Consider the following 126457-nt stretch of genomic DNA (forward strand, 5'->3'; position numbering starts at 1 on the left):
ACACCGCTTTGTAAATGTAGCCCTTAGAGTTTACAAACTGCTCATCTCATTACTCTAAAATGCCAGGGAAGTATAAATACCCCCCCCCCCCACGTGACCCCTTTATGGAAAGTAGACAGTCCAGGGTATTTAGTACAAGGCACCAAGTTTTATGAAGTTGTATCTTTTTGTCCTAATATCGGGAAAATGAGGAGGTTAAATTTGTATTTATTTTTTTACATCAAGTTGCCTATTAAGATATCCAACACATCATAGGCATATTTAGAATTATACCCCAAAATAAATTCTGCTACTCAACCCTAGTATGACACCACCACATTCATGAGACCTTTTCAAAGCCTAGCCACATAGAGGGGCCCAAAATCCAAGGACCACCTTCAGGCATTCCATGGGTATAAACTGTAAATCTAATTTCCCGACTATCACATTTTTGAAGGCCCTGGAAAACCATGACACCCACAAACTGACCATATTTTGGAAAGCAAACACCCCATGGTATGTTCTAATGGTGAGTCTTTTGAATAGTTCATTTTTTTGCCACAAGTTTTTGGAAAATGGGAAAAGAAAATACACAATAAGGTATTTCTCACACATAGCTTGAGTATATTTGGAACTATAAAAAAAAAAAGGCTTCTACTACTCCTCCAGAGTATGGCGATACCATGTGTAAGACTTGATACATGCTTGTACATAACATATGCTAAGCTGTATGACAATTTGTTGCGTTTGCTACTCCTATTTATGGAATTTTAGAAATTTGTACTAACGTAACTCATATCCTAACTACTAGAATCTTTTTTACTTTTTAAAATAAAACCCTTTTTTATATACACATTGTCCTTTAATTCATTAACTGAGCTGCCTAAAAACCCCACTGGAGGAAATTCCCATGTTAAAAGAAACAATTCTTGCCTTTTGTGTCCCATTGGATAGATTTACCTTTACCTCCTGTCTGACAAACAGAAGGGGGTAAGATAAGATGTCTTTAAAGCAAGAGGATATGCCCTTTTACTCAGTTGCCATTCTAATAGTATTCCTCATTGGAACACAATCTTTGGATTTTCCATCTGTTTCAGTACTGAAGGCAATGGTCATTAGAACTAATAAAGAGGGTTTCCCCAGTCGTCTTCCAGGACAGCCCTTGAGAGATGGAGCTCCTCCCTGGACAGGAAACACATTGCCTCCAGCTCTTTAAAAGGCGGTCCCCCTCATGCATCTGGTCAGTTTTTTGTTTCCTCAGTCGGAGGAGACATGTTGCCTGAAGGAACCATCTTTTAAAAAGGGGAGATGGATCCTGGAGAGTATCCATCACAAGGGCTGGAAGAACAGCTGAAGTTTCCCCCTCACCTTAAAATCTCTCCGTGCGGCCACGGGTTCCCTCCGCTTGGGTTCCCTATTTCCTCTTTTCTTCGGAGCCCGGCAAGGGAGTGGGCAGTGATGGCTAGCATGGCGGTGGCGTCGGCAGCAGGAGAGCTCACTCTTCTCGCGGTAGGTGCCGTGACCCGGAAGATGCCGAGCGTTACCTCCGGCGAGGATGCGCGTCATCACTGTGCGCCAGAAACACTGGTTCCGGTTTCTGATCAGAGAACGAGGGAAGGCTGAGTCGGCGTTTAAAGGCGACAGCATAGGCTGAGAATCGCCTGCATACTGGAGCACCATGGAGGCATCCCACGCTCCAGGAGAGTCTAACGCCGGCTCTTCACAGGTAGGCTGGTCTGGCCAGAGCCTCTTTTCCTGTGTTATTCACCTGTATAGAAAGGGGAGCTAGAAAGTTCAGAGAACTTATTAAGAGCTCAGTGTACACCTTAGGACAGGGGAGGAGGCAGGCACTACATGTCACTTAAAAGCTCCCTCTCTCCCTCTTGTTCCCTGCCCAGAAGGACCCTAAAGACAGTGCAAAGACCCCTTCCAAAGACAAGAAAAAGTGCCCCACATGCAACACAAGGCTTTCATCCAACTACACTAAAACCCTATGTGCCCCCTGTATTACAGCGGTACTAAACAAACAGGAGGATTCCCCTCTTACCAAATTCCTCTGAGCTTTCAAGGATGAGATGCAATCCACCTTTCAATCCTTCAGAAAGCTTATTGCAGATACGCAAATCCCAGGCTTACCTGCCAGGCAGCAAGGGGTGCCCACCTCTCCTACTCCGGTAGCATCAGGATCAGGATAACCTGTGGAGAATGAGATTTCCCTTAGAAACACTGACCCAGATTTCTCCCAGTCAGAGTCTGGGCAGGCGAAAGGTCAGGATGACTCACACACCCCCACCCGATTCAAACTCTCCCATGAGGAAGTGGACGAATTAGTAGGGGCCATTCATGAAACCTTGGAGTTGAAGGAAGAAAAAAACCTCACTCTCACGGCATAAGATGTACCAAGAGTTAAAGCGGATCTCCACTCTAAAGTGGAGTCCCGCTGATCGGCACCCTCCCCCCCTCCGGTGTCACATTTGACACCTTTCAGGGGGGAGGGGGGTGCAGATACCTGTCTACAGACAGGTATTTGCACCCACTTCCGGCCCTACGATACGGGCAAAGGATGGGTTTTTTCTCCGCTTCCCGTCCGTCCCCCGTTGTATGCTGGGAACACTCGGCTCCCAGCACACAGCGGGAGCCAATCGGCGGGCGCAGCGCGACTCGCGCATGCGCCGTAGGGAACCGGGCAGTGAAGCCGGAGCGCTTCACTTCCTGGTTCCCTCACCGTGGATGGAGGGGGGAGCAGCAGGGTGACGAGCGATCGCTCGTCATCTGCTGCGATCGGCGCTGGACTCCAGGACAGGTAAGTGTCCTTATATTAAAAGTCAGCAGCTGCAGTATTTGTAGCTGCTGGCTTTTAATATTTTTTTTAGTGGCACATCCGCTTTAAATAGAAGAAAACCAAAAGTATTTCCAGTACACAAGTTAATGTTAGATTTGGTGCTCAGGGAATAGGAGGAACCTGATAAAAGGCCCTTATTTTCAGGTGGACTGAAAAGAAGGTTCCCCTTTGGGGGCTGTCTGGAACCAGCCCCCAAAGCTGGATGCCCCCCTAGGGAAGGTGTCGAAACATTCAGATTTAGTCTTCAACGACATGGGACACTTAGCTGATCCAATGGATAAGAGAGGGGATGTAATCCTCAAAAGATCCTGGGACATCGCCAACCTTAAACCAGCACTAGCAACCACCTGTGGCTAATTTTGGCTAAAAAAAATTACAGGAACACCTGATGGCAGGTACCCCTAGGGCAGAGTTGCTAAAATCCTTTCCCATGCTTTTTAAAGCAGTAGGATTTATTGCAGATGCCTCAACGGAATCTGTAAAACTATCAGCCAGGGCAGCTTCGCTGTCGGTGGCAGCTAGGAGATCTCTCTGGCTCAAAACCTGGCCAGGAGATACTGCCTCAAAATTGCACTTGTAGCGTCCCCTTTTCAGGTAAATGCCTGTTTGGCACGCCACTAGAGGGAGCTTTAGATTGCAAGAAGACGACTTTTCCTGAGAAGAAAAAAAGTAATTCCCCAGGAAGGGACAAAAGAAAACACAAAAGAAAGGGAAGCCAAACAAACCCTGGTCGGCACAGGGAGGGAAACAAAAGGCAAAAGTGCTCTTCAACCACTTCCCGCCCAAGGACGTCATATGACGTCCTGGACTTTCAGTGGGGATATCTAAAAGATCACAAAAATGTCAGGTGGGAAAAGGAAAAAAGAAAAAAGGGGAAGAAGGAGGGAGAGGAGGGGGGGAGGGAGGGAGGGATTGGATTTAGAGAGGAAGAAAAAGAAAAGGTAGAAAATCAGCCAGTTGGCTTAAAGGGGATTACTTTTAGCAACACTATTATGATCAGTAGGAGGAGACAATGATACGTTTAAATTATTTATTAGTATCAAAATTGTTTAAGGCATTAAAGGTTACAAGTATTATAAAAGTACTGTGTATCAATGGTGGCCAAAAAATTGTTCATGGCTACCTTCAAAGGAAAAATACAAGAAACATGCGCAATAAATAAGGACAGGACATAGACAAACATTTAACAATTAGCCGTAACAAACCATACGGTGACCTTGAAGACGACTCAAAAAAATCGGTAATTTTTTTAGACCAGGAGGGAGAGGATCAGGAGATTGTCCCGAACCCCTCCCCAAAAACTTCTTCCAGAAAATCACGCCCCCAAAAATCAACGCAGGAACGCAGTTACACCAGGAGCCAAAAGAAAAATTAAACTTTGACCCCCCTCAAAAAGCAGTTGATAATTCTGGGGACCTGAAAGTTATCAACTTTACAGACTTTAATTTGACTAACGACCACCTGAGCCTACTCCAGAAGGGCATGTCCTTCTCACCGGTCTCCAATATGGATGAATTTACCGTTTTCAAGGACATAGCCCTTTTCTTACGAAAAGTGTTTTTTCGATCACTATACTCTAAAACTGACCAGACGATCAAAACTATTGAACCGATAAATCCAGAAGATCAACGAATTCTGGATATCCTGAATTCACTTCTTGACGAAAATCTGACCCCAAATACTGAACCACTAGTTACAGTACGACGGGCTAATCTTCAAATAAAATCTCTTAAAATGCCCCCCATCTCAAAAAACAGGTGGTTACACCTGTTTTTGGACATGGTACAAACGGACCTAGAAAAAATTGACTGGTCGCATAAAATTAAAGACAACCTTTCAAATAATGAACGTATGGCCCTAAAAGAATTAGAGCAACAACAAAATAATAATAAAGAATAGTGACAAGGGGGGTAACGTTGTCCTCTTAAAACAGGACCAATACGAGCGTAAGGCCAAGCGTCTACTAAATGACGCCTCAACTTACAGCAAATTAGATCACAACCCCCTACCCAGACTTGTTGACACTCTAAATAATAAATTGAAACTAGCGAGAGATGAGGGGCTCCTCACTATGAAAGAACACAACTACTTGGTGGTGACAGACTATAATACACCAACATTCTATATCATACCAAAAGTCCACAAAAGTCTGATAGACCCCCCAGGCAGACCGATCGTGTCTGCCTGTCATGGACCACTTGAGAGAGTTGGAAAATATTTGGACTTACTCCTCAAGGAATTGGTGACTGAGTTAAAGTCATTTGTCCAGGACACACAACATGTCCTGGCCAAATTAAATGACCTTGATATACCACAGGAAACAGATGACATCTTGCTAGTGGGCATCGATGTAGAGTCCCTGTATACCTCTATCCCGCATGAGGTCGGTATCGAGGCAGTTGAGACCTTCCTCGAATCTACATATCCGGCCTCAGGTCCACAAAACGAATTTATTATAGAGTTATTACACCTAGCATTGAATAACAACTATTTCCAATTTTTAAACTCCTATTACCATCAAATAAGGGGGACCTCAATGGGAGCAGCTTGGGCACCCGCATATGCATGTCTCCATTTGGGCCTCTGGGAGGAGAAAGAGGTGTATACGTCCCCGATGTACAGCCGCCACGTACGTACGTGGTGGCGGTACATCGATGACGTACTAATGATTTGGCAGGGACCTCTTGAACTTCTAAATCTGTTCCTACAGGACTTGAACACCAACAAACGTAATATCCACCTAACATTCACCTACCATGCGGAAAAACTGTCTTTTTTGGATCTACAAATAACCCTGAAAAATAAAAAACTACATACGTGTACATATCGTAAAGATACAGCAGCGAACACCTTACTGTATGCGACTAGCCACCATCCGAACTGGCTCAAAAATGGGATCCCGGTGGGCCAGTTCCTCCGTATAAAGAGGAACTGTTCCAACCCAGAGGACTACAGACGAGAAAGCCAAGAGTTATACTCTCGCTTTCGAGAACGTGGGTACACCCACGGACAAATTAAAAAAGCTAGGAAAAGGGCGGCAATACGGGACCGTATGGACCTCCTTACAAAGAAAAGAACTATTGACAATCTCTCACCAGTGAAGGTAGAACCCATTAGAATTATCACCACCTACGGTTCCCAATGGGATAATGTCCGTAAAGTTTTAGAAAAACACTGGGGCATTTTACGAAATGCACCCACCCTGACGGACATTGTTGGTGAATCCCCAAAATTAGTCGCCCGCAGATCCAGGAGCATCGGCGATGCCTTGATACGTTCAGAATTCACAAAGGAACCGGAAACCACTTGGTTATCACATTATCCAAGGACACTTGGCATGTTTCCTTGTAACAAATGCCAGGTTTGCCCTTATGTTGAAAGAACTTCAAGTTTCGCTGATGCTCACGGTGAGGGATCCTATGAAATAAGGAGTCTAATAAACTGCTCCACAACCCGAGTCATCTATATTATTACATGTCCGTGTCCCAAAATTTATGTGGGGAAAACTAAACGAGCCCTAAAAATACGCCTGGGCGAACATCTTAGAGAGATAAATGAAAAAGTCAAAGAACCTGAAAAACCCCTCGCCAAGCACTTCGCATTATGCCACAACAGATGCTCGGAAGGCCTGACGGTCAAAGGCATCTATGCACTTAAACTTCCAAAACGTCGGGGTGATTTTGACAGAGTCTTACTGCAGAAAGAAAAATGGTGGGTGTATCATTTGAAATCTTTGACACCCGTGGGTTTAAACACGGAACTCAACCTGCAGGTCTTTTTGGACCCCTGACTTATAGACTCTGACAGGTACCCTGTATGACCAGCTACATTGGTCTTACAATATCCTTGCCATTAGAAATCCTCTCTTACACTTATGCTATAATACACTCCCACCCCCCCCCTTCCCCCTTCCTAAATTATCAAAATACTAATGGACTCCTGACTCTCTCATCTACCATATCCCTCCCCTCTCCCTCCCTCCCTTCCCTTTCCCCCTTCCCCATTTCTACATATAAGCCCAATTACAGGCATCTTGCCGAATTTATACTTACTTTGGACTTTACTGTAGAATAAAAATTACAACCAAGCAATATATAATTTCACATCCAATGGATGATTCTTTTTTTTTTTTTTTTTTTCCCCATTTCTAATTCTTGTATTTTTATTTTTATATTTATTTTTATTTTTATTTTTTATATTTTTTATTTTTATTTTTCTGTCACCTACTTAGTTTGTCCTTATATGTATCCCTTCCCATCCCTCCCCTTCTTTTTAATCTCCCCATCATCCAGAAGATGTGAAAAATATTGAAAAGTGGATTCCTTCAGAACTATAAGTATACATATGGACGATAGCCTCTATATTTATGAAAACCAATAATGAGCTGTTTCTTGTATGAGTTAACAAGAAATATAACTATACGTCCACATGACACAGTAATGTTCTAACAAAAACAAGTTATTTGAACTATACTTGAACCATGTCTACTATGTCCGCAACAGGACAACAACACTTTCGTTTCTTTTCTAATTGGTGACGGGCACGGACAGCCTCTAGTATAAAATATCATACCGCTGTCTAAGCCCAACACGTCCAAGACGAAGCTACGCCAATGCGCCTGGCGAAACGCGTTGACGTCACCTAGTAGCGTGATCGCCTGACCCCGGAAGCTTGGAGTCGGAGGACGGAGGATCGGAGGATCGGAGGCGTCTATCGCCCTGACACGGATGGATCACGCTGATCGCGCTGATCACAGCACAGGCTACGGGCTGCAACACAGGCAGCACTTGTGTATATGAGCCGGCAGTAAAGAGGAAATATCATTGCAAGGGATACGAAGACAAATACGTCCCAGCTGACCAACAAACCCCAGCACTGTACCGACCATAACAGGGGAAGTTGTAAAGAGCCATCTCAGCTGTGCGGTCTATACTACAAACAGCAGCATTAAGACGGACTCGTTCCATACACTCTACCCACTACGGTCTGGTAAAGTATTGACCTTCCCTTAATTGGGATGACTTGCTGTATAATCCAATCCATACTGGCTTCTTACACTGGACTTGGTGTTTAGTTTCAGCACATACATTGTCTGAAATATGTTTACACTCACTGCTGGTACACCCTGATACAGTTTGTTACAATATTATGTGCAGCCATACTTTGCCTTAAAGCAACAGCGAAACACCTGCTCATATAAAGTAAGCCATCCGTGCCACCTTGAACAATTAAACGATCAGAGATCAGCATTAATTGGTTTTTCCCCTTAAAACACCGGGATTCTATTGTGATTCTTGAACAACCTCAGGACTAACCACTAATAGGTGCTCAAGTCTATCTACTACTAATATATAGTCCCATTACTAACAATCCAGGAATAACCATCCCCTCCTCTTCCCTCCCCCTCCTAGCCCATATTCAGCCCCTTCATTTTATATCGACACCCCATTGGTTAGATGCAAACAGTCTAGGGACTATACTTGTCCATATGTAACCTATTGTTATTATACTTTTGCATCCAATTTATTATAAAATATTTTTTCAGAGTGTCGATACATGATCGGTCTGAACAGAACGTGTCCGGATCACGCTAATTGTTAAATGTTTGTCTATGTCCTGTCCTTATTTATTGCGCATGTTTCTTGTATTTTTCCTTTGAAGGTAGCCATGAACAATTTTTTGGCCACCATTGATACACAGTACTTTTATAATACTTGTAACCTTTAATGCCTTAAACAATTTTGATACTAATAAATAATTTAAACGTATCATTGTCTCCTCCTACTGATCATAATAGTGTTGCTAAAAGTAATCCCCTTTAAGCCAACTGGCTGATTTTCTACCTTTTCTTTTTCTTCCTCTCTAAATCCAATCCCTTCCTCCCTCCCCTCCTCCTCTCCCTCTCCCTCCTTCTTCCCCTTTTTTCTTTTTTCCTTTTCCCACCTGACATTTTTGTGATAATAGTTCAGATTACAGCAACACAACCCACTTGGGTACACGATCAATATAGGTAATAAATACTATCTCCTATATATAATAGTGGATCAATTGCGTCCATTCCTTTCCCTGACCGTTCCCCCCCCTTTTTTACATACGGATATCTAAAAGATGCCTGCAGCTACAGGCATCATTCAGATATTCATCTCTTCAGCCGGCGATCCTGTGCACCATAAGAATGATCATAGCGGCAGTTCTGCCGCTTGATTGTTCTTATAGGCGTCAGGAGGGGACGTCCCCCACCTCCCGCCCCCATCTGGTGCTTCTCCGGGCTCTCCTGTGCCATCGGAGACCCAGAGAAACTATCTGCCGCGCCGGATGGGAGGCATAGAGATGACTGGAAACCAGATGGTCACCAGTCATCTCTACGATTGTCGGAGGCCCGGACACGATGTTATGACGTCATGCCCGGGTACCGGAATGTAAACAAAGCCGTAATCGCGGCTGTAAGCATGAGATCCGTGAATTTTTTTTCACAATCTCATGCTTTCTAGCCTGGAGGTGAGATGTGGGGTCTTATTGACCCCGCATCTTTCCATAAAGAGTACCTGTCACAAACCTTTCCTATTACAAGGGAAGTTTACATTCCTTGCAATAGGAAAAAAAGTGATAAAAAAAATGTATAAGAAAAATAGTGTAAAAATAAAGTAAAATAAAAAAAATATAAAAAAAATTTTTTAAACGCCCCAGTCCCCGGTAGCTCGCACTCAGAAGCGAAACGCAAGTCCCGCCCACATATGTAAACGCCGTTCAAACCACACATGCGAGGTATCGCCGCATGCCTTAGAGCGCAAGCAACAATTCTAGCACTAGACCTCCTCTGTAATGCTAAACTGATAACCTGTAAAAAAAAATTATCATCGCCTATGGAGATTTTTAAGTACTGAAGTTTGGCGCCATTCCATGAGTGTGCGCAATTTTAAAGCGTGACATGTTAGGTATCCATTTACTCAGGGTAACTTCATCTTTCACATTATACAAACAAATTGGGCTAACTTTACTGTTTTGTTATTTTCTAATTCATGAAACTGTTTTTTTCCCCAAAAAAAAAGGCGTTCGAAAAATTATTGCGCAAATACCGTGCGAGATAAAAAGTTGCAATGACCGCCATTTTATTCCCTAGGGTGTCTGCTAAAAAAATATATATAGTGTTTGGGGGTTCCGAGTAATTTTCTAGCAAAAAAAATTTTTGCATGTAGGAGAGAAGTGCCAAAATAGGCCCGGTATGGAAGTGGTTAACCCTCCTGGCAAAAATCCCAAACCGCAGTGATGCCAACATCCAGGTGGGAGGAAGACTGGGGGACTTCCCTCCACAATGGAAAAGACCGACCACCAACAGTTTTATCAGGGGAGTAACAGAAAACGGTATGCCCTGGAGTTCAACCAAAAACCTCCAGCAAGATTCTTGGTTACACAACTGGTGAGGGACCCAACAAGAGCACAGGCATTACCATAACTCATAGGAGAACTAGTAGACCAGAAAATACCAGTTCCCAAACAAGAGGAAGGAAGAGGTTTTTACTCGCACGCATTCCTGGGGCAAAAGCCATCAGGCAAATACCACCTGATCTTCAATCTAAAACCATTAAATACAGCCATACAATCAAAAGATTCCAGATGGAATCAATTTTTTATGGCAAAAATAGATCTGAAGGGCGCCTACCTTCACATCCCCATCAGGGAAAGCTCCCAAAAATTCCTCTGCATAGCCATACGGATAGAGAAAAATGTCTATCACTTTCAAAGCCAAGCCCTCTCCTTCGGCCTCTCTTCGTCTATGAGGATCTTTACTAAAGATTTGTGGCAGAGACTCTAGCACCGCTAATACTGCAAGCCCTAACAATCATTCCCTACTTGGACGACTTGCTGTTCATAGCACCAACAAAGCAGAAACTACTAGAAGATCTGGTGGTCCCCCAACAGTGGTTAACACAGTTGGCTTGGATCATCAACAGGGAACAATCAAACCTCATTCCCTCACAGGAGATCCTGTTTTTGGGCTACATAATCAGTTCAACAGAACAAAAAAAAAACAAAAAAAAACAAACATACTCCCACAAGACAAAATCGATCGTCCGGGACAACGGATAGCACAAATACAGACAAATCTCCCAATTACAATAAGGGAAATGTCAGTCTTCAGACTCATGACAGCCTCCATCCCGGCAGTCAAATGGGCCAGGTTCCACCAAAGACCACTCCAGTCATTCCTCCTACAAAATCTAGTAGGAAAGGACTTGGAGGACAAAGTGTACCTACCAGAAAAAACAAAACAGGCCCTTTGGAGAAACCAAAGCAATCTACAAAAAGGACTGCTGTGGAACTTACCGATTACACACATACTAACTACGGACGCCAGCAACCAAGGATGGGGGGCCCATCTAGATGGACAGTGGGCACAGGGCACTTGGAGTCGCCTAGAGGAAAAACTCTTGTCCAACTACAGAGAACTAAAGTCCGTAGCTAAAGGAATCTCAGCATTCCAAAGTCAGCTCAAACACCGACACCTACAGGTCAGGTCGGACAATATAACCTCTGTAGCATACCTAAACAAACAGCGAGGAACCAGGAATCCCACCCTGATGGAGCATAGCACAAGAAGTATTTGCATGGGCAGATGAAAATCTGGAATCGCTTTCTGCGATCCATCTCAGAGATACAGAACAATCTAGCCGATTTTTTGAGTAGACAATTAATCTCACAAGAAGAATGGTCACCAGATCCAAAAGTATTTGCGGAAATAGTTTCCAAGTGAGGCCTTCCGGAGATCGACTTATTTGCCAAAAGAGAAAACACCAAACTACCAGAGTTTTTTTTTTAACCCAAGGGATCAACCAATGGCAGTAGACACCCTCCAAAATGCATGGACGTTCAACCTAAGTTACACCTTCCCACCTCTACATCTGTTACCGAGAGTCCTCTTCAAGTTCAGGACAGACTTCTCTTATCCCAATAGCCCCTTTTTGGCCAAAAAAGGCATGGTTTTCACTTTTGCCATCAGTCAGGACCTGCTATCCCAAGGTTCAGTACGACATCCCAACTCAGCCATGCTAAAACTAGCGGCCTGGTATCTGAAGTAGACATCCTGAAATCCAAGGGTTTATCGGACAGAATGATAAAAACTCTGTTACAAAGTCGCAAAACCAAATACCAGAGCCATATACCTAAAAAAACTGGAGGAAATTTAACACCTGGCCAACAGAAAATGGTAAAAGAGAACACGATTCTCCAACAATATTGGGGTTTCTACAAGAGGGCATTGACAAAAAGTTATCTTTAAGCACGATTTAAGTACAAATTGCAGCCCTATCAGTCCATTTACAGCGCTCCTTGCAGCAGGATCTGCTTATAAATAGGTTTTGTAAAGCAGTTGCTAAACAACGCTCGGCCCCATGCCGTAAAGTTCTGACATGGGACCTGTCAATTATGTTAAAAGCCGTCATTAGGGACCCCTTTAAACCAATATTAGAGGCATCCTTAAGACTAGTTACCCTAAAAACAGTCTTCCTTGTCGCCATGACTTCCGCTCGCAGAGTCAGCGAACTCCAAGCTCTATCAATTAGAGAGCCCTATATGCAAATATTGGAGGATAGAATTATTTTAAAGACTGACCAATCATTTATTCCTAAAGTTGCTTCCACCTTTCACAAAAGTAAGATCATACTACTACCTTCCTTCTGTAATAAACCTGCAAATAGTAAGGAAGAACAACTACACGGCTAGATGTCCGGAGATGCCTCCTAGCCTAACTGGAAGCAACAAAAAGTTTCAGGCCATCAGAGGCCCTGTTTATCCTCTTCTCAGGAAACCGGAAAGAAAAACAGGCTTCCAAAGGAACAATAGCCAGGTGGATTAAAATGGCCATCACAGAAGGGTACAAAACTCTGCACTTGGACCCTCCACAAGGCTTGAAGGCACATTCTACAAGGGCGTTGGCCACATCCTGGGCAGAAAGAGCTGGCGCTACCCTGGAGCAGATATGCAAGGCCGCCATATGGTCAAGCATGTCCACGTTCATTCGACACTTTCGTTTGGACGTCTTAGGTGATCAGGATCAAGCCTTTGGGAGGAAGGTCCTCCAAGCAGTGGTCCCCCCCTAAACTGGTGAGTGCTTTTTCATCCTCTCAAGGGCTGTCCTGGAAGACTGGGGAAAATCAGAGTTAGACTTACCGGTAACTCTGTTTCCAAGAGTCTTCCAGGACAGCACGTTCCCACCCTATTTTTGAGTGTGTGTATATATAACACATACATTAGATAAAATAAATTGCATGTACGGTATTAACTGTTTTTCAGCTCCGTCCTTCGGTTCTTGGATAAAACTGACCAGATGCCTGAGGGACCACCTTTTAAAGAGCTGGAGGCAATGTGTTTCCTGTCCAGGGAGGAGCTCCATCTCTCAAGGGCTGTCCTGGAAGACTCTTGGAAACAGAGTTACCGGTAAGTCCAACTCTGATTTTCCCACCTCAGTGATACAGACAGCAATAACACTTTCTATGTAAAGCTTTGAAAAGTGTTGTATCTGTTCTAAACAGACACAAGGTGAACTTGGATTATTTGCTTTGGATTTCTATATTGAGCAAATCTTTGGTCTTTGGGTTAGCATATTCACTGCTTCCCACTGTACTTAAAAGGGCTGGTAAAGGTTTGTTTTTTTATTTTCTAAATAGGTTCCTTTAAGCTAGTGCATTGTTGGTTCACTTACCTTTTCCTTCGATTTCCCTTCTAAATATTTTTTTCTTTGTCTGAATTTCTCACTTCCTGTGAACACAGCATCTCCCCGCAGGGATGTAGTCCCAAGGGAGGGGGGCGAGTACACCGACTAGCCCCCAGCCAGAACGGCTTGGATGATGGGGGCAAGCTTACTGAGGAGGAACAAGTAGTAAGAAATTCAGACAAAAAAAACATTTAGAAGGGAAATCGAAGGAAAAGGTGAATGCACTAGATTAATAGAACCCATTTAGAAAATAAACAAACCTTTACAACCTTTTTTAACCACGGGGTGGGAGCTTCGTCGTTCTAAGTTGATCTACCAGTACCGCAATCTTGTAATGGCTGTTATCTTTGGATACAGCCATCACAGATCGGGATGTGGGCGCTGTGATTGGCCCTCCCAGTTACGTGATGGCTGTGTCCAATCACAGCCTTCACAGTGTAAAGAGAGACATGTGTCTAATGTGTCTATCAGTTCTCTCAGCTCAGTGTGTGTGTGTGTGGGGGGGGGGGGTGTTGCTGCAGCCTGTGCTTACACCGAGAGCTGCAAGGGATGATTTTACACCAAAAGCGGTCACAGATCACAGACTGCAGCCATCCCCACACGTTTATGTTTCACCTGTGGTGCTTATATTGGTCCAGAAACACACCAACACCTTTGCAGCCATTGTGCTATATGCTGGGTGTTTGGTGTGCTCCTGTACCTTTACGGAGGGGTGGCTCCCCTTCAGTCCACCTGCCCCTATCTATCCATTAGAATGCATGTGCCTTCACTGTGGGGGCGCTCATTGTTTAGCGTTAGGACCACAGATTACAGGGTGGCTCTGTGGCTCACGCATGCGTTTGCAAATGCGTGCGGACAAACCCCTGTTTTTAACGCATACTGTTAGACAGGTTGATTGGTTGTTCTGCAGGCTGGTCGTTAGGGAGGCTTGAATTTCCCTGGGCATTCCCCAGGTTTTGTTGTCATCACCAAGCACCGCTGTCCCTGTCCTATGAAAATCTGTATCAGCTCACAAAACATGTGACAGTGTCCCATCAACATCTGTGCCAGTGCACAAAAAATATCTGCAATAGTGTTCCAGGACAATCAACATCTGTCAAAGTGTACAAAGACATCTGTCAGTGTACCACCAATAAAACAAAAAATGTGAAGTGCCCCGTCCTCCTGTGCAAAGGAGAATGCAAGTGTTGGTCGCGTACGCATATGTAAACGGCAATCTCACCACGCATGCGAGTTATCGCCTCAAATGTCATAATTGGGGGGGGGGGGGGAATCTAGTACCAGATGACCTGTGCAATTCAAAACGGGTAACCAATAAAGGATTATAAAGCATCACCTACGGAGATTTTAAAATACAAAAGTTTGGCAGCATTTCACAAGTGTGCGCAATTTTAAAGCGTGACATGTTTGGTATCCATTTACTCTGCGCAACACCATATTTTATATTTTACCAAAAATGTGGGTATTATCTGTGTGCAATGAAATTCATTAAAAATGATTTATTCATTAGTATGTAAAATTGTGTAGGAAAAATTGCTGCGCAAATACAGTACAACATAAAAATTTGCAAAATCCACCATTTTATTTTCGAAGGTCTCTGCTACAAAAATATATTTCTGTGGATTCTAAATCATTTTCTAGCAAAAATACAGATTTTTACCGTATCGGAGTATCGGAAGAAGGCCTGGTCTTAAAGTGAATAATGCCTGAAGACACTTGGATGTTGCGCCTCTTTATGTGGCTAGGCTGTAAAAGAGTCTCACACATGTGGTACTGCATTACTCCGGAGGAGTAGCAGAATGTGTTTTGGGGTGTAGTTGCAAGTATGCCTTTGCCGTGTGAAAAAAATAAACTTGTTAACCACTTAAGGACAGAGCCTCTCTGAGATTTGGTGTTCACAAGTTAAAAACACATTTTTTTTTTTGCTAGAAAATTACTTGGAACCCCCAAAGATACATTTTTTTTCTAACCCCCTAGAGAATAAAATGGCAGTCTTTGCAATACTTAATGTCACACCGTATTTGCGCAGCAGTCTTACAAGCGCACTTTTTTGGAAACAATACACCTTTTTAAATAAAAAAAGTAAAGTAAGCTCAATTTTGTTTTATTTATAAAATAATGAAAGATAATGTTACACTGAGTAAATTGATACTCAACATGTCACGCTTTAAAATTGCACCCGCTCGTGGAATGGCGACAATATTTTACCCTTTAAAAATCTCCATAGGGGCCTTTTAAAAAAATCTACAGATTGCATGTTTTGAGTTAAAGATGAGTTCTAGGGCTAGAATCATTGCTCTCGCTTTACTGATCATGGCGATACCTCACATGTGTGGCTTGAACATTGGTTTCATATGTGAGCGCTGCTAATGTATGCGTTCGCTTCTGCACGCAAGCTCGGCAGGACGGGGTGCATTTACATATTTTTTTTCTTATTTTACCTTTTATTTTTTACACTGTTCTTTTAAAAAAAAGTGTGTCACTTTTATTCCTATTAGAAGGAATGTAAACATCCCTTGTAATAGAAAAAAGCATGACAGGTCCTCTTAAATATGAGATCTGGGGTAAAAAAAAAAACTCAGATCTCATATTTACACTAAAATGCAATAAGAAAAATGGCCACTTAAAAAGGTATTGGCAGAAGTGACGTTTTGAAGTCGCTTCTGCCCTGTTATGGTATGGAGACGGGTGGGGGTCATCTTTCCCTCGCTCGTCACCATACCCAGCCACGAGAAGGACCTCATCGCCTCCGCCAACAGGTCCGGTAAGTGGCGGAGGGCACGGGAAAGCGGCGGGAGGGGGTCCCCTCTCCTGCCACCGATAATGGTGATCTTGTGGTGAATCCACCGCAGAGACCATCATAATCGGAAACCGGACCGTCGGCTGAAGAAGTGGATACCTGGGATATGGCAGCTAGCTGCTGCCAACACAGAGATATCCCAACAGCGTTCCGGAAGTAGTTAATATGACATTTTTGTGAAATTTGTTTATAATTTTTCAAAGAAAATTGGGAAAAATTACAACTTCCAAAAACTTGCCATGCCTCTTAATATATCCCTTGGGCTGTCTACTTTCCAAAAAGGGGTAATTTTTGGCATGTGTGTACTGTCTTGGCATATTAGGGCCTCAAGAAATAGGCATCAGTACATCAGGTGTTAACAATTTTTATAAGATTGGCACCATAGCTTGTAGACTCTTTAACCTTCACACATACCAAACAATATACACAGATATGGGTTATTTTTACCAAAGAAATGTAGCAGTATAAATTTTGGTCAAGATTTATGAAGAAAAAAAATACATATTTGCAAAAAAAAAAAAAAAGATAAAAATATCATTTGGGTACAGTGTTGTATGATGAATTATGATTCAAAGTCAGCACTAAAAGCTAAAAATTGGCCTAGGCAGAAAGTGCCCAGTATTGATGTGGTTAAAATGAAAAACACTCAAACATTGTGGATGTCCCATGTTGAATGGTGGATACATGTTGACACTCCTGTTTGTGTATAGGTCAGTGACTAATCTATTGAAAAAAAAGACATTCAAACTTAAATATTTCATTTTTGATAACAGGCTGTTGATTAAAGGACCAAACACAGTTTTTGGATACTAAAATATTTATTTTCATGATTTAAAAATAGCAGGAATGTTTACGTTTTGCATTGCTGAGTCGCATGGTAAAACTAGAAGAAAAACATAACTATGTAACCTTTTTTTGCAACATGATTATCTGTTGTAAGATAATAAACTATCAACACAGCCTGCCAATTACTTTTTCTGATCATCTATATTCTAAAGTGTAATGAAATTTAAAGCCAGTCATTTAAAGTACAATGAAATAAATGGCTTTGTGGGCAGTTGTATAGTTATGCTAGAATCAGCAATACATTTTACGCTACTATTACGGTGCAAATCACTTGAAATTTACTACAGGTTAGTCCAACTTTCTAAAATAGTACCTCAAACAAATCAGCTTTTTACGACTAAATTACTTTTCATACATTATAAACTATGGTCAACATAGAGTAAAGAACCTCTAAAGCTGATCTCCAGGATCAACAAAGATTTCTGTGCAGGGATGACAGCTTTTTTAAAAATATATATTATTTATTTTTCCTTTCTGGTACATTTCAACTTTTAGGTAATTCTGGGCACTTTCAAATATGGGGATGATTAAACAACTTTTTATCATTTCCTTTTCTCTACTGTAGAAGATTAGGTTGCATCCCAATAAAAAGACCTTGCAAAGAAAACAGAGATTGAACACAAACAAAAACTCTTGTTTTGAATGTAAGGGACTGGCTTAGATCAATGTACTGTAATGGCACTGGCAAAAGCCAGTCTAAGGTAGGCCATAGATGATGCGATTTTTTTTTCTGCAACCACAGTCTGCGCTGATGGAGGAATCTCTCCAAAGGAGTTATTACATTCTCCCAGTGGGAGGGTGCAGGAGCTGTCCCTGCCAGGAGAACACAGTGCTAGTGGAGCATGTAAAAATGCAGCACGCTGGTAGTACCCAAGGTGATCCATCGGTGGATCAACTTGGGTACAATCAGCCTGCCCATAAGATGGTTCAAATCTCAGTTGGTCCCTGCTGAGCCAGACGAGATTCAAACTATCTATGTTCAGCTTTAGGTTTGAAACAGATTTTCAGTAGCACTGAGTATTTGCCAAATGCACCAAAACTTCAGCATGCAGCAATGCAATGGCTTTTGGTCCCAATCTAAATAATGAGTGTTGGCAAATAAATCTACATTCATTAGTGCACATTTTAATAGAAAAGAAGAAACATTTCATGAAAATGTTTACATTAATGAAGCAGGATAATTCTTTTGATACAAGTTGCATTCATTTGGGATTATGGTATACACCATACTGATACAGACAACCACTTCCTCTATCTGCAAAAGATTAATATTTGGGGGTTAACAGAAAGTTATACAAAACCATGTTACCAAAGGAATAGTTCTAAATCAATCAGTAACACGTCACCACAATTAGGGTGGGCACGTGTCCTCTCATACCAAGCTTACATTAAGCCAGAAAAATCTCATGAAAATATAACATTATGTGGCAGTACAAACATATAAATGGTCAGCAATATCAACTCTGCTGGGAAAATTACACACAGCTTGCTGGTGAGATCAGCGAGTCAACAAATGACTCACGCTAATGGTGCTTTGTGCAAAACATGTTAAATATTAGAAGTTGCCTGAAAAATCTTTATCTAGAACAGCAGCGGGAATTTATTTTCAATGATTTGCTAATATTATATAATACACAATTATTGTGTCTATCTTTTCCTAGATCAAACAAATTGTATAGTTCTTGAGGAACAATCGGAGTTAACATAATACAGTGAAACTTTAAAAAGATATTTGTGGAATCAACCACCGTTCTCACCAACATGACAGAAATTACCATTTGCAACCATTTGGTCTACTGTCATTTTCAGGCCACTGAGCCCTAAGAAATATAGCCTCATCTGCTTAATCTAGGCCTAAGGGACTGAAATCACTGCTATTTTGAAATACCACTACAAATGTGGTTGATGATTTTTAACAAAATGCATCTCAGCCTATTATTCTAGATCACCAACTTCTAAAAAAAAACAAAAAAAAAAAACATTCAATTGATTAGATGTTTTGAGCACTGGCTAAAATATGTTCTACGTGGCAACAGAAACACATGTAGTTTGCCTTGAAACTATAGGACACCAAGAGGAGTAGTAACACTTCAGGAAAAAACAAACTGCAAAGCCTAGTAAGAACAGTCTTTCAGTTTACACAAATGTCTTCAAACATCACAATTCTGATGTTCATTAAATCACAACATCAATCTTAAAATATTAGTAGATATTTATCTTCATATTTCATTTCTTCAAACTGGATTACATATAAACTGTTAAATAAATAAACAAGGAACACCCCAAAGACTGAACTAAAACAGTCCACTATTAAACCCTGCTTGGGTTTTCATCATCTTCTTTATGGGAATCCTCAATGCCTCGTGCAAAGAGTCTGACAAGTTGACAGTGGACCCTGGAAACAAAAGAAAGAAGAAAAAAAAAAGTTTTTCCTTTTGTCATTTACAAATACAGAATATAAAATTAAACCTTGATTACTGAACCCCCAGAACTTCCCCAATCCCCTCTTTCTTCTCTACCCTTCCCATTTTAAGACGTGGCTTGTAAGTTTGGACTCTCACCGCCTAGTAGGCACTACTGTTTGACGTATACGGTCAGTTAATAACTATGCAGCTGTCTTGACTTTGGATGATGAATTTGTATGTAAGCAGACATTTCTTCCCTTGCTATCGGACTAATTTTATTGACAATGTCTCAATATGTGGATGTCCTTTACTCTGACATTATGTTCATACCTTTTGTACTCTCAACCATTACACAGAATAAATAAAAATATTAAACAAAAACAATGAAACCTTGCTTCTTGGACATCCCAGCTGTACAGTGTAGAAACCCAAAGTCTTTAACCATCTGCAATTCATTCTAATTACCTCATAAAAAATGGACTAAAGAGGTGTATAAAACGTTAACAAATGCACATTCATAGACAACGTAGCCCAACATCCCATGTTTTATTTGTTTACACATTACCTTCTTGTGTAAATCTTCAGAGAATAATTGTATGAACATTCTACATAGTGCACACCTATTTCCTACAAAGTTTACTGTACATTAATAAGAGATGCATGGCATTGACTGTAGCAGAACTAGGAAAGTGGAGAGTTGAACAAAGTTTAAGAAAAATAAATCTTTACCAAGAGCATGTGCAAGATGATGTATATTATTAGTTTATAAATAGAAATGTCCTGTTTTTTACATATTTTAGTTGGCTGTGCAAGTATAGGTCAGCAGCAACTTGTGGTTCACAGACAGATATTCTTTTGCATATCACACACCTTAGAACAAATTATTGTACTAAAAATGTGGGCTGTAAGAATGTAAGGACCATGAAAAAATGCCAAAACACGGACCACAGCTACAAAACCCATGACATAACTTGAAGTAGGTTGTAAATGCAGACAGATTGTAGAAATGTATCCTGTACCTCATTTCTATCGCAGTCTCATCAAGAGTTTCCCCATCACAATTCCAGACACTGTTCACCTGACTGCAGCCACAAGATGGATGATCTGTGCAGATCTGAGTAAAGTTCCTTTTTCCAATGTTTGCCAAATCCGTGCTCTCTGAATCATTTTCCTCAGAATGTTTTGGAGTAAACTGAAAAGTCTTTATCCGATAGACATCAACAAATGGAAAGTCAAACTAAGAAAAAAGAGAAAAAAAAAAGGAAAGAACATGTTTATGCTTAGTGTGCTCAGTGTTAACTTTTAAAAACATAAACCTACAGTAAAACTTAAGCCAAGTAAAACCATTAAGGCAAATCCGATCTATATTTAATGCATATGTATCAGATATATTTTCCAAAAGCAAAATGAGCCATACAGTTATAAAAAAATAAAGAAAGAAAATAAATGTTTTTTTTTATTGCACAGGTAATTCCCTTGGGTGTTAGAGAATCCCAGGTGCTTTCACAGCAATTTTAGGTTTCAAAAGCATATTTAAAATTTCCTTAACCCAAAACTATTTGCCAAATAGTATTGCTACCTGTATAAATCCTAAAACAGTCAGGTAGGTATTATGTGTCAGTACAGTTGGGCCCTATAGTGATTGTGGTGTTTGCCATGTTTATTTTTATAGTTACACCTTCATACTAAAACATAACATTCAAAATGCTGCATTTACTTTAAAATTCAATACCTGATCACTATTGCTTTTTGTGTGTCTGATAAGGTGCCGTAAGAAATTTAACCTTGAGCATTTACGAACTAAAATGAGATCTGCAGTCCCGTCTGCCAAGTGAGCTGCTGGTGAGAGACCTTTTGGGCTGCGAGGACAGGCACAGCTCATGACGGCCGCGTTAACCGCCATGAATTTTCCTTTGACAGTTTTCCATTTCTCTTCTTGTTCTAAAATAATAGAAAAGGATAAAATATAAATTAGAAGGAGACATTGTGATATCAATATGTACAGGTTTTACCACCCCCCCCCCCCATCCCAAGGGCAAGAGTCCTTGGTTCACATTTGTGCGGCTGCATGCAGGACAGCCCATTCATTTCAATGGTCTTCTCTACCTGCAGAAATACAGGGAAACAAGTCCCCCAACCCTTTTTAAAAGCTTGCAGCAAAAAAATACACCGTTTACAAATGCGTGGGGTATCATTAAAAATTAATGACACCACTACGTATCTTTTAATAACACATTTGCCTGCATGTCGAGAATGCGAACGTGTTCCCTAACATGCAGAAATGCTTTAGACTGAAGTGCCTAGAGACTAAAAAAAAAAAAAGTTGAGAAACACTGCCTTTCCAATCCATTTAAGAATGAAATGTACAAATGTGGCTTTCTTATATACATTGGAGTTGATTTACTAAAAAAGAGGAGAGGCTGTTCACATAGATAGTTGAATGAGGTGAAGCTGTGTTTACCTCAAACATAATATAAAATATACAGTACGTTGTACAATATCTGGCTGCTGTTCCCATCTTCCCCTCTGTAAACTGACTACGTTTATCATGACTGCTGATTTCTGATAGTGTGGTCAGTGTATGTGCCTCCATCATTCAACTATTTCCTCAGCATCTTCCCCTTCGTCTCCCTGTGTCTTCCATACTGTTCGAAAGCCAATCCCCGCCCTGCCCATTTTGCCTATATAGAGCAATGTAATTTCCCTAAAACTACTCCTCTCCTCCTCTTTGTTAAACAGTTCCCACCCATGCAATTCTGACATTTTCTCCTCTGTGGTTTTTCAAACAGATTCAACATGAATAAATAAGCTACCAAAATTAATGTATGCTATAAATTGCCTCCAGCATTGTTCCTGTTTCTTCTTGCTGGAGGCTGCAATTCTGCTGAAGTCCAGATCACCTCAGCAGCAGGAAATCTTTAGGCTGTTAACAGATCGGCCTCTAGTGGTTCTGAATTTTAGTACAATGCCTTAAAAAAGAGCAACTGAGCATGTGCACAGCAAGGCGAAACCGTGTAATACTGGATTTTAAACGGTATAGGCAATCATTTTTAATGTTTTACTTTGCTATGCCTGCAAAAGGGGTCAGTCTTAAGTGATATAGCAGGACTTAATTTTTTGACTAAAGTTCCACTTTAAGGCCAAATGGAGCCACCTGGCAGGGAGCCTTTGCTTCTAGCTAAGTTCACTTTAAGCAATGTTACAGGATGCATTTTTTAAATGCATAAGCAGTCAGGGCTGTGGTAACATTAATATTATTTTTGGACATCTTAACAAAATAAATTCCAAGTGCATAAAAACAAAATGTGTGCAAAGTCTCTCAGGCCTATCTCCTGCCAGTAGCTACAGAATCGGACCCTTGCTTTCTGTGAAGAAGCAGTGGTCTCATTGCAGGGGTCTGACATCTAATCAGCAGAGGACCTGGTGGACCACTGCAAAGATATTACAGCTTCTCCAGAAAGCAAGAATCCAAACTCTGCAGTAAGCTGATAGCACACAGGATTTTCTACTCAAGTTGAGGACAATTTAAAGAAAATAAACTTAAGACTTTGCACACCTTTTGTTTTGCTGCACTTGGAATGCATCTAGTTAATTTAAACTGAAACTTCAGTTGGGCTTTAACAAACCAAGTAGCTTAGCAATACATTGGGCTAATTTTTTTTGTATATGGAATACCTTATTTTCCCCAACAGTTTATTTAAAAAAGGTATATAATTCTTATTTTGGATACTGCCTCATTTCATAATACTTGCTGCAATTATTTTAGTAGAGCCAGCTACTGCATTGACATATGCCCAAGCGCTAATTAACTTCTTTATTGAAGCACTGAAACAAAGTAATCACTACAGTGAAATAAATAGGTTTCTGGTTACTTTCTGCTTACCTAAAACAAAAAGATAATGACAGGGGGAAAAAAAGGCAGTCAGGCAAAAGAATGACATTCACAGCTGATTGAATCCTTGTTCACAGCCGATTTGGTGGGTTTAGAAAAAAAAAAAGGGAGTACAGATCCATGTCCAGTCAAAAGGTACTACATTCAGATCTATCCTGAGGTCAGTGAAAACTTGGTCGTTGTTCAACATGTGTTTACAGATCCATGTTACTGTAATTCACTAGTAGTATTATTATACCACTAGGTCCAAGCCACGCTTGGGAAGACTTATAGACATCATCTGGCATTCTGTACCAGAAAATGTCTTTGTTCTTTGCACAGAAATAAAATAATGTCCTACTGCTATACACTGTTCTCTTTTTCTGAGCAAAAGCTTATCTCATGTACCATAGCTTTCACCAAACACTCTAGGTTTTTGACACTGTTCTGGGAGCTCAAAACTGTCGACAAAACAATTTCCAAATATAAAATTCACTGTGCTCAACCCAGATGGATCCAAGTATCAGTGTGCAAAAGACAGTGCAGTGGCTAATGCCCTGTACACACGATCGGAATTTCCGATGGGATAAAATCCGATGGAATTTTCCATCGGAATTCCGTTCAAGCTGTCTTGCATACACACTGTCAGACCAGTCGTCCAAAACGGGGTGACGTAAAACACTACGACGAGCCGAGTTCCACACAGATGATCGGAATCAGCCATCAATTGTGCAAGTTCTCCCACTTAAAAAGATGAGAGGCCTGTAATTATCATAGGTATACCTCAACTACGAGACACAACATGTGGAAACAAATCCAGACAGACAATCACATTGTCGGATTTGGAAAGAATTTATGTGCAAATTATGGTGGAAAATAAGCATTTGGTCAATATTAAAAGTTCATCTCAAAACTTTGTTATATATCCTTTGTTGGCAATGACAGAGGTCAAATATTTTCTGTAAGTCTTCACAAGGTTGTCACACACTGTTGCTGGCATGTTGGCCCATTCCTCCATGCAGATCTCCTCTAGAGCAGTGTTTCCCAACTCCAGTCCTCAAGGCACACCAACAGGTAATGTTTTCAGGATTTCCCTCAGATGAAACGGCTGTGGTAATTACTAAGGCAGTGAAACTGATCAAATCACCTGTGCAAAATAATGGAAAGCCTGAAAACATGACCTGTTGGTGTGCCTTGAGGACTGGAGTTGGGAAACACTGCTCTAGAGCAGTGATGTTTTGGGGCTGTCGCTGGGCAACACAGACTTTCTACTCCCTCCAAAGGTATTCTATGGGGTTTAGATCTGGAGACTGTCTAGGCCACTCCAGGACCTTGAAATGCTTCTTACGAAGCCACCCCTTCATTGCCCCTGCGGTGTGTTTGGGATCATTGTCATGCTGAAAGACCCAGCCACATTTCATCTTCAATGCCCTTGCTGATGGGAGGAGGTTTGCACTCAAAATCTCACGATACATGGCCCCATTCATTCTTTCATGTACACAGATCAGTTGCCCTGTTCTCTTTGCAGAGAAACAGCCCCAAAGCATGATGTTGCCACCCCCATGCTTCACAGTAGGTATAGGGTTCTTTGGTTGCAACTCAGCATTATCTCTCCTCCAAACACGACGAGTTGTGCTTCTATCAAACAGTTCTACTTTGGTTTTATCTGACCATATGACATTCTCGCAATCCTCTTCTGGATCATCCAAATGCTCTCTAGCAAACCTCAGACAGGCCCGGACATGTACTGGCTTAATCAGGGGGACACGTCTGACACAGCAGGATCGGAGTCCCTGGCGGCGTAGTGTGTTAATGATGATAGCCTTTGTTACGTTGGTCCCAGCTCTCTGCAGTTCATTCACTAGGCTCCCACGTGTGGTTCTGGGATTTCTGCTCACTGTTCTTGTGATCATTTTGACCCCACAGGGTGAGATCTTGCATGGAACCCCAGATTGAGGGAGATTATCAGTGGTCTTGTATGTCTTCCATTTTCTAATTATTGCTCCCACAGTTGATTTTTTCATGCCAAGCTGCTTGCCTATTGCAGATTCAGTCTTCCCAGCCTGGTGCAGGTCTACAATTTTGTTTCTGGTGTCCTTCGACAGCTCTTTGGTCTTCACCATAGTGGAGTTTGGAGTGTGACTGTTTGAGGTTGTGGACAGGTGTCTTTTATACTGATAACAAGTTCAAACAGGTGCCATTAATGCAGGTAATAGGTGGAGGACAGAGGAGCCTCTTAAAGATACAGGTCTGAGAGCCAGAAATTGTGCCTATTTGTAGGTGACCAAATACTTAGTTTCCACCATAATTTGCAAATAAATTATTTTCAAATCAGACAATGTGATTTTCTGGATTTATTTCCACATTTTGTCTCTCATAGTTGAGGTATACCTATGATGACAATTACAAGCCTCTCTCATCTTTTTAAGTGGGAGAACTTGCACAATTGGTGGCGGACCAAATACTTTTTTGCCCCACTGCATGAGGATCCTAGTAAAATACCTGCAGGCTTTTAATACACACACATTTTTCTTTTAATGCATGTCATACCCTCCCACACTACTCTCCTGCACATTCTACCTGGTGTCCTAACCTCCACACTCCAATATGCATATAGCCCTGCTGTCACACCATTCGCACTCCTCTCCTGCACAATGCCTACTATTGTACCCTGCACACACTACCTGCTGTCATACCCTCTGCACTCCTCTCCTGCACATACTTTATGCCATTATATCCTCCACACTTCTTTTCTATACATTTTACCTGCCTTAATACCCTCCACTCCTGTACATGCTGCCCCATCATACCCTTCTGCACCCCTCTCCACATACAGACTCCTGTCAAACCCTCTACATTCCTCTTCTGCATATACTACCAGCTGTCATACCCTCCACAATTCTCTCCTGCAGATACATAAGCGAGGTTTACGCAGATCTGACATTTTTGCAAAAGCATGGTATAAAACATAGAAGGTATAACATCACAAACATTGTGATAGGAAAAATTATTACGACAAATACTGGCATTAAATTTAACATAAACCTGTCCACCCATGAAATGTAAATTTAGGACTGTGGGTGCAGGTTGGGCTTGAGGTGAGGTGAGTGAGTGGTACAACACAACCTGTGACGTATGTAATATGGAATACATAGGAAAGTTTAGAGTGAAGGAAAGAAAATCAGTTCACACACCATTTTGAATAGTCCTCATCCCAAGGAGCCTTGCACAATCTTATAATACTGTATATGTTACGATAGCATGCAGTAGACAGAAGTTACAGTCTGCCTTAACACACACACAGAGATACAAGGTTTCCACAGACATAAAAAGCAAACAAGGTGGCAAAAAAAACACTCAAAAGATATGGAGAAATTGGGGCTATAATACACAATAACCATTAATCTATAACAGGAAATCTTGCTAAACATCATCAGTACAAAACATCAACAAATATGAATCTATGATGTGTTGATTTTGGCTCTTCAGACTTCAGGTTGGCTGTACTATATAGGCAAGACCTAACACTACTTTTGCCAAAATATAGCAGTACAACATGACTGCCAATACCATAATTGCCTTTTGTTTCCTCAGACATCTGGATAAATCAGCCAGAGCAAACCTGCCAAATACTATAAATCCATTAGTCTTTGTTCATATTAACCTTGTCAAAGGCAGCAGAAGATGGGGTTAATAATGTGTAACGTATGTTCAAATAAACAGCTACAAACCTACACCAACAGTTGATAACACAACATCACAAAAGGTGAATAAACAAGCAGCAGACCAATAATTTGTCCTTGCCTCTAGATAAGCCATTTATGCGATTTCCACCTGTGCGGTTTTAAGACATTTTAGATTATTTATTACCCATCTGTTACAGCAAAGGGCTACCAATATTTATACTACCACTAACATGGAAAAGTTGAATTCCTATTGCCTACATGTAAGAAGTTAATAAAGTTAATAAAGTCACAGCTGACGCAAGTTATTATGCTAAAAAAAATAAAAATAAATGAAAATTATGAAAATAGAGGGGAAAAAAAAGCCCAAATAAAAAGGAAACTATTGCAACCACCACATCAATTGATTGCAAAGCTGCAATGTATTGCAATTTTGGTTTTAGATTTAATACTGCTTTAGGTTAATCAAAAACCACAATAGGCTTGAACACAGCAAGAGGTCATTAAAGGAGACTTTACATGACAGAAAGAACAAAGTTGGAAAGATTTATGACTGGTAGCTCAAATCAGATGGAAGATGTACAGCAACTTAATATAAAAATGTATTTAATAACATATAAGACATTAAAGTGATTGTAAAGGCAGGGTATGTAAAAAAAAAAATCTTCTGCATGCAGCTTCCCCTGCAACGCCCCCCTTATTCTTACCTGAGCCTGATCTCAATAAAACAAATGTGCACGAGAGCCGAGGTTCTCTCCCCTCTCTCACTCTTTATTGGCTTAGATACAGCAGAGGGAGCCATTGGCTCCTGCTGCTATCAATCACAACCAGTGAAGAGGGAGCAGGCTCGAGCCATGCAGGGAGGCAGGCCAGGATTGCTGGTGGGGAACTCAAGAAGAGGAGGAGGAGGAGGAGGAGGAGGAGGATTGGGGCTGATCTGTGCAAAACCAAAACAGGCAAGTATAACACGTTTATTATTTTAAAGGAAAAAAAAATCTGAACATTTAGTAACACTTTAAAAAAGAAAGGCTATTACACACCTGTTATCCATTCTGCACCATAGCTCCGATACTCCCCGCAGAGATTTTTAAAATCTGACATTATTACTGTACATCTAGGACAGTGATGGCGAACCTTGGCACCCCAGATGTTTTGGAACTACATTTCCCATGATGCTCCACTACACTGCAGGAGTATCAAGGGAAATGTAGTTCCAAAACATCTGCAGTGCCAAGGTTCGCCATCACTGATCTACGAGAAAAGGTAAACATTTATAGAAAGAATAAAAAAACACATTGAAAAAAAGCAGGGATGGACAGCTTCTTGTCCATTATTATAATCCATATTTTAACACAAATATGTAATGTGTGCATGTTCTTAAATACTGGATATATAAAACACAATTGTGTTAGACATAGAATGCATAAAAGGGAGAGGAGAAAAAAAATGATCTCAATAAACACAACATTTAGCCCTGGTGACTTTGTTTTGTTTGTTTGACCCTGAACTAGATATCCCTAGCCCTGAACTATAAAACAGATATTTATCAAAGCACAGAGATTATTTTAGCCACAGTGAGAGTTATCAATTATCTTTCAATTAACATAATCTCACCATTGTGTTGTAAGCCACAGGTCTCTGCTCTCTGCTGCTCCCTCAGCTGATTGCTACTTTGCCTGCAAATGTAGCACCTAGAAAGATAAAACAAATACAAACCTAAGTGAGCGAACAATTTATTTTCACTCGGATAACCACATATGACATTTTAGACATTGCATAAGCAAAGAACTTTACTTGGTTTGTGTAAATGCAACAAACTATTATAAATTGAGTAGATATGCTTTTCAATGAATAAAGCAACTTACCCAGATGTGCAACAGACTTTATCCTTTGGGGATCCAACTGCCCACTTTGCTGGCTGGAAAGACACTGTCCCTTCATAGTATCGATGAGACAGAAAAGTCTTGAAACCTAAAATATACAGTCTCAGTTTTAGCCCTTACCATGCAGGTTGCATCATCTCAACGAATGCATCTATGTAGCAATAACAAAGAGGAGAAGCAATAAAAGTTGATAACTGTGTTAAGTAATGCTGTTATGTGTCCCAGTATTGGTTCTCTTAAATTTAGTTGGCAAGGTACACATCTTATACATTACTTGGCTTTTTACCTTAAAGGGGTTGTAAAGGTTTGTTTTTTATTTTCTAAATAGGTTCCTTTAACCACTTAAGCCCCGGACCATATTGCTGCCTAAAGACCCATGGGGTTTTTACAGTTCGGGACTGCGTCGCTTTAACAGACAATTGCGCGGTCGTGCGACGTGGCTCCCAAACAAAATTGGCGTCCTTTTTTCCCCACAAATAGAGCTTTCTTTTGGTGGTATTTGATCACCTCTGTGGTTTTTATTTTTTGCGCTATAAACAAAAATAGAGCGACAATTTTGAAAAAAATTCAATATTTTTTACTTTTTGCTGTAATAAATATCCCCCAAAAACATATATAAAACATTTTTTTCCCTCAGTTTAGGCCGATACGTATTCTTCTACCTATTTTTGGTAAAAAAAATCGCAATAATCGTTTATCGGTTGGTTTGCGCAAAATTTATAGCGTTTACAAAATAGGGGATAGTTTTTTTTTGCATTTTTATTTTTTTTATTTTTTTTACTACTAATGGCGGCGATCAGCGATTTTTTTCGTGACTGCAACATTATGGCGGACACTTCGGACAATTTTGACACATTTTTGGGACAATTGCCATTTTCACAGCAAAAAATGCATTTAAATTGCATTGTTTATTGTGAAAATGACAGTTGCAGTTTGGGAGTTAACCACAGGGGGCGCTGTAGGAGTTAGGGTTTACTTTGTGTGTGTTTACTAGTGTAGGGGGGGTGTGGCTGTAGGAATGACGTCATCGATCGTGTCTTCCCTATAAAGGGAATGACGCGATCGATGCGCCGACACAGTGAAGCACGGGGAAGCCGTGTTTACACACGGCTCTCCCCGTTCTTCAGCTCCGGGGAGCGATCGCGACAGCGCGGCTAAAAACACATAGCCGAGCCGTCGTCCCGGATCGCTCCCCGAGCGGACCCGACCTCCGCATGTACCGGGGGGGGGTCCCGATCGGACCCCCCACCCACGTCTAGCAGAGGACGTACAGGTACGTGGATGTGCCTGTCCGTGCCATTCTGCTGACGTATATGTACATGAGGAGGTCGGGAAGTGGTTAAGCTAGTGCATTGTTGGTTCACTTACCTTTTCCTTCGATTTCCCTTCAAATTTTGTTTTCACTTCCTGTTCCTCCTCAGTAAGCTGTGCTTGCTGACTAACCCCCAGCCAGAACGACTAGGATGATGGGGGCAAGCTTACCGAGAAGAAACAGGAAGTGAGAAATTCAGACAAAAGAAAAAAAACATTTAGAAGGGAAATCGAAGGAAAAGGCAAGTAAACCCACAATGCACTAGCTTAAAGGAACCTATTTAGAAAATAAACAAACCTTTACAACCCCCTTAAAGTGGACCTAAAGCAATTTTTCATCTTTCCATCTATTAAATCTTCTGCCCTTGTTGTTTTAACTTTGGATAGTAAAATATGGTTTTTCTGTCAGTAAATACCTTTTACAGCCCACTTTCACTTTCTCATTTGGTAAAAAGCCTAGGCTTATGACATCACACACAGCTCTCCAACTCTTGTGAGAGTTTGCCAGGAAAGGATGGGGGATAAGTCATAAGAAGGCCAATGAAAGCTGCAGAGCTGGAGGTGTGTCCCCATGTCTAAGTCCAGGAAGTGACCAGGCAGCAGCTTCAGCTGCCCACAGTTAAAATAGATGCAGCCAGACTTAGTGGAGGGAGATTTCTACAGCATATTTGGCAAGTACAGAATCACAGCATATATAAAATAATATGCAAAGTAGTTGGAGGGAAGCTTCAGAAAGGCAAAGATGTTTTCATTACAAATTACATGAGCAAACTGCAGTCTCTCTTTAAGGAGATTCTGTAGCTTTTTCCATATGTGTACATTGCACTTGGAATGTTATAAATTACTTCCTGGAAAATCTATAAACAATGTAAGGGATTCAAAGGTTATAAGAGCTTGGTTGAATTTTAACTCCTTCACAATGGATAATTAAAAAAAAAAAACACTTAATGCCTGAACCCAGTTTGGCATGCAATACCAAAGTTGTGCATTTCATTGCGACCTCTTTGTTTATCCTGGTAAACTAGAATTATATTATTTTCAGGGAGTGGTCCTTCACTTGATGATAAATCTTAATAGATCTCATGGTAAAAAAAAAAAGAAAAAAAAAAAAGAATTTCGAAAGGCTTTATAGCACAACATAGCACACTTACCAGTTAGCCTGCACTCTGGAAATGTTAGAGTTTGGACTGCAGTTTATACTAGGGATGCACCGAAATTTCGGCCGCCGAAACATATCGGCCGGAAATTGTGTTTTCCGCACTTTGTCGAAACAGATAGGTTGCCGATAATGGTGCCGAAAAAGGGGCAGGGTCATCCCGCTGGGTGCCGCACGTGTATTATCCCGGCGCGCCCCTCAGAGTCTCTCCTCCTCCTCCTCACTCCTGTGTACATACAGTACACAGCGTCCCTAGTGCCTGGTAATGCATGCCACACTGTGTCAAAGCTGGATCTGAATCGCCGTGCAGCAGCTGTAACGATGTCTCTGATCCAGCATCGCCGGCCACCTCTCTCCGCCGGACACAGCCGGGCGAATGACGCGGCTGAAGCTGTGACATTTCTTTTATTGGTGAGGCGGGGCCACCTGTCATGTGACCCCACCCCCTCTGACGCAAGGGGGAAGCCAGGCTTCACCAGCGATGTAGCAGAGGGTGCGTCAGGGGGGGGGGGGGGGTCACGTGACGGGTGACCCTGCCTCACCAATAAAAGAAATGTCACAGCTTCAGCCGCATCATTCGCCGGGCTGTGTCCGGCGGAGAGAGGCGGCCAGCGATGCTGGATCAGAGACATCGTTACAGCAGCTGCACGGCGATTCAGATCCAGCTTTGACACACAGTGTGACATGCATTACCAGGCACTGGTAGGCTGTACCTCATGGGCACCGATAGGCTGTACCTCATGGGCACTGGCAGGCTGCATGTCATGGGCACTGGCAGGAGGCTGCACGTCATGGGCACAGGCACTGGTGAGGCTGCATGACATGGGCACTGGCGGGCTGCTACATATGGGCAGAGGCACTGGTGAGGCTGCATGACAGGCACCGGCAGGCTGCTGCATCTGACAGGCACTGGTGAAGCTGCATTTGATGGACACTGGTGAAGCTGCATTTGATGGACACTGGTGAAGCTGCATTCATCTCCTGTACCACGTCTGCAGTCTCTGACCATCTGCTGTACTATGTCTGCAGTCTGACCATCTCCTGCATCAAATCTGCTAGAGGTGCACCGCATGGAAATTTTGCTAATACTATTAGCAATGTTTTATATAATATATAGTATACATTTTATTTAAAATATAAAAAAATAATGTATTTAAAATATATACTGTCATTTTTGGTATGGGTCATTTTCAGTTTCGGCCTGACATTTTTTTTTTTTTTCGGTTTCGTTTCTGAAATTTCCATTTCGGTGCACCTCTAGTTTATACAGAGGCATCTTGTCATGGGCACGGCGGCTTATGCACATTTGAAAATGTGTGCAAACAAAACCCTCTGTTTTTAATGTAAACAGTTAAACAGGGTACATTTTGTAGTTTTGCAGGCTGGCTGGTAAGTGTGCTGGGATTTTTTTTTGTTTGTTCATATTCATGGACCCTGGATTATAGACTAGTACCTTCAGGCAGGTATACACAATCTTTTCAGGGCACACACCTTGGACATCCCCCTAAAACCTCTCTTGTCTCAGTCTTCTAGCAAGCAATGCAACGTAAAGCAGGTAATTTTCACGCTCAATTCCCTTGTCAACACAATCAGTGCAGGGAGCCGTCCCTGCTGGCGGACATAGCTGCTGACAATTAAATGTAAAAATCTGACATGCTGGTTGTACCCAAGTTGTTTGATGGATCAACTTGGGTTCAACCAGCCTGCCCATGGATGGGCTGAAGCTTGGCCAATCCCTGCTGAACCAAACAAGATATAAACCATTTATGGTTGGCTTAACACAGAACAGAGGGGAGGGTGGCCTGTGTCCTGCACTCACTACTGTGCACCAAGATATGGAATGACAGTCAGCGGCTTTCCTCTCTGCTTCTCCACACTCGTTGGAGCGCTGAGCCGTGGAGGTCTGTTCTAGTAGGTCTTTCCTGATATTTTCTTAGTCGCAAAAGCCATGGTTCACAGAGAGCTTCCAAAGCATCAGAGGGATGCTTTGAGATCATTGTTAAAAGGTATCAGTCAGAAGAAGGGTATAAAAGAATTTCCAAGGCATTAGATATACCATGGAACACAGTGAATACAGTCATCAAGTGGAGAAAATATGGCACAACCGTGAAATTACCAAGAACTGGACTTCCTTCCAAAATTTATGAAAAGACAAGAAAACTGGTCAGGGAGGCTGCCAAGAGGCCTACAGCAACATTAAAGGAGCTGCAGTAATATCTGGCAAGTACTGGCTGTGTGGCACATGCGACAACAATCTCCCATATTCTTCATATGTCTGGGCTATGGGGTAGAGTGGTGAGATGAAAGCCTTTTCTTATGTGGAAAAACATCCAAGCCCAGCAACATTTTGCAAAAACACATCTGAAGTCTCCCAAAAGCAGGTGGACAAATCGATTATGGTCTGATGAAACCAAGGTTGAACTTTTGCCCATAATTCCAAAAGATGTTTGGCACAAACAACACTGCACATCACTAAAAGAACACCATACCCACCACGAAGCATTGTGGTGGCAGCATCATGCTTTGGGGCTGTTTTTCTTCAGCTGGAACAGGGGTCTTAAGGTAGAGGGAATTATGAACCGTTCCAAATACCAGTCAATATTGGCACGATAGAAAGCTGAACATAAAGAGGAACTTCATCTTTCAGCATGACAACGACCCAAAGCATACATCTAAATCAACAAAGGAATGGCTTCACCAGAAAAAGATTAACGTTTTGGAATGGCCCAGCCAGAGCCTATACCTGAATCCGATGTGTGGGGTGATGTGAAGAGGGCTGTGCCCAGGGGAACCCCTTGCAATATGATAGATTTGGAGTGTTTTTGCAAAGAAGAGTGGGCAAATATTGCCAAGTCATGCTATGCCATGCTGATAGAATAAAAAGGTGTGTAAAGAAACCTGCGCTGGGATATCTAAGGTTAAGAGGCTGCTGCCTTCCTAAAAGACTGTCCCCTAGAGGGCAGAATGAATATAGAGTGTAAAAGGGTAGGAATAGTGGCGCTGCCTAAGTATTGCTACACCTGAAGGTCCCGATGCGGGTCTACCTAGACCAAATGTGGTGAATATGTGCTCCACTTAGTGCAGTATGGGCTGAACTGAATATATTTTTATTTTGTTTTTTACCTGCATATATATATATATATATATATATATATATATATATATATATATATATATATATATATATATATATATATATATATATATATATATATATATACATACACACATACTTTTAGTGTTTTCCCTGCACACTCTGGCATCGGAGTTACATGTGGACTTTGGTTCAAGTACATCTGCTGCAGCAGCCAGTCTCACTGCAGGCTATGCCATATTGTTTATTTTAAATAAATATTTTTGAATTTTTTGACAACACTCTTTGGCCATACTTTATTATACCATTGGAGCCCCTGGTTTTGTCCCCTTTGAGGAATCGAGACAGCCAAGGAGTGGAGATACTGGAAGCCTGAAATCCATCGGAAGGAAGGAGAAAAAAATTGGAGCAGAGGAACGTCTAAAAGAACCGACAATACGTGCCTGTTACCCCAAGAGGGGACCTCTGTCTGGTGAGTGGGGAACCTGGAGGGGAGCACCGGGAGCACGTCGGAGTGTGTTATAGGAACACCCCTTTTCCACCATCCAGATCCCTTTACTGGACTCCAATTATTCCATCAAGACCTCCACATTTTTATATTATCTCCTCTCGGAAATTCATAGACACTGTACATTATTGGCTCTCATAGGCTGCCAGCTAGCCGCATCCATTTCCATACAGCATCGTCCTGTGCAGATCACAGGGTGGACTGGTGCTGTTGGCTGATTATACAACATTTATGCATGTGTTATCTATGCAATTGTTTTTGGCTACTGCTTGATTGTGGCTTTTTTAGTCATTTACAGTGTTCATTTGCACATACAATGTTTGCTGGACCATCATAGGGTTCACATTATTTGCTTTTGTTCACTAGCACTTATCGCAATCTGTGTATGTTTATTTACTGGTGTCTGCATACTGTGTTAGTGTTTATAACATAGAGGTATACTAGCTCAGACACCCCATTGATCAGCAGCACACTTCTAGTGCACAGTTGTTGGGTTTACACTCAGTTACACCCTGTCCCTAGCACTCTAAGTGTAGCTGTTGGCCATTGAGCTCATGCTCCCTTAGTCCTCTGACTCTGTGGGACCCCTACCAACATAGACCTTAGTCAGTTCAGCCCATACTGCACTAAGTGGAGCACATATTCACCACATTTGGTCTAGGTAGACCCGCATCGGGACCTTCAGGTGTAGCAATACACTTAGGCAGCGCCACTATTCCTACCCTTTTACACTCTAGAATAAAAAGGTGCTTCAAGAAAGTGTGTACACACTTATGTAACCATGTTATTTTAGTTTTTTAATTTTACTCCCCTTCATCTAAAATATTTCAGTTTGTTGTTCAACTGAGTTGTACAGTTTATAGGTCACAATATAAGGTGGAAAAAGTTCTGAAATGATTCATCTTGTCTAATTTTTTATATCACAGAAACCTGACATTTTAACAGGGATGTGTAGACTTTTACTATAATATATATATATATACACACACACACACACATATATATATACACATACATACATACATACATACATACATACACATACATACATACACACAATATATATATATATATATATATATATATATATATATATATATATATATATATATATATATATATATACACATACACACATACATATACACACACACACACACACACACACACACACTATACGGCTCTACTACACAGCTGCTGTGCACCCATTCCTCTCCCCTGCCCAGTCACAGAAAGCTTTGGATTGGGCAAGGAGGCAGACAGTGCAGCTGCAAACACTAGGGCTGGCAAGTAGGACATCGGTAGCTGGGATGTCGTAACTTTGGAATTATAACACTATGCGCGTTCAGTGAAACAGTTTCTTGTAGAAAAAAAAAAAAACACCCTCCAGAAGTGGCATACACCTTGTTGCACTTAACTTGTATGCCAGCAGTTTTCCGGAGTTCTTTTTTAATATAAAGAACAAGAGCACCAACTACATAAAACCTGTGAATACTTCAACTCACAGAGCCAACTTGGCCTTCAAGCACGATTACTAGCAAAACTGCAAAACACAATCGCTTGTAATCATGCTCTGGATTTTAGAAACAGCCAAGTTCAACTGCATAACACACTGTGCTGGTTGTGGATGAAATCTTAATTTCAAAGGAGGGAAGAAATGCAGTAATTACATGTACAAAAATAGCATTCGTGAGTGTAAGCTGCAATTTTGTTTCATCTCATTTTTGAGTTTTGATTAAAATATAACTGAGAAAATTCATGTGATTTATAGTAGCTACAAGTAAAAATTCATAAAAATTTGGAGAAAAAAAAACAAACAGAATTTCCATAATTGCATTTACAAACGTTGGTGCATCAGAGAGCTTTAGTACAGTAAAATGATGGATCGCTGTTGCACAGCAAAAGAAATCTTAAACTCACAAATTACATTTAAATTTTTAATTGCCATCCACAGCTTACATGGCTTTCTTGTAAATCTGTTTTTAATTTTCCTACTGGGACATGACTTTCAAAAACATTACATCTTACAAACAGGAAGATTTGATAAATGATAAACAAATATAGTTCTGAATTATTTCCAATGATTTATGATTAAAATGTTATCACCAAAGATGACAGATGCTTCACGGAGACCGGAGAATAAAAAAATAATAATAATAATAATAATAATAATAATAATAATAATAATAATAATATGCTACATTTGGATGTGAACATGTCCCTACGTAACTGTTACAACAGCTTAAAAAAATAAATAAAAGATTTTTGGTACTTGGCAAAAAATCCTTGGAGTTCATTGAGGGACACAAGATTCAAAGACTATACAGTCGTCTACAAAAGGTTTTAAACACAGGGGAGGGGGGTCAACCAGCTTGATATAATCCCTCTCACTCCCAGCGTGCTTCAATTTTGTAAAAAAGAGCAGTACCTGGAGCAGGGCCTGTATGCCTCAATGAACTCCAATAAAAAGATTTTAGTAATCCTTTTTTAAGCACAAATCAAGTATTCCTTTACATTCATTGAGGGACACACGACTGGGATGGCCAACAGCATCAACACTAAAAAGCCCACACACGGAAAAAAAGACATGGCCACTTGGGGCTGACTGTGGGCATGTAAACCGTGGATGAGGTAATCATATGTAAAAAAAAAAAATCTGACAGGCTTGTTTTATGGACAGTTTGTAAAAATCAACCCATTTTTATCTGTTAATATATGTCCGGGAACGGCAACTGCTGTGTATAAAAAATAAAAAGGAGAGGAGATCACCCGTCGCTGGATACCGACAACGTTGGAGCAGGGAGCCGGGACCGAGTGAATTGTCACCGCTGGATTTTTTATTTTATTTTATTAATAAAGGACTTTTTTCTACAGGGTGTGTGTGTGTGTGTTTTTTACAACTATTTACACTTCCTTCATGAAATGGTAGGGGTACAGTGTACCCCATTACCAATTCACATAGGGGGGGGCAGGATCTGGGGGTCCCCTTTGTTAAAAGGGGTCTTCCAGATTCTGATAAGCCCCCGGCCCGCAGACCCCCACAACCGCCGGCCAGGGTTGTGGGGATGAGGCCCCTGTCCCCATCAACATGGGGACATCCTCCCCATGTTGAGGGCATGTGGCCTGGTACGGTTCAGGAGAGGTGGGGGCTGCACTCTGTCCCCCCCTCTTTTCTGCGGCCGGCTAGGTTAACGTGCTCGGATAAGGGGTCTGGTGTGAATTTTTGGGGGAACTCCACGCCATTTAAAAAAAAAAATTGGGGTGGAGTTCCCCTTAAAATCCACAACAGACCTGAAGGGTCTGGAATGGATATTTTGGGGGGAACCGCACGTAATTTTTTTTTTAATTGACGGCGGGGTTCCCCTTAATATCCATACCAGACCTGAAGCGCCTGGTAATTGAATTTGGGGGGACCCCCACGCTTTTTTTTCTTTTTCTATGAATGAATTCTCTCTGAATTGCCAGGAGCCGACAATTCATTATAGCCGCGAGTCCGGTTTTAAATTACTTTTTTTCTCTTTCAGAAATTTTGTGCAGGGACAGTTCCAAGTACGGGAAACATGCGCTTCTTCACATGCTTATTTTTATTTTACACCCCCCCAGGTACGAAATTTTAAGGAATATTTCACTTTTATTGTTTCACTCTAAGCATTATTAAAATTCACTGCTCCCGAAAAAACGTCAGTTTTTAAAACTTTTTTTGCATTGATACATGTCCCCTGGGGCAGGACCCAGGTCCCCAAACACTTTTTAGGACAATAACTTGCATATTAGCCTTTGAAATTATCACTTTAGATTTCTTCCATAGACTTTAACAGGGTGTTCCGCGGCTTTTCGAATTTTCCGCGAACACCCCTAATTGTTCGTTGTTCGCAGAACAGGCAATGTTCGAGTCGAACATGAGTTTGACTCTAACTCGAAGCTCATCCCTAATCAGTAACCCCAAAACTTACAGGGCAAGGGGGAACTCTGCGGATCCTGATGCAAAGGGAAACACTGATGCAAAGGGAAACACTGATGCAAAGGGCAATGCGGCAGACCCTGAAGTATCTCGGAACACTGATGTAAAGGGCAACATGGCAGACCATGATGCAAGGGGGGCTAGAGACCACAGCATTCCCCTTTACATCAGGGTCCACAGAATTCCCACCTTTAGCGATCGTAAAGTGGAATCTGCCTTGGTCTGCAAGAATCATCAGGACACCCTCCATCTTGATCCGGAGGAGTAGTTTTTTTGCCAGAAAATGCTGTACCTGTAAACAAATCTGCTTGGTTTGTTACTGAATCTGGAAACCACTAGGGTCCCAATTGGTACCACTAGGGTTCCCAATTGGTACCACCCAGCTCCGATACAGGTTAAGATAACACATCCAGGCATGAGGTCCATTCCCCCCTGATCCAGGCGTTGTGCAATGAGAAAGTCCACCTGTCCAATTCACTAGCATGTAAACAGTGGATGAGGTTGAACGAAACATGAAGTTCTGATCAGGTCCAAATCCTTTCTATGTTTCTTACAGCAGCTAGACTTTTTTTTTCCCCCAGTGGTTGATGTATGCAACTACCCTGATGTTGTCTGACTGAATGACTCTTCAGTTGGGATGTCCAGCATTGTAAGGACAATTAAATCACCCAAAGTTTTAGAATGCTGATTGGCAGATATGCCTGCACCGATTAGGTGCCCATAACTCCTCTCTTGACTGAAGAAAAAAAAAACATATGAAAACAAGAACTAGGGGCTAATAAAAATGGTTAAACTTTCGTCAACAGGGAAAAGATGTCCATCCTCTAGACACTAGCCAAAAAAAACATGCCGAGAGTGGAAACTGTTATACCAGGCTGATTACTTTTTTATGCCAGTGTGTTATGGCTACTCACAAACAATTTAGAGAATAGTAAATTGCAATGTCCTGTGTTACTTTACCTGAAAAGTCATATCTGGCAGGGCCCAGCCACCTATTCTTTTCACTGCATTTCACGACATCTCCATAGAAACCATAACCCAACAATGAAACTGTGTATTTCAAGAATGTTTTTCTGTCGTGAACTGAACTAACATCAAGGGGCTGAGAATCACCTATGTGGAAAACAAATAAAACACTGGATTTCTAAAAGCAGAAAAAAAAGATGACAGCGTTTACATTCACTTCGTATGGCAGCTCTATTGCTGTGGCGGCTTGTTCAATCAGATCCAACATTTCACACAAAAAAAAAAAAATTAACTTTGCAAATTTTAGCATTTTAAACAGGTAGTACACAATAATAAGGAACACATTGTAAACATTAACAAGATATTTAAAATGTTCTTATAGGCACATAAACGGGTTAAGCCCTTACTCTATGTACAATTTAAAATAACTGCATTTAGTTCTAATTCAATGAAACACTTGGGAGTTTTGCCAGCTATATCTCATTGGGGAGCATTCCTTTAATTTCCTGCCCCACTTCCAAAACAGAAAGAATGGAAATTCACTCCAAAAGTGAGGGAATTCCTGGTTGACAGTGTCACCAGAATTAGTGTCCCCATTGCAGAATTGGATTAAAAAAAGTGTAAGGGTTCATTTACAGGCATAAGACTCATATGCCATTGATGCTTTTTACCCCTACAGTAGTTTAGCAGTAGCAAAAACGCAGTAAAAAGCCCAATTGTTGCCTATAAAAACACCAGTCACTAACCTTCTGAAAACGCTTATAGTATGCTTGGCCACATAGGCTAACATGGAGGGTAGTTTACAGGCAGAGAAATAAAAAGCTCAAACGCCTGAAGCAGATTTTTTGAGCTTCAGTTTGCATGAGGCCAAAGGCATTATGTACCTTCCTACCTGCACCTTGTGTTTTTCACCTGCTTAAGATGTACAGTACACTGATCATGTAGCTTCATGGTGTCATTTGTTAGCCTGTACGTACAGCCTACAGTAAAGGAAATCTTCACATTCCAGTGTCAGAAATTTCTGTTTATATTCAATCATGCGGCATGCAGCATGGCAGTGCACAAGGTAATGCATGATCTCTGTCTGTAGTCCAAGAACTGATACTGCCTGTGGAAAAACAAGATATCCCACAATCCCAAAATATTTCTAGGGCCAATATTAATGGTTATCTCTAAATGAATGATCTGTTGGGCTTTTAAAGCGGTTGTATACCCGGCTTGGTAATTTTTACCAACAGGTAAGCCTATAGGTACCTGTAGGTAAAATGAATATCGTCTAAACCTGCAGAAACAGAGGGAAAAGGTCAGCTCCCTCAGCAGTGACCAGGCAAACTGCAGGGGCCTCGTTCTAAGGCAAGTATTTCATAATGTGTATAGTATATGTGCTAGCTATTGTCTTGCAGGGGGGGGTTTCAGTGGTTTACTACCGCTTCAAAGTGCCGCCTATGGTAAATATAGAGCATTATGTTCAAATTTAAAGCGTAACATGCTGGGTATCTGTTTACCAAGTGCAACCTCATCTTTTATATTTCATTACAAAATTGGGTAATATATGGTGTTTGTGCAACCAAATTTTTTTACTTGCCTTTTATTACAATTTTGCACTTGATAAACCAATGTGCAAATATCATGATGGATAAAAAAAATTGGATTTTTGTACTTGCCGTAAAATCCTTTTCTCTGAAGTTCATTGACGGACACAGTACTTTAATTCTTAACCATAGAGTTATATCGCCACCTTCATGAGAGGACTAGGCAGAACATGGGGCGGTCCTACTGGCTATAACCCCTCACACTGCATCCAGCAGCTCAGTTCGTCAAAAAGCAGTACAAACAGAAAAAGGAGGGGTTGGTGTTGTCCGTCAAACTTCAGAGAAGTACACAAATCCTATTTACTCTTTCGTTCATTGACGGACACAGCACTTTGATTCCTGACATTAGGGACATCCTTAAGCAGTGTCCAAAAAATTAGGAGTGGGAACAACAAGCAAAAACTCCACCCAGACACCCAGAGCTCCTCAACGGAGGAGTTGCAACCTTAAATAGCTGCCTGCAAAACCTTGCGGCCGAAAGAAGCATCCGCAGATGCACTCACATCAACCATGTAAAATTTTGTGAAAGTGTGAACGGACGAGCAGGTCGCCGCCTTACACAACTGGGAAACGGACGCTTGATGGTCGGAAAGCCCAGGAGGCACCAATTGCCCTGGTCGAATGTGCTGTGACAGGAAAGGGAGGCACCCGCCCCTTTAAGGCATAAGCCTGGATCACGACCGCCAGGCCCTTCTTTGTTACCGAAACAAACAGTGAATTCGACCTCCGAAACAGAGCCGTAGTCGACAGATACACCCGCAGAGCCCGAACCACGTTCAAGGAATGCAAAGCAGCCTCTTTGGGATGCAATGGGCGAGGACACAAGGATGAAAGCACAATGTCCTCATTTAGATGGAACGCCGAAACAACCTTAGGAATAAACGAAGGCTGCGGGCGTAGCACCGCCTTATCCTTGTGGAGGATCAGGTAGGGAGACTTGCAAGACGATGCCGATGCCAGGCCAAAAGGGAGAGCTACAAATTGGTAGTGCTCGTCCTTGACCACAAACCGAGAAACCTCCGATGCCTATGGGGACATGTAAGTATGCGTCCTTGATGTCCAGGGACGCCAGGAAATCCCCTGGATGGAGTGCAGCGACCACAGAGAAAACCGATTCCATCCTGAGCCTTTGCACCTTCACAAAGCTGTTGAGGGCCTTGAGGTCCAGGATCGGACGGACCCCTTCCTTCTTCGGGACTACAGATTGGAGTAGAAGCCCTGAAACCTTCCTGCGACAGCACCGGCACTATCGACCCGCGCACAGCAGGTCTTGCACAGTCCCAAACAAGGCTTCCAGGCGAGCCAGAAGAAGATGAAGGTTGGAGGGAAAAAACCTGTTTGGTGGACAAGAAAAACTATCTTGTATCCTTATGAAACCACTTCAGACCCACTAGTCTGAAAGCAGGGAGGTCCACCGATGGCGACCCCCAACCTGAGAGTTGGGTGGGGGCAAACCTTCATGCAGTCGTACATGTGTTCCCAGCCTTGTCTGGCTTCTGGAACCAGGAACGCTTCTGTCCCTCAGCGGAAACCTTGTCGGTCTGAAAACACTTACCTGCCGACCCGGGCGGACGAAAAAAAATGCTTTGGAGCAGAAAAGGAAGGCCCTGGCCTATGGCGTGGCTCCCTACCTTTTCTGGACTGTGGGAGCAACGTACCCTTACCCTCAATAACATTTTTAATAATGTCATCCAGCAAAGCTCCAAAGAGCCTCTCTCCCTGGAAAGGCAAATCCGCCAGAGCCTTCAATAGACCAGCATTTTAGCCAAATCAGGCGACGTAGCACCACAGCAGATACTGAAGTCCATGCACCAACTGGTCTGCCAATTCCACGCAGACTGGGAAAGCCTGGGGATTTGAAGACTCTGTGGAAGAATGGGCCAAAAAAAATAAAAAATCACACCTGAGCAATGCATGCGACTAGTTTCTTCATACAGGAGGCGTTTTGAAGCTGTCATTACCAACAAAGGATTTTCTACAAAGTATTAAATACATTTCAGTTAGCGTGTCCGATACTTTTTCCGTGTGTCATTTCATTTTATTACACATACTATATATTGCCAAAAGTATTGGGACACCTTTCTTTACACTCACTTGAACGTAAATGGCATCCCAGTCTTAGTCTTTGAGGTTAGGAACTGATGTGGAGGAGAAGGCCTGGCTCACAGGCTCCGCTCTAATTCATCCCAAATGGGTTTCATCGGGTTGAGGACAGGACTCTGTGCAGGCCAGTGAAGTTTCTCCACCCCAAACTCACTCATCTGTGTATTTATGGACCTTGCTTTGTGCACAGTCATGTTGGACCAGGGAGGGGCCATCCCCAAACTGTTCCCACAAAGTTGGGATCATAAAATTGTCCAAAATGTCTTAGTATGCGGACACCTTAAGAGTTCCCTTCACTGGAGGGGCCAAGCCCAACCCCTGAAAAAAAACCCACACAATAATTCCCCCTCCACCAAATGATTTGGACCAGTGCACAAAGAAAGGTCCATAAAAAGACATGGATGAGAAAGTTTGGGGTGGAGGAACTTGATTGGACTGCACAGAGCCCTGACCTTGACCCGACAGAACACCTTTGGGATGAATTAGAGTAAAGACTGCAAGCCAGGCCTTCTCGTCCACATCAGTGCCTGTACTCACAAATGCCTTATTGGAAGAACGGTCAAATATTCCCATAAATACGCTCCGAAATCTTGTGGACAGCCTTCCCGGAAGATTTGAAGCTGTTATAGCTGCAAAGGGTGGGACAACTTAATATTGAACCGTACAGAATAAGATTGGGATGCCATTAACCACTTAAGGACCGCCGCATGACTAAATACGTTGGCAGAATGGCACGGCTGGGCACAGGGACATATATATATATATATATATATATATCTCCATCCATCCCCTTTAAGAGTACAGCCATGGGCTGCACACGCGACCCGGTCCGAAGCTCCGTGACCACGCCCACGTGACCCGATCGCCGCTGGTGTCCTGCGATCAGTCACAGGAGCTGAAGAATGGGGAGAGGTGTGTGTAAACACACCTTCCCTGTTCTTCACTGTGGCAATGTCAGTGATCGTCTGTTCCCTGATATAGGGAACGACGATCACTGACGTCACACGTCCAGCCCCACCCCCCTACAGTTAGAAACACACATGAGGTCACACTTAACTCCTTTACTGCATTGTCATTTTCACAGTAATCAGTGCATTTTTATACCACTTTTCGCTGTGAAAATGACAATGGTCCCAAAAATGTGTAAAAATTGTCCGATGTGTCCACCATAATGTCGCAGTCATGAAAAAAAAAAAAATCGCTGATAGCCACCATTAGTAGTAGAAAAAATAATTATTAATAAAAATGCCATAAAACTATCATCTATTTTGAAAACGCTATACATTTTGCGCAAACTAATCGATAAACGCTTATTGCGATTTTTTTTACCAAAAATAGGTAAACGAATACGTATCGGCCTAAATTGAGGGAAAAAACATTTTTTTAATATTTTTTGGGGGGATATTTATTATAGCAAAAAGTACAAAATATTGAATTTTTTTCAAAATTGTCACTCTATTTTTGTTTATAGCACAAAAAATAAAAACCACAGAGGTGATCAAATACCACCAAAAGAAAGCTCTATTTGTGGTTAAAAAAGGAAACCAATTTTGTTTGGGAGACACGTTGCAGGACCGCGCAATGGTCAGTTAAAGCGATGCAGTGCCGAATCGCAAAAAGGGGCAAGGTCCTTAACCTGCATAACGGTCCGGGTCTTAAGTGGTTAAAGTTCATGTGAGTGTAAAGGCAGGCGTCCAAATACTTTTGGTAGTGCAATTTAAAATTTCTGAACTTATTTCTTTGGATTCTTTGTATGTATAGACTGTGTGGGTTGTTACTGACATGTGGTAAAAAAAAAAAAAAAAAAAAAAAAGGCTGTTACTAGGCAGATCGTCCTAATCTGCCTCTTCCTTGTCTGTGGTGAGGTTCTGTGTTCTACTCTTCGCATTTCGTCCTGGGAAATGAAGGCCACGCAACTCGTGAATGCTCAGTAGGAAATGGGCAGTGAAGCCTCAAGGATGGCGGCGTCGGGACCCGGTCTGAGGTACGGATCGGCCTCGGGCGGCCGACATTGCAGTGTGCCCATTTAAAGTCAGAAGCTACAGTGTTTGACTTAATTTTTTTTTTTTTTTTTATTGCCGGACCTCTGCTTTAAAGTCGTAGTAAGGAGTTACTCTAGAGGTCTCTTCTGCGATAAATATCCCCCCTGCCTTTAAGTGGATAATGTGATTCTGTTTGCAGTGGCAACGTGACTCCAAAGTGCAAGGTGATGTAACCTTGGCCTGGCCATTCAAGCGCCTGAAGATACGAAACCCGAAAGGAAGACCAGATAAAGACGGAAGTGCTGGGGACCAGGGAGAGCCATGACAGTGCTGTGCTGGAGGGCTTGGTTTCTAGGCTAGTCTGTCATAATGCACTAGTATGCAGTGCACACTAACTAGTACATTATGAATTAAACCTGCAAGAGGGCCCATTTTCTTTTTTTAGGTACAAAGACCTTACTACTGCTTTAAGCATATGTGTAAACTAAAAACTGTGTGCCAGAAAAGTGAACTTCCTCTGTTCAGGCGATATGTGGTACAAGTCAATAATTTATATACAACATGTTTTTCCCCCCCCAATTGTTATTTAATATCAGGTGAAGGTGGATAATAACCATGCATTCTACAAATTTTTACTCTTCAGTTCCACATTTCACAGCAGTAGACCACAAACTACACATTACTTACCCAATATGATGTGCAAAGCTGAAGTTACTGGATCACTGATTCCCACAGTTGCAAAACAAACACAGTCTGTAGAACCTGAAAAAAACAAAAACAAAAAAAAGCCTGTCATCAAACCAAATTACAAAAACAATTTTAGCTTTGCAAAAGATGAACTACACAAGATTGCCAGTTGACTGTACTTCATGAGAATCACATGAATAGGCTATTACTATTGTTTCATGGCACTAACATGCAGAGCCTGTCGCCCCTCTCACCCCACTATTTATATTTCTTCATAGCCAGAAATGCTGGAATGAGCCGAGCACCACTCCCTGTGCACCAGACATTCTTCCAGTTCATTGGTACCTTTACACAAAATTATCTAATCCTTAATATGGAACTTTAGTTCTACTATATCACTTTAAACTGGCCCCTTTGCAGGTATAGCCATGTACAACATAAAAACATAAAAACAATGTCTTTACGGTTTAAAATCCAGTTAAACACGGTCTAAACTTGCTTTGTTCAGCACATACTCAGTTGCTCTCCCATTTTAGGCATTGCCAAGTTTGTAAAGGTCACCTGCTGACCGCCTTAAAGGGGTTGTAAAGGTAGAAAAAAAAAATTCACTAAATAGCTTCCTTTACTTTATTTTAGTGCAGTCCTTCAGTTACCTCATCCTTTGATTTTGCTTTTAAATGTCCTGATTTCTTCTGAGAAATCCTCACTTCCTGTTCTTCCGTCTGTAACTACACACAGTAATGCAAGGCTTTCTCTCTGGTGTGGAGAAAGCCTCTCGAAGGGCGAGCAGGAGTGTCAGGACGCCCACTAACACAAAGCTCCTTTCTTTATCTGCAAAGTAGAGAGCATCCTGACACTCCTGTTCGCCCCCTCAAGAGGCTTTCTCCACACCAGGGAGAAAGTCTTGCATTACTGTGTGGAGTTACAGACAGAAAAACAGAAAGTGAGGATTTCTCATAAGAAATAAGGACATTTAAAAGCAAAAGCAAAGGATGAGGTAAGTGAAGGAGGACTGCACTAAGGTAAAGGAAGCTATTTAGGGGAGAAAAAAAATATATACCTTTACAACCCCTTTAAAGCAGAATTAAACCCTCCTATCTTTTATAATCAAGGAAGCTGCTTCTGTCTGACTGCAACTGCCATGGAGTTGCACATGTGATCAGTTATGACACCAGCCATTTGATGGTTTGACAGTTTGGTTGAGAACACAAGCAAATGTGATAGTTGGCAATCCTGGTGTTCTGTCAAGAAGTGCCTGCTATCGAATAGTGCCCGGGACGAACTGCGCATGTGCTTTACTTAACAGCACAACTGATGAGTTTACTATCGGCCGTTGTGTTGGCTAGACGGCGCCTGCGCACAATAGACAACTGAAGAAATTATTTCAGTCAGATTGTGCCTCGCGTTGCCGAGGCACGTTCATGTAGGTGAGGGATGGATATTTACATGAAGGGGCGGATTTTTCAATGATGGGCAGAGCTGGGGGCGGAATTTTTACCGATGGCCAAACAAATCTGCAAAACAAAATCTTTATCTGCTATAGAAAAAGCCGCCCTTCAATAGACTAAACACACCCGCAAGCATCCAGGAAGAATAGCAGATAAAGATTTGTTTTGCATATTTGTTTGCCCATCGTTAAAAACTACGCCCCCAGCACTGCCCATCATTGAAAAGTCCGCCCCTTCATGTAAAAATCCGCTCCTCACCTACATGAACATGCCTTGGCAACGCTGATCGTAAACTCAGCTATTGTGCTGTTACGTACGGTGCATGCGTAGTTCGTCCAATGCACTATTCGATAACCGGGCACAGGCATTCCAGAAATATAAATGTTTTTGGAAACCGTTAAATTGATGGGTTTAGTTTCACTTTACGATTTACTGCTGTTCAGGGGCTCTGGGCTTCAACAAAATGGCAGGTTCCAGCAGGAAGAAACAGGAGCAATGCTGGAGGGAATTTACAGCACACACTCATTTTGACAGCTTAATAATGTGGAATGTATGTTCCTTGCTAAAAAAAAAACATTTTTTATCACGTTATGGGTACATGCCTGCTTTCATTTCATTAACATAAGATTAATATTAAACAACTTTTTTTAATACTGCCATGCTTTGTATTGATGTGCTCTTCAACTAATATTCAATATTTAAAAAAAAAATTAAGAGACATTTGACCTACATCTGTAGATAAATATACTATGAAAAAATAGGATTTTTATAACAGCTTACCTGTAAAATCCTTTTCTTGAAGTACATCACGGGACACAGAGAAGCATAGTAATTACTATGTGGGTTATAGAGAGTACCTTCAGGTGTGGACACTGGCACGCCCTTAAGGCAAGAAGTTCCCTCCCCTATATAACCCCTCCCATACCGGGAGTACCTCAGTTTTGTAGCAAGCAATAAGTGTCCCAAATACCCCAAAAAGAGGGGCGGGTGCTCTGTGTCCCGTGATGTACTTCAAGAAAAGGATTTTACAGGTAAGCTGTTATAAAAATCCTATTTTCTTTATCGTACATCACGGGACACAGAGAAGCATAGTAATTACTATGTGGGACGTCCTAAAGCAATGCTATGAGGGGAGGGAGACCCCAAGAAATAAGCCGGGCGGCATCAGACATGAGGAATCAAACTGCAGCCTGCAGCACACTGCGCCCAAAGGCGCTCTCCTCATTCTTTCTTATGTCCAATTGATAAAACTTAGTGAAAGTATGGACAGACGACCATGTCGCGGCCTTGCAGACTTGAGCCATGGAGGCTTGATGATGCACTGCCCAGGAAGTACCCACCGCTCTAGTGGAATGTGCTTTAACCTTAAACGGGGGAACCTTTCCCCTCAAGCCATAGGCTTGAGTAAAGACCTGCCGAATCCATTTGGAGATAGTGGACTTCGACGCTGCCTGCCCACATCTGGGACCTTCTGGCAGGATAAACAATGTATCAGTTTTCCGGACCTGAGCAGTAGCCTTAAGATGGATCTTAACTGCTCTTAATACGTCTAGCGTATGTAAAGACTTCTCCATTGCAGAACTAGGTTCTGAGAAAAAAGACGGGAGAACAAGATCCTGATTCAAATGAAATTTTGAAACAACTTTAGGTAGGAAAGCCGGGTGGGGCCGTAGGACCACTCTATCCTTATGGAATATAAGGTACGGTTCCTTACAAGACAAGGCCGCCAACTCCGAAACCCTCCTGGCGGAGGTTATGGCTACCAAAAATATCACCTTCCTGGTCAGAAGGACCAAAGGAATATGAGCCAAGGGCTCAAATGGTTGTTTCTGTAAGACAGAAAGGACCAGATTCAGATCCCATGGACACAAGGGAATCTTGACTGGTGGACTAAGCCGGATCACACCTTGCAAAAAGGTTTTGATCAGGGAATGTGTAGCTAGTGGCCTTTGGAAAAAAATCGATAAGGCCGAGATCTGGCCCTTAATGGTGCTTAGGGCCAACTTCATGTCTGCCCCTAACTGCAGAAACTCCAGAATTCTGCCAATGAGATACCTCCGGGGATGCCAACCCCTGGTCTCGCACCAGGCCACATAAGATTTCCAAACTCGGTAATAGATAAGTCTGGATGCCGGTTTTCTGGCATTAATCAAAGTAGATGCCACCGCATTAGAGAGACCCCTTTTCTTTAAGATATGGGACTCAATAGCCAAACCGTCAAATTGAGAGACGGTAAGGAAGGATGGAATATTGGCCACTGGGACAATAGGTCCGGCCGAAGCGGAAGGGACCACGGTTGCCCCACGGACATCCTTACAATGTCCGCGAACCAGGCCCTTCTGGGCCACGCTGGAGCCACCAGAATTCACTGGTCTTCCTTCCGACTTTACCCTGCGAAGAAGACGGGGTAATAATTGCAGCGGAGGAAACGCATACATTAGGGAGAACTGGTCCCATGGGAACACCAGTGCATCCGTGCCGTAAGCAAGTGGATCCCTTGTCCGGGACAGAAAGTTGCCCACCCTTGCATTGAGCCTCGATGCAAAGAGATTGACATCTGGTGTTCCCCACCTCTGACAAATGCTCTGGAAGATGTCGGGGTGAAGAGTCCATTCCCCTGGAAGCACCTGTTGGCGGCTTAGATAGTCTGCTCGCCAATTGTCTATTCCCGGAATGAACACTGCAGATATGCATGGGACATATTTCTCTGCCCAGGTCAGGATTCGATTCACCTCTCTTTGGGCTGCACAACTTCTTGTGACAGGCTGACAGGGCTAGATAGACTGCTCGAATTTCCAGCAGATTTATGGGTAGAGACCTCTCGGAGGCTGACCATTTCCCCTGGAGAGACAAACCTCCCAGGACTGCACCCCAGCCTAGCAGACTGGCGTCCGTGGTCACAACCTGCCATGTCACGGGAACAAAGGACTTCCCCTTTAGCAGGTTCCGGGGAACCAGCCACCAACAAAGGCTCTGCCGGACTGACCGGGAGAGAGACATAGGGAGATCCAAGGCTTGAACCTTTTTGTTCCAAGCGGACAGAATGGCGTGTTGAAGCTCCCTTGAGTGGAACTGCGCAAATGGAACGGCCTTGAACGAGGCTACCATCTTTCCCAGTAACCTCATACAGAGGCGAATGGGAGGCTGACGCTTTGCTTTGACTAGTTGAACTAGTTCTCTTAAAGCCTCGAACTTCCTTTGGGGCAAGAAGACCCTTTTTAGCTTTGTGTCTATGAGTAGACCCAAATATTCGAGCCTTTGCACAGGCATTAAGGCTGACTTGTCCAGGTTGAGAACCCAACCCATGGATTCCAGAAATTTTACGGTTCTGTGTACCGCTGAGTTTAGATCGGCCACTGACCGGTCTACTACCAATAGGTCGTCTAGATAGCCTATCTAAGGTCTCAAGGCATATCCATAGTAGCCTAACAGTGGAGCCAATACTTTCGTGAAAACACGAGGAGCGGTGGCCAGACCAAAAGGTAAGGCCATGAACTGGAAGTGGCGCTGATTTACCGCAAAGCGAAGCAGCTTCTGATGGTCGAGAAAGATAGGAACGTGCAAGTATGAGTCCTTTATATCGATGGACGCTAGTAGTTCCCCTCCTTGCAGGGAGGCCACCACTGACCTGATCGATTCCATCCGGAATGATTGGACCTTTAGGAACTTGTTTAAGGCCTTGAGGTCCAGGATGGGTCTTACATCCCCGTTTGGTTTGGGGACAGTGAAGAGATTGGAATAAAACCCCAAACCTTGTTCTTCCACTGGCAGTTCTCTGATTACCCCTTGGGATAACAGATGATCTAAGGCCAATGCTAAGGACCTTCTTTTGCCGAGGTCCTTTGGGACGTTCGAGGTTAAGAAGCGCGGTGGAGGAAATTCGCTCAACTCCAGCTTGTAGCCCCCGGAGACCGTAGAGAGGACCCACCTGTCTTGGATCCTGTCTAGCCAAGCCTCCGCAAACAGCTGAAGCCTTCCCCCCACCCGGCTGAGTGGGGGAGAACCTTCATAATGCTGACTTAGTTGCTGGCTTGGCCTGTGGCTTACGGTTCCAAGGCTTTTTGGAAGCCTGAGGCTGGCCCTGTGGCTTCCCACCTGCATTGAATCGTCCAGGAGGCCGTCGGAACTGCCTGGTACCAGAAGTACTAGGGATAGGAGAGGAGGATCTCTTAAAGGAGGGGGAACCCCTAAACCTTTTCTTTACTGGCAACAGTGTACTTTTGCCACTGGAAATTTTCTGAATATAAGCATTTTTTAGTGAATTGTTCCTCCATGGGGTATAAAACCGAAAACTTCTTAGGAGAAAGAAAATATCTATCTGGATGTTCCCAATCCTTGTAGATAAGCCCTTCCAGCAGGGGGTGAACCGGGAAAGAATAATTAGCTTGAGGAGCTTTTAAGAAACCTAAAGACGAGACTGCACTTGAAGCTGGCTCTGAAAGTGGCAACTTGAAGGCCGAACGGACCATCTCAGTGAGGGACTGGACCAACAATTTTTCGGATTGCGACGCCGAAAAGGGTTCTCCCAAAGTGGAATCCTCAGAGTCCACTACTTCCAGCTGACCTTCTGCCAGATCTCCAGAGGGTAAATCAACCTCTTCTGAGGATGCATGCCCCAAATCGAGGGACTCCTCAGAGGGAGAGGGGGACCTTGTGCGTTTTTCTCTTGAGAGAGAGGATGCAATCAAGGTCGCTAATGTCTGCTCCAGACCCCCCATAGCTGAGGCCAGAGCCTCCTGTGTCACAAAAACTGGAGCAGGTGGGACAAGGGCAGAACAGGCATCTGACAGCCCTGATGGTTCACCCTGGGCCTCCTTCAATTTTTCAGGAGAGGAAGCAGCCGCAGGAGCATGCCCGAGATCCTCTGAGCCAGATGGCGATCCCTTTGCTTTTTTGCTTCTAGTCCCTGAGCCTTTAGCCATGATAAAGCTGAGGTACTCACAATAGTTGCAACTACTTGCGAACCTATAGACCAGCACTGACGCTGCTATTTGATGGTTGGCAAGGTGCAGAGCCCACTATGCGCCTTAAGCAGATGTCACTGTCCACCACCAGTACTAAATACTGAAAGTATGTGCACAAGATCTGTGTCCACCGTCAGCCAGAACCAGTTAGGTGGACTGGAGCATATAAGGACTAGGTGTAATCACCTGACCTGCTCTGTCCTGTAATCTCAAGTCTCATAGAGAACAGCTGAGATAGACCCCCTGCGCGCATGCGCGCGCGCTCGCCGCTGTTAGGCGTGCACCAGGAGGCTATGCGCGCACACGTAGCCGCACGCGCGCACATGTCGTCACACGCATCTCACGGAGCACGCCGCGCACATTCGTGCGCACTGAAGCAGCGTACAAAAAATTCATTTGTGCGCGCGCGTGCGCCTAAGACACATCAATGTCGCGCGCGCATGACGCTACGCGCTCATGCATGGGGATGGAACACCACAGCTCCATGTGAGGACCAGGTAAGCCAAGTGAAGCCAAACATTTTGGACAACTTTTTTCTGCTTTAACCTGCACAGGAGGGGCTAACTACCTGACTAGAGATACCCCTCCTCCCCACAACACACAGGACCATATAGGAGAAGCACAGACAGATAGCTTTAGGCAAACATAATGGCTCAAATAAAGGAAGGTTACTCCTAGGACCAAGTCCTGAAGCACCTTCACTTACCTGATCCAACGCTGCAGGACTCTGCAAAAACAGACAGTCCAATCTTCACCCATCACGGAGAGCAGCGTCTATAGACCTTCAGGGACCGGGGTCCATGGACAGGAACACCACACCCCTGGACCCATATCGCACCCCGTCAGTAAACTTTTGGTATTAGGAAATTGACCAAAAGTACTGAATAACCAGGATCCAGCTCTCAAAGAGAAGCATTACAGGCCAAACCCCGTTCTTCTTAACCAGGGCCCGGGTCCCGTCCACTTTGGCTCAGAAGCACTTTGGACGGATCCGGATTTCATGGAGGCTTTTTACATCCAATATGGATCCCTCCAGTGGAGCTCCTTGGAGCACATGTTCACTCGTGACCAACACCTTAGACACTGGCAAAAAAACTGAGGTACTCCCGGTATGGGAGGGGTTATATAGGGGAGGGAACTTCTTGCCTTAAGGGCGTGCCAGTGTCCACACCTGAAGGTACTCTCTATAACCCACATAGTAATTACTATGCTTCTCTGTGTCCCGTGATGTACGATAAAGAAAGTAGTGATTATTACGGCATGAACAAGAATTTCTCACGATCACCATGTACAAAAATAAAAAAAAATACCATCACAAAAAATCCAATAGCCTAGTATTAGATGAAAAGTCCATAACAGAATTGGATGTTAGATCAGGACTTCACAGTCTTAAAATAGAAGATGCTTTAGTTGAGGGGAGACAGAAAATTGTCAAGTTTCATTTATTCCCCCTTTTCTGCAGAGAGGAACTGGGAACACTGCCCAGCTCAAGCTACTGTATGTTAAATCCACTTTTACTAAGCTTGTAGTAAAAGCAGCAATGGATCAAAACCCTGTGCAGCAGCAGCCCTAATTCTATCACTGCCCACATAAAAAGTTTAATGTAATTCCAAGGGCATATGTTTCTCAAGAAAGGATTAGTCTGTGCAGCTCTTAGGCAAAAAAAATGGTGCTTGAATAGAACTATACGCTCAAGTCAACACATCAGATAAATCTCAGTCTGACATATTACTAATAAAACCTTAGCCTTACAGAGCAGTAGGATTTTTGTGGTATTTATTATATTTTGAGTTTGTTGTAATAAGTCAAGACCTCAGGGAAAAAAATTGTGCTGTGTATGAAAGTAAAACGGGGCGCCGGGTGACTAATAAGGGATAGCTATATTATCAGTGGAAATACATTTGATAAGGGTAGAACAGTGCAAGAGGTGCATTTGTTCACTAAAAGAAGCAAAAAAGTAACTGAATTGTTCCCTTAAAAAAAATGCGAGAATATAATAAAATAATATTTTATAATGAAAGTGTATAATTTAAAGCAAAAAAAAATAAAAAGACATTCTGAACATTATTTTTTATTTTAAGGTCGAAAAAGAGACTTATTGTAAAACCTTTGCTTTTGTCAAGAAACATTTTTTTTTTGGACATTCTCACTAAAATAATACCTGAAGACAAGTAAAACCTGCCTTATGCCCTTAACTAAATCAATAGGAATTTGTGTTATTCGGTTCTAATATTAATATATGGTAATAGATGTAGATGTAAATGTAGATGGCAATATATACATCTGGAGTCAGCAAACCCGACGATCGTGGGAAGCCGACGGGTAGATCATGAAGAGGGCTGTGCCGATGCTTCCCCCTAGCCGCCAACGCTCTCCTTTTAATAGCAAAGCGAAGTGAGAAGCAAAACCATGCTAGATGAAGGCTGGGAGAAAAGAATCTGCTTTAGTTTTTTTGATCAAAAAGGTTTTTATTGCTCACACAACAGATAAACATAGTACAGATGACATTGTACATTTAAAATTGCAAAAGAGTATATCTTCAAGAATACAGTTCAACCATCAGATGCATTTTATAAGGTCACTTATGCACGATCGTTTTAACAACAGACCCATCTGGGCACCAACCCTTCCACTCCACCCCCGCCCTCTCTCCCCATTCTCCCCCCTTCCTTTGTCCGCACAGGTACGCAGGCCCGGGGCTCCGCAGATCAGTCCCCGTCTCTACATCCCCCCAAGTAACCGCTCTTGAACTAGTTCCACGGGGCTCAGCCCCGGCGTTGCGAGCCATGGGTCCCACAGTCTGAAAAATTTACCTGCATTACCCCTGTGCTGGTAGATGTATTTCTCCATCAGTAAAGTCTTGCCCACATGTTGTACCCAGACCTTAACAGACGGGGGCTCCCTTGACTTCCAATGTATAAGGATAAGCTTTCTCGCCTGGAATAGAGCCCTGGCAAACGCCACTCTAGTGGTTTCTTCTGCTATCGCCCCTTCCAACACGCCCAAGAGGCAGCAAAGTGGGTCTAATGGGACACTAGTCTGAAATACCGAGTTCAGGGTCGCCAGAACCTCCGACCAGTACCTGTGGAGCTTTGGACACCGCCATAGCAAGTGGACCAAGTCTCCCTGGGTTGCCCTGCATCGACCACACAGTGGGTCTGGGGCACAGCCCATTCTAAAGAGTTTGACCGGGGTGTAATGCACCCTGAGTAGGATGTAGAGCTGAGACACCCTTTGCGACACATTCAGCGAGCACGCGTTCACCGCCAGCAGGGCCTCCTCCCATACTTCCCCCTCAATCGGCCCCAAGTCTGTCTCCCATTGCTCTGCCACCTTCATAGGATGCCCCTCTAACAATGACGACAGGAGCATATTATAGCATTGTGAAATCATGCCTTTGGTATCCTGCGCTTGAAACAACGTTCGGAAAACCGGAGTGGGGGACTGAACCCACTCAACCGCTGTCCCCTGCGCTCTCACTGCATGCTGTAGCTGTATGTAATAAAAGTGCATATTGTGCGACAGGTTAAATCTACTTTGTAGTTCACTGAAGGGAAGTAGGGCCCCCCCTCTAAAGATATGTTTGAGATGCGTGACCCCACAGGAGCTCCACCTGCGACCCTGCTCGAGCTTGGCCAGCTCCCCATAGGCGTCATTCCCCCAAATGGGACTGAACTCTGTGAACCCGGTTACTCCCTGGAGCTGTCTAGCCTTGTTCCATATCTTCTGGACAAGCGCATATGTGGGCATTCTCCTATTGGGTTTTTGAAATTTACACGCCTCCAGCCCCTCTGGTATCAAGGCTGCCCCCGATCCCCGCAGCATAAGTAGAGCCGCCGAGGCATCGGGTTGCACCCCCGCGGTTCCTATCAAATGTTGGAGTTGGGCCGCTAAGTAATATATCCAGGGATTTGGTAGTGCCAGCCCACCCCCCTCCTTCGGGCGCTGCAACTGCTCAAGTTTGATCCTAGGGGTTTTGGTGTCCCACAGCAGCTGCCTGAAGAGAGAGTTGACCACTCTGAATACTTTCAGGGTGATCACCATAGGAGCATTGTGCAAGAAATACAGCAACTGGGGCATTAGTATCATTTTGATGAGATTAGTTTTGCCTGCCAGGGACATTTTTAGTTTGTTCCACACTTGAATTTTGTCTCTGAATTTGGATAGAATCTGCTTTAGTTAACCAGCAGGTGATTAGTTGATAGGTAGTCCTAGCAACCAATTATCAGCTTGACATGAAAAGTTAACTTTGAAGCTCTCGCTCTCACCCTCTATCCAGCACTGTGCTGCTTCGCACTCCACTCTGATGTACAGCTGGAGAGAGCTAAAAAAAAAAAAAATTACTTGTGGGAGACAGAGAATACTTATTTGGGGGGCACAGAGAAAACTACTGTGTGTGTGTGTGTGTGGGGGGGGGGGGGGGGGGCGGGGTGACAATACATTACTGGAAGGGGGGGGGGGAATACATTACAGGGGGGTGATTTAAAAGTTGGAAGAGGATGGATTGCTTTGATCTTTGACTTCCTCCATGTTGTCTAGGTAGATCCCAACTTCTGACAGGTTGTACATCAAACAAAAGTAACACAATAGAACATTGTTTTGGAAAATATGAGAACAGACTCAAAGATCTAATCAATAAGGTACCAACAGGCTTTGCAGTTATTCAAGACAAAAAATGTAAGGTTTGAGAATTGTACATTGTGACAATAAATGGCTTAGAAGTAACAAAAATCCTTCTTGCGTATACCCAGAAGAGCATTGACATCCTTTAAATGGATCCTTGATAGATCCTGGAAGTAAATTATTTTTTATAATATGTAAAGCATAGGTAAAACATTGTCCAAAACCTTGCACTCTCAACGCCAGGTGACCATCAAGAGGTTTTGTAAAAAAAAATTGACTATGTTACTTGTTTTTTCAGTTTGTATATTGATTCCTACCTGTCTTTCATGTGAAAACTCCTGCTGTAAAGTGAATGTTCCGAAATATCTGTACTGCTCGCTTACCCAATCATGTAAACATTTACCTTGATATTTTTGAGTTAATGAATGAATTTATACACTATGCCTTATTTTGGTTAAATGTGTCCAGGAAGAGTATGTCCCGATGGACTTTTCCTGCTTGAGGCAGCACATGGAGTGCAGAAGGTCTTGCTGGCTGCCTTGGCTTGCTTTTTCGTGGTGGGCAGGCGCTCTCATGATTGGGAGGGGTCAGATCTGGGGGACAAGATTATCTCTTCTACAGGTCTTCTGCCCGTACTGAAAGCAGCTGCTGCATTGGGAACTACCAATGGGTTTCCCTGCACAGTTGGGAGACCGGGTTGGATAATATCACACTCCACGAAGTGATGCGCTGCCTTAAAGAGCAATTTTAAGACCCCTTTCTTTTTTCTTTTACAGACCATATAAATTACCAAATATCTTTACTAACTTTATTTATGGTTGTTTTAAAGGCAATTGAGCTACTCTGTGCCCCCTTCTTACCTCATTTGCAATATCTCTGTGCCAGGTGTAGGTGTAGCAAGTCTTTTGTGATGTTGTCCCCAATTTTAACTACTCAGATTTTTGGCATATTTTGTTACAGTGTCAACCTCAGAGTGCCTTCCGGCTATTACTGGCACCCATGTCCGCCCCAGGGGAGGGTTTGGTCCCTGGATCTGCCCCCTCTTCCTTGGTGGCTATCCTCTAGATTTGGATAAGCATCTACGGGCTTCTCTCAAAATTGGCATATGCGTTGTGGAAATATGACCATTTGCATTTTTTTTAACAATTAAACACCTATATGCATGTTGCGAATAATGTTCTGCTCCTGTCGAAGGCTGAGCTGTCAGCAGTGGCTTCAAAGTGTAGGAGAGGCAGCCTACAATGGAAGCCCCACAGTAAATCTATGGATAACATGACTTCCCAAGCATTTCCAAGCCGCTGTCTGTTTTCTCCTGCACTAAGAAGGCCCCTCTGGAGACTGGATAGGAACAGCTTCAGAATAGGTGACCTTTTCATTACAGGGTTAGATAGATTAGTCTTAGAATTGGGGATGAAAGCAGGTTTAGCGTTGGTTAGGTTTAGCCTTTACTCCCAATTTAATACTGCAACCCACATTAACATTTTTCATGTGAATGTAAACAGTTTTTCATTGCACTGAAAGTTTCTGCAAAAAAGAAATACAAATGGCAAACAGAGATTTGCAAGTACTTGTCTGCGCAATTCTAAAACAGTCATTAAAAAAGAGCGGTAGTGTCAAAACACTTAGCACCAAATAATATTCTATTTCAGTAACTAATGCATATAATTTTGTCTGGGGAAATATTACTAATTTGTGTGTAATTGATAAAATAGAACACTGCAAATAACATGAATATAGAAAAAGCTTGACTTAATTAAGGAGGTAGGGCACATGACCTTGCATACAGGCAGAAACCTAAAGGGTGTGAATGCAACCAGTTGAATCTTCATTGATGTGAACATGATCCCATTGATCATTTTGATATGCTAGCTTTGTTCTATAGTTGAAATGGGATTTTATCACAGCAAGGTCACATATGGAATAATAAAATGAGCTGCATCACTGAGCAAAAAGGGTAGCATTACAAAACCACAAACGAAGCAGAACAACATTGAGGTTACAATGAACATAAAAAGCCAACTTACCAGCAGGAATAATGCCAATCCTCATATAGCACTGAGATAATGGAATTTTAGGATTGTTATGATCTATACCAGTATCCTTTTGTACTCGGCCTATAAGGCCATGAAGCACTTCACTGAACATTCCATCGCCACCAACACAAACAATGCTGCAGTGATAAAACGTTATAACAGTTATACAGCTGTCATGTTATGAATAAATACTAACAAACATAACCATATACTTTTGCTGACACACACAAAATATATACATGTTAACGGAGTGAAAATGTAACAAAGAATAATTTCATGATTTAGTGTTTAAAAGGTTCATTGAAAAACATAAAACTTTCTTGTCAGAACATATGCAAAGCCTATTGATTTTTTGGTAACCCGAATCATTTTTTTTTTAAAGAAGAACAAGGAAACTTGGTTAGTCAAGGACTCTATGAAAGCTAAAGGTTCAATTTTTTTTTTTTTTTTTTTTTTTTTACCATCCTGCAATCTATGCAGGAAAGTAAAAAAAAAACATCTGTCCCTACTAATACCTACCTGAGCCCTATCACAATCCAGACATGTGCACAAAAAGTCTCAGCTCTCCGGGTGCTCTCCATCCTTTCTGGCTGAGACAGTAGTGGGAGCCATTGAGCATCCAAGAAGGGAGAGTATGCCACGGCTCCGTTTCTGAATGAACCTGCAGAGCAGCAACTTGGGAGCGAGCTTTGGGTGATCGCACAGCAAGCCGTTTGCTGTGAAAGCACTTGGCAGGAAGGCGGAGCCGGATCGAGGCTGCTCAGTGCAAACCCATTGCACACAAGTTTAATGTTTGTTATTTTTAAAAGAAAAATAACTTGGACTTCAATATTGCTTTACCACTTGCTTACTGGGCACATATACCCCCTTCCTGCCCAGGCGAAATTTCAGCTTTCAGCACTGTCACACTTTAAATGACAATTGCGCAGTCGTGCGACTTGGCTTCCAAACTGACATCCTTTTTTCCCCACAAAAATCGCAGGAGTAAACAGGAGGACATCCATGGACATCCACCCGGCAGGAAAGCGCCGCGCTGTAGACGTCTTGTCTATAGCACGGGCGCCAAGAGGTTAAAGCAGGATTTTTTTACTTACATTAAAATATTTTTCTTGGGAGTTTATGAATGGTCAGAATGAATTCAGGTGTAACTGGGTTATGCTGCCACCTACATTAGAAATGGATAATGGCAACAGCAAAAAAAAAAAAAAAAAGGAGGCAGTAGAACTCCTACCACTCCCGTAATTTCAGCTTTGTGCAAAAGCAGCAAGACAGAGGAGGGCCTGTGAAACAGATGCTTGCTGCTGAAAACCCCAAGGGGGTATGTACTGATCTAGTCAACCATCATATGACATGGAGATAGCCTTATCCTTAAGTGGATTGAAAGGGAGGCAACCAGAAAGGCCACCTTTAATAAAGACAGACAAAGGGATAGCTTTGATCAGTTCAAAGGATGGTTTAAGTAGAATAAACAGTACTAGGTTGAGGACCAGGTGATCTGGAACTCTTTTCTCTTCAGTGTTGCAGTATCATAACTGATCTACACTTTTCCTACAAAACTGGTAAAGCCAGATTGAACCAATTCCATAAGTCACAAAAGCATCTATTGATAGGGCCAGAGGATCCCGGAATCTGGAGATAAACTTGTCTGGTCCGATGTTGAAGCTGGAAAACAAGGTATCCACACCCGGCATTCCCCACCTGCCACAGAGATCCTGAAGTGTTTCCAAGTGAAGGAACCCTTCTTCTGCATCCAGATTAGGACAGGGGTGCCCAACCAGTGCCCCATGGAGCCCTCTGACGTGGCCTCCTGCTCTGGGATGGCGGGGGCGCTATCCCAGATCGTAGGTTGCCGACCCGCCATCTCAGAGCATCGGTGTTGTGAATGAAGCCGGCGGTAGAAGAAGCAAGCCGCTGCGGAGCAGAGGCGCATAAGCAAATGATTCTTGTATGGCACCGGGACCTGTCACAGGAGGATTGATACCAAATGCACTCTGCCTGGGACTGCAACAGCCAGCAATACCTGAATAAAAGACTGTTATTAAAGGCAAGTTTGTTACTAAAATCACAGTGTATATATGGGCATCTGTTATTTAGTGGTTACTGGGCTGCTATCAAACTGATCAGCAAGTGCAGCGCAGTTGCACCTGTCGATTACCTTCACTGAGCCATAGACTTCTGTTATTACCTGCAGGTTTGGTGTGCTTTCAAAAAAAGGGCACCAAACCTGCAGGATATAGAAGAAGTCTACGGCAAAGTGCAGCTAAACCGCAGGTGTACTGCACTGCACCCACAGTGTAGGTAAACTGCAGCGCATCAGTGTGAAAGCAGCCTTAGGACGCTTTCACACAATTGGTCCAACCCAATTATACCCTCCATTTACCTCTATAGAGCAGCAGATGTAAACTGAGTTGTGTCAATTTACACCTGCCTTCCTCCAATTCAATCTGCTAAAAAAACAGAAGAGGATCCGTCCTCTTCCATCTGGGCAAATTGAAAAGGCTCATAGACTAGAGGGGACTGTGTCTGTGTCCAATCTGCATATGCAGAGTGGACACAGACCTGTCATCCGCCTGCTCCGCACATTGTGGCCTGCAACCAGTAACCAATTTGCTTAAGTGTCCCTCACTTTTCAAAGGGTTGGGCACCCATGGATTAGTACATTGTCCAGATAATGTGCCTTCTTATTCCACGCAGGAGGCTTGTATGCAAAAGACTAGATAGGAACTTGAAGAGAGGGACTTCCTCAAAATGAATCTACCATCGGACTCAAAACTCAGGTAAAAATCAAGAGTAGGAGAACTCTAGAACTGCAAGATCTGAAATTGGAAACAGAGAGCCAAGAGTTTTTTTTCCCTGCAGAGCGCGAACTTCGGACTGAGAAGTATTGTAGGAAACCTAGGTGCTCCAAGTGATGGGTCAATTAGAACATTTACTTCTGAAGGTTCAGGAGACAAAGCGAATCTTAACAGCATGATTGACAAAGTCTGTGCCAACTACCTCTCAATTAGAGGTTGTCTAGGTATCCCAGAATGCGAAAGCATAGCAAGATTAGAACAGGAGCCAGTATCATGGTATAAACTCAAGGTGCAGTGGACAACTCCAAAAGGGAAATAAAATAATCAGCACTTGTGACAAAGAAATAACAAATCAATCACAAAACTATATAGCGCAAAATACATTTTCATAAGTGTAAAAAATATTTTGTGAAATCCAAAATGCAAAAGGAATAGATTAGACTTCTCATAATCCCGAGCTATATGTGCAAAAGTAGCTGCAGGAACATCAAAGTCGCAGCTCCTGAAAAGGAAGCCTTGTTTGGCAGAGCCAATGAAGATGCAGAGGGACATGTGGATGCAAGCAAGGAAAATAAATCCAGGTGTATCCCAAATGTGTCTTCAGGGACACGCTTACATTGGCATATGTATTACAGCCTTTGTACTTCACTTCTGTGCATTAAGGTAAAAACCTTTGATATGCTGCTCCTACCCCAGTCCCTCCTAAACACCTACCTAAGCCTGAATTCGATCTAGCACTGTGCCTGAGAGCAGGGGCGCTACTTTTTCGCTCACTCCTCACTGAACTCTGAGAGCAGGGGAAGCCGCTAGCTCATCCGGTCAATCAAATCTAGTGATGAGGGAGCAGGGGGCAGAGCAGCACTGTGTGTAATAGACACACACAGCACGGCTCGGAATCAAGCATGGACGTATGCCACCATAGGAAGCGGCTTACTATGATGGAACACAAAAGGAGGGGAGGAGCCCAGATCACCAGCAGGGGACCCCAGAAAAAGAGGATATGGTCAGCTCTGTGTAAAACCATTTAACTAGGGCTGCAACTAACGATTATTTTCATTATCGATTAGTTGGCCGATTATTGTTTCGATTAATCGGATAATAGCCTTTAAAAAATAAAAAAAAGAAGGACTTGCATTTTTTTTTTGGGCCAATTTGTTGGGCAGATTACAAAGCACAAATTGCCGCAAAAACACATTACATGCTTTTCTGCAGCTTCTCCATTGAAGTATATTGAACCAAAAAAAATATCACCGGTTTGCGTTAAAAGTCCTTGCCCTTTCCAAATACGCAGCAGCTGAAAAAAAAACATGGATGTGAACGTGTCCCATATGAAAACATGTAAATGATCTACAGTTCATTTACATGTTTTCCTATGGGACACGTTCACATCCATGATTTTTTTTTTCAGCTGCTGCGTATTTGGAAAGGGCAAGGACTTTTAACCCAAAACGGTGCTATTTTTTTTGGTTCAATATACTTCAATGGAAGTTTCTGCAAAAAGCACCAAAAAACTGAGGTGTGAACCCAGGCCTGAGATGTTTAGTAACATAATGGGGTTAAAAAAAAAAAGTACAAAGAGCAAATAATCGCTACTGTAAGGGGTTCATTTTTTTACCGTGGGACAGTGAAAGTAATTTTTACAGTAGCGATTTGCTTTTTTGTACTATAAAAGGGCCATTTTTTTTTTTAACCCAATTATGTTACTGGCCGATTAATAGATTATGAAAATTGTAATCGATTAATTTGGAAATCGATTAGTTGTCGATTAATTGGTTAGTTGCTTCGGCACTACATTTAACCATTTTATCAAATATAAAATATGATAATTTATTTTTGGTTGATCAGTTGAGCACAACTTTTCTCTTTTATATCAGTTTTGTTTTTTTACAAATTGTTCATATTAAAACCATAAATATAAGGAATGAAATGAAAACGAAAATTAGGATAGTGTTATGAAGTTCTGGCAGACAGCATGGAAAATTCATTAAGTTGCATGAAGTTATTTTATTTACAGTTATTATTTTACCTTACAATTAGAACACGTTAAAAGAAATATAAAACGTTGCCATGTAATACCCACCCATCATATTTATCCAGATTGACTTCATAAAGATTATCTCTAGCATGGTTTGCATATTCTGTCACTGTGAAGAAAATAAAAGATTACAGCACAGAAGAAACTATTTAGTTGTAAATGACATTTATCAGTTGACACCGAAGGATGCTGAATTAAATTTAGCAGTTTTCATAAAAGACTAAAACGGGAACTATTCAAGTATGAACCTCACGTGCATTACAACCTATGAAGCAAAGATTTATTGTTTATATACCACATTAAACACTCGAAAAAAAACAAAAAAATTCCAGATCCAAATCTTCACTAAATAGATATTTATGGTACAAACACAATATCATTTAACCACTTAAGCCCCGGACCAAAATGCAGCTAAAGGACCAGGCCCCTTTTTGCAAATCGGGACTGCGTCGCTTTAACCGACAATTGCGCGGTCGTGCGTCGTGGCTCCCAAACAAAATTGGCATCCTTTTTTCCCCACAAATAGAGCTTTCTTTTGGTGGTATTTGATCACCTCTGCGGTTTTTCTTTTTTGTGCTATAAACAAAAATAGAGCGACAATTTTGCTATAATAAATATCCCCCAAAAACAACAAACAACATTTTTTTCCTCAGTTTAGGCCGATACGTATTCTTCTACCTATTTTTGGTATATAAAAAAAAACAAAAAACGCAATAAGCGCTTATCGATTGGTTTGCGCAAAATTTATAGCGTTTACAAAATAGGGGATAGTTTTATTCCCTTTTTTATAAAAAAAAAATGTTACCACTAATGGCGGCGATCAGCGATTTTTTTTTGTGACTGCGACATCATGGCAGACACTTTTTTGGGACCATTGTCATTTTCACAGCAAAAAATGCATTTAAAATGCATTGTTTATTGTGAAAATGACAATCACAGTTTGGGAGTAAACCACAGGGGGCGCTGATGGGGTTATGTGTGACCTGAAGTGTGTTTACAACTGTAGGGGGTGTGGCTGTAGGTGTGACATCATCGATTGTGTCCCCCTATAAAAAGGGATGACACGATCGATGCTGCTGCCACAGTGAAGAACTGAAGAACGGGAAAGCCGTGTTTACACACCGCTCTCCCCGTTCTTCAGCTCTGGGGACCGATCGCGGGACTCCAGCGGCGATCAGGTCCGCGAGTCCCGCGGTCCCGGACCTTCAGGACGTACCTGTACGTGGATGTGCCCAGCCGTGCCATTCTGCTGACGTATATGTGCAGGAGGCAGTCCTTAAGTGGTTAAAAGCACACAACCGATTATTTGTCCACTTAAAATTGCTATTAAACCTATGATGAAAAGGCATTATGACAATTTAAAGCTACAAAATGAATCTAATAAATGTTTTAAAGTGATTACTGTATACACTCGAGTATAAGCAGAGTTTTTCAGCACATTTTTTGTGTGCTGAAAATGCCCCCTTCGGCTAATACTCGAGTTACCTTTTTGTGCCTGATCTCCCAGACTTTGGGGACCCGGTACTGGCCAATCGTAGGTCCCCTGGACCTCAAACTTGGCACACATATAGCCCCACTCTTTCTCTACAAGTTTTGTCCGGGGGGCACCGATTTTTCAAAGCTAGGCACCCCTTCCATAGACTCCCATGTTAAACGGTCATTTCTCCGGTGATTTTGGGGCCCCGATACCGGCCGGTTGTAGGTCTCCTGGACCTGGAACTTGGCACACATGTAGCCCAATTTCTCCTCTACAAGTTTGCTGTCTGAGGGACACCAATTTTTCAAATCCGGGCACCCCTTACATAGACTCCCATGTTAAACGTCAGTCTAGTCATGGGCACAGTGAGGCATGCAGATGGACACCCTAGGATTATACTTGAGTCAATAAGTTTTCCCATTTTTTTGTGGTAAAATTAGGTGCCTCTACTTATATTCGGGACGGCTTTTACTCGAGTATAAAAACAGTATATTAAACCAGTCACCTGTTCCTAAATTGAATAAACACAAAAAGCTAAACCAAGTGATAGGAAGAATGTTAAACACATAGGGCCAGTTCACACTACATGCAGTCAATCAAAAAACGCATGGAAAGTAGATTATATGTCATAGCTCACACCAGGGCAGTCAGTTGCAGGGTTTTCCCATTCCACAAAAAAAAAAAAAAAGAAAGAACACGCTGCATTTTTTCTGCACTGGACTCTACTGGAACGCTGTAAAAAAAAAAAGCACTGGAGCCCTTGCCTTGTGGCTTCTTCAGACAGTTTTCTACTGCACATGTCGCACTGCGCTCTGTGAATAAGCGGTGGGAGGAAAAGGGGGCCAAACTCAGCCTGAAATGGGAGTGGGCACCTGTCAAAACTAGGTACCTGCCCCCCCATAAAAGGTGCCAAATGTGGCAGCAGGGGGGGGGAGTGCAGATAAACAGAGCTTCCCCTTTTGGGTGGAGCTTCGCTTTAATATTTGTTAGATTGTAAGCCTCTCAGAATAAACAAATGTGCTAAAGTCATACATGTACAAACACTGGGAAAGGGGTTTAAACCCAAAAAACATATTGAAGCTTACTGAATCTTATATGTGGTGGCTGCATTTTTATTTATTTTTTTTAATTCTGTTTTTCTTTATTTTGACCTAGTGATCCGGTCAAGAAGTCTGTTTTTCAATTTCCTTTAGCAGACTGAGCTGTTCAACAAAAGTGCCAGTTAGAAAGTTGAGGCAAAATATTTAACTCTGACAGGGGTGCTTACAATGATCATCTTTAATTCATTTATGTAAACCTTTTATCCCAAAAGAAAAAAAAATGCTGCTGTAGCTGCCTAAAGTGTTGGTGGGAGTTCGGCTTTTATCGCTCATGCACACACAAAGCTCCTGGCCACCAAATGACATTGGTTTATTTACACTGTACTGTGCCAGTGAGCTATTGATAGGTTAACGCCATCTAAATCTACTGGTGCATCCAACATTACCCTCTCCCCAGATTGACAATGCTGCTGTCCAAAGGCATCTCTGATGCTCCTCCATCCAAGGTGAATATGCCCTATTGCAGTATTTGTGTTACTGGCCAGACCACCAGGAGAAAATAATAGAAAAGGAGTCTAAGAAAAAGAAATGCAGCCACCACATTCAAGGATTGGTATGCCGCAATATTATACTTTTGTTTTTGGGTTTAATACTAGTTTAATCAATACAAGCATGTCTTTATGTTGTGAAAGAAAAAAATGTAACCAAAACACAAAAAAACAAACAGAGAACATACAAACTAGGCGGCTGTGTCTTAGTGTAAAACTGAACCTAAAGCTGAAGCACTGCAAGGCCATTGTGCCAAACACCCACTTGGAAAGTCTTTCACAAATTCTGGATAACAGACTTTATATTTCACTCAGTGTAATGCTGCGTACACACAACCGTTTTTCGGGTTGTAAAAAAATGAAATTTTTTAAAGGTCTAGAAAAAACGTTTTTTCAACCCCATCGTTAAAACGGCCTTGCCTACACATGATCGTGAAAAAACAAATGCTCTAGCAAAGTGCGGTGACGTACAACGGCACTATAAAGGGGAAGTTCCATGCGGATGGCGCCACCGTTGGGGCTGCTTTTGCGTTCGTAAAAGACGATTCGCGCTTTTCAGTCTGTTACAGCGTGATGAATGGGCTTACTCCATTATGAACGCTAGTTTTACCAGAACGAGCGCTCCAGTCTCACAACTTGCTTCTGAGCATGCGCGTTTTTTTCACGTCGTTAAGCCCACACACGACCATTTTTACAATGTTAAAAACGACGTGAAAAATTAGAGCATGTTCGAAATTTTTAATGGACATTTTTTACATTGTGAAAAATGCTCTGGAGCCCACACACGATCGTTTTTAATGACATTAAAAAAAAATTTCATTTTTTACAACCCAAAAAACGGTCGTGTACGTGGCACAACTCTTTTTGGGAGTGAAAAATATTATTCTTAACAAGAAGCCAAGCCATGTTGTGTGTCTCTAGATATAGCCAGCACAAGTGCCCCCATGACAAGCAGCTTGCTATGTGGGCAATCGGAAAAGAGGAGGACCCCAGTAGAGGAGGTTTGAGGCCGCTATGTGCAATACCATTGCACAGAGAAGGCAAGTATAACAGTGTTATTTAATAAAAAAAATACAAATAAAAAACAACACCTTAAAAAATCACTTAAAACGAGGCTCGTCAAAAAAGATGGACTTCTGCTTTAGCTCAACTCATTCCAAAAATGCCATTTGCTTAGTTGGTTTACCTATACAATGGCTTCAATACATTCTAAGTCACTGACACTAAATAAGTATCCATATAAGCAAAGTATTTTCTTGTAAAACCTCAATTCCAAATATGTGGGGCGCTTTGTAAAATCTACACAAAAACAGGGATTTGTAAATCTTAAATAATAAAAAAAAACAAAAAAACACACATTTTATTTTACAAAAGAAAATAGGAAACCTATGAAATATTTAGACGGAGAAGTAAATCGCCCCATTCTTGCCTGAGCATATGCTGCTCTAAAACCAAGATATATCTTTCAGCATTGATGGTGGCTTTCCATATGTGCAAGCCACCCATTCCAGACAGTAATGCACCCCACACCATCAGAGATGCAGAATTATTAACCAAGTGCTGATGACAATCCGGAAGGTCCCTCTCCTCTTTAGTCAGGAGGAAGTGGCGCAAATGGTTGCCTAAAACAAAATGCTGAATTTCAATTCGCCTAACCACAGAACAGTTTTCCAATTTGCAACAGAACATTTCAAATGAGCTTTAGCTCAGAGAAGACGGTGGCATTTCTGGATCATGTTCAGATATGGCTGCTTCTTTGCATGACAGATCTTTAATTTGCATTTTTTCATGGCACGGTGAACTGTGTTCACAGACAGTTTTTTAAAGCATTCCTGAGCCCATACAGGGATGTCCATCACAGAATCAAGTCAATTTTAAATGCAGTGCCATCTGAGAGCCTCAGGCTTTTTATTATGTATTGTGGATGATATATTTAAAGTATTTGCAATTTTATGTTAAGCAACTTTTTTTTTATTGTTTTGGCTATTTTTAGTCCTTTCCTGCATGTTGCCCTGCCCACAGGGCTTAGTCAGACTACGCCCTGTGGGCGTGGCCTGGACAGAGTCCAGACTGAGACTGCTTCTACTCCTTACATGAGGTTTTATTTGATGTGTGGCTCTTGGGATGTTTTTCCTTTCATTGACTTCTATGGAGCCCTTGCCCTCCTTGCACTCCAAGCAGCTGACCGCAAATGATGACCTACATGATCCTGGAGGGGCAGCCTTAAGCTTTTGCATGGGGTTGTTGTGAACATTTTTAAAACATTTTGTTTTTATTAAAATGGTACAATCTTTCTGTTTAAACATTTGACAGGTCTTCCATTCCCTTTTGTGAATAAAATATGGGTTTATGAGATGTGCAAATCATTGCATTCTGTTTTTATGTCCAACATTTTTGGAATTGAGGTTGTATGAATGCTTGGCTCGGGCCAGTGATGAAGCAAAAGAGTCAAGTATGGCAAGCAGGCAAGTAGCATTTTCAGAAGTAGGAGGTCAGCACTGGCAGTCTGTGTGTTACTCCTCATGGCCAGTTTCCGTTAACACCCTGGCACCTGTGCCTCCTGGCCTTTAAAAAGGTTTCAGATACTGGTGGCCAGGGTTTATGTTCATGTAACCTCCGTAATTGGCTGTCACATGATCGAAAAGCTCCCGATCCGTTAGCCGCCGGTAACTATGCCAAAGCACGCATGGTGAGAGCTCTCTGCTCGGGTGTGCCTGCAAATCGGTACACAAATATGCGGCCTCAGCACAAAAGCCCACCTATGGATAGGCTGCATATTTGCATACCGTTAGCGCCTAGGGCTTAAGATAAGGAACACGCTTTAATATTGCCATAAATCAGCTTATGTACCATTCATCCTCCAGTGTTCATGGCTGTGGTTTTAGAAGTAATGAAAGACCATGCTTCTTACCAATGACATCTGTAGTGATAGAGGCAAGACTGAACAATGGAGCCACCTTCTTCTCGTAGATTTTCCTTCCTTTCTTCTTGCCACCATATGGATTTATATAAACCAATAAGTGCTTTGGCCTACAAGCTGTAAGAAAACAAATATGCCTTTAAAAAATGAATTTGGCTGCAAGTCATATTTTTACACAGCTAGTTCTAACTTTACAAATGAGAAAAAAAAGTGTTGCAAGTTTTCTAATTTACCTACAGCTTTATTCCAGTCCATCTAAAAATGTATTGCTATTTAAATGTGGCAATTGCTGTAGGCTTTCAAGCCATTTTTCACACCAATTCTATTCATATATATTGTGCTTGGCTGACTTAAGCTGAGGAACTAATGGTAAAATAAACCCTTCTTCACCCATCAACGAGCTCATAAACATACTATACTAAGAACTAGAAAAAACATAAATCTGCCACTTCCTGGTTTGTGACTTGTCAATTTTCTTATCAATGGTAATTATTTTAAAGTTTACCTATGACCAGGTTAAGAACATTCATGTCTTTAAATATTAACAAGCAGAAAGAAAAGTATTCATACAAGCCTTTGTCGATAAAAGTATTTGCAGCCATTGCAGGGCAGTGAACTCTCAAACGTCACAGCAATACTAAGGCTCCATGCACACTAGCATTCTCTCTGCTCCTAGAAGCTAAAGAGTGTTATTCTATGTGTCCATGCACACTACATTAAGCCATTATCACCACACACACACTACTAAAATATCGTTTGAGGGTTTTTTTTTCCCCCTTTCTCGCCTCCCTCGTGTATTATAAAAACGCTAATGCTCTCAAAATGCTACTGTAAGCTGGCACACAAACACTATTCTCAACCATTTTACATCCAGCTTTTTTTCCTAGCATTTTTCGAGCTTATAAATAATGCTAGTATGCTTGGAGCAGAAGTCATTCAAATACTACTCAGGCAAGCTAAGCTCCCCCCAGTCTCTTCAGTCACCCAGCAGATTTCTCATATTCAATGTAAACATAAATCAGGTGCTATAGGAGGGGAGATGGGCGAGCTGAACTGCGAGAGGAGGACTTTAGCCCAAAAAAAAAAAAAAAGCAATAAAATTTCCACATTTTAAAAAGAATAATTTTGGGCTATAGTTTAAAAAAGGTACAAAATAAGACAAATAGAGGCCAAAATGTAAAACATTTATTTTTACTATATTTATCATATTCAGTTTGAACACATCAACTTTAGTCCCCACTCACACCTGCGTGTTTCGGTAATGCGTGCAGAAATGCACACATTTAGGGAACGCGCGTCACACTTGGGGTGCATCAATTGTTAATGACATCCCAAACGCAGCTAGGAAATGCACATTTTGGCCACCCGTCAAAAAGGGTTTGTCACGTATAGGGCAGCCTATTGAAATGTGCTGGCCTATGCTGTCGCACAAAACCAAACTCCTGGTAAAGGTAGCTGTGACAACAGTACTGTTCCGCCGCTAGCTTGAGCATAAATCAAAGCTTTTCGGAGGGGCCCTCCTGCAGAAAGCTGGAGGAAAGAGCGTATAAAAGACTGGTCAACCTGTACAAGAGAGCGCAGCGGTGACAGGTCTTTGTCACAGTTTCATTCAGGATCACTGCACAGATTTGAAAGAAATACACAAAACACTTAGGCTGCATTCACACCTGAGCGACAAAACGCCCGACGCCGGACGCTTCTGCCGCTAGAGGGGAGAATTACCATTGCTGTCTATGGAGATGGTTCACATCTCATAGACGCCGAACGCCTGTCGCCTGAAAAAAAGTCCCGGACCCTTTTTTTCAGGCGACAGTGGCGTTTTCCCATTGACAGCAATGGGAAGACTTTTGAAAAAAAAAAAAAATTTAAAGTTTCACACCCACGGCAAAATACGCCGCTACCGCCGAACGCGGCTGTTGCTCAGGTGTGAATGGGGTCTAACAGTCAAGTAAGAAAACCCATCTCTTTTACTTAAATATTTGCCTTGTTGTTCTGAAGTCTGCAAGTTGCTATCTTGTAAAACCACTTATCAGTGTTCACCAAGAACCTTGCACTTGTCTACATTCTTTTTAATAACTTTTTATTTTACAAAGCGATATACTCCAAGGAGTTAAAACACATTGTATGAAGTCTGGCAGTTGACAAGCCAGAAAAAACATGAGGTATCTTCAGGTATTCCTGACTCTCAAACTTAAGTGCCAGAATCTTCCAAAAAAAAAAAAAAAGTAGAATTTTATTCCGATATAAACAACAACAACAAAAAAGTTTTGGTATACTATAGAACATACCCTGTTGCTCAAGTAGATTATTAAGTGCTTGCAACCAATGGCAACACAGAAGCTCGTCACTGCACCAGAAAGTCACTGCTTTGCACCGCCAGCGATGCTTCTTCGATCTCTGTACATAGTGCACTAAAACACAGAAAAATGTTATCATAAAATGCTCCCATCACTGTAAAAAGGATAGATAAATAGATAGATACTGATCAGCCATAACATTATGACAACTACACACCTAATATTGAGTAGGTCCCCCTTTTGCCACCAAAAAAGCCCTGACCCGATGAGGCATGGACTCTGAAAGTATGCTATGGTGTGCGACACCAAGCTGTTGGCAGCAGATCGTTTAAGTAATGTGGGTTGCACGGTGGGACAGGGTGAATTATCCTGCTGAAAAAGGCAACTGCCACCAGAAAATATGATATACTACCACCAAGCCCAAATAAATCAAGACTGATGTACTGTGTGCTCCGACTCCTTTCTATGGAAACCGTTATGTTTTTCAGCAATTTGAGCTACGGTAGTCATTCTATTGGATTGGACTACACAGCTAGCATTTGCTCACCATATGTATTAAAATGTATTAATGAGCATTGGCCGCCCATGTCCTTGCCACTAGTTTGCCCGTTTTCCTTCCTTGGACCACTTTTGGTAGGTCCTCACCACTGTAGACTGGAAACATCCCAGAAGAGATGCAATTTTGGAGTTGCTCCAACCCAGTCGACTAGCCATTACAATTCAGACTTTGTGAAAGCATCTCAAATCTTTAGTTTGAAATTTTATTGGGGTTTCAGCACATAATTTTCCAGGACAACATGTTCACCTGCTGCTCAATATACTCCACCCACTTTGAGAAGCCATTGTAGAAATATACGCAACGTTATTTCTCTTAATCTGGTGGTGGTCATAATGTCACGGCTAATTGGTGTAGATATAAAAACACATAGTATATGATCATTTACAATCACAGCATTTAGGTAGAAGATGTAGGAAAAATGACCAGACCTAAAATAAGCACACCAAACTTTATTTCAATTCATCTGAAGAATCTTAAGTGAAACTTAATACTCAAAAAAATGTATTATAGTCCGTACAGTTCTTTGGTAGAAGAGCCGTTGTATGCCTTTTGCCAAAAATAAATAAATAAAAATGTACCCCTTTCTCCCAACATGTTTTTTTCTTTTGGTTGTTTTTGCACTGACTGCTCTGGATGTGCCATGCAGTGTTATGCCAAACAATGGGCTAATGTTGGAATGATGAAGTTCCAACTAACATTTTTGAGAGTTGCATCATTCCTGGCTGCTCAATGGTTGAACAAATAATACACGAGTAGAGGAAAAGAAGGCAACAGAGGACATTGAGCCGTAACCACTGGACACAAAAAGTAAGTTTGCCATAATATGTAAGTACACTTGGCATACTTGCACCTTACAGCAAATACTCCCTTCACCACTTTACACTAGCCTCAGTTCTACTTTATTTTTTTTTTTTTTTTCATTCAAGTTTAAGTTTATTTTCAGAAAAAATAAATCAGTACAATGTAATGAACATCAATTAAAATTATTACCAAATCCCCATCTCCTCAGTACTGCAAACATATATGGCCAAGAAACTGAGTCAAAGGCCTTCTGAAGGTCTAATGAAAGAAGCATACCCTCTTGCTTATGTTCCCCAGTCCATCTAGATTGCATTATAGAAATTAGATCGACAGCCCTCCTTATCTGGTCTGGACCTTGCCTCCCAGGAATAAAACCGACTTGATCCTTATGAATATATTGACCTATGAAAGATGACAATCTATTGGCCATTATTTTAGTCAAAATTTTAAGGTCATTGTTTATAAGGGATATTGGTCTATAATTCTCAACTTGACTGTGGTCCTTGTCAGGTTTCGGGATTACCGAAATATATGCCATATTGAGTTCTTTACCTATAGGGTTACCATCCGTTAAGTAATTATAAAACTGTGCGAGATAGGGCGACAGGACAACTGAAAATGTTTTGTAGTAAGGAGAAGAAAAACCATCCGGACCGGGAGCCTTATCCGTTTTCAAATTATTGATCACCGTCTGAACTTCCTCGCCCTATATGGGAGCCTCCAATACCCCTCTATGTATCTCTGTCAATTTAGGAAGATCTAAGCCATCAAGAAACTTCTCCACTTTATCAGATGCATAGTCGCCATCAAAAGCGTAAAGTTTGGAATAAAAGTTTTGAAAGGCTGTCATTATCCGCCGAGGGTTCAGAGTAAATGAACCATCTGCTTGTCTAATTTTGGGTAGAATCCTTGATCTAAATCTAGGGGACAATTTATTCGCCAGCATCGGGCCTATCCTATCTTTTAACCGGTAAAATCTAGCACCAGTCCATTTCAAAGCCTCATCTGCCCTTACTGTAAGCGCTAGATTCAATGCAGTTCTAGCTGAATCAAGTTTGGAAGTAGGAAATTCAGAAGGATCTAATTTATGTTTTCTACTCAAGTCCACATATGTCTCTTCAAGTTTTTCCACCTCTAACTACTTTAAAGTGAACCTGTGAGTACAGGACAAGAAAGATGCTATAAAATGACCATCTTCCAAAAATACTAGTTACCTAGCTGCCACAATTGATACCTTGATTTTTTGAAGTCTGTGGCGTGTGAAGTCAGAATGAAGTTAGAATTTCTGATTAGCATGTTTGCTTCAGGTTAGTGGTGCAAAGTATTAAGATTATTGAATCCACATGAGAGCCAAGAAATTAGCATTTTCAGAAAGATTCCTCAGTATAGGTTTCCTTTACGCTGCCGCTTTTGGATTTTAAGTAAAATTGCATGATTTTACACAAACATGTACAAGGAACACTGGAATCACAATTAAAGCGCAACTTAAGGCAAATCTTTTTTTTAGTTTTGGATAGCGTGGAGAGGGATTAGAACCCCTGTCAGTTTTGCTGCTTTCTGCACCACATTAGGTATATTTATCCTGTGTCCCGTTCTAATTGGAACTGAAAGTGAAAGAAAATCCTGAATTTTGTGTCGACACCAAAACAGTAATAGAGGGGAAATCTTCCAACAGAGACACTAGTTCTAGTGACCCTGGTTTCAGCCCGGGATTCTCTCACTTTAGAGGGAATTCCTCTTACTTTCAGTTTTGGCTTGTTCACATAAAGGGAAATCTGTTACAGGGAATTATTTTTCCCTGTGCATAATACAGCAATTTAATATTGGTTTACATAACAGGGAGACCATTCAAGGTGCAAGGTCTGCTTTCACCCCTTCCTTACCGGGCCATAATAAGACGCCGGCAGGAACCCTCCATCCCTCCCTCCGGGTGGACGTTATATTACGTCCTTACTTCCCGGCAATCTAGGGGGCGAGCGCCGCCAGCACCACTCGTAACACGGTGCGCGTGCCCGGACGCCACGATGTCGGCCGTGCACCCGCGATCACGACAGGAGTGTGGATCTGTGTGTGTAAACACACAGATCCACCTCTTGTCAGAGGTGAGGAGACTGAGGTGTGTTCCTCTGAACACACATCGGTCTCCTCCCCTTGTGAGTCCCCTCCCCCTACAGTTAGAATCACTCAAGTGATAGTGTTAACCCCTTCCCTGCCAGTCACATTTACACAGTAATCAGTGCAGTTTTATAGCACCAATCGCTGAATAAATGTGAATGGTCCCAAAAAAATGTGTCAAAAGTGTCCGATATGTCCGCCGCAATGTCACAGTCACAATAAAAAAAAAAAAAACGCAGATCACCGCCATTACTACTATTACCAAAATATGTAGAATACGTATAGGTCTGAACTGAGGAAAAAAAAATTTTTTTGAAAAAAAATAAAATTGTGATATTTATTAACCACTTTAGCCCCGGGCCTGTTTTTCAGAGTCGGTGTTTACAAGACAAAACCATTTTTTTTTGCTAGAAAATTACTTAAAACCCCCAAACATTATATATATATATATATTTTCTAACACCCTAGAGAATAAAATGGCAGTCATTGCAATACTTTTTGTCACACCGTATTTGCGCAGCGGTCTTACAAGCGCACTTTTTTTGGAAAAAAAAAATTAAATTAAAAAATAAGACAACAATAAATTTGGCCCAATTTTTTTATATATTGTGAAAGATAATGTTACGCCGAGTAAAATGATACCCAACATGTCACGCTTAAAAATTGCGCCCGCTCGTGGCATGGCGTCAAACTTTTACCCTTAAAAATCTTGATAGGCGACGTTTAAAAAATTCTACAGGTTGCATTTTTTGAGTTACAGAGTAGGCCTAAGGCTAAAAATTATTGCTCTCGCTCTAACGATCGCGGCGATACCTCACTTGTGTGGTTTGAATACCGTTTTCATATGTCGGCGCTACTCGCGTATACGTTCGCTTCTACGTGCGAGCTCGTCGGGACGGGGCGCTTTAAAAAAAAAATTTTTTTTGCTTTTCGCATTTATTTTTATTTATTTTAGAATTTTTAACACTGAAAAAAAAAAAAATTATCACTTTAATTCCTATTACAAGGAATGTAAACATCCCTTGTAATAGAAAAAAGCATGACAGGTCCTCTTAAATATGAGATCTGGAGTCAAAAAGACCTCAGATCTCATATTTGGGCTTAAATGCAAATAAAAAAAAAAAAAAAGAAATTTGGAAATGTCATTTTTTCAAATGACAAAAAAAAAAAATGTTTCTTTAAGACGCTGGGCGGGACTGACGTTTTGACGTCACTTCCGCTCAGCAGAGCTATGGGGACGGGCGAAGGAGATTTTTCCTTCAGTCTCGTCCCCGCTCAGCTGCCGGATGGTCGCGATCTCCTCCGCCGCTACCGACGGCTACGGTAAGCGGCAGAGGGCGCGGGAGAGCGGCGGGAGGGGGGGGCCCTCTCCCGCCACCGATAACGGCGATCTCGCGGCGAATCCGTCGCGGAGACCGCCATTATCGTTAACACGGCCGCCCACAGAAGAGATGAATATCTCGATTGTGGCAGCAGCTGCTGCCGTTACCGAGATATTCATCTCTAAAGTGAGGACGTATAACGACGGTGGGCGGTCGGCAAGTAGTTAAATCAAAAAAAATATATTTTTTTTCTTCAAAATCGCTGCTGCTCTTTTATAGCGCAAAAAATAAAAACCGCAGAGATGATCAAATACCACCAAACGAAAGCTCTATTTGTGGGGGAACAGTGTTGCATGACCGCGCAATTGTCATTCAAAGTGCAACAGCGCTGAAAAATAAAAATTGGCCTGGGCAGGAAGGGGGTGAACATGCCCTGTATGTAAGTGGTTAAACAGATGAAGACCAAAAAAAAAAAAGTTCACCTGAATTAAATTTGTCTTGGCACCTGTAGTTGGCCTAAACCTTTGACCATTTTTACCTAATTTTATTCTACTTTTCTAGTAAATTCCAGTAGATGTTACTAGGTTTTAAGATGTGCATAATCACAGCATATCATTTTGATAAATATTGTACAATTACATGATCTGGTTTTAAAAGAACAAGAAAAATCTCTACCAGTAAATGCATGAGGTTTGCACATGTGTTTCCACTGCATGCCATAGTGCTTCTCATCAATTTCCGCTTCTTCAACTGAAACAATCTCTGATACAGGGACAATATGACCAGCTGCAAAACAAAGAAGAAGAATGTAACAAACCCAGATGTTATTAGTCCTGACAAAGACAAACTACAGGCCACTTGCATGGCAGCCTGCCTAGCACGGCATGAACTAAAGATCTGTTAATATGCTTGTCAAGATGTTTGGCTAAAGTAAAACATGTGAAATGCGTATGAAGACAATTCACATGACATAACACAATTAGATGAATACAATAGTTAATAGCTTCCTAGCTTACCCACTTTATAATTATACACCACAGTGCGCCATCAGACTTCTAATGTTTTCATGCGCATTGTTCACATGCCAAAATATGGACCTATTATTAAATTATGTCGTTTCACAAAATTAGCGCATGGAACGAGAGAGATTATCTTTAAAAAATATATATACTGTCTGCTGATCAAACCAACTTTATCAGTATCAACTTTTTAAACACTTGATGATGAATAAATTATAATAAAACAATATAATGTGAAGTTACAAAAGACGATTACTATACGTCAATAGGTAGAGCATAAGATGGGCCCATTTAGCATACTAAAGATTCTTAACCCGAGAATGCTTTAAATCGCCTGAACATGCATCTTAACCTTATGATGTGTCCAGACACCTGCTAGTTCCCCTAGAAGAAATATACCAGGATATTTTAATAATCATCTACAGTTATAGCAATATCTAATCTACAAGACAAGATAGATCTGTCTGGGTTTTCCCCTCAGATCTTGCCACCCTATATAATGTGTAGTGTTCTAAACCAAAGTGGCAACTGTCCCAATTGTTTAACAAACTTATAGTTTAACCACTGGAAGATTTTAACCCCTTGGTGACCAGTTTTTTTTTGTTTGTTTGTTTTTGCTATTCAGCATTGCGCTACTTTAACTGGCAATTGCTTAGTCATGCAAACCTGTACCCAAATTAAAATGTATATCATTTTTTATACAAATAGACCATTCTTTTGGTAGTATTTAATCACTGCTGTTTTTTTTTTTTTTTAAATATCTTTTACTATAAAAACAATTGGAAAATGTTGCAAATTAATCTTCCTTCTTAAATTTAGGCCAAAGTGTATTCCGTTACATTTCTTTGAAAAAAAAAAAAAAAAAAAGCCCAAATCAGTGTATATTACTTAGCTTGTGTGAAGGTTATAGGGTCTACAAACTATTATCTATATATTTGAAAACTGATCATTCCCGATGTACTGACAGCCTAACTCATAACCGTAGCTAAACCAAAATGCTAGCAAACATGAAGCCTGCTAAATAAGTTAGGCTTTATATATCGTGATTGACCTACAATCTTTATATAGTGTTACAATGTTCAGGCTGTCAGATCATACTCGGGTCTTGGGATAAATAAGGCATATTCCCAGTGGCATTTTTAACATCAAAACATATACTTTATACTTGTTTGGTGCTTAGTTTTCTAGGTTCAATTTTCAATTATATTTTAAAACTAATTTTCCAACTGAACAGAAATGAACCACAATTTCCTTGTTGCCTCTATTCTTCTTAATGTGGCAGTGAATACTGGGGTGCCAGCACACTGCTAATGAGCCAAAATCAGGCCTGTGTCATGTTATTTTGCAATGCAGCACAACCCTAAACCACAGTTGTGCACTGCGGTATGCTGCAACACATGTGTGCGCGGTTTGTTTGTGCATTGGGGTGTTCAAGCCATTTATTACAGCAACTCATAAGTCTGAAAGGGATCTGAATTTCAAAAATGTTCCAACTCAATGGAAGATCAACTCTTTTAGGTTGCCCACCTCCCTAAAATTCGGAATACAAGTACCTGTGGTGGGGTGAATTAGTTAACATGTTTACACAATTTCCTCCAGTAACACCTAAGTGAGGCTGACATGCTTGCGGCCAGATTGAAGAATGTTTAGCAACCCAAGAGAGCTTCACGCGAAACTGATTTAAAACCATGTAAACATCCACGGAAAAAAAAAAAATTAGATAAGGATAGCTGCTACTCTAAACTATGTGTTTATACATTGTAATGACTTAAAGGGGTTGTAAAGGTAAATAAAAAAATTCCCTAAATGGCTTCCTTTACCTTTATCCCTAAATAGCTCCCTTTACCTTAGTGCAGTCCTCCTTCACTTACCTCAACCTTCCATTTTGCTTTTAAATGTCCTTATTTCTTCTGAGAAATCCTCACTTCCTGTTCTTCTGTCTGTAACTACACACCGTATGCAAGGCTTTCTCTCTGGTGTGGAGAAAGCCTCTTGAGGGCGAGGGGGCGAGCAGGCAAGTCAGGACACTCTCTACTTTGCAGATAGAGAAAGGAGCTGTGTATTAGTGGGTGTCCTGACAATCCTGCTCGCGCTCTCCCCCCTCAAGAGGCTTTCTCCACACCAGGGAGAACGCCTTGCATTACAGTGTGTAGTTACAGACAGAAGAACAGGAGGTGAATATTTCTCATAAGAAATAAGGACATTTAAAAGCAAAATGGAAGGATGAGGTAAGTGAAGGAGGACTGCACTAAGGTAAAGGAAGCTATTTAGGGATTTTTTTACCTTTACAACCCCTTTAAATAATGGAGCTGTGCCATGTCCAATAAAGTGCTACAGTGTGTCATAAACTCATATGATTCAACAATCTTTGCTCAATATGTTTACGTATATGTTAACCGCCGCAATATATGTGCAATATATCAAGCAGAGGTTGTTGAAACATATTAATTTTATTGCACGCTGTAGCACTTTATTGGACATGGTATCACAAGAACCTGACGTTACACTATGCTGTAGTGTTTGCTTATAAGATTTGGGCTACTCATCATACCTAGGCGAGTATTAAGTGTGCTACCCATTCCAAGCACAGTGTGCATGCTACAAATGTGATCATCTCCTTAATTGAAAAAGTGTTCAGGGTTTACCTTATATGGTTTTGATAAATCTAAAGGAAAGTTGTACAAGAAAATTGTATCATTTATGGCCAGCCTTAGTGACATTCACAGTAACCTACAGGTAAGCCTTAATAAAGACTTACCTGTAGATACAAATGAAAAAACTAACTTTACTGCCATTTAAAAATGTTAAATTCTAAGCCAACTATAGCTTAAAAAATAATATTCCCCAAGACCCCTTTCACACTGGGGCCACCCGTTTTCAAGCAGCGCTTTTGGCAGCTGCTAGTGGGGAGCTTTTAACCCCAAAGAAGGGGTTAAAAATGCCTGTGTTGCAGTGCTTCGGAAGAGCTGACCATTCATTGCAATGGGCAGGGGCGTTTTGCAAGCGCTCCAAAACCACCCCAAAGATGCTGCTTGCAGGATTTTTTCTAATGTGCCGCAAGTGCACCGCCCCAGTGAGAAAACACTCAGGCTTTCACATTCGGGCGACATGGGAGGCTATTTTCAGGTGCTATTTATAGCACTAAAATGCCTGAATACTGCATCAGTGTGAAAGGGCTCTAATACTAACTTCTAAAAGTAAATAATAAAAAATTAAAGCCATCAAAAGTATACTACGCCAAATTCTTACAGTCCCTACACTGACATCGTAGAGCAGTGTTACCTTGTCACTGAAAAATATGTTTATATTAATGTCCAGTCAGTACTGCAATTAAAAACAGCCATAAGAAAAAGCACAGCCAGGTAGTTACATGACAATGGTCTTCTGCAATCACAGGGGCACATAGCATATGCCTGCACAACAAGAGATGCAACAGATTGATGAGTTTTTCTTAGTGGGTTCTTTGTCAGCCCCTGTGGCACACCTTACTGGCCACTAATGCTGCTCCTCTCAAAGTTTTGGTTCTGTTGTACAGTGGATTCACAAGTGGCTTATATAAAGCCAAATTAAACAACTAACTATTGCACTTACAGAGGAACCACAGTCTGCTCACATGAACTTGTAATAAAAACATCTTTGCCAATCTGAAGCTTCCCTCCAACCACTTTGCATATTTTAAAATACAGTGGAACCTTGGATTTCGAGCATAATCCGTTCCAGGAGAATGTCAAAAGTGAGTTTCTCCATAGAAGTCAATGGAAATGAAGATAATTTGTTCCACATATACTTCTATTCTATGCAGTTGTGTTGCTATGGCCATTTCTATAGTGACTTTATTGCAATATAGAGTTAGGTTTAGTAACAGCATATGTTTACAGGGGCTCTTCCCTCCCCCTCCATTGATATGTAAATAACTGAGACCGGAAGGTCTTTGCAGGAAGCAAAAAATGGGTGGGAGGGGCTTGGACAGCATCTGTAGAAACAAGTGTTTGGGACAACATATGTGTTTGGAAGGACAAAGAGGAAGACATGGAGATTCAAGGAGTTGAGAACTTTGCGAGTTGGACTGAGCAAAGGACCATGGAGGACATCTTGACCCCCAAGTTGAGTAATCGTTTAGTTTATTTAAAGTGGAGGGTCAACCAAAAACTTAATTTTTAACCTTAGATTGATGCTCATTTTGTCTAGGGGAATCGGGTAGTTTTTTAAAATCGAAGCTGTACTTACCGTTTTAGAGAGCGATCTTCTCCGCCGCTTCCGGGTATGGGCTGCAGGGACTGGGCTTTCCCATTTGATTGACAGGCTTCCGACGGTCGCATACATCGCGTCACAATTTTCTGAAAGTAGCCGAACGTCGGTGCGCAGGCGCCGTATAGAGCCGCACCGACGTTTGGCTTCTTTCGGCTACTCGTGGCGCGATGTATGCGACCATCGGTCAAATAGGAACGCCCAGTCCCGAAGACCATACCTGGAAGCGGCGGAGAAGATCGCTCTCTAAAACGGTAAGTATTGCTTCGTTTTTAAAAAAATTCCCGGATTCCCCTTGACAAAATTAGCATCAATCGAATGTTAAAAAAAAAAAAAATTCGGATGAACTCCCGCTTTAATGCATACAATATAGTACATGCTTATATATGTAGGCATATTTTTGTAAGCTATGAGTTGTGTTGTGCATCCTACAGTTTGTATGTACAGATTTTTCCCTGTTTAGTAAAGCATTGATACACTTCAGAAGTCTAAGCTTCCTTGGTTTTACCACAAGAACTTAATAGATAGACGTAAAGCATTACAGCATGTGGTCAGAGGTGGGGGGGACACACCGGAGTGACTTGGAAATACTTGGACACTGCTCGGATGCACTCTGAGACCCTTGGAAAAACTCAGAATTTTAGTATTTCAAAGTGAATCCGAACAGCTCCAAGTGTCACCGGCACCCTCTGGCCAAATGCGGTACTGCACACCGCAGCGGCTTGGATCCTGCTCGTTTTGCAAAACAACGCTCGCAAACTGGGTCAGGATTTTTTTTTTAAATAGCTTGTTTTGCGAAACGCTCGTTAACCATGTTACTCGCAATCCAAGGTTTTCCTGTATACTGCGATTCTGTACTTACCAAATATGCTGCAGAGATCTCCCTCCACGGAGTCTGGCTGCAACCATTTTAACTATGTGGAAGCTGAAGCTACCTGTTCACTTCCTGGATTTACACAGAGGCACACCATCAGCTCTGCAGCTCTCATTGGCCCTCTTATGACTCATCCTCCCTGGCAAACTCTCACGAGAGTGAGAGAAAGCTGTCTGTGCATGATGTCATAAGCCTAGGCTTTTTACCAGACAAGAAACAGAAAGTGGGCTGCATAAGGTATTTTGTGGCAGCACAAATATATGTTTTACTATCCAAAGTTAAAACAACAAAGGCAGAAAATGTATTAGATGGAAAGATGAAAAAAATCACTGAAGGTCCGCTTTAAAAATACATTCTTTTTTTTATTAACATTGTTATTATTCTGTATATGCCTATGTGCCTAGAGATCAGCCTTAACCACTTCAGCTCCAGAAGATTCCCCCCCCCCTCCTGACCAGGCCATTGTTGCTACAGTGATGAAAATAAGTATTTGAACACCCTGCTATTTTGCAAGTTCTCCCACTTAGAAATCATGGAGGGGTCTGAAATTGTTATTGTAGGTGCATGTCCACTGTGAGAGACATAATCAAAAAAGAAAAAAATCCAGAAATCACAATGTATGATTTTTTTAACTATTTGTATGATACAGCTGCAAATAAGTATTTGAACACCTGAGAAAATCAATGTTAATATTTGGTACAGTAGCCTTTGTTTGCAATTACAGAGGTCAAACGTTTCTTGTAGTTTTTCACCAGGTTTGCACACACTGGAGGAGGGATTTTGGCCCACTCCTCCACACAGATCTTCTCTAGATCAGTCAGGTTTCTGGGCTGTCGCTGAGAAACACGGAGTTTGAGCTCCCTCCAAAGATTCTCTATTGGGTTTAGGTCTGGAGACTGGCTAGGCCACGCCAGAACCTTGATATGCTTCTTACAGAGCCACTCCTTGGTTATCCTGGCTGTGTGCTTCGGGTCATTGTCATGTTGGAAGACCCAGCCTCGACCCATCTTCAAAGCTCTAACTGAGGGAAGGAGGTTGTTGCCCAAAATCTCGCAATACATGGCCCCGGTCATCCTCTCCTTAATACAGTGCAGTCGCCCTGTCCCATGTGCAGAAAACACCCCCAAAGCATTATGCTACCACCCCCATGCTTCACAGTAGGGATGGTGTTCTTGGGATGGTACTCATCATTCTTCTTCCTCCAAACACGGTTAGTGGAATTATGACCAAAAAGTTCTATTTTGTTCTCATCTGACCACATGACTTTCTCCCATGACTCCTCTGGATCATCCAAATGGTCATTGGCAAACTTAAGACGGGCCTTGACATGTGCTGGTTTAAGCAGGGGAACCTTCCGTGCTATGCATGATTTCAAACCATGACGTCTTAGTGTATTACCAACAGTAACCTTGGAAACGGTGGTCCCAGCTCTTTTCAGGTCATTGACCAGCTCCTCCCGTGTAGTCCTGGGCTGATTTCTCACCTTTCTTAGGATCATTGAGACCCCACGAGGTGAGATTTTGCATGGAGCCCCAGTCCGAGGGAGATTGACAGTCATGTTTAGCTTCTTCCATTTTCTAATGATTGCTCCAACAGTGGACCTTTTTTCACCAAGCTGCTTGGCAATTTCCCCGTAGCCCTTTCCAGCCTTGTGGAGGTGTACAATTTTGTCTCTAGTGTCTTTGGACAGCTCTTTGGTCTTGGCCATGTTAGTAGTTGGATTCTTACTGATTGTATGGGGTGGACAGGTGTCTTTATGCAGCTAATGACCTCAAACAGGTGCATCTAATTTAGGATAATAAATGGAGTGGAGGTGGACATTTTAAAGGCAGACTAACAGGTCTTTGAGGGTCAGAATTCTAGCTGATAGACAGGTGTTCAACTACTTATTTGCAGCTGTATCATACAAATAAATAGTTAAAAAAATCATAAATTGTGATTTCTGGAATTTTTTTTTTTGATTAAGTCTCTCACCTCATATCCAATAGAAAAAAAAATATCTTCATCAATTTAGGCCTATATGCATTCTGCTACATATTTTTGGTATTTTTTTTTTTTTTTTTTTTTTTACGAATAATGGCGACTTATAGGCAGACTGCCAAAAAAATTACATGGCAAATGTGGCATGTCAGGTGGCGAGGAGTACTTAAAGTGGACGTTTCACTTTTGGGTGGAACTTTGCTTTAAGAAACTTTATATATTAACAAGTGGATAACAAACAATTGGTTGTGAATGATTTTCATGGTACAAGGACACCAACAATAAAGGACCAATGTGGGGAGTCAACATACGGTGAAGAAAATGCATCTGATAAATGCAGTTTTTGAAGAAAGTGCTTTATGTTAGTTTATGAGTACTGCTTGATATGAAGATAATTATGCCCCTGGATGAATTACGAGCAACCTAATAAAAAGTCTGTTCTGCGTTTAGGCAGAGTCTTCACTGGTATATAAAAAGTCTATGTTAAAATACTTTCTTTGCATGTAAAATATGAAGTACACAGTGGTTTAAAACACAACAAGCATTACAATGTGATGATCTATGACCTGCAATGCAGCAATACTGAAATCCTTCAAAGGGGTTGTAAAGGTAAAAAAAAGAAAAAAAAAAATTCCCTAAATAGCTTCCTTTACCTTAGTGCAGTACTCCTTCACTTACCTCATCCTTCGATTTTGCTTTTAAATGTCCTTATTTCTTCTGAGAAATCCTCACTTCCAGTTCTTCTGTCTGTAACTCACCACAGTAATGCGACTATAACTCACCACAGTAATGCAACACTTTCTTCCTGGTGTGGAGAAAGCCTCTTGAGAGGGGGGGGGGGGGCGAGCAGGCAAGTCAGGACACTCTCTACTTTGCAGATAGAGAAAGGTGATGTGTGTTAGTGGGCGTCCTGACACTCCTGATTGCCCCCTCCCCCCTCAAGAGGCTTTCTCCACACCAGGGAAAAAGCCTTGCATTACTGTGTGGAGTTACAGACAGAAGAACAGGAAGTGAGGATTTCTCAGAAGAAATAAGGACATTTAAAAGCAAAATCGGAGGATGAGGAAAGTAAAGGAGGACTGCACTAAGGTAAAGAAAGCTATTTAGGGGGAAAAAAAAAATATTTACCTTTACAACCCCTTTAATGCTTTTACAAAAACAGTCATAAAATACAATTTACACACACATATTGATATTGAAAGAGATATTTATAGGTGACTCAAAAACGGTAGTCTTATTATTATATTTATAAAAAATGTGCATATGGGCCTCTCACCTATAATGAGGAAACCAAAAATGTCTGATGTATAAAATTAAAGCAGAAAAACGTTAGGCCCCTTTCAAATGCTCTTTCCAGTCAGGTTCACCCGTCAGATTTTCAGGTGGACCTGATCAAAAGCTCCATGCAAGTCTGTGGGCAGTCAAGTAAACGGACACGCATCCACTTACTTTCATCTTGGTCCATCCAGGTTTGGAAAAAAGGATGGAAATTGTCTGAATCCTTTTCCGATTTTCCAGATTTAAAGAGAAACTCCACCGGACGGGAAGGTTTTATTCTCAACAAAAAGAGAACTATGTACATTTCAGAGATTTTAACAAACGTTGTTGAAGAGTCCTACCTTTTATTATTCTGAAGAAATCCCTATGGGAAATGAATCTAATGGGAGTGGTTTCATAATTATCAACCACCTGCAGGGCTCTAATTAGGAGAAAAAAACTGCAGGGTCTGCATCCCTTTAGACATGATTTCCTTTAGGGAGTATCTCACCAAAAATTCTATTTTTGTTGCAGGGGATGCCTGAAATCTGACTTGGTGTAGACTTCTGGCAAAATCAATGAGCCAATCACAAAAGCAGGAGCCATTTCTGGAGGGCGTTCTGTGCATATTCTGTTCACAGAAAACCTCCAGGTAGCCATATTGCATTGCATTTTCAGAAAATTGCAGAGCTGCAGTTAGAAAAAGGAAAGGTCATTTTTAACAATATTCAATTACTGTATACGCTATATTTATTTGCTATTTTTGGAAGACCTGCCTTTTGTGTTTTTGGGGAAAGGAGGAGAAGGTGGATTCTTCTGGACTGAGAAGCAGAGGGAACTTAAACACCAAGATGTCCACCACCTCCATTACTACGGAACGCATCCAATGCAGCAGCTAATTTGTAAAAGTCAACCAGCCAAATGTATTTTTTAATTAATTTTACTTTTAAGATGCATTATTTGAGCCTGTAAACCCTTAGAGAAAACCTATAATAAAAACCCCTTGCCCCAGCTTTCCTAAACATCCTACAGTAACTTTATAAGTACAGCAGAAGGGATCTGAGCAGCAGTATGGGCCTATTCACATTTCTACAGTCCAGTGCAGTGTGTTAATGCACACTATGTTAAGGCAGACCTTTCCTTATAAATGGGCTGACAACGCAATGGACAAATTAGCAGACACACTGTGTGTTGACAGCTACTGTACAGCGAGGTTTCATTGACAATATTTGGCATTGTACCATGCTATTAGAAAATAGCTACGCTAAAAAAAAAAAAAAAAAAACAACACATACACACTTCCCTTTTGGAATAAATAAGCCAATAAATATTCCACAAGTGAAGAAAAGAGGTGAAAAATGTTTCTGTATCATATATAAAAGTCAGTGAACACTCCTTAGTGCTTCCTTCACCATTAACACAACTCACTCACCAGAACTTCTTCAATACAGAGCATTCCAGTCACTCAATCAGGGATGACAGGATCAGTTAGACCCCTTTCACACTGGGGCTTTTTCAGGCGCTTTAGCGCAAAAAACGCCTGTAAAGCGCCTGAAAAAAACCTCATTTGCAATCCCAATGTGAAAGCCTGAGTGCTTCAAGAGCCCTTTCACACTGCCAGCACCCGAAAAATGCTGGTAAAATTATTAGCGCTTTACCAGCATTTTTTAGAGCGTTAGCGGGCGCTTTTAACCCCCTGCTAGTGGCCAAATAAAGGGTTAAAAGAGCCTAAAAAGGGCCGCTGCCTAGGCGCTTCCCATTGGTTTCAATAGGAAGGGGAGCTTTAGGAGCGGTGTATTCACCACTCTTAAAGCACTTTTTTGGACGCCCTGCCAGTGCAGCGCCTCAGTGTGAAAGCACTCAGGCTTTCACATTGGGATTGCAGATGAGGCTTCTTTCAGGCGCTTTACAGGTGCTTTTTATTTTTAACGCTAAAGCACCTGAAAAACGTCCCAAGTGTGAAAGGGGTCTTAGGTTTGCTTAACCACTTAAGCCCCGGACCATTTTGCAGCTAAATGCCCAGGCCAGGTTTTGCGATTCGGCACTGCGTCGCTTTAACAGACAATTGTGCGGTCGTGCGACGTAGCTCCCAAACAAAATTGGCGTCCTTATTTCCCCACAAATAGAGCTTTCTTTTGGTGGTATTTGATCACCTCTGCGGTTTTAATTTTTTGCGCTATAAACAAAAATAGAGCGACAATTTTGAAAAAAAATGCAATATTTTTTACTTTTTGCTATAATAAATATCCCCAAAAATATATAAAAAAAAATTTTTCCCACAGTTTAGGCCGATACGTATTCTTCTACCTATTTTTGGTAAAAAAAAAAAAAAAAAATCGCAATAAGCTTTTATCGATTGGTTTGCGCTAAATTTATAGCGTTTACAAAATAGGGGATAGTTTTATTGCATTTTTATTCATTTTTTTTTTTTACTACTATTGGCGGCGATCAGCGATTTTTTTCGTGACTGCGACATTATGGCGGACACTTCGGACAATTTTGACACATTTTTGGGACCATTGTCATTTTCACAGCAAAAAATGCATTTAAATTGCATTGTTTATTGTGAAAATGACAGTTGCAGTTTGGGAGTTAACCACAGGAGGCGCTGTAGGAGTTAGGGTTCGCCTAGTGTGTGTTTACAACTGTAGGGGGGTGTGGCTGTAGGACTGACGTCATCGATCGAGTCTCCCTTATAAAAAGGATCACTCGATCGATACGCCGCCACAGTGAAGCACGGGGAAGCCGTGTTTACGTACGGCTCTCCCCGTTCTTCAGCACCGGGGAGCGATCGCGACGCAGCGGCTACAAACGAATAGCCGCGCCGTCGTCCCGGATCGCTCACCGAGGGAATCCGCCTGCCGCACGGAGCGGGGGGGGTCCCGATCAGACCCCCCACCCGCTAGAAGGCAGGGACGTATATATACGCCCATCTGCCTGTCCGTGCCATTTTGCGGACGTATATAGTCGTGCGGCGGGCGTTAAGGGGTTAATGTACCCTTGATCTTTAAACCATCCAGGATTCCTGTGCACCCTCGCTAGATCACTCATACAATGAGAAAGGTACCATCATAGTGCAACATGTTTAATTGTAAAATGTATATAATAATTGGCATTGCACTGCAATGCACATACAGCCAGAAGTTACCACATCGTGAGTGTGAATGGACTCAAAAAAGGTAGGTATACATACTGGGGGATGCCTAGGACAAGTAACAGTGCAGCTAAATGGTTGAGAATTTACTTACATCTGATAAAATCAATCAAAAAGGATAAAATGATATTCAGTATTTGGCTGGGGGGTGCAAAACCCAATTGCTTCTTATACAAAAATAAAAAAGTAAAGTATTATTTTTGCATTATGGCCATACCTGAAGGTAAACGATCCGTAAAGCTGCCTGTGAGACCTCTTGCTCTATGGAATGCTCGTGCCAAGCACATGCCTAAAGCAAAAAAAAAAAAAACACACACATCATAAAGAGAAATAAAAACAAACAAAAAAGGCAGACATATTCAAGCAAGTACAGTGGTTAGAAAGGCAAAACATGTCAGAATTCTAGAAGATGGGGCATAACCTTAGCTACAATGAACAGGTATGGAAAATGCAATTGCAGTCTCTGGGCATTGTCCCACCAAGCAACAAGATTCTTCCTTGAAATTTCTAACCTGCAATGTAAACATCTGGAACTAGACTGGTTTCTATAGGCAACAAAAGCAGTTTTATTACACAATGGACGTCATTTACGAGTAGAGAGAGATCTGCTGTTCCTAGTGATCAGGAACAGTGATCTCTCGCCTCATCTAGTCACTACACTCAACACACAGTCAGTAACGCCTCCCTAGGGAACACTTAAGCCCCATACACACTACCAGTTTTTCCAGCAGGAAAACTGCCAGGAGAGCATTTGACCAGAAAAAACGGACATGTGTATGCTTCCTCGCAGGAAAACAGCCAGGAGAGCATTTGACCAGAAAAAACGGACATGTGTATGCTTCCTCGCAGGAAAACAGCCAGGAGAGCATTTGACCAGAAAAAACGGACATGTGTATGCTTCCTCGCAGGAAAACAGCCAGGAGAGCATTTGACCAGAAAAAACGGACATGTGTATGCTTCCTCGCAGGAAAACAGCCAGGAGAGCATTTGACCAGAAAAAACGGACATGTGTATGCTTCCTCGCAGGAAAACAGCCAGGAGAGCATTTGACCAGAAAAAACGGACATGTGTATGCTTCCTCGCAGGAAAACAGCCAGGAATCCCAGCGTGAAAATAGAGAACCTGCTCTCTATTTTCCTGTCTCGATCCCTGGCGTTTTTTTTCCCCACCAGATCTACTACTAACCTATGGGAAACACGGCACTTTTTTCTGCAGATTTCCTGCCGGGTTCTCGGCTTTCCCCTCAGTTTTCTCGCCAGACTTTTTACCGCCGAGAAAAACAAGCGTGTGTACAGGGCTTCAACCTCTTGACCGCCTCCAAGTGTTAAACTTTTCCCTGCCAGTAATATTTATACAGTAATCAGTGGCTATTTTTAGCTCTGATCACTGTATAGAGGTCAATGGTCCGAAAAACAAATGTCAAAGTCTCCGATCTGTCCACCGCAGAGTCACAGTCCAGCTAAAAATCACTGATCACCTTCACTACTAGTGAAAAATCCCCTATTTTGTAGACGCTATAACTTTTCTGCAAACCAATCAATACACGCTTGGCTGCAAGATCAAGCGCTATCTGGTTATGGAAAGATTATGACGCAACAGTGCATGTTTGTATAGGCCAACATATGTATATCTGCTCTGCAAAACACTAGCCTCTGTCAGGGGGTAATCGGCAATCTGCTAGGAAGAAGTCTCAATCACATCTTCAAAAAAAATTGTCCATAAGGCCCCTGTCACACGGTCGGACCATTCAGATCCGCCTGTCAGTTTTGACGGCGGACCTGAACAGCCGCTTCATGCAATCCCAGACATCACATTCTGTGTTAAACCGGAAGAGAAAATCTAACAGGATTTGAACTTTCTAAAGAGCATATAAATGTGAAGACAGCAGATATAAATGTAAAAAAAGCAGGGAGATTTGTATTTCATACACTGGGTGTATGGAGGGTTTACATTCCACTTTAAAGGTCATAGCTAAAAGGAAAAATTCTGTCAAGACTGTCATTTTAAAACCTTAAAAGAAGAAGTTACTCTAGTATAGGATATGAAAATGTGAGTAGTATAAATATCACAAATTAAACAAGCTTTCGTTTTTTTCAGCGGAACACGTGACACGTCACACAGAGCACTGCATATTTATGCAACACTGCTCAATTACTCCTTATTATTGGACTTAGTCTAATTACCAAGCTGTCAAATTAATATATGAAACACTAATTATGATTTTCTCTCTCAACCATTCTCTGCACAAGGTTAGAGTAAGCGTCACTATAAAATCTGTGTTGCTTTAGCAGAGATTTCCATAAGTAAATATAAAAGGCATGTAGGCAAACAATGCTGGACTCTGGTTGGCTGCCTACCGATGGTTATATATTTTCCCCCTTTTTGTGGTTCTCATTTTACTACAATATTCAAAATACCTTAATCTTTCCTTGGTGGAATCGTAATTGCACAGAAGGCTCTCCCAATCTACTTGAAACACACAAACTCAGGATATCTCCCACAACCAACCCCAGCAAGGAGCAAAGCAAATATTTAAAGGGTAGGCAGTGTCCAATCTCTCAATAGCGATAGCCATTGACAAACAGCGGAGTCTGTATATGCTATAAGCAGGGCTCGACAAATTACGGGCGCCAGGTCGCCATGGCGACTAGAAATAGGGTCCTGGCGACTTGGCTTGGAAGGGGGGGCAAAAAAAATAATTTTGTGAGCTGGCACCATCTGGTGGTGAGCCGTTGGTATTACAAGTTATTACCACCAGATGTGTAAGCTGGCGCCATCTGGTGGTGGCCGTTGGTATTACAAGTTAAGCATTACAAGTTAAACAGCAATTCTAATGTAATTTTTCACTATTTTCACTGCCATCTTCTTCCCTTTAATTAGAACCCCCAAACATTATATATATTTTTTATCCTAACACCCTAGAGAATAAAATGGCGATCGTTGCAATACTTTGTCATGCCGTATTTGCGCAGCGGTCTTGCAAGCGCACTTTTTTTGGGAAAAAATTACTCTTTTTTAAATTAAAAAATAAGACAACAGTAAAATTATCCCCATTTTTTTTAATATTATGAAAGATAATGTTACGCCGAGTAAATTGATACCCAACATGTCACGCTTCAAAATTACGTCCGTTCGTGGAATGGCGTCAAACTTTTACCCTTTAAAATCTCCATAGGCGACATTTAAAAAAACTCTACAGGTTGCATGTTTTGAGTTACAGAGGAGGTCTAGGGCTAGAATTATTGCTCTCGCTCTACCAATCGCGGCAATACCTTACATGTGTGGTTTGAACACCGTTTACATATGCGGGCGCTGCTCGAGTTATGTGTTCGCTTCTGCGCGCAAGCTCGTCGGGACGGGGCGCGTTTTCTGGCTCCTAACTTTTTTAGCTGGCTCCTAGATTCCAAGCAAATTTGTCAACCCCTGGCTATAAGCTTCATTTACACGTCGTGATTTGGAATCGCAGGCTGCACAACACGCGTATTGGTGCTATTATCCCTTAATGACACCCCAAATGCAACGCGATTCTGCCATTGGTCCTTCGGACCCCTTTCACACCGAGGAGCTTTGCAGGTGCTATAGCGCTAAAAATAGCGCCTACAAAGTGCCCTGAAAGAGCCGCTACTTTCACTCCAGTGGGAAAGCATTGGCGCTTTCCCACTGGAGTGGTGCGCTGGCAGGGCGTTAGAAAAAGTACTGCCAGCAGCTCCTTTGCAGCGCATTCAGTGTGAAAGCAGCCTTAAAGTGGTTGTAAAAAAAAAATAGAAAAAAAAAACACCCTGCAAGACAAAAGGCATAATGAGCTAGTTCATTATGTATTACTAACGTCAGATCGAAGCCCCCGCAGCCATCCTCGTCTCCCCCTCCGGCCGCCGACATCTCTCCCGGGGGGTTACTTCCGGAGATCGCGGCTCCGGCGCTGTGATTGGACAGAGCGGCGATGGCGTCACTCCCTCGCATGCGCGCGGGAGCCACTGGTAGCGCCACACGTACTGAAGCAACGGCACGTACATGCCATTGCTTCAGTTTGCCCCAGTGCGCATGTGCTGATGACATCGGCACATGCAGGGGACAGGGGATATCTCCTAAACTGTGCAGGTTTAGGAGATATCCTGTGTAGCTACAGATAAGCCTTAATATATGCTTACCTGTAGCATAAAGTGGTTGTAAAGGGTTTACAACTACTTTAAGTTCTCATGCGCACCGGATGTTTTTAAAGCAGCCATTTTTGGCTTCAGACTTTTTTTATGCCGTCAAAACCCCCAGCATGTTATCCTGTGTGTCCATGCACACATAAGCTATTAAAAGCAGTTTTTGGCAGGGGCGTTTTCTAGCTGGAAAGTTAGTTTATTCAGCATGAAGAGGAGCTTTGTTGCATAGCATGAGGCTGTATATTCTGCAATATTTACAGTTTTGGTAAACTTAATGAATCCAAACTCTGCAAGCTGAGAGAACATGCACTGCATTGATGGATTCACACAATTTCACAGTAACCATGACATAAAACAAAGTTCAAGACTATTCCTGTATCCCATTATTTTGCAAATCTATGTACACTACAAACTGTATGATTGAATTGGTTCCGATATCGCTGTTTTACTAAACCAGCTTATTATTCTAAATAGGAAAATTGAATTTTGTTTGCAAATATTAAAGATTCTAACTACCAGCAATAATAAGTCCTTATAGTTAAGGAGCACCTGTCATTTCAGATCCATCATAGCAGCTCCTGTTAGCGGGCATCCATCTCACCTGCTGCTGCCGCCATGTCCCTTACCTTGTTGTGTCACTGCCACCTCACCATTCGTCCCATTAAAGTGAATGGGAGTGTCGGTGAGTCAACAGCGGGTCAGAGCAGGATTCAGAACAGACATTCTCTTTAAAAATGATATAAAATAGAGTTGATTTAAATACAGGGAGTGCAGAATTATTAGGCAAGTTGTATTTTTGAGGATTAATTTTATTATTGAACAACCATGTTCTCAATGAACCCAAAAAACTCATTAAATATGAAAGCTGAATATTTTTGGAAGTAGTTTTTAGTTTGTTTTTAGTTTTAGCTATTTTAGGGGGATATCTGTGTGTGCAGGTGACTATTACTGTGCATAATTATTAGGCAACTTAACAAAAAAAAAATATATACCCATTTCAATTATTTATTTTTACCAGTGAAACCAATATAACATCTCAACATTCACAAATATACATTTCTGACATTCAAAAACAAAACAAAAAGAAATCGGTGACCAATATAGCCACCTTTCTTTGCAAGGACACTCAAAAGCCTGACATCCATGCATTCTGTCAGTGTTTTGATCTGTTCACCATCAACATTGCGTGCAGCAGCAACCACAGCCTCCCAGACACTGTTCAGAGAGGTGTACTGTTTTCCCTCCTTGTAAATCTCACATTTGATGATGGACCACAGGTTCTCAATGGGGTTCAGATCAAGTGAACAAGGAGGCCATGTCATTAGTTTCTCTTCTTTTATACCCTTTCTTGCCAGCCACGCTGTGGAGTACTTGGACGCGTGTGATGGAGCATTGTCCTGCATGAAAATCATGTTTTTCTTGAAGGATGCAGACTTCTTCCTGTACCACTGCTTGAAGAAGGTGTCTTCCAGAAACTGGCAGTTGGACTGGGAGTTGAGCTTGACTCCATCCTCAACCCGAAAAGGCCCCACAAGCTCATCTTTGATGATACCAGCCCAAACCAGTACTCCACCTCCACCTTGCTGGCGTCTGAGTCGGACTGGAGCTCTCTGCCCTTTACCAATCCAGCCACAGGGTCCATCCATCTGGCCCATCAAGACTCACTCTCATTTCATTAGTCCATAAAACCTTAGAAAAATCAGTCTTGAGATATTTCTTGGCCCAGTCTTGACGTTTCAGCTTGTGTGTCTTGTTCAGTGGTCGTCGTCTTTCAGCCTTTCTTACTTTGGCCATGCCTCTGAGTATTGCACACCTTGTGCTTTTGGGCACTCCAGTGATGTTGCAGCTCTGAAATATGGCCAAACTGGTGGCAAGTGGCATCTTGGCAGCTGCACGCTTGACTTTTCTCAGTTCATGGGCAGTTATTTTGCGCCTTGGTTTTTCCACACGCTTCTTGCGACCCTGTTGACTATTTTTGAATGAAACGCTTGATTGTTCGATGATCACGCTTCAGAAGCTTTGCAATTTTAAGAGTGCTGCATCCCTCTGCAAGATATCTCACTATTTTTGACTTTTCTGAGCCTGTCAAGTCCTTCTTTTGACCCATTTTGCCAAAGGAAAGGAAGTTGACTAATAATTATGCACACCTTATATAGGGTGTTGATGTCATTAGACCACACACCTTCTCATTACAGAGATGCACATCACCTAATATGCTTAATTGGTAGTAGGCTTTCGAGCCTATACAGCTTGGAGTAAGACAACATGCATAAAGAGGATGATGTGGTCAAAATACTAATTTGCCTAATAATTCTGCACTCCCTGTAAAGCCTTTTTACTAGCGATTTAAATCAGGTTTGAAATCGTGTGTTTTTAATTAAATCCACCCTGGCAGGCAATTAGTTGCATTCACTTATCAAAGAAAAATGTACTAGTGGTCCCATTCGAGGGGAGTTAAAGTGGAATTTCCATCCCCAAAATTTTTTTTCATTATTGTGCTCATTAGACCTAAAAAAGTAAAATAAAAAAATAAGATTTTTTACTCATCTGGAAATGCCTGTTGCTATGCGGTCCCACAAAAAAGGGATTTTTAATACAGCTTACCTGTAAAATCCTTTTCTTGGAGTACATCACGGGACACAGAGCGGCATATTCATTACTATATGGGTTATATGGAGTACCTTCAGGTGTTGACACTGGCAATCTCAAACAGGAAATGCCCCTCCCTATATAACCCCCTCCCATAGGAGGAGTACCTCAGTTTTGTAGCAAGCAGTATGCCTCCCAAAATGGTCCCCAAAAAGAGGGGTGGGAGCTCTGTGTCCCGTTATGTACTCCAAGAAAAGGATTTTACAGGTAAGCTGTATTAAAAATCCCTTTTTCTTTATCGTACATCACGGGACACAGAGCGGCATATTCATTACTATATGGGATGTCCCAAAGCAATGCTCACAATGAGGGGAGGGAGAACATCTCCAAGACAAAAGGATTTAATTTAGAGAAATACTCAAATCATAATAAATCCAACTTAGTTGAGAAAAATAATCTTAAATTTTAAATTTAACTCAAAAAAGAGGAGCCCCCGGAATCCGAGGGTCTCAAACTGCAGCCTGCAGCACTGCCTGCCCAAAGGCTGTATCAGACTTCCTTCTTACGTCCAACTGGTAGAATTTTGTAAACGTGTGGACAGAAGACCAGGTTGCCGCCTTGCAAACTTGAGCCATAGAGATCTGGTGGTGTGCTGCCCAGGAGGCGCCCATGGCCCTAGTAGAATGAGCCTTTAATGATACTGGAGGAGGCAACCCTTTCAAGCCGTAGGCCTGAGTGATTAATTGCTTAATCCACCTAGAAATGGTGGACTTTGCAGCTGCCTGCCCCTTCTTGGGCCCATCCGGTAATATGAACAGCACATCTGTTTTCCGGATCTTCTTTGTAGCTTTAAGATAGGCCTTCATGGCCCTGACGATATCCAAGGTATGCAGCAACCCTTCCTTTCTGGAAGTAGGTTTAGGGAAGAAGGATGGTAATACCAAATCCTGGTTCAAATGAAAACTGGATATAACCTTCGGTAGGAAGGAAGGATGAGGGCGGAGAACGACCTTGTCCTTATGAAAAATAAGATATGGTTCCTTACAGGATAAGGCCGCCAGTTCCGATACTCTTCTTGCGGAAACTATGGCGACCAAAAATACTAACTTCCTTGTCAGTAAAACCAAAGGAATTTCAGCCAACGGCTCAAACGGTTGTTTCTGTAAACTTGACAGAACAAGGTTTAAATCCCACGGGCAAAGCAGGGATTTAACTGGAGGTTTAATACGTAAGACCCCTTGAAGGAAGGTCTTAACCAGCGAGTGGGTGGCCAGCGGCCGCTGAAACCACACTGACAGAGCAGAAATCTGTCCTTTGATTGTGCTTAATGCCAATCCTTTATCCACTCCTAGCTGGAGAAAACTTAATACTCTATCGATGGTAAATTTGCGAGAAAGCCATCGCTTGGACTCACACCAGCCTACATAGGCCTTCCAGACCCTGTAATAAATCACCCTAGAGACCGGTTTCCTGGCTCTGATTAGGGTAGAGATTACTTTCTGAGACAGACCTCTACCCCTGAGAATCAGGGATTCAGCTTCCAGGCCGTCAAATATAGATGCCGTAAGGCAGGGTGGAGGATCGGACCTTGCGATAGCAGGTCTGGCCGTAGAGGAAGAGTCCAAGGGTCTCCCACTACCATCCTTAAGATTAGTGAGTACCATGCCCTTCTGGGCCATGCTGGAGCTACCAGGATGACTGGTATGTGCTCCACCCGGATCCTGCGCAGCAGGCGGGGTAGTAACTGGAGCGGGGGAAACGCATAAAGAAGTTTGAACCGATGCCAAGGGCAAACCAACGCATCGGTTCCGCAGGCCATCGGATCCCTTGAGCGGGACATGAACCTGTCTAGCTTCTTGTTGAGTCTCGATGCCATGATATCCACGTCCGGCACTCCCCATCTTTGGCAGAGTGCTTGAAAGATTTGTAGATGCAGAGACCATTCCCCCGGCAAAAGAGTCTGGCGGCTTAAGAAGTCCGCCTGAAAGTTGTCCACTCCTGGAATGAATATTGCCGATATGCAGGGCACATGAGCCTCTGCCCATAGGAGAATCAAGCTCACCTCTCTCTGAGCGGCTTGACTCCTGGTTCCCCCTTGGTGATTTATGTATGCCACGGGCGTGGCATTGTCGGATTGAATTCTCACCGGGAACCCCTGCAATTTTGACGTCCAAGCCCTGAGGGCTAGTCGAGCAGCTCTGAGCTCCAAGATGTTGATGGGCAACTGCTTCTCTGGCGTTGCCCAAGTACCTTGGCGAGTGCAACCATCCAAAATTGCTCCCCAGCCCGTCAGGCTGGCGTCTGTGGTCACTATCTTCCAAGCCACTGGGCTGAAAGACTTCCCCTTCAGTAGATTCTGAGGGTCTAACCACCAACACAGACTTTGTCGGACTCTTGATGAGAGCGGCAACGGGATATCCAAGGCCTGTGGCCTTCTGCTCCATGCTGACAGGATGGCTGCCTGCAGGATGCGAGTGTGGCTCTGGGCGTATGGTACCGCCTCGAATGTGGCCACCATCTTGCCTAGTAACCTCATACATAGGCGAATAGTCGGTTCCTTCTTGCTTAGAACCAGTAGAATTAATTCCTTGATGGCTTTGACCTTCCTCAGAGGTAGAAACACTCTTTGTTGTTCTGTGTCTAATCTCATGCCGAGATATTCCAACTGCCTTGTGGGCAGGAAAGCTGACTTTTCTCGATTTAGGACCCAGCCGAACTTCTCGAGGTATTGGACCGTGAGGGCCACTGCTCGCTCCAAGCCGGGAGACGAGTGATCTATGACTAGGAGGTCGTCCAGGTATGCTAGGATCGTGACCCCTTGGATCCTTAGTTTGGCTAGGATTGGAGCTAGGACCTTCGTGAACACCCGGGGGGCCGTAGCCAACCCGAAGGGAAGCGCCACGAATTGGAAGGGACGCGAAGCCACCATGAAGCGTAGATATTTTTGATGTGGCTGATAAATTGGAAGATGAAGGTAGGCATCCTTTATGTCTATGGACGCCATGAAGTCGTCCTTTTGGAGTGTGGTAGCTGCTGACCGCACGGATTCCATCCGAAATGAGCGGATCTTTAGGTATGTATTTACCATCTTTAGGTCCAAAATTGGCCTGACATCTCCATTGGACTTCGGGATGATGAATAGGTTGGAGTAGAAACCTAGCCCCTGTTCCAGGACTGGTACCTCTACTATTACTTCCTGGGAAAGTAGATGATTTAATGCCGACATTAATGCGGCTCCTTTCTCCGGATCGTTTGGAATCCTCGACTCCTGGAAATGAAGAGGAGGAAACCTTAGGAAATCTAATTTGTAGCCCGTGGCCACGGAAGACCGTACCCACTCGTCGGGAATGCTGGCTTCCCAAACCTCTGAAAAGAGTCGCAGCCTTCCCCCCACCTTCGTGGGTGGGGGCGTCCCTTCATAAGGTCGGCTTGGGGGCTGGTTTTGCTGGTTTGCGAACCCACTGCTTTCTGCCTCTAGCAGCCTGTCCTTGTGATTTGCTGTTGAAGCCGAAGTTTGCTTTCGCAGGAGGCCGTCGATACTGTTTGGCATTAGAGGGCCCCTGCCCAGGGGAGTACTGTCGTTTAAACGCAGGCCCCTGAAACTTCCTCTTAGTTGGCAAGAGAGTAGTTTTGCCATTTGAAATGGTTTGAATGTATTTATCTAGGTCTTCTCCGAAGAGTCATCCTCCATGGAAGGGGAACCCTACCAGGAGCTTCTTGCATGGGGGCTCGGCCTCCCAGCTTTTTAACCATAAGAGTCTTCTCATATGGATAAGGGATAACGATAAACGTGACGCTTGCTGGATAGAATCCTTAATTGCGTCTACTGTAAAACATATGGCCCTAGGGACATCCGAAAATTCTTCTGCCTGCTGGGCAGGAATAAGTTTAAGCATCTGCTTAACTTGATCCGATAATGCTTGAGCAACCCCAATCGCAGCCACGGCTGGCTGTACTACTGCCCCTGCAGTAGTGAAGGAGTTCTTAAGTAGTGCTTCCAAGCGTTTATCAACTGGATCCTTGAATACCTGTATGTTTTCTACAGGGCATGTTAATGATTTGTTAATACATGAGATGGCTGCGTCCACTGCAGGAGTAGCCCATTTCTTGGAAAATTTATCTTCCATAGGATATAGGGCAGAGAATCTTTTAGGTGGTAAGAAGATTTTATCTGGCTTGTTCCAATCTTGGAACAAAACTCCCTCTAGTAGAGGGTGGATCGGAAATACTGCATTGCTTTGAGGCGCCCTCAGTGAGCCCAAAGCTGAAACCGTAGACACCTGGAGATCTGGTACTGGCAAGTTGAATGCATTATGGACCAAGTCCGTTAAGGCTTGAATCCACCAGCTCTCCCCTTGGGAGACTGCTCCAGACTCCTCTGTATCCGGATCTTCGATCCCTGAACCTACTTGGTCCTTGTCCAAGAGGTCGTCCAATTCCCATGAGGAAAGGACCTCCTCTTCTGAGGGTCCGCGCTCGGGCGACGGAGATCTAATCCGTTTACTGCCCCGCATAGCTGTGGCTATCATTTTTCCCATTCTTTTCTCCATCTCTCTTAAAGAGGTGAGTAATACCTTGTCCGTGACCATCTTAGGGTTGGACTGACCCGCGCCAGCTCCAGCCCCAGATCCCGATGGCCCCAAGGCTCCCTGTGGGGAAAGCAGCGGCATAACTTTGTCCGAGACCTCAGACTCTCTGGGGGAATCCCCACCTCTTGTACCCTCTGACCCGGATGCCATGGTACAATACCGAGGTACACCTGCTACCTATTGGTATTTGGAACTATAAAAGTTAATTGCCCAAACACCTGTTTGGGGGATAAAAAATGCTTTCACTCCCCTAGATGACTTATCTTTTTTTATTTTTTTTTTTTTTTTTTTCGTTTTTGTTTCAAATCCAGGAAAGAAAAAACATTCTGTCCCCCTGAGTAGTATTGCAAAGAAAAACTATGAGATGGAAAAGAAACAGCCTATTTCTAGGCTTGAAAAACAGTCTTCTGAAGACTGCAATATCCTTTCTGGCCACTGTGTGTCCTCGGCGCCCCGTGCTGCCGCTCTGGTCTTTCTTCCCCAGTTCCAAAGTATTGAATGGAACAAACAAGGAAGGGCCGCCCCTTCCTTAAGCCACTGACCCGCCCTTCCCCCCCCAGGCCCTGAGGAGGAAGACTGAATGGAGCATCGCCTGGAGGCTTGCAGGTAAGCACAGCTCTCTGACACACATATATACTTTTATATCACACAGGCCCCACTCAATGCTTTTCCAACACTACAAGGGAGGTCACATCTTATGGGGAATAATACATATAGAGCCATCCTATCTTTATGATATGTGACTAGTTTGCCAGATGCAGTGCATAACTTTAGGCATGTCCCCTGTGACCCCCCAGAAAAAAACCTGCTAAGAACCAAGTTCCGCAAGTTTTCCCCTCACTTACCTGCTCCATGCCGCAGGACTTTGCCAAGCAAGAGGCCCAATCTTCCCCCATCTCCGTGGGGATGTCTAGACCTTCAGGCCCTGGGTTCCTATGAAGGATCCACTGTCCTGGGCCCATATAGCACCCTGGCAACAGAAAACATTAGGCACCCAAAGGTTTCTAAGTTCTGGGCCCAGGGTCCAGCTCTCTAAAAAGAAAAGCATTATGGGCTATACCCCAAGGGTTTGGGGTCCGGTTACTGACCACTTTAGCGCTGAGGCTTTTTTGGACAGAACCGGTAGCTCACCTAATCCCAAGGATGCGGAGGCAAGCTAAACCATGACTAACACCTAAGACACTGGCGTAAAAACTGAGGTACTCCTCCTATGGGAGGGGGTTATATAGGGAGGGGCATTTCCTGTTTGAGATTGCCAGTGTCAACACCTGAAGGTACTCCATATAACCCATATAGTAATGAATATGCCGCTCTGTGTCCCGTGATGTACGATAAAGAAATCTGCCTTTGAAATCACCTAGGATTCTGACATCTCCCTCTAATGCTCCTGGGAAATGTGTGTCGTCATTTCCCAGGATGCAGTGCACTGTCCAATTATCACTCCCCATCCAAGACTTCCAGGAAGTGCTTGTGGGCTTCACAATGCCCACAAGCAAAATGACAACGGTGTAGACATAGTTTTATAAACTATCTTTTTGAATAACTATGCGGATCGGCAGCGGATTGTAAAATAGTAAGTGACCGGATTTATATTATAAAAACACATGATGAAAGGACATACATTTAAAAAATGCTAATTGTGGTTGGAACTCCGCTTTAATCATTAGATTAACTCCTCCCAAACACTAACAGTCACATATGAATCTAAATTTTTGTCCGAACTTTGCTGAACTGGCCAAATTTTGATCCATTTATGGCAGATTAAGGCTGGGCAGATCTAGGCACAAGAAGGAACAGAAAATCTTCCTACCAAACTACAGCGCAGCAGCATGAAACTGGCCTAAGGGGGGATTTTTTCTACTGACCCCAAGTGTAGAAAGCATTTTGACCATCACACTAATGTACAGTGAGCTCTAGTAATTATTAGCTTGGGTTCCCCCGAGACCACAAAGGGATTTCAAGGGTCCCTCTATGTTTAAAAGATTCAGAAATGCTCAACAGGAATATCATGCGTTTTGAAAATCTCATTCCATTTTCTTTGTGGGAAAGGGGGTGGCAGAAAATCTTATAAGTGAGATGAATACAAGAGGCACTCCTCATCACAGTCCCTAAATCAAGCATGCATTGTAAGCAATATGTAAACTGGCTATATAATTTGATATTACCAAAACAGAGCACATGTGACCACGAAAAATGTACCAGGCTCTCTAATCTGAGAAATCTATCCAAACTTGCATACAGTAAAAAAGATGCAGGAAAAATATAAACCTCCACTGCCGTTTGGTAATGTCTGGTATGCTTTGAAATTTAAGTTTTTAAATGCTACACTGTAGCCATTAGATTTATCACTGTCGCTGCTGTAAATTATTCATTAATCATTACCATAATGTATGACTACTGCATAACAATACAATCCTCTAGGGACAGATATAGTTAATGAGTCAGTTCCTCCCACTTTGTGTATATTTAGCTGCCTGGAATGATAGAATATATCCGTCTACCTGGCAACCCTGCTGTGCTATACTCAAGCGACTCAGAAGAAGGATTACCCAGACAGAACCTCATTGGATCAGAAACACCTACATTCACCATCATTTTAAAAGGTTAATTTATATCTGGGGGCTGACAAAAGCAACTTGTCTTTAACCCTCCAAAAGCATTAAAACATCAAATGATTACATAATTATATGGTGTTACTTAAAGCTCAACGCCATCTTTTGACATACTTTATATAGTTTGTTTGGGCCAGCTTGGCATGTCCCTCACTATATGAGGCTGCTGGATGTGGGGTATAAACAGTATGTAGCTAAAGCTACTGGAGAGGCGACCCCTGGTCAAGGGGTCTATTAGCACCTTCAGCTACTGGAGAGACGACCCCTGGTCACGGTGTCTATTAGCACCTTCAGCTACTGGAGAGGCGACCCCTGGTCACGGTGTCTATTAGCACCTTCAGCTACTGGAGAGACGACCCCTGGTCACGTTGTCTATTAGCACCTTCAGCTACTGGAGAGACGACCCCTGGTCACGTTGTCTACTAGCACCTTCAGCTACTGGAGAGACGACCCCTGGTCACGTTGTCTATTAGCACCTTCAGCTACTGGAGAGACGACCCCTGGTCACGGTGTCTATTAGCACCTTCAACTACTGGAGAGGCGACCCCTGGTCACGGTGTCTTCAGCCTGGTTTTTGCAAAGACAGTCAGGATGATTGCACACCTCTCAGGAAGAGAGCTCAGGGCTCACACTTGAGAACAGCTCCACCCTACAAGCAGATGGCCTGGTGTAGGAGTCGGAGGGCTTTCAGGTGGAGACGGCTCCACGAGAGAGAGACTGGCGAGTCTCTGGGAGTCCAAGGCTGCAGGTGGCAGTCTTAGACCCCTTTCACACTGAGGAGTTTTTCATGCAGTATAGCGCTAAAAATAGCACCTGAATACCGCCGGAAAAACTCCTGCCCAGCATTCTCAATGTGAAAGCCACCGGGCTTTCACACTGAGGGGATGCGCTGGAGAGAAAAAAAATCTCCTGCAAGCAGCATCTTTGGAGCGGTGAGAGGAGCGGTGTGTATACCGCTCCTTCCCATTTAAAACAATGGGAAACCGCGGTATTAACCCTTTTTCGGCCGCTAGCGGGGGTTAATACCGCACCGCTAGCAGCCGAATCCCACGGCAATTCCGATGGCATAGCGCACACAGAATGGTGCCAAACTTCAGTACTTAAAAATCTCCATAGGCGACGCTTCCATATTTTTTTTTACAGGTTACCAGTTTAGAGTTAGAGGAGGTCTAGTGCCAGATTGGTTGCTCGTGCTCTAACGCACGCGGCCATACCTCACATGTGTAGTTTGAACGGCGTTTACATATGTGGGTGGGACTTGCATGCGTGTTCGCTTTTGAGTGCGAGCTACCGGGGACAGAGGCGTTTTAAATGTATTTTTATATTGAATTTTTTTATTTTTGCACCTTTTTTGATCACTTTTATTCCTATTACAAGGAATTTAAACATTCCTTGCAATTGTAATATATATCGTGACAGAACCACTTTATGGAGAGATGCCGGGTCAATAAGACCCCGCATCTCCTCCAGGCTGGAAAGCATGAGATCGTGAAAAAAAAAATCAACTGATCTCATGCTCATCTGGGAACCCAGGCGTGACATCATAACGTTGCGCCCAGGCATCTGACTGTCCAAGAGATGACTGGTGACCATCTGTTCACCAAAAATCTCTATGCTTCTCATCCGGCCGATTGTTTCTCTGGGTCCCCGATGGCACGCAAGAGCCCAGAGAAGCACCGGATGGTGGCGGGAGGGGGGCGTCCCCTCCTGTCACCTATAAGAAAGATCAAGCGGTGTAACAGCCGCTATGATCATTCTTATGGTGCACAGAAACGCCGGCTGAAAATAGTGGTATCAGAATGATGCCTGTAGCTGCAGGAATCATTTAGATATCCCCACTGAAAGTCCAGGACGTCATATGACATCCTTGGGCGGGAAGTGCTTAAAACTGCTACACCCTATAAAAAAAAAAAAAAAGAAAAGAAGGATAGAGAGATATAGATATACACACACACACACACACACACACACACACGTAAATATATATATATATAAATAATATTACAATATTACAGTAAATGCATACATCTCTAGAGTGTAATCACCCAGGATTGTCACACTACATACAGCACTGTGTTCCAGGTTTGAGCCAAGACCAGTCTCATACCCAAAACACAGTAAAGTCTATATCCGAAGGGCGCTCAGCCACTTAAAAAAAAAAAAGTTAGAAATAAATTGATTTGCATTTTAATGAGTAAAATAAGTATTTGACACCTTCCCAAAACATGACTTAGTACTTAGTGGCAAAACCCTTGTTGGCAATCAGAGGCCAGACATTTCTTGTAGTTGGCAACCAGGTTTGCACACATCTCAGGAGGGATTTTGTCCCACTCCTCTTTGTAGATCTTCTCAAAAGTCATTAGGGTTTTGAGTCTGACGTTCTTGTAGCCCATTCCAACCTTATGCGGGTCTACAATCTTGTCCCTGACATCTTTAGACAGCTCTTTGGTCTTGGCAATGGTGTAGAGATTGATCGATTGCTTCTGTGGACAGGTGTCTAATATACAGGTAACAAGCTGAGATTAGGAGCACTCACATTGAGAGTGCCCCCAATCTCAGCTTGTAACCTGTATATTAGAAACCAGAGAGCTAGAAATCTTGCAGATTGGCAGGGAATCAAATACTTATTTCACTCATTAAAATGCAAATCAAGTTATTTTTTTGAAATGCGTTTTTTCAGGATATTTTTGTTGTCATTCTGTCTCTTACTGTTAAAATAAAGCTACCATTAAAAATGATAGACTGATCATTTGTCAGTGGGCAAACGTATAAAAATCAGTAGTGGATCAAATACATTTTCCCCTTGCTGTATGTCTTAGGGTGTATTGTGAGCCAGGCAGCACAGCCAAGAACATCATCTCTACTTGCAGTAGCAGCATATTTTGGCCAAGAACGCACTCCAGTCCACTGAGAGAACTATGAAGGAGTGGCAACATATTGATGACGCTTCTGCGCACACTGCTTCACCTGCTGTCAGCACAACAGCACTATTGGCACAGCCTGATCTGAATTGCCTGCCACACTGTACAGTTCAAAACGACTCATACTATTTTTTTAGGTGATAAGGGTCAGCATTTTGTATTATTCCAACACTTTTACATCATCAAGAGACATAGTTTCAATGCCATTCAAAGAGCATTTCTGTTCACCAATTTTCCCATGGTAAATTCCAATATGCACAGGGAGTTAAAATCTCAGTGCACTTTAAACGCAGATTTTAACCCCTGACTGTATTATAAATAAAGCACATACACATCTTATGGATTTATACTTCTATTAAGCCAGTTCTTACAGCCTTTCCGGGCAGCAGAGCCAGGTTGATGACAAGATGATTACTCTAAAGTTAAATCGTTTAATGGGTACATACCTTCATTTATAAGCGTATTCTTTATATATCCCAGGAGTTCAGAAAAAATATAGATGAAAAATAAATGTGTAGGCCTATAAACAAAATCCCGGCTGCTATAGCAGTGGTTGTGCCACACATATTGGCCATCACCATGCACGCTGGTCTGAGAGCAATAATTATAGGGCCAGCACTTATGCTCATCTCTGACAAATGACCTGCAAAGACTTTTAAAGCATTGTCAAAAGACAATTTTAGGTATCCTAGTTTGTTGCCGTTTCACAGCCACCCATAACGACATTCAGTATTAATTTACTCATTTTATATCTTATCAAAAAATATGTATTGTGTATATATTAACCTCCTTACAACCGCACGCCGTCAAATGACGGCGGGCGGAATCCCCTGTTGTTCTGACAGGACGTCATATGACGTCCTGTCATTAGAAGCTGCTAGGGGGCGGCGCGTGCACTCGTCGCGTTACTGGGAACACAGTGCGCGTGCCCGGCGGGCGCCGGCCACCTGCGATTGCCCAGTAACTGAGCAGGGACGTGGAGCTCTGTGTGTAAACACAGAGCTCCACGTCCTGTCAGGGAGAGGAGACCGATCTGTGTCCCTTGTACATAAGGACACAGATCGGTCACCTCCCCCAGTCACCCCCCTCCCCCCACAGTTAGAACACTGACTAGGCTACACATTTAACCCCTTCCCCGCCCCCTAGTGGTTAACCCCTTCCCTGCCAGTCACATTTATACAGTAATCAATGCATATTTATAGCACTGTTCACTGTATAAATGTGAATGGTCCCAAAAATGTGTCAAAAGTGTCCGATGTGTCCGCTATAATGTCGCAGTCCCGAAAAAAATAAAAATAAACGCAGATCACCGCCATTCCTAGTAAAAAATAAATTAAAAAAAAATCATAATTATGTCCCCCTATTTTGTAGGCAATATAACAAACCAGTCACTATACGGTTATTGCGTTTTTTTTTTACCAAAAATATGTAGAAGAATACGTATCGGCCTAAAACGGAGATAACAAAAAAATGAAAAAAAAAATGGGATATTTATTATAGCAAAAAGTAAAAAAGTGTTTTTTTTTTTCAAAATTTACGCTCTTTTTTTGTTTATAGCGCAAAAACTAAAAACCGCACAGGCAATCAAATACCACCAAAAGAAAGCTCTATTTGTGGGGAAAAAAAGGACGTCAATTTTGTTTGGGAGCCACGTCGCACAACTGCGCAATTGTCAGTTAAAGTGACGCAGTGCCGGAAGCTAAAATTTAGTCTGGGCAGGAAGGGGGTGTATGTGCACAGTAGGCAAGTGGTTAAAATCTACTTACAGTACGTGTATTTTCCACCGAAAATCTGAATTTAAATAAACCATTGTACGGCATACGGCATACCAAAAAAGCTATAGGTGTGATCATTTTATTCTCCAGGGTCTCTGCTTTCACAAAATGTAATACTGTGCAAAAAGTTTAAGGCAGGTGTGATGGAATGATTTGGTTTTGGCACCAAAATTTCCATAAATGTAGGGTACACTTGGCCGAAAACTGAAAATTAGTTTTAAAAAAAATATTATACAATAAATAAATAAATAAATAAATATAAATATATATATATATATATATATATATATATATATATATATATATATATATATATATATATATATTTGTATTATATGCAACTTTTTATTTAATATAATACATTTTAATAAATTTATTGTTGGCACCTTTACCGCAAGAAAAATGTATCCCTTTAAATGCTGTCTGCACACTGGTCTGTTGGGCTTCCATTGCGGTGTTAAAAATCCTGCTTGCTGCATTTTGGGTCAGAAAAAACGCACATCACATTTCAAATTCATGGAAAACGCACCGTGTTAAGTATTTAATGCATTTTTTGAGGCACATGACCTGAAAGACACAAATTGTGGTTGTTCTGACTCCGATTGTTGTGAAGCGATTTATCCCTTGAGAGACCTCTATGCCTGGCCTGTATAAGCAGATATAATCACTGGAGGACAATCCTCATCAGATAGCTTGAACTCACCAAGAACCAATTCTATTCGTAATGGTGCTTTTATTCCGAACGTCGTGTTACAGCAGATGACGGGATACAACAGATGAATAGGTTGTGGTACTTATGTGGTCAAAAGATATTGTCTGTAGCTTACTATGAAGAATACATGTGCCCTGCTACATGTGGCCTGTTAGCTTCAGCCATGACAGAGGAAATACAATCTCAGGAAGAAGGGTGGAGCATTACATAGAAAGGAAGTATGTCATACATCAGAGAAAGGAACATGGAACAAGTGCATTACCACAAAAGGTCACTAGATGGCAGCATGTGAACTAAATATAACGTCCATATAAAAATGGTTGGGTAAACAATATATACAAATTCTATTGGGGCAGCACATTGATAAAATCATGGTAAAATCATGTGCGCTTTCAGTGCCATTATGGGCACCTTTTTCAAAATATTTGGCCAAAATGTTTTAGCTGCCAAAATTTCGGTGCATCTCTACTCAAATCCTGTCTCTTCATGTAAGGCCAAAAAAACCTAATGCAGCAGAGGAGACACATGCTTACTTCCCAAGATGTCCAGCAGTGCCATCAGCACAGAACTGGTGGGAAACAGGTATACCCATCTACTGTCCAGAAGTCTGGCCAAAAGTGGTCTCCATGGAAATATTGCCACCAAAAAGCCATACCTCTAATGTGGAAACAATGCTAAGCAACTCAACTATGCACGAAAACATAGAAACTGGGGAGCAGAAAAATGGCAGCAGGTGCTGGACGGATGAGTGAGAATTTGAAATATCTGGCTTTAGCAGGAGGCAGTTTGTTCACCAAAGGGCTGGAGAGCAGTACAATAATGACTGTCTGCAGGCAACTGCATAGTTGCCAACATTGTAAAATAAATAAATAAATATAGGGACACTACCTGTAGGCGGAGTCTTATTATAATTAGGGGACAAAAGCAAAACCCCAGGATTTTAAATTGGAATGGCCTTTGATCAGGACAAGGGTCCCAAGATCTGGATTGTCCTGGGAAAAACTCTGGAATGTTGGCAAGTACAGGCATACCCCGCTTTAAGTACACTCACTTTACATACACTCGCGAGTAAGGACATACCTGTGAGTGTATGTAAAGTGGCTCTCAAGCTAAAGCTGCAGCTGAGTAATCCGTGCACGGATAGTTCAGATTCCCTGCTACTTGGAAAAACACTCCCTGACACCCCTACTACAGTCCCTGACACCCCTTCTATAGTCCCTGACACCCCTCTACAGCCCCTGACACCCCCACTACAGCCCCTGACACCCCAGAAGTGAAGAAAGGTATTGCTTCACTTTAAGTACATTTTCGTTTTACATACATGCTCTGGTCCCATTGTGTACTTAAAAGTGGGGTATACCTGTATGCAACAGCGAAGCATGGTGGAGGTTCCTTGCAAGTTTGAGGCTGCATTTCTGCAAATAATATTGGAAGATTTGGTCAAGATAGTATTGGTACTTGTACTTGGTCTTAAAAAAGTGGTATCGGGACAACCCTAAAGTCCAGTAAAGGGACACTGTCAAAATGCAAAAAAAAAAAAAAAAAAAAAAAAAAAACACACACAAAAACAACACTTTTGAAGTTTACAATTTTGTGTTGAACCGCATTCATATCTGTCTTGGGCTGCAGGTTGGACAACCCCGATTTAAACCATTTGCTCAATAGCAATATGGCAAATTGAATATATTGAGGTCAATATACTAAAGGATTTGAGAACTTTCACATAGCGAAATAAAGATTTGCTTCATTTATCCAATCATGTGAAAAGTAAACCCCTATTTACACAAGTATGTTACATTTGATATAAAATATTTTTTTTTTGTTATAAGACGGGAACAGGATTCTGGTTTCACAGACACAGAACTTCTCAAACAAATGCTGTTGGATACAATGGGAATGTAGATACCATTGTTGTATTCAATTGCCAGTTTGAACAGTCTATTGTCTCTATTTTACCTGCAGGTAAAATTAAGATCTCCTAAACGGTTTAGGAGATAGATATTCAACCTTCATGCAGCCGCTGTGGCACATGCGCAATAAAAGGTCCGGCGAATCATGTTAGAACCGAGAGGGGAAAATGTCAGCTCCCTCAGTGTTGAACGAGATGCGATGCGGGGGCTTCGTTCAAACGCAAGTGATTCATAATGAGCTAGTATGCGACTAGCTCATTATGACTTTGCCTTACAGTTTTGTTTGTTTTGTTTTGTTTTTTTGCCTGTATACAACCGCTTTAACACCAAAAGGCTCATCTATACTAGCCAAGAAGAAAGATAACCGATTTCCAAAACAACTGCCAACCGAGTCCTCGTCGTCAATAGAGATCATGAACATACAGTAACCAGGGTTAAGTAACTTTGCATATTTCTACTGTTACAGACCATAGTTTCTGCTTATTTGCCAAATATCTTGCTATAGATATCTGTCAGCCTTGTATTGTAGTTCTAAATGTAATAGTTTTGTATGTACAGCATTTCTGTATAGTAAAAGCACATTTACACACTGCAAAGGTCTCAGCTTCCTTGTTTATACCACAAAGTAACCTTGCTAGAAAGACACAAGCAAAACAATAACTGAAGTGACAATTCACACAATTTATTGTGCAAGCATTCTCAAATCCTTTAGTAAATCAGCCTGATCGTGTTATAGATTAAATGCAAGTCATTTTTACTGTGAATTAAACAAAGATTATATCACAGTCCAGCAATCATCAACAAACATCTGTAAGGGTTCATAATCATTTTGCTACAACGTGTCTGTCATTAAATTAAACTCTTCTGGTCCTTAGGGATATTGATTTCCTGGGACCTCCAACACTGGACATTTTAAAAGAATTTTCCTAGGCAGCTGGCTGATTTATTACAATACTTGAAAGGAAATTAGACAAGTGACCTGCTATCAATCAGTCCAATCAATACGGGTTCATAAGAAGTTCAGAGGTTACAGAGAAAACAAAAATCAACCTGTTATATATACACAGACATCTGTTGACTTAAAGGGGTTGTAAAGACAAAAATATTTTCCTCTTAAAATTAAAGTCTGACAGTAGCTGATAAAGTAAAAAGTAATGTTTTGCATTATAACTAGTTTGATACCTGTTGAAATCGATCTGTTTTATTCACCTCCGTCACTCCTGAATCATTATTCTCACTGACTTCCTGGTTTGCGGTGCGCATTCATTCTTCCTACATCACGGGCCTAATGGGAACTACAGTTCCCATTAGGCTTAGCCTCCATGCCTGTGGGGCATAAGAGAGCATCTTCACGCAGGGCTGTAGTCATAGGGAGGGGGTGAGCACATTCTGCTTTCCACCATGCAAAACGGCTCAGATGCTGGTGGAAAGCAAGAAGAGGAGAGACAGGAAATGGCATTTCAAACCTGGATTACTGTATTTTGGAGGTCAAAAGGAAAAACGAGGTAAGTGATATTTAAATGCTCTAGCTTACAGCAATCAATTGATCTAATAAAAAACAAACCTTTAGTGTTCCTTTAAAGCAGTATTAAACCCAACACCAATAATGTAATATATTGCAGCTTATCAATAGATATGGTGACTACATCTATTTTCTTTCGTTTGTAGGCTTTTTCCCCCCATTTTTATAAATCTGGTAATCTGGGCAGTAATAAAACATCTTTATTAGTCAGACACAACTCTGGTGAAATGAGAATTGGGGGCACAGCAGACAGCAGCATGGTGAGTCTGGGGGGGGGGGGGAGAGAGAATGTTAAATGTATTAAAAGATTTAGAACCAGGGCAAGGATTTTTGACACCCTAGGCAAAACCTAATTTTTCCGCCCACCCCCCCCCCCCCTTGGATCCACCCTTATTCAATGCCCATATGTAGCACCCATCAAATGCAGCCTCACCAGCGCCCATCAATGAATTGCTTGCTTCAATTCATTCGGGAGTCGGGACACGGACACAGTCCTCTGCCGCCGCTGCGCCTATGACACTATGTGCGAACAGAGCGGCAGCTGCCTGCTGATGCTGAGACCTAGTAGCTTTCTGCAGAGAGAAGAGATTGGAACACCAGTGGCCAGGCGCCCTAGGCAGCTACCTAGTTTGCCTAGTAGTAGAACCAGCCCTGTTTAGAACCACTAACAAACTGAAGCTAAACTGAAGCACACACTTTATCATCAGAGCAAACAATTATTTTCCTTTTGGGATAAAAGTTTTCCATGAATAGATAAAAGCTAATCATTTTAAAATTACCCCTGCTAGTGGTTTGTCTCATCCATGGAAACTAGGGATGTTCCGATACCGATACTAGTATCGGTACCGATACCAAGCATTTCCCAGAGTACTTGTACTCGGGGGAAATGCTCCGATGCCTCACACGATACCTGGGCAGTCAGGTTGATCGGTGCGGCAGGGGAGTTGCAAGTCTTCGCCGCGCTGTCCCCTCCCCCCCCTGCTCTGTGTGCTGCCTTCTCCCCCCTCCCCCATGCTCCGCCTTCTCCCCCCCTCCGTGCTCCGTGTGCTGCCTTATCCTTCTCCCCCCCCGTGCTCCGTGTGCTGCCCCCTCCGTGCCGTCTTCTCCCCCCCCTCCCCCGTGCGCTGCTGCCTTATCCTTCTCCCCCCCCCCCCGTGCTCCGTGTGCTGCCCCCTCCGTGCCGTCTTCTCCCCCCCCTCCCCCATGCTCCGTGTGCTGCTGCCTTATCCTTGCCCCCCCCCCCCCGTGCTCCGTGTGCTGCCCCCTCCGTGTTGTCTTCTCCCCCCCCTCCCCTGTGCTGCTGCCTTATCCTTCTACCCCCTCCCCGTGCTCCGTGTGCTGCCCCCTCCGTGCCGTCTTCTCTCCCCCTCCGTGCCGGAGGTAGGAGCCGCTAAATCCGGCTCCTAATTTTCCGAATGGACAGTCAGCGATCACTGACTCTGTCCATTCACATAACTGAGCATCGTAACCTGTGTTTACGATGCTTCAGTTTATGAATGGAGGAACCTTCTCCATTCATTTTAGCTGAGGCTGCAGAGAAAGGGACTTGGGAATCTGTGTCCTTAGTCCCTTTCTCTGTCTCAAAGAGGAGATGTCAGAGGTCTGTTAAGACCCCTGATATCTCTCCAAAGACCCCCAACAGGGCTGATTTAAAAAAAAAAAAATTGCAATTAATAAAAAAAACACACTGATAATCCCCCCCTTAAAAAAATAATTGTAAAAAAATAAAATAAAAATAAAATAATATTAAATACTGCCACTGTCACATGACATTAAAAAAAAAAGTATCGGTATTCGGTATCGGCGAGTACTTGAAAAAAAGTATCGGTACTTGTACTCGGTCTCAAAAAAGTGGTATCGGGACAACCCTAATGGAAACTGATACATTCTGCTGGAGAGCCTGTGCGGTGAAAAACAAAAGACATGCTGTCTGGATCACCAGATGAAAAACAAGAAAGCATAAAAAAGATGACCAACATAAACCATTATACCAAAGAATTGTTAGGCTGAAATATAATAAATGTTTGGGTTTAATACTGTTTTAACACAGTTCAAAGATAGATAATATTGAGCAAATATTGGATGTCAAACTAAAAACATTGGGCCAGATTCACAGAAGAGATACACCGTCGTATCTCTTGTCGTATCTATGCGGCCGATTCATAGAATCAGTTACGCATAGATAGACCTAAGATCCGACAGGTGTAATTGACTTACACCGTCGGATCTTAGGCTGCAATACTTCGGCCGCTGCTGGGCGGAGTTCGCGTCGTTTTCCAGCGTCGGGTATGCAAATGAGCTTTTACGGCGATCCACGAAGGTTTTCGCGTTCGTTACGTCGTCGCTAGTAATTTTTTCCCCATCGCAAAGTTAAGCATGCTTTTACATGGCTTAACTTTAGACGAGCCATGTTAAAGTATGGCCGTCGTTCCCGCGTCGAATTTCAATTTTTTTTTTTTTGCGTAAGACGTCCGGGAATACGAAAGTACGTTACGCACGTCGCCGTTCAAAAAAATGACGTCACTTCGCGCAAAGCACGGCGGGAATTTCAAAACGGAGCATGCGCAGTACGTCCGGCGTGGGAGCGCGCCTAATTTAAATGGTACACGCCCCATTTGAATTAGGCGGGCTTGCGCCGGACGTCTTTACGATACACCGCCGCAAGTTTACAGGTAAGTGCTTTGTGAATCAGGCACTTACGCTGAAAACTTGCGGCGGTGTAACGTAAAGACGATACGTTACACCGCCGGAGTTTTCTGTGAATCTGGCCCATTGTATGTCTCAATCCTTTTTCGAAGGAAAAAAGAAAGAAAAAGAAGGACAGATTATACCAGGTCAACTTCGACTTACATGTTAAATTAGGGGTTCTTTCACCTGGCCAATTACATGCAGCCAATGGATTCCAGTAGCAAGTATCAGTGGATTCTTGCAGTTGCAATGACCAGGGCTTTCGAATAGCAGCAGCTACTCAGCCTATTTAATGACAGGCTGACAGTGGCTGCCACTGTTTGCAAGTAGCCACACACAGAGCAGTTAGGGATAAATGCAGGCTCAGATATCATCCCACCCCCTGCATTCGCACCACAGGAGAAGGCTACAGAGAGTGGCGTCACGAGCTATGACATATAAATTTGATGTAGGGCCAATTCACACATGCCCAGTATGTTACAGCTTGTTACTACACATGCATCAAACTGCCTTGTGTTACAGTATTTGTGAACACACAACTACTAAAAGTCATTCTTACAAGGATAAATTAAGTCCTGCTGGAAGCCACTGACAATCATCAGAGGTGTGTCACTTAAAAAGAGTACGGAAGATAAAAGGCAAATCATCCTGAATACCCAAACAGCAACTCAAAAGAAATCAGAGAAGGGCTGGGTAACAGGCTTGGCACCCAACCGACTATAGTACGTTTCCTCCTTCACTGATTGGCACTGATAAGGCGGCACCAATGAGGTGGCTCTGATGAGAACTAACAGGCAGAACTGGTAGGTGACACCGATATGCAGCACTGATGGGCATTGATAGGTGACACTGATGGGTACTTATGGGTGGCACTGCTGGGCACTTATGTCAGGCACTGAGACTGCACCGATAGGCATCACTGGTGGCACTGTCAGGAATTTGTTTGCCACTGACCGGCAGCTGCCTGGGCACCGATTGGCAGCTGCCTGGTGGTCTAGGGTGGCATACCTAGTGGTCCAGTGTGGTGGCCTTCCCTGGTGGTCCATTGCGGCATCCTGGTGGTGCTGGGTGGGGCATCTGAATGATGATGAACATTTCAGCAAGACAATGATCCCAAACACAAAGCCAAATAAACTCTCAAATGGTTTCAAAGAAAGGAAATAAAGCTGCTAGAATGGCCCAGCCAATCATCTGACTTGAATCCAATAGAAATTCTATGGAAAGACCTAAACATCAGAGTTCATAGAAAAGGCCACGGAACCTTCAAGATTTGAAGACTGTGTGGAAGAATGGGCCAAAAATCACACCTGAGCAATGCATGCGAAAAGTTTTCTCCATACAGGAGGCGTCTTAAAGCTGCCATTACCAACAGATGATTTTGTACCAAGAATTATATACGTTTCAGTTACCGGTAGTATGTACAATACTTTTTCCGTGTCATTCTGGTGACTTAATGTCCGCAGCAATATCGCAGTCCCACTATAACTGGCTGATCTCGGCCATTACTAGTATAAAATAAATAAAAATTCCATAAAATATCCCATAGTTTGCATATGCTCCAACGTTCACATAAACCAATCAATATACGCTTATTGGAATTTTACCAACAACAAGTAGCAGAATACATACTGGCCTAAATTTATGAAGAATTTCATTTTTTATTGAATATGTTTTATAGCAGAAAGTAAAACATTGTTTGTTTTTTTTCTCTCAAAATTGGTCTTTTTTTTTTGTTTATAGCGCAAAAAGTCAAAAATGCAGAGATGATCAAATACCACCCAAAGAAATCTATTTATGGGGAAAATAAATACAAATTTTATTTGGGTACATGTTCGCACAATCGTGCAATTGTCAGTTAACCACTTCACGACCGCCCACATTACATTAACGTAATTATTTTGATGTCAAATACCACTGTTATGGCAGCAGCTAGCTGTCATAACCCCGGTATCCTTTAGTACTGTGGACGATTCTTTTTCAGATAAAAGTGATCCCAGCGGTGGATTGCAACAAGATCACTTTTAGAGGTGCCCCCTTCCCGCTGGTCTCCGAGCTCACCAAAACCATTGGTAAGCCCAGAGCTGATCCGATCCCCGAGACACCTGGACAGGAAGCCGAGTGAGGGCAAGATAGGCCCCACTCTGCTCTATGCTCTTATAGGACCTGAGTGACGCCTGATGTCACTTCCGCCTCTTGGGCTTAAAGCAGAGGTTCCATTAAAAAAAAAAAAAAAAAAAAAACTAAAAGTCAGCAGCTACTAACACTGGAGCTGCTGAAATGGTCAGGGGCTGAAGTGGTTAACCACTTCCATACCAGGCACTTACGCAGCTTCCTGCCCAAGCCAATTTTTAGCTTTCTGCACTGTCGCACTTTGAATGACAATTGCGCGGTCATGCTACACTGTACCCAAACAATTTTTTTATCATTTTGTTCCCACAAATAGAGATTTCTTTTGGTGGTATTTGATCACCTCTGCGATTTTTATTTTTTGTGCAACAACTCAAAAAAGACCGAAAATTTGGAAAAAAAATCAAGTTTTTATTTTTTTCTGTTAATTTTTTTGTAAATAAGTATGTTTTCTTTCATACGGGCACCGATGAGGTGGCACTGATGGGCAACGATGAGGCAGCACTGATGGGCACTCATAGGTGGACACTGGGCATGGATGGGCACTGATGGACACTAAGGGGTGGCACTGATGGACACTGAGGGGAGGCACTGATGGACACTGAGGGGAGGCACTGATGGACACTGAGGGGAGGCACTGATGGACACTGAGGGGAGGCACTGATGGACACTGAGGGGAGGCACTGAAGGACACTGAGGGGAGGCACTGAAGGACACTGAGGGGAGGCACTTGTTTATTTACAATTTTTTCAATTAGTGCCCATGTTGCCAGTCAGTGCCCATTTGTGGGCACTGATTGGCATCTATTGTGCATATGTTTTACATGTGGATGGCCATGAGGGATGTACCTGGCCATCCACATGTTTCCTCCAATCCCTGGTGGTCCTGGCGGCTTCCCTGTGGTCTAGTGTGGGCAACCGAGGGGGGGGGGGGGCTGCGCTGATAAACAATCAGCGTGAACCCCCCTCGTCAGGAGAGCCGCCGATCGGCTCTCCTCTACTCGTGTCTATCAGACGTGAGTGTGGAAGAGCCGATCAACGGCTCTTCCTGTTTACATTGTGATCAGCCGTGATTGGACACGACTGATCACATGGTAAAGAGCCTCCGCCGGAGGCTCTTTACCGAGATCAAAGATGCAGGGTGTCAGATTGACACCCCGCACCACCAATCGCCACGCTGACGGGCGCGCGCCGGCATGAAATCCTGCAGGACGTCAATTGTCCATTGACCGGGCGGGAAGTGGTTAAAACATGACATGTTAGGTATCTATTTACTTGATGTACCATCATCTTTCACATACAAAAAACTTGGCTGGCTAACTTTACCTTTATTTTTTTTCTTCTTTCTTTCAACAAAGTGTATTTAAAAAAAAAAAATGTGTTTGAAAAACCGATGTGCAAATACCGTGTGACATAAAATATTGCAACAATCGCCATTTTATTCTCTAGGGTCTCTGAGAAAAAAAATATATATACACACACACACACAAATGTTTGGAGGTTCCAAGTAATTTTCGAGCAAAAAATACTAATTTAAAGTTGCAGAAAAGGCTTGGTTAAAGTAACCGCAAACAATGGCCAGGTCAGGAAGGGGGATAAATCTTCCAGAGGGTTAAAGCTACAAAAAAAAAAAACACACAACAACAACAACAAAGGCTCCTGTACACACATGGATGTGGATGGAACATAATGAGTGTTTAGTAATATCCAGTAACTATCACACACTCAGTACTGCTGACTATACAGATGTAAAGTAAAAGGAAACAAAGTAGCGAGTGGGGGGGGGGGAATGATACATACAATGAGGATACAATGTTTGTCTATCAGCTGAGGACAGGACGGTCATAGTACAGAGTGGGGGGTGATGATACAATGTCTATCAGCTGAGGACAGGACAGTTCTCATAGCACAGAGTGGGGGGTAATGATACAATGTTTGTCTATCAGCTGAGGACAGGACGGTCATAGTACAGAGTGGGGGGTGATGATACAATGTCTATCAGCTGAGGACAGGACAGTTCTCGTGGCACAGAATGGAGGAAACAAGAATGGGGCCCACACAGCTGTCCTCCCTGTATATACAGAATATAACATACTGTATACATAATACACAGCCCCGGGCGGGCGGGCCCATCCCCCACACACTCACCGGCTCGGCTCCGCTCTCTCCGCGGCCTCACTTCCCTCCAGGAGAAGAGCCCGAGTCCCGAGTCCAGGGTCACCTCACAGCTGTGACTTCTCACGGCCAGCACGGAGCACAGCACCGGAGGAGAAGCGGCGGGCTGCAAGGTCTCCATCGTGTCACAGCACCGTGCCGGTAATGTCATACCCCTCCGGTCCCCGGACCTCCTCCGTACATCACTCACATGTCCCCCCCTCTACTCTCTCTACTCAGCTAGCGGTCCGCCACTGCCATTGTCTATTCGGGCAGCTTCGGAAACTCCGCCCTCCGCGTCACCACGTATGGAAATGAGTCGCGGAAGAGGCCGAGCGACCGACACAGTGCAGCGTGAGGGGGGAGCAGTGTGGGCACACCACAGCTATTGCCAGCATGGCAGGGGAACAGTGTGGGCACAGCTATGGCCAGCATGGCAGAGGGGCAGGAGCTGAGCTCACCTAACAACACACTCACAGAGCTGGGAGCTCTCATTAGTTCTGCCTGAGGGCACAAAAAAAAATATATATATATATATATATATATATATATATATATATATATATATATATATATATATATATATATATATATATATATTTTAAAGGGACAGTGTAAAAATAAAAAAATATTTTAAAGCGCCCTGTCCCCAGAAGCGAACGCATATGTGAGCAGCGCCCGCATATGTAAACAATGTTTACCATACATGTGAGGTATCGCCGCGATCATTAATGCGAGAGCAATAATTCTGGCACAAGATCGCTTCTGTACCTCAAAATGGTAACCTGTAGAATTTTTTAAACATCGCCTATGGAGATTTTTAAGGGTCAAAGTTTGACACCATTCCACGAGCAGGGAGCAATTTTGAAGCGTGACATGTTGGGTATCAATTTACCCTGCGTAACATTATCTTTCACTATATATATAGAAACAAATTGGGCTAACTTTACTTATTTATTATTTATTATTTTTGAGTTTAAAAAAGTGTATTTTTCCATGAAAATTGCGTTTGTAAGACTGCGGCGCAAATATGGTGTGACATGAAGTATTGCAACGACCGCCATTTTAGGGTGTCTTAAATAAATATATATAATGTTTGGGGGTTCTAAGTAATTTTCTAGCAAACAAAAAAATATTAAAATTTCTAAACACCATGTAAAAAAATAGGCTTCACACTACAGCGACTTGGGATCCGACTTGTCAGACTTCAAGTCGCTCCAAGTCGCTTGACATAAGAAATTCCATTCTAGTTAATGAGAGCCGTCTTAACCACTTGAGACCCGCGTGTAGACGAAAGACGTCCACAGCGCGGCTCTCAAGTGCCGAGTGGACGTCCCTGGACATCCTGTTGTTTACATTCCCCGTGCGTGCAGCTGGGGGCGCGCAGCGGGGAAACACTGTGCCTGGCACATCGCTGGGAAGCCAATGCGCGTGCCTGGCGGCCGCGACGTGCGCCAGGTACCCGCGATCGGCGGTGACAGCAGGAACGTAGAGCTCTGTGTGTAAACGCAGAGCTCCACGTCCTGTCAGGGAGAGAGGAGACCGATGCTGTGTCTCTTGTACATAGGGACACAGCATCGGTCACCTCCCCCAGTCAGTCCCTTCCCCCCACACAGTTAGAACACACCCGGGATACACAATTAACCCCTTCCTCACCCCCTAGTGTTAACCCCCAGTCACATTTATACAGTAATCAGTGCATTTTTATAGCACTGATCGCTGTATAAATGTGAATAGTCCCAAAATTGTGTCAAAAGTGTCCGATACATCCGCCGCAATATCGCAGGCCTGACAAAAAAATCGCAGATCGCCGCCATTACTAGTAAAAAAAAAAAATCATAAATCTATCTCCTGTTTTGTAGGCGCTATAACTTTTGCGCAAACCAATCAATATACGCTTATTGCGATTTTTTTTTAACAAAAATATGTAGAAGAATACATATCGGCCTAAACCGAGGGAAATTTATTTATTTTTTTTAAAAAATTGGGATATTATTATATCAAAAAGTAAAAAATATTATGGGTTTTTTTTTCAAAATTTTCTGTCTTTTTATGTTTATAGCGCAAAAAATAAAAATCGCAGAGATGATCAAATACCACCAAAAAAAACTCCATTTGTGGGAAAAAAAATGATAAAAATATAATTTGGGTACAGTGTTGTATGACCGTGCAATTGTCATTCAAAATGCGTCAGCGCTGAAAGCTGAAAATTGGTCTGGGCACGAAGGGGGTTTAAATGCCCAGTAATGAAGTGGTTAATGTACACTACTGAAGTTGCTCCGACTTCAGAAAAGGTTCCTGTACTACTTCAAGGCGACTTCTAGGCGACTTGTACCCATTGATTTCAATGGAAGTCGCCTCCAAAGTCGGATCTCCATCTTAAAGCGGAGTTCCGGCCACAATTTCACTTTTTAAATATAAATGCCCCTGTAATACACAAGCTTAATGTATTCTAGTAAAGTTAGTCTGTAAACTAAGGTCCGTTTTGATAGGTTGTTACAGCATTTAGACACTTTATAAAATAGAAATTGACTGGGGCCATCTTAAGTGTGGGCATCATGAAGCCAGACTGTATGACTTCCTGGATTTCAGCCTTGCAGATCTCGCACATGCTCAGTGCTGCACAAGCAGTGTAATAGGTTTCAGATCAGGTTTCAGCACCTGTACTGTCCAAGTCACATGATTCTTCAAGACTGGGGGGTGCACAGACTCCTGGAAAGTTACACCCACTACATTCCCAGGAGTCTGTGCGGTGTAGGTTAGAAAGCTTAAGCACCTAGGTGCAGGAAGAGGGAAGATTAACTATTCTGCCTAGCAACAACACTTTAAAGGCATCTAAAAAAAAAAAAAAAAAAATTCTTAAAGGACTAATGACATTTTTTTAAAACTACTGATGTAATTTTATATTTATGGGTGGAACTCCACTTTAACTGAAGCAAAAGCAACAATACAGGAAAATAAAATAGTTTACTCAGGCAAACCCCTCCCTCCCACAGAGCTGATTATTCTCTGATTGGCCACAGCCAAAGTCGCCTGTCCTGGAGGCAACTTTAAGTCTGTAAGTTGCTCTAAGTCGCGCTGAAGTTGCCTTCAAATCGCCTTGCAAAGTCGCGCTGTAATTAGGGTTGCCCCCATGTGAACCAGCACTAAGTGGTTAATGTGTATATACCCCAATCATAATAAATCAGCTGACAGTGCTGTTAATCTGCAGAGCTTCATTTACTATGCATTAATAATGAAGACAAAACAGTTCCAATAATAATGTAATTTTTATAGCTTTTTATGAATAACTATCTTACTTATAAATACTTGAAAAACATGTCATTTCATTTTTCATGCAGATGTATAATAAATAGTCCTTTGTAAGCGGATTTTTTTCCAGGATGTAAACCTTTGGCACGACGGAAAGGTAAATATCTCCACGTCTTATCTATGTGCTTTTCACAGAAAATACTTCAGGAAAAATAGAAGTAAATCATTTGGGCATAAAGCACAAGCTACAAAGTTTCCTCTTATTTGATGTACAGGAAAATGGTATTTAAAAAGAGAAGTGCGGGAATAATAATAATAATAATAATAATAATAATAATAATAATAATAATAATAAAGAAAAAAAACATTCATATTCACTTCGGTGGATGCTGCATCTGTACCCCACCACCTTTACACTGAGAACTGAGCGATCAAAGATCGCTGAATGCTCAGTTCTCAGTCTTTGGTGAGCAGAGAGCTGATGACTAGTCACCGGCCCTCTGCTTTGCCCCTCCAACGCTCAGTGGGCTGTTGGCTGAATATGGGTCACAGGACCACCAGGAGAATAGTAATTTTGCCCCTTTTTCTCCTTTAAGGACACAGGATTTACACGTTATTAACCACTTCCTGCCCGGCCAATAGCAGATTGACGGCGGGGAAGTGGTTCTGTTATCCTGACTGGGCGTCATATGATGTCCAGCAGGATAACATGCCGGCGTGCGCCCTTTGGGGCGCGCATCGCGGCGATCGCGAGTGCGGCATGTCAGTCTGACAGAGGCTTCTTACCACGTGATCAGCTGTGACCAATCACAGCTGATCATCGCATGAACCAGGAAGTGCTGGTAAACGGCATTCCTCGGTTCGTGCTGACAGGGAGAAATGATCGGCGGCTCTCCCTGTCAGAGGGGGGTCTGTGCTGATAATCAGCACATTTTTTAACAGCACAGCCCCCATCAAATGAACCCATCAGCTGCTAATCGGTGCTCAGTCAGTGCCCCATCGTAACCCCCTGTCAGTGCCCAATAAAGTTCCAATCAGTGCCCACCACAGTGAAAATCAGTGACCACCACAGTGCCAATCAGTGCCCAGCATTAACACCTGTCAGTACCTGCCCAATCAGTGCTGCCCATCAGTGCCATATATTAGTGTCCATCAATGCCACCTGTCAGTGCCCATCAGTGCTGCATATCAATACCCCTTATCGGTGCCCATCAGTGCTGCATATCAGTGCCCATCAATTCTACATATCAGTACCACCTTATCAGATCCAACTCACCAGTGTCCATTGGTGCCGCCTCATCAGTGCCCATCAGTGCCGACTCATCAGTGCCCGTCAGTAAAGGAGAAAACAAAATTTTATAACAGAAACAAAGAAAAACGTTTTTTTTTTCTAAAATGTCGGTCTTTTTTAGTTTGTTTAGCAAAAAATGAAAACCCCAGTGGTGATCAAATACCACCAAATGAAAGCTCTATTTGTAGGAAGACAATTATAAAAATTTAGTTTGGGTACAGCGTAGCAGGACCGCGTAATTGTCATTCAAAGTGCTGAAGGCATAAAATTGTCCTGGGCAGGAAGGGGTGAAAATGTATGGTATTGAAGTCAGCTAAATCTTTTTTTCCAATGGCATTAATAATATTTTTGAGTGTGTGCAGTTTATATCAATCACATTTATTATTTCCTATCCTAATCTATAGTATTGTTCAATTAAAAGGTGCTGAAACTTCCTGTTTTTCTTATAGTATTATTCCACATTTGGTGATAAATGAGTGCTCAATGCATTGTGCAGAACCAGATCTCAGTGATCAGCTATAACCAGCTGTTTCCACCCAGATACACAGGGTTCAGCCTCCAGCGAGAATCAGCCAATGGTACTAAACGCAGCCTACACACTGTGCGTCCAGCAGCAGCTGTCAGAGATGGCTGTCAGCTTTGTACTCTGTGCAGATCAAAGGTCAGTACCATCACTGTTCACGTGTAACAGCTCATCGTGTGATTACATGTAAATAGAGCCTCTTACTGACCCTGGACTCAGACACTGTGAAACCAGGATAGGTGTTTCTGTGGAGCTCTGGCCAAACACAAACCAGCCACAGATAATCACTCAGTTTGTACAGTTGTGCTCATAAGTTTACATACCCTGTCAGAATTTATGATTTCTTGGCCATTTTTCAGAGAATATGAATGATAACACGAAAACTTTTTTTTCACTCATGGTTAGTGTTTGTTTGGCTGAAGCCATTTATTATTAATCAACTGTGTTTACTTTTTTTTTTATACAAACTTTTTATTAAAAATTATACAAAATAATGGTACAAAACGTGATATCATATATCAAGAAAATAAACGACCAAAATGACCCTGATCAAAAGTTTACATACCCTGGTGATTTTGGCCTGATAACATGCACACAAGTTGACACAAAGGGGTTGAATACCCATTAAAGGTAACCATCCTCACCTGTGATCTGTTTGCTTGTAATTTGTGTGTCTATCAAAAGGTCAACGAGTTTCTGGACTCCTGACAAACCTTTGCATCTTTCATCCAGTGCAGCAATGACGTTTCTGGATTCTGAGTCATGGGGAAAGCAAAATAATTGTCAAAGGATCTGCAGGCAAGGGTAGTTGAACTGTATAAAACAGGAAAGGGATATAAAAAGATATCCAAGGAATTGAGAATGCCAATCAACAGTGTTCAAACTCTAATCAAGAAGTGGAAAATAAGGGGTTCTGTTGGAACCAAACCACGGGCAGGTAGACCAACTAAAATTTCAGCCACAACTGCCAGGAAAATTGTCCGGGATGGAAAGAAAAAACCCCACAAATAACTTCAGGTGAAACACAGGACTCTCTGAAAACGTGGTGTGGCTGTTTCAAGATGCACAAAAAGGAGGCACTTGAAGAAATATGGGCTGCATGGTCGAGTCTCCAGAGGAAAGACATTACTAAGCAAATGCCACAAAGTATCCCGCTTACAATACGCCAAATAGCACAGAGACAAGCTTTAAACCTTCTGGCACAAAGTCATTTAGAGTGATGAGACCAAAATGTAGCTTTTTGGCCACAACCATAAAGGCTACATTTGGAGAGGAGTCAACAAGGCCTATGATGAAAGGTACACCATTTCTACTGTGAAACACGAAGGTGAATCGCTAATGTTTTGGGGATGTGTGAGCTACAAATGCACAGGAAATTTGGTCAAAATTGATGGCAAGATGAATGCAGTATGTTATCAAAAAATACTGAAGGAACATTTGCATTCATCAGCCAGTAGGCTGTGCATGGGACGAAAAACCTGTGAGGTCCCCACTATGAATCATACTGTAACCTTATCCTTGCATGCTGCCTGCCTGGCTGCATGCTGCCCCCCTCCACATTCAAATCTTCCGTTTACCTGATATAAATTAAGGAAGGACCCCACCTTTTTTTTTTTCATGGAGCTCTACCTTAACGTGCTGAAGGCCCTGGTGTGGAATACGGGTGATCCCCACTTGCTTATTTTGTGGGACCTGCTTTAAAATCCATAATGAGAGTCTTGTGTGAATCTTAGGGGGGTACCCTTGCCATTTT

At 42.4% G+C, this 126457-nt stretch overlaps 1 protein-coding gene across 2 annotated transcripts; it reads right to left on the reverse strand.

Moving 5' to 3' along the window:
* Positions 1-17131: 17131 nt before the first annotated feature.
* CERK (ceramide kinase) lies at positions 17132-119930 on the reverse strand. Of its 2 annotated transcripts, XM_040343643.1 has the most exons (14): positions 119633-119930; positions 90107-90178; positions 78033-78143; positions 72552-72674; positions 70255-70380; positions 64324-64387; positions 59440-59585; positions 46381-46455; positions 40011-40163; positions 29003-29108; positions 28752-28828; positions 21316-21524; positions 20603-20820; positions 17132-19573 (listed from the first exon to the last, which is right to left on the reverse strand). In XM_040343643.1, exons 1-14 carry the CDS (start codon positions 119808-119810, stop codon positions 19489-19491), a joined length of 1743 nt encoding a protein of 580 aa, XP_040199577.1. In that variant the 5' UTR covers positions 119811-119930; the 3' UTR covers positions 17132-19488. The 2 variants fall into 2 exon arrangements, with proteins under 2 accessions (XP_040199577.1, XP_040199578.1); XM_040343644.1 differs by lacking the exon at positions 72552-72674.
* Between the last annotated feature and the right edge of the window lie 6527 nt (positions 119931-126457).

The sequence above is a fragment of the Rana temporaria genome, chromosome 3 (genome assembly GCF_905171775.1).
Source record: "Rana temporaria chromosome 3, aRanTem1.1, whole genome shotgun sequence".
NCBI classification, from domain to species: Eukaryota; Metazoa; Chordata; class Amphibia; order Anura; family Ranidae; genus Rana; species Rana temporaria.

Coding starts and splice junctions, on each gene's coding strand:
- CERK (XM_040343643.1), bottom strand. CDS start 119,810: ATGACATTACCGGCACGGTGCTGTGACACGATGGAGACCTTGCAGCCC. Junction 21,525..28,751: donor CTGTGGCTTACAACACAATG/GTGAGATTATGT, acceptor CTATTATTTTAG/AACAAGAAGAGAAATGGAAA. Junction 20,821..21,315: donor CAAAAAGCAATAGTGATCAG/GTATTGAATTTT, acceptor CTTTTTTCTTAG/TTTGACTTTCCATTTGTTGA.